Here is a 144,179-nt window from a genome sequence, read left to right on the forward strand (position 1 = left end):
AGACACACCTAAGCAGCAGCGTGCAGCACGGTTTTCCAACCTGAAATCAGGGCCGACGCCTCGTCGAGTGCGCCAGACACCAAAAGAGTGGGTAGTCATTCTCACCCAAGACAGTGCAACAGCCATCCACGGCTTACAGAGATTCAATACAACTGGATGCAGCATGATCTCACTCGATGGCAGCCCAGAAGCGGTGTGTGCAACTGAATTGTGGCCAGGTGACCCGAACAGCCCTGACGTTCAAGAAGAATTTAAAACACTCACACAATTCTGGAGCGATTGGGTTATGTGCCGTCTGTGGGATGATTCATTCTAACAAAAGGGTCCTATACCGTGTTCTGGTGAGAGGCAATAATAAACTTATAGAGGACCACATGTAAACTAACGACGACACCGACTGATGAGACCAGGTGAAGTTTTTCAAAGATTCGAGTATCCAATCGCGTTGTTCCTGCGGCCGCACCAATCTCTGTCCACTTGGCGCGTGTTGCGATTGCTTCTATATGCTGTAGGGTGGCTGCTCACCGTTTCTTGTTGTCGAACATTGGACTGACAAGTGATGTGATGTGCTAAGGGCTATCTATCTGCAGTTACAATCCATGACAGTCGACAGCAACCACTGTGAGTAAATCCTTGAGGTGACAAAAGTATGAGATAGCCGTATGCACATTTACAGATGACGGTGGCATCACGTACACAAAGTATAAACGGAAAGTGCATTGCAGGAGCTGTCATTTTTACTCCAGTGATTCGTGTGAAAAGTTTCCGACATGATCTTGGCAGCACGATAGGAATTAACAGCCTTTGATTTCGGAATGGTTGTTGGAGCTAGACGTTATGGGACATTCCTTTTCGGAAATAGTTAGGGAATTCAATATTCCGAGATTCACAGTGTCAAGAACGTGCCGAGGAAGCCAAATTTCACGCATTACCTCGTACCACGGAGAACGCAGTGACCGACAACCTTCCCCAACGATCGAGAGCAGTGGCGTTTGCGTCGAATTGTCAATGCTAATAGAGAAGCAGCACTTCCTGCAATAAACACAGAAATCAATGTGGGACTTACGACAAACGTATCCATTACGATAGTGCGGTGAAATATGACTTTAATGGGCTGTGGCAGCAGACGACCGACGGGAGTAGCTTTACTAACAGCACGACATAGGGCGCAGCGTGTCTCCTGGGTTCGTGACCATATCGGTTGGTCCCTAGTCGACTGCTCAGATCAGTCCCGATTTCAGTTGGTATGAGATGAAGGTAGGGTTCGAACCATGACCCAAGTTCTCAACAAGACACTGTGCAAATGATCGTGGCTCCATAATGGTATGGGCTGTGTACGTAAGTCATTTACTGGAAATGGTTATGTTCAGCTACCTGGAGGCCATTTGCAGTAATTTACGGACTTCATGCTCCCAAACAACGATACAATTTTTCTGGGCGACAATACGCCACATCACCAGGCCATAATTGTTTGTGATTTGTTTGAAGAAGATGCTGGACCATCTGAGAGAATGTTTTCCCCATCCACATCGCCCGACATTTTTATGGGACACAATCGAGAGGTCAGTTCGTGCAAAAAATCCTGTAATGGCAAGACCTTCGCAGCTATAAGGCAGCATGGTTCAGTCTTTCTGCATGGGACTTCCAGTGACTTATTGAGTCCATGCCACCAAGAGCTGCTCGACTACTCTGGGCAAAAGAGATCCGATACGATAGTAGGAGATATTCCATAACTTGTCATCTCAGTGTACATTGACCATTGCACATGACTGGCGACCGCAGTTTTCTCCAGCTCAAGATACTGAGGATGAACCTTTTCTCTCCACATCGGTTACAAAAACATAAATTGTAAACAGAGCAAGAGTCATTGTAAGCTGCACACTGTAGCTATACGAATAGTGAAAACCACACAGTCCAAAATCTAAGCAGGGTCTCTGTATGTGTAGCAAGATATATGCTGTGAAACCATTGATTGTCACCTGTTGGGAAGTGAAATGAGATGTCAGAACGACAGTACATCTGTTCAATTAATGTCTTGATTCTGACCGGCGGCTGTAGTACACCGGGAACAGCTTGGTGGAGGTGTTCAGTTGTGTCTCATGTGAAACAATAGAAGTTCGGCATTTCTGACAGTGCAAAGAGCGGGGCCGAGCGTGGTGTCATTTGAATGCCACTGTCAGCGATCTCTTTGGCTGCAACAGCTGACTGTGGTCGTGAGGTCCCTCCAGCGAGCGTGCGGCTCCCGCTTCACTCAGGGCAGGCTGCCCTAGCCCATGGTCGAAAAGTGGACCCCATACTGTATTCCAGGATGTTGCTCTTGGTGTCACAGCCTCATTGCGTAGGCTGTGATACTCGGATAAGAATAGTTTATTACATGAATGCCTGAGAACTTATACGCTCCAGACTATGTTCGTTTAGGGCTTAAGACATGTACTCTAAACATTTCCTTGGTGACAAGTGAAGAAAAGTTTCCATCCTTCCTCTAGTGTACTGCAGCTTCAGCTGTTGCTGTACTGCACCCAGCTGGCTCCACTTCGCAATGACAGTTGGCCGTGTTTTGCTTTGCATCTCGTAACACTGTCGCCCACCTATGGCTGGCTCTGTTGCAGCTCACTTCCACTCCAGTTTATTTTTTGACCGAATTGGGTCCATATGCTACATTGCTCTCCTTTTTATCAAGACCCGGTCCCTCGGGACGACAAAACTAGATTATCCTATACGCTGGAGTTCCTGACGACTAGCCATTCTGGCCCTGTTTTGCGTTTTAAGAAATATTCTAACAGTTGGTTCCCTTAACCCCATCACTTAATCTTACACATTTTCACAGTGCTCCTTCCCCTGCTCCTTACCTCAGACAGCATGGAACTTACGAGTATTTCATTACTAGGCTTCTTGCACAATCACTTCTAACTCTCTGCCGGCCGGAGAGGCCAAGCGGTTAAAGGCTCTACAGTCTGGAACCGCACGACCGCTACGGTCGCAGGTTCGAATCCTGCCTCGGGCATGGACGTGTGTGATGTCCTTAGGTTAGTTAGGTTTAAGTAGTTCTAAGTTCTAGGGGACTTATGACCACAGCAGTTGAGTCCCATAGTGCTCAGAGCCATTTGAACCATTTCTAACTCTCTGTTCCCGACTCACCAGCTAAAATGAATCAAATATTCTTAATACTGTCCTCTTGTACTTTCACCTTCCTTCTGCTGTTTTCATGTTTGGAGTATCCAGTCAGTTGCAATCTGAACGACAGCTGGGTCTAAACTCAGTCTTGTGCTTCATCTTCCATGTACCAAAACAAGAGCTACGCTCAGCAGAACAAGTACCACTGCGGTGGTTGGTATGATATTACTCAGTGTTGTCTCTTCCCAGTACTGATTTTCCCGATACGAATTTACATATGGCAATACGGTTTCCAGGGAGACCTCCCTCCTGCTGGTTCAGAAGCTTGCTTTGCGTTAATTGCAGCCCTAGAGTTTGATTTAAGCTGGTTAGATCTTCGTGAGGTAGCACTTCCATTGGCTCCTCTGGCCAATAAAAGCGAGGCTGCGAAATATTCAGGTGAGTTATCCTCGACATCGTGGCATGCAGACAGAAAGTAGGCCCCATTATATCTCACGCTGTTTCATTTAATAACAAACCACTCCCGTTTAATTCTAGCCTCTTTGCTGATGTAAGCTTCCCTGCTCGAAACAGCTAGCCACTACCACCATTTTGCCAAAGGTAGAGCACAACCAATGCGCCTCGACCTGCTAAAAGTACAATTCCAGCTCTATCACTTCTTTATTGAATTCCCTTACCTCTTTTTGTCCCATTAGTAATTTCACTGTGCAGGAATCCTGCCCCTTATTATTACCGTGTTTGGACAGACTGTAGTTTCCCCCTGGTGGCATTTTTGTAACTTTGCTTCTTCCATTTCTACAGATCTTCCCTTATCTTTTGCAATTTATAGGAGTACCTTTTTTTACTCTTACAGATTTCTTCAGTATCCCCTTTCAGGTGCTGGTTACATCACACTTCCGCCCCAACAAAGATCAGTAGTCTTGCTATGAGCCGCATCATCTCGCCTTCTCTGCATCTCACCTACAGGTAGTAATACCTATTACTTTCCTCCCCTTAGATTATTTGCTGCTCCGCAGCTGCTTGTATTGATTACACCAAATCTATACCTAACTGAGCCGTAGTAAAATTTGCTGTTCTGAAGAGCACGCCGCAGCGCGTAGTGTAAAGCAGTCGCCCTCCGTTTCTGGCGGTGGTGCCGCTGTGGCAATCACAGCTTTGGTGTCTCCCTCTGGTGGAAAAGGGGAAAAGTTGCCTGTTCACGTGCATTTAGGGGCGCTATGAGCTCGGCAGTCACGTCTTCACTGTTGCGTCCCCCCTACCCTCCATCTCTACACCCTTCATCTCCTTTCCCAAGGTGGCTTCCATCAACTCCTCCTCCCGGACGATGCCCTCTCTCCCTCCATTTATCCCTCCTATCAACTCTGATCGTCACTCCCCCTCCTTTCCTCTGTCCTTTTCCCACGCTCCCTCTCCCACCCCCTTCCATCCTCTTTTTTCCCCACCTCCCCTCTCTCTGCCCCCTTCTCTCCCCCGAGTCCTTTTGCATTTCCTTCCTCTGCCTTTTCTCATTCCCTCTCGCATCTGCCCTGCCCCTCTGCCCCCTTATGGGTCCTCTCCCTCCTTGGTCCCCCCCCCCCTTTTTCGTTTTTTCCTCTCCTCCATCCTTGTTTTTCCCCCTCCTCCAGGTCCTCCCCCCATCTGCCCTTGGCTCAGGAGTGTCCTCTTTGTGCCGCCATTTTCTTGCAGTGTTTTACAGTGAGTGTTTTACAGTGAGTGTTCTAAGTTGTGTGTCTTTTGGGAAGTGTTGCGAACGGCCATCATACTGTCACTGGGTGTGATTTTTTTTATCTCTTGCGAACAGAAACCAGACTGTCGCCATGTTTTTTTAATTGTGTGTCTACTATGTTACTTGTCTGGTTCCTGTGTATTTTATTAACATTGCCAGCCCATTTGCTTTCTGTTTTAACTTTCCGCATTTTTCCGCCATTTTACATTTTAAGTCGCCGTTTTATCGCCTGTTTTTCTTGTTTCTTTTCTTCTTCCGTTTTTAAAAAAAGTCTGTAGGCTGTAGAGCAGCGTACTAAGCTGCTGCCAGCCCGCCCCCTTCGGGGGGAATTGAAAATCAGTAAAGGAAAAAAAAAACTTGGCAGTCGGTCAGTCTGAGTCGCCGAGTCTGGTTAGTTGGTCAGCCAAGTTAGTCTGGGTCTGTCTCTCATCCGCATTGGTGAGGCGGTTAGTGTCTGTCTGTCGTCCGGAGTGCTAGTATGTGTTAGGCCGCCAGCCTGCTCGAGTTGGCTCAGGCAATGGGCATTGGCGGTTGGATCCATCAGTTGGTCGGTCGCGCACTGGGACAAAAGTTGACTTCTCCGCCTGGAGCGTCGGCGCATGTGAGGTCGCCACGTGAGTCCAGTGGCCGCGCCGTATAGTGCGGCGTAGTGACTTCGCGGCCGACACGAGAGCAACAGGAGTCAACCCACGACATCGGTCTGGCCCCGCTGCGAGCTGCGACGCCGTGAGACGGGAGATCGGCGCGCCTTCCTGCGTCCGTTGAAGCGGCTGGCAGCGGACGGTTCGGGAGAGCGTTTTGGGGGTGTTGCGCCAGGTCTTCCTCAGAAATCGCAGTTATTAGAAGCTGATTAGTGATATGTTGTTTCAGTTACTTGTTAAATTCTACATGTGTTGTTGGTCAGTCTCTCGTCCCCAGCTTGCTCGTTTGTCTCTCGTCCGCATTTGTTAGGCAGTTAGTGTCGGTCGGTCTGTCTGTCTGTCGGTCTGCCATACGTTAATAGCAGCCTCTGTCATGTTTGTGGGAATTGGTGTTACCGAATTTATGGAACTAAGGTAAAGGCCGAATTCCTGAAATATGTTTTTATCTTGCCTATCATCTTCCGAGGCAGTACATGTGTAATGTAGAGCATGTTGTACACTTTATGTAAGTCTGAATTTCATGGGTTTTATTTAAATAGTCATTTTTATAATGTTGCCACCCTTCCACCGTAAGAGCCCTTTTAAAAACAAATTGCACTTTTGGTGGAAAATAATTTCTTAGTGTGAGTGTTTGTACCATTTCCATCTCTCTTACGGGATGCATAGTTAATGTGTTTGTGTGAGTTGTTAAAATTTTTAGTTTAAAGTAATCTGGTGTGTTGCAGATTTGCACCAGTGTAGTTTTTCAGAGGTCGTTGTGAGCGGTCGTGACTACGGCCGTGTTGAATGGGAGAGGCAAGCTTGTCAGCCCGAAGGCTCCTACTGTAAAAAAAAAAAAAAAAAAAAAAAAAAAAAAAAAATCTGCCTCTGAATAATTGTAACTTGATATTTCGAGGGTGCTTTTCTGCTTATAATTTTAAATCTGTTTGAAAAAGCTTTTAGGAATATAATTCACATTTGTTAAACTGCAACTTGATATTTCGAGGGTGCTTTTCGCTTATAAATTTTAAATCTGTTTTGAAAAGGCTTTTATGAATAAAATTTCCTTTGGTTGAAACTTAATTTGTTTCCATCAGTTACTCCTTGGCAACTACTTCCACGCTCACATAGTGTGTTTATGTTCTTAATGAATCGCTAGAAAATAAAGTAAATTCTGTAAGAAAAGATTTTGAAAGTAAATTTTCACGGTTCACTTACCTGAAAAAAATATTAAATGACTATCTACTAGGCCTTAATCCATTTGGGTTCCTCGTTAATATTTCTTCCGATACCTTGCTCCTCACTCTCTCTTTCTGGCCCGCATCTCCTAGCCCTGGAATAAATTCCGGACTTCCTTGAAAAGGCTTCAGCCACCCTACATGCACAATTGTCGTTCTCGTCGGCAATTGGATCCTGATATTTAATGGCGACGTAATCTCTACCACTTGGTCTGGCCCCTGACACTTTGCAAAAAACTTCTTTGTCATTCCCTGCGGCGTATGCGAAGTTGTAGCATCACCCACTGACTAGCCTTATATTGGGGCACATCAGTGTCAATTTCCAATTCTTGTAACAATCCCTGGAAAGCTTCGATGTCGTCTTTGCAACGTCCTGCCAAAATAATATGTCGTAAATGTTCAGGCAGTTTGATTCAGCAAATGCGGATGAGTTCTGAGGGGCTGTATGAGTTTGTCAAATACTGATTTTTATGCAACATGTCTTCAAAATATTTGATGAGACTGGAAAATCCAGACTGTTCAAAGTGTTTCATCATTATGATGCTATGTTTTTCTCGGTCTTGAGTAGCTTGAGACCAATATGCTGAGAGGAAGGCACGCTAAAATTCTCCTTCACTGTGACGATCGCGAATGGCCGATCGCATTCTGACAGCTGGTTCATTCTCTAAGTAGCCACACAGAAATTCTAAGCTGTGCTTTAATGACCAGTTGGGAGGAAAATAATCAGAGAATTGATAAAGCCATGATTGTGGATGAATGTCGTTGCCAGAATTCTTAAATGTTTTGAATTTATATGTAGTAATAAACAGCTTATAGTCAAAATCATCATGTCGGCGAGCCGCATATTGGTCATTGTTACGTCGTGTCGGCGGTTCCATCCTAAAATTCGCTGTACTTTGCCAATTTCTTTCATAATTTCCGAAATGCCCTGTGTTATTATTTTTTGGCTTTTCTGTATTTCTAAGTCCCTCTTTCCGTGTTGGAGCGTGAGTCTCCTCTGAAATATGTAATTCTTGTATTACTTGTGCCAAGTGATCTTGTACTTCCCAGATTTCTCTTTTGTGTATCATATTAATTTGATTCTGATTTTGTTTGAATTTTCTAATTTGTTCGTACTCTTCTGTGTCAGTAAAGGCTGTTGGTCCTGTGTCATTCAGATAATCATCTACCTTTGTAGATAAATTAGTGAACTGATCCGAAAGTTTGGCTACTTTCTCCGATAATGAACTGATTTCCTCAGTATGTTTTTCTGAACCAAGTCTTAGAGTATCTACTGTGTCCTTTAAGTTTTCCTGAGTTTGTACAAGTTGCGTAATCGTATCGTTAGACGCAACTGAGTCAATTTTAGCTTTAAAGGTGTCGTGATTTTCGTGAACAATAGTTTGCAGTTCTTTTATGGCTGCTTCGTGGTTCTGTAATGCATCTTCATGCCGCGAAAAAATAGGTTGAAAATGCTCACAAATTTGTGTTATTATGTCATTACAGACTTTTTGACATTTCGATTCGATTTTAAGTAACTCAGCAGTTAAACCTTCACGTGTTTGTTCAAGCGTTTGCTCAATTGTGTTTAACTTTTGAAGCTGTTGCTGTATTTATTTCTGACTTTGTTCCATTGTGTCTAACTTTTGAAGCTTTTGTTCCATTTGTTTTTTTATTTTGTTTGCATTAACTGCAATAACAATATACTAATGTCTGGAACCTGCTCCTCAGTGCTATTCGGCAGTGCATTTGTACCGGCAACATTCGCATTTTGAAAAGCTGAAAATATATCTTGACTTGATTGAGAAAAGGGTAATGATGCAAAACCTGAATCTACAGTATTTGCAAGATTTTGTCCTGTCATTTCGGATTCCTGAGGCGAGCTGTTGCCGACTGATCGATCGACAATACTACCCTCTTCACTAGCTGTTTCACTGTCTACACCATTATTTATTGTCTGGTCCATTTCCCTATGCACAATTACCACATTACTATGTTGAACATTAGTTGATTCATTACACGGTGGCGCTAACACACTACTCTCGTCTTCACTGTCATATCTCAGTTTACTTTGGAGCCTAGTATTACGTTTATCACACGCCATAATTGTCACAATATTTCACACGATAACACAGAAAAGCACAATTTGAAGAGCAAAATAAGAAAACACATATCACTGAAAATAATATCCAATTAATTGGAAACGCGGCTGCGAAATACTCGGTGCAAATCTACATGCATGCCACAACTGTTTTACAGTACAACAATGAAAAATTACAACTACATAGGAAATTCTCTCTACAATTACGCGCTAGCAATAAACAATAACTACACTAATTACTCAAAACTACAAGGAAAAAAATCCGAAGATTCCAGTGAGTTATCCTCGGCCAAGGGTCGACATATGAAACGTCCCTTAGAAAAATTATCAGTGACAGTGCTGGAAAAACTCTTACGTTATTTTATACAGAAACATCTGAGCTTAACTCAACATACTCAGACAGTTTTATCTTTACTTATTCTGATCATCACTAAATTGACACACAATATTTTTAGCTCAACGCAATCTGACTTTCAATAATCCCTACAAAAGAATGGCCCCGACTAACAATAACCTATACCTTTCATGAATCACTTACCTCACAAAACTCTTCGTTACTCGAACTACTGCAATACAGCGAGTGCCAATACTGCCAGCTAAATAAAAGATCATAACTGCTGAAGGCACTAACTAGTGATAGGCATAGTTAGCAAATGAAAGATTTTGATAGAAAACGAACAATGTATTTACCTTAATAGCGTTCAAAAGTCCTAATATATTTATATAATTTTGTGTCATCCAATTAAACAAATTTCCTTTATCTGACGGACACACGTCCGCTCAAAACTCTGGCATCTCTCTCCCCACATCCACCACGGCTCACCTCCAACTGCACAACGCTGCGCGCTGTTCACAACCAACTGCCCAACACTACACTAGCGAATATTCCAACAGTGAGTACAACCAGCCACAGTCTGCATACAGCGCAGTCTGCGATTTTCATACAGAGCGCTACGTGTCGTTACCAACATAAAAACCTAAACAGCCTACCTACAACACAATTCTTTTAACACATCTGACATGAAGTTGATTCCATGGTCTGCTGTTACTGGTTCAGTTACTACAATTGTTCACAAGTGCATGTGCCACTTCTGCTGCCTGCTGGTGTGGCATTGCGAGCATGTCTGCTTATCGTGAAAAATAATCTATGATAGTGAGTACATTCTTATTCCTTGCACGTGGTTTATTGAATGGACCTAAAACATCAGTCCCCAGCAATTCGAAAGATGCTAATGCTTCAGGTAATCTCTGAAATGGTGCTCTTGTTCGACACAAATCCACTCCCTGTGCCCACTGTATGTAATTCCGCACTTAACTGGTTTACGTGCGCCTGCCTATTCCTCCACCAATACCTTTTGAAACCTCCATGATCTGCTATTATGTGATCATGAGCTTCTTGTAGCGCTCTATTCCTTAACTTTGCTGGTACCAAACCGGCGACCCCAAGTTGGTTTCCCTGTACAGCAGCCATCCTGCATACAAGGCTGTGACTGATAAGAATACTGCTTACCCTAATCATCCGCTCTTTGCGCAGCTCGCCATTCCTTATGCTCATTAAGCCCAGTTTGCAATAGTCCTACTTTTCTACTTAAGTGCCGGCCGCGGTGGTCTAGCGGTTCTGGCGCTGCAGTCCGGAACCGCGGGACTGCTACGGTCGCAGGTTCGAATCCTGCCTCGGGCATGGGTGTGTGTGATGTCCTTAGGTTAGCTAGGTTTAAGTAGTTCTAAGTTCTAGGGGACTTATGACCTCAGATGTTGAGTCCCATAGTGCTCAGAGCCATTTGAACCATTTTCTACTTAAGCCATCTGCATTGCCGTGCTTCTTCCAAGGTTTATGAGTAACTTCGAAATCAAATTCACTTAGTCTTACTGCCAATCGTGTCAATCCACCGAAAGAATCCTTTAACCCTAAGAACCATTTTAATGCCACATGATCTGTTATTACTCTAAACTTCTTACCATACAGATAACATTGGAAATACGTGAATCCATAAATAAGGCTTAAGATCTCTTTCTCTGATGTGGAATAATTTTAGTTGTCTTGATGAATAAGCTAGCAGGTGTTGTACGCCTGCTACCTCTTGTGACAACGCAAGGCCAAGTGCATGGTTTGATACATCGCATGACGAAACAAATTCTGTATTAAAATCCGTAAATACCAATATCGAGCTCGATTTTAAAACTGACACTATTATGACCACACAAATTTAGTACACTTATTTAACAATTGTATCAACGGTCTGGCACTATCTGCAAATACTTTTACGAACCGGCGGCTATAGTTCACGAGTGCGAAGAACGATTGCAGCTCCTTTGCAGATTTCAGTACAGGAAATTCACCAACAGCTCTAATTAATCTTGGGTATGTATTAATCCCATGTTTACTTATGATATGACCTAGGTACACTACTTCTTACACCACAAAATTACACTTTTCCATACTCAATGATAACTTGTCTGCTTTCAGCCTTAGGGATACTTTCCTTAATCGCTGCGTATACTGCTCCATAAACGATTATGGCATCAAAATACACTGAGCATTTTTGTGGTTTAAAACCCCTGACTACTCTGCCCAAAAATCTCTGGAACGTTGCACGTATATTTTTAATCTGAATGGCATTTTTCTGGATCGATAGCATCCCCAGGGTGCCGAAAACGCAGTTTTGCGTCGATCCTGCCGCAATATCTACCTGCTGATAAGCACTCTTCAAATCCATTGTTGAAAAATGGTTGCGTTGCCCTAAATGATGCAAGGTTTCTGTGATGTTTTGCAAAGGATTGGCGTCCATTATAGTTTTCTCACTTAGGTGTCTATAATCACAACAGAACCCATGTTTTCGTGTTTCATCGACTGCCTTTTTTTGGCACAATGACTTTTCCTGCCCCTCATGGACATTACTTTCTTCACTTATTCCATCTCTCAGCTGTAGATAGATAAATTCCTCCAACATTGGCTGCAAATGCTTAGGTATTGCGACGGTATGGGTTACATGGGAATGTGTCTGTGGTATGGACAACGAAGTAAAATATAATCTCTCTCATCCACTCGCCGAAAATCAAAGTTCTGAACTGTTCAGAAGTTCTATATCAGCTCATAGCCCTCAAGTGCTACTGCACAAACAGATTTGCCCACGCATTACTCAGCACTATGTGACTGGACTTACAAGTTTGACTACGTTTCGTCTATGGGGCGCCAACTCATATTTGTCAAAATATAACCAATGTTACACAAAAGTATTTAATAGGAATGCAGGCAGGATTTGCTGCCAAAAATCATGTCCCACTCATGCATTTTCGAAAGTTTAGCGTATTCGAGTTTATTTCCAATAAGAACATGGAAAAATCGGAAGTCACAGTTCATAATAAATTAATTTCAGAGCCTAACCAAGTTTCTTAAGATCCTGGAGGCGGTTTAATAAACCATGATTAATTGCATGAGTTATCTTTAGAAAACCGTTAATGTTCCACAGTACTCAAACTATAAAATTCACAATGCATACACACAGATACCTTATAAGTGCTGGTTGTATCACACACAAGTCCATCAGATACCACAGATTTATGTGTCCGAAAGTAGGAGCTCTAAATAATTCACACATGCGATCTAGTGGCTATTTCACTGCTCATCAAGTAAAACTTTCTCGAAACACTGACTAACACAGCGTGACTGCCTCCAACGGCGTCCAGACATAGACTCCACATCCAAAATGATGCTGTGCACCCAGGAAACCTCGGTCGAGCACCAATTAAGACGGTTAAAATACTGAACATGGAGAGGGCTGAAATTGTTACTTTTAACATTTTATATACATATTGTACATCAAATCGTACGGAAATTTTCTGAGAAATATTATTCTGTTATTAGTTTTCTTTCCGCTTCCATAGTTTATCTATAAACAATAATTGCCTCCATTCTCGGATTTATAAGTGTCAATATCGACAAACAATTCTAATTATAGAGTAAATAATTTCCTATGTACCTGAAGTTCACATTACTGCCCCTACTTTTAATGTTTATTTATTTAATAATAGAAGCTGTTTTCATTTACATAAAATCCACTTTTCAGCCTCTCATTTAAATATGTGAATAATGTCAGTAATTCTACAATGACAATCTGATATAGTTCTACGAGATGTACCTTGCTTATTGCAATCGCGCAATGCATTTTCGACATATTCACTTTTACATTTCAGGAATTATTTATAGAATTTGATTTACAATAACTCATGAACTAATGCGGATATAAAAAGTGCGTCCTCACACGCGTAGTCATCCATTTCTTCCGCTTCAAATGAGCCTGCGGGCTCTTCAGTGGCATGTGGTTCAATATTTTTTAATTTTGGGGGTAAGGTTTTATTTTGCACTGGACTTAGCGGCCAGTAGAAGTCCAGAGACAACCACACCTGTGGAGCATAGTGTGAAACTGGCCCTCCATGTGCTCCTGTCAAGCTGATTTCAGCTGTCAACCTGAATATCACCCAATCTTAGCCGACACTTGCGCGCACAACGTCACGTGTTTGTGACTGAGTAAAGTGTCTCTTCTCTTTACAATAGGCTGTCATGTTACAGTATTCTGTATGGTTTGAGGTAGACGAGTGATTCATTTCCTGGTGGTATGCCCTGTTTAATAGGCGAGCAGTAAAATCTTATTTATGGTGAATGTATGTTATTTTTATCTCTTTTTCTCTTAATTCAGGGTTCGCGCCATAGGATAGCACAGGCACTGCCATTGTTTATACAGTTTCAGTTTTGTGGCTATGCTAACTTTAAAAGAATAGAGTTTAATTCATAGTACCAGGTATGTGTTGAAATTTGTTGGTTTTGTTTTGGATGTCTTTGTCTACGTCGAGGTCTATGTCGCTCCCTAAACAACTGAAACTGGAGACCTGCTCAAGTACCTTGTTTTGGGCAACAATTGTTTATCGAACTGGGAATTTTCTGAGGTAGACCATAATTTTTGTCTCAGTAGCAGATATTTTTAGATTGTAATGTTTTCTTTAGAACATACACAGCTTATGCAGTGTTGTAGGTCTGCTCTGTATTTTGCAGTACAGATACATCATTACATTCAGCCTAACATTTAGACGGCAGTTCGTTCTCGGTTGTGTGCCTTCATTATTTACCTTCTGCCTGTTTCTTACGAGATCTTCGATGTTGATGTTAAAAAGAGCGTGTGACATGTTATATCCCTGTCTGACACCTTGGTCTGTTATTGTTTCATATGTTTTTGAAGTTCCTGTATTGAAGTTCAACTAAGTAACTGGGTGTTAAAATTACGAACAACTTCATTTGGAAAGACCACATAGATAATTTTGTGGGGAAGGCGAGCCAAAGGTTGCGTTTCATTGGCAGGACACTTAGAAGATGCAACAAGTCCACTAAAGAGACAGCTTACACTACACTCGCTCGTCCTCTGTTAGAATATTGCTGCGCGGTGTGGGATCCTTACCAGGTGGGATTGACGGAGGACATCGAAAGGGTGCAAAAAAGGGCAGCTAGTTTTGTATCATTTCTGAAAGTATTTGTATGGAGTGTGGCCATGTATGGAAGTGAAACATGGACGGTAAATAGTTTGGACATGAAGAGAATAGAAGCTTTCGAAATGTGGTGCTACAGAAGAATGCTGAAGATTAGATGGGTAGATCACATAACTAATGAGGAGGTACTGAATAGGACTGGGGAGAAGAGGAGTTTGTGGCACAACTTGACCACAAGAAGGGATCGGTTGGTAGGACATGTTCTGAGGCGTCAAGGGATCACCAATTTAGTATTGGAGGGCAGCGTGGAGAGTAAAAATCGTAGGGGGAGACCAAGAGATGAATACACTAAGCAGATTCAGAAGGATGTAGGTTGCAGTAGGTACTGGGAGATGAAGAAGCTTGCACAGGATAGAGTAGCATGGAGAGCTGCATCAAACCAGTCTCAGGACTGAAGACCACAACAACAACAACAGTTTTGTATTATCACGTAATAGGGGAGAGAGTGTGGCAGATATGATACGCGAGTTGGGATGGAAGTCATTAAAGCAAAGACATTCTACATTCATTAGAGCATTTACACAAAGCGATGAATTTTTATAATGTTTTATCCACTGCTCTTAATTAATTATATTAACTCTAGGATTATCTTTACTGATCGATTTAGGTTTTGTAACATTTTTATGCGATGTTCTTTTTTCATGCATATAATATTCGATATTTGTAATTAGTTTGTCCCAAGAGCCCTGATGTGATTTCCTTATTATCTGCTTAGGATAGTTCCGCTTTCTCTTTACACTGTTGGTCTTATGTTTTTATGTTATCTTTTGTAGCAGGAGTCGATAACACTATCGTTTTTCATTCACAGCTTCTTCAGTGTCTGTGTTCCAAATTTCTAACCTTCTTCTCCTTGTCAACTTCTGCTTCTTATCAAATGCTTCAAAAACTGCTCTTTGCATACAGTCTGTCTATTCTGAATTTGCATGTGACAATTCTCTCGTTTTCTTAGCTATAGTTAACTACCATATTCTTCCATTTATTAGTAACTGTAATTAATACACCACTACAGGCCCCTCTATTTTGAGGGGTTCCACTATGTATAATTGTATAATATTTATATGCTACTGTCCTCTTTAGTTCCTGTTTCTCTTATGGTCACTACATCAATTTTAGATTCTTTTAGTATCTTATTCAGTTCTCAGTTCTACTACTTTGTCCCCAGACCTCTCACATTCGGTATTCCTATCTTTGCTTGATTTATCGTTCCCAGTCCTTTGTCTTTAATTTACCGCCAAGATCACTCTCCAAACGATATGTCTGGCTTTTCCCTGTGAAACATCCAGGTTTGTTGTTTTTTTTTTTTCCAGAACAAATTACCAGCCTCTCGCCAGTTCAGTCTAATGGAGGGTGACAGCTCTCTGCCTTTAAACCGACAGCCAATTATGAGAAAAATCAGAACACGCAGTAGGGAGGTCAAGAAGGACAAGCATCAAACAGAAATCAGAATTTCCAGCCGTTACTACAGCAGTCCCGCATACTCACACCTTTTAGGAGCAGTAAGCATTAGCTGTTGATGTAGTCACTGAGATGAGAGCGACTGAGAGTTATTTAAATTGCATCATGGTTTAACTACGCAATTTTAACATTCACAGTCAGCTAGTTGCGCCCATCGTGGACTTTGGTGAGTCAATTAGTATTCATGCTTGCTTTCGCTAGGTTCGTCCTTTAAATTATTAACCGCTTACGCATTTGTTGGCCATAACGATGACGTAGTTTCATATTAAGCTTTCATGTGTCCACTCACATGTGTCAATTAAATTACATTATTTTGCTCATTTATTAAATGTATATATGTTTTATTGAGTAAATAATTTCTTTTGATGTCTTACCGTAATAAACTAAACTGTTACAGTGACCGATAGTTTCATTTTATAGTCAAATGTGGCTCTTCATTAATTTATCTGTTTGAGGTGTGGTACCCATATTTCCATTCTTAATTGGTCCACCCCCAAGTAATTCTCATTTAATACGACATTATCCATTGTGCGGCATTGTTTCTCTTAAATTTACATGATATAATGGAAAGACTTTCTTCCTTGTAGGTCACCAGAGGTCGGTATTGTAGCATCTTAGTGGTATGCTAAGCAACTCAACTGGCGCCTTACCTAGGAATCTGTCAACCCTTAGCCAGGATTTTCGAAACCTGGAACCCTCTGGTTTACGTAGTCAAATTTTATAGACTTACAACTTGACTCATTTACTTACTGATCGCATTTCAACCAGGAAAGTATAGATAAACGCAACAATAATAACAGAATTTCAAGAATTTGATCAGCAAATCTTGCTACATGAATCATTTGCTTATTGAATGCATTTTAACCAGGCAAGTTTCGACAAACATAACAATAGTAACAGAACTTCATTAATTTAAATTAATTATAAACTGCTTGCACTGTGCTAGTTTGCGTGTCTCTTATAGGAAAGGCTAGTAAGTAGAGACCATTTTGTCCTGAATTTCGACATCGCACTTATTGGGGAAATACTGAAATCTGTTTGTGTTTTGTAGGGTCTCATTGTGTTTGGTTGTGTGTCTAGATTAAAAATTTGTTTATTGGGGGGGGGGGGGGGGGGGAAAGTTCAAAAATGTGTGTGAAGTCTTAGGGGACTTAACTGCTAAGGTCATCAGTCCCTAAGCTTACACACTACTTAACCTACATTTTTCTAAGGACAAACACACACACCCATGCCCCAGGGAGGACTCGAACCTCCGCCGGGACCAGCCGCACAGTCCATGACTGCAGCTCCCTAGACGCTCGGCTAATCCCGCGCGGCTATTGGGGGGAAGTCTTTGGTTTGTATCAGTATTTGATTGTAGGTTAGCCCATGCTCGTGCTTGTAATTTAGAAAAGGTGAGTACCACTGCTAGGGCAGAAGTTAGTCACTGTGTAACTGTAAACTGTGGGTCCAAGGCGCTGCAGTCATGGACTGTGCGGCTGATACCGGCGGAGGTTCGAGTCCTCCCTCGGGCATGGGTGTTTGTGTTTGTCCTTAGGATAATTTAGGTTAAGTAGTGTGTAAGCTTAGGGACTGATGACCTTAGTAGTTAAGTCCCATAAGACTTCACACACATTTGAACATTTGTAAAGTGTGAACCTAACATTGAAGTCATGCAAGACAATTCAGAAAGTACTAAGGTTAGAGAAAGTCGTGAGAGTAATTTCGAAAGGAGATACTGACAGACAGTGAATTAAAAATCATGTAATTAAAGAGAGAACAATCCGAAGATGAATCACTGTGTGAAGAAATGTGACAATGTCACAGGCAGTGGACTAGTCCGTGGTCGCTGGAGGCGAGGCTGTGTGATACAAGGTGTTACCGATCGCATGCCGTTTTCTTCTTCACCGCAAACTTTTGATATCCAGTCTTTCTCAATCAAAACGCCAGTAGAAAACAATAGTCAGTACGAGAGAAAAAGGCAGAGGAGAACTTTTCAACACCTAAATTAATAAACAGCAGGATGAAAAGAGCCATGTGCGATTCTAAAAGATAGAAGAACAGTTCGAAGAACGCAAAGAACGTTTAGAGAAGACAGAATGACAGTTGATATGGGGGTGACGAGAGGATGGTAGAAATGGATAAATAGATGAGGGAAGAAATTAAAAAATCCACAATCAGGCGATACAGATAACTGAGGAACAAATGCGTGAGTGCGACAGCGAATTAAGAACGCTAGCTCAGGCGGTGAAGGGCATCACTGATGAATTGTGCAAAGACGTTGATGTCATTAAAGTATGGAAAGATGTAGTAACAGTCGACTAACGCAACAAACAAGAAGACTAGTTGTTACATAGAGATGCGAGTTTGGACAGAACTATTACTGTTAAATTGAAGGATGAGGACCATTCCCCTTAAATTGAAGGATCAGGAGGGAATAACTGTGTTGTTCAAAAATTCAAAGTAATATATGCAGACTTCAACAATCGGAATCGAGAATCGCTTGCAGAATTGTTTAAAGAGGGAGAATGTAATAGTGGTTCAGGAAACAGTACGAGGACCGGAGAAATGTTAATTAGTGAAGAAGATGGGTTGAAGGGAGGATCTCCATTAATTAACAGACAGACTCTGCCGTATACGCGACGATCCCGTACCGCTATCTACGGGTGTACAATCAGCTATACCAGTAGGAATAGATTATCAGGCAGTCGGAGAAGACGAAATTAGAAAACATTTTGTTTCAGTACAGAAGTACACATTGTTCCGGAACAGACTGAACATTCTGAATCTAAAAATTTCGATCTGGCCGTTCCAAGCCGTAATTCCAAAATTATGGTACACCGGACACAAAATCAGTTTCATTTGCGCGCAATCTTGGAGAAGAGGTAGCCTCCATCAAGCGTGTGATCGCGGCAAAATGCAAGACTTCTGAGGAATTTAAAGCGGCGTTTCTGCACACATTTTGGCAGAAAGGAAAGTAAGAACGCGTGAAACTAGGCAGTTTCATGATGGAGCCTTATGCAGGATAGCAGTTTCATAGCCCAATACAGTGCTCCAAACAATGGTAAAAAGAACCAATTGTTGGATGCACCATTTGAGTAGAAAGAGTTGATACCGGCCTGCCAAACAAAGTTACCGAATAGGATTCAGGAAGCTAGTATATTGGCCAGTCATAGTACGAATTCCGCAGGAGACTTCTTATGTTTACTTGGCGAGCTTTTTTATGATCATGAAGTTGATGTCAGAGAACCGATGCGAAAGGCAAGACCTCAAATGCGAACTGGCGAGTGATGCATCCGTCACGCAAAAGCGGAAAGGAAGAGCGTAGGAACAATCAGCATGGTTCATGGGCGCTACGGTATTGGGCAGATGAGACAGGAAATTATGCAGGACGCGAGGAACAGAGAAAAGAGGGTGCAGAAATCGTAATAGCACACTACCCAGATCCGTGATGTAATTTACAAGGAGCAGAGACAAATATGGGGCGGGATTGACTAGCGGCTGAAACTCCGACTTCGCCATTAGACAGGATTCAACTTCCAGGAACCTTATTTCTAAAGGTTTTGAGCCACCAGTCTTCTGACGTGATTGATACGGTCCACCACGAATTCTTTTGCAAAGCCAACTTTTTCATCCCAGAGAAGCAATTGCAACCTACGTCCTCAATTACTTTCCGGACGTATTGCAATCTCTGTATTATTCTACAGTTTTTACGCTGTATCGCTCCCTCTAGCACCGCGGCAATTATTCCCTGGTGTCTTAACATGTGGTCTATCGTCCTGGCCCTTCTTCTTGTCAGTGTTTTCCATATCTCTCTTCCCTCGCTGATTCTCTAGAGAACCTCCTCATTTACTTACCTTAACAGTCCACCTATCGTCTGTAGCATCATATTGGAACCCTCCCCCCTTCCTAATCGGCCTACTGGATTGCTATGTAAATGACCATGATCGCATATGCCTATTGAAATTTTACAGTGAATAAGTCTATCGTTACCAAAGGAAAATAATGACGATTAGTTGGAGAAAATTGTACTACAGACTCTGCTGAAGGTAGGATCTATTCCAAATGTAGGTGATAATTTTGAAATGGTTTGAGTATAGTGCAATCGCTCTCGAACCACACAGGGAGGAAAAAGGGTACCACGTAATATTTACTACAAAAATCACTGTTAACAAAAAGAAAACACTGGTTAGCTCAAGAAAGGGATAATGAAAAGGTCGCCAGCCCGCTAGGGCAATGAATCTCCAGAATCTTGAGAAAGGTAATGACAAAGAAATTTAAGCAATAATCACTGGCGTGGCAACAGAGGGTTGAAAATTTAGACTGAAACTATTCAGTGCCAAATACAACAAACTGGCAGTAAATATTTAATAATTTTCATATTCTTGCGGCACTCAGTGATTGTACGGAAAGGAAAGGAACCCTGCTTGGTAATAATGACTGAGGACAATGACACCACAGGTGCCATACAAGTTTTAACTACTGCAAGTTATTATTCAAGTTATTCATACTTTGTGACAGAAATGTTGCTGGGCAGAGACTCTACATTACTATGTTTGTCAGTTAACAGTCTTACGATGTTGTAGCTGTAGCCAACGACAATGCTGAGCTCCCGTTGTTGTTGCTGGTGCTGCTGCTCGATGAGAAGAACCCCGAATCGTCTCCAGAGCCACGGATAATTTGACAGGCAATAGCTGGAACTGCAGCTTCCTCCGCCTGCCCACTCCTACCTTGCTCGCCACACTTACGGGTCAACTAATTGGCACATCTTCATTGGCGCGAGGATAGTTGCACGCCGCGGCCACGGGAACGCCCAACAAACAATTCCGCACTCTTTCATGACCCAAGCTGCTCTGCCATCTTTCTGCTAGCAACGCGACGGACACTCTATACACAAAGAAAAACAACGCCACAGCTACTAGCATTTCGTCGTTGCTATCGATAAGTTTCAATAAAGGTCCCTTGGCTATTACGCAGCAATTTTCAATATTTTCATTATAATTACAATCAATTATATACAGTCAAAATTAAATACACTAGTACTTCAACTATGTATTAAATATATTTTCTGTAATACGACGTACAGCTTCAGAATCAAAAGTACAGTGCAAGTTATCAACGAATATTAAACAGCGAAAATTTTGGATGTTGCAGAAGGTATTTTATCTGCATTTTCGGTGTTACAACATCTCAAATGCTTCGATTATCTTCTGTTACGGTTTTTCCGCAGTACATGTTTCACTATCATATGAGTACAATACTGTGCTGCAAACGTACATTCTCAGACATTTATTCTTCAAATTAAGGCCTATGATTGATACTAGAAGACTTCTCTTGGCCAGGATTGCCCTTTTAGCCAATGCTAGCCTGCTTTTATGTCCTTCTTGCCCAGTCCGTTATGGGTTCTTTTATAAATTTCCTTTACTTTACGTCTATGGTTACAAATATTTTGTCATCAGACTAACGGTTTTGTTCTATAATGACCATCTTCAGATTTGTATCATAAAAAAAGCCTAATATACATGTTTGTATGCAACAGATCTGAAGATGGTTATTATAGAGCCAAACTGGTAGACAGACGCCAAAAATATGTGTCCATAGACGTAAACTAAAGTAAATTTATTCTGTATTCGGATCACCGTTTTATTCACGACCATGTCGCAGCTTGTGAATGGGTTATTTTGTTACCTATTCCCTAACTTCGTCACCCCAATTCTAATGTTAAGTATCTTGCTGGTCTCATTCCTGCTACTTCCCATTACTTTACTATCAGTTCATATTCTGTACTAATTAGACTGTTGATTCCATTCTTTTATTTACGTCATACCTTGTTCCACATATAGACCGAACATCAGGGGCTGAAGATTATATCTCTGCCTTTCACCCTCTTTTTATCGATGCACTTCGGTCTTCCAGTCATATAGTTCCCTCTTGATTCTTGTACATATTGTTTATTACTCGTCCTTCTCTATAGCTTGTCCCTATTTTTCTCAGAATTTCAACGTCTTGCACAATTTGACAAATCCGGTGAGCGTGTCTCGACTTTCTACCGCAATTTGCATGAAAATGCTGTGAGACAACGCGGCCATTTGGATGCACTTACAATAACTTTTCTCATGTGTTTACCACACTGATTTTTCCAACAACCTTACGTGTTTCGACTTTCCGTCATTTTCATAACACTGCCTTTGTAAATGACGGAAAGTCGAAACTCGTAAGGTTGTTGGAAAAAAAGTGTAGTCAATACATAAAAAAAGTTATTAAAAGATTTTCTTCGATTATCAACAGAAACGTCAGAACTGTATTTCTGGTGCCTTTACCTTTCCTAAATGCAAACTGATCGTCGTAAAACTGATCCTCAGTTTTCTTCTTCCTGGTTATGTATATTATTCTTGTCAGCAACTTGAATGCGTGAACCGTTAATAATACTGTGCAATAGTTCTCGCAATCGTCGGCTCTTGCTACCTTCAGAATTGTGTGAATGATATTTTTCCGAAAGTCAGATGGTACATCGTCAGGCTCATATATTCTACACATCAACATGAGTAGTCGTTTTGTTGACACTTAACCTAATGATTTTAGAAATTCCAATGGACTGTTATCTTCCCTTCTGCCTTTTTGACCTTAGGTCGTATGAAGCTCTCTGTCGGCAGCTACTTCTTCTTCGATCACATCACCAGGCAGTCCTCCACGTCATGTAGCCGTTCAATGTACTCTCTGCTCTGCATTTAACAGTGGAATTCCCATTGCGTTCATAATATTACTGCCCTTTTTTATAATTTCACCGAATGTTGTTTTGAATTACTGCTGCTGAGACAGACTGTCAGATATAATTTATTTTTCGGTTTCTTCACATTTTTCATGCAGCCTTTTTGTCTTACCCTTCTGCACTTCCTACTTATGTGATTCATAAGTGGCCTATATTTCTGTATTTCTGAATTCCGGAGGACGTTTCTGCGCTTCCTTCTTTCACTGATCAATTGTAGTATTTCTTCACAGTTACGTTCGTTGTACCTGTGTTTTTCTTTCAAACTTCTATGATTGCTGTTCCTCTTCAACCGAACTGCCTAATGAGCTATTCATTATCGCATTGTCTATAGTCTTTGAGAAGTTCAAGCGTATATCTTGGTTCCTTACTACTACGGTATTCCACTTCTTTACCCATTGATTCTTCCTGACCACTTTCTTAAACTTTAGCCTACTCTTCATCGATCCTAAATTATGATCTGAGTCTATATTTGCTCCTGAGTATCCCTGACAAACCAATATATTACCTGACCATCTAACTGCAGTCTTCCCGTATCCTCCGACCTTTTACATGTATACCTCCTGCTCTTGTGATTCTCGGACAGAGCATTCGTATACCAACTGAAATGTACTGCAGAACTCAATTTAGTCTTTCTCCTCTCTCATTCCTACTACCAAGCCCATATTCTCCCGTAACACTTTCTTCTACAGATTCTATTACAACCGCATTTCAATCCCCAATGACTATCAGATTTTCATCTTACTTTATGTACTGAATTACCCGTTCAGTGTCCTCATACACTTTCTCTCCCTCTTCTTCTTTTGCTTACGACGTCAGCATGTATAGCTGAACTATTGTTGTAGGTGTTGGTTTGCTGTCGATTCTGATGAGAATATTCATATCACTGAATTGCTCACAGTAACTCTTCTTTGCCCTTAGGAATCCTACTGTCGTTATTCCATTTTCTGCTGATGTTGATATTACACTATACTCGTCTGACCAAAAATCCTTATCTTCTCTCCATTTCACTTCCCTGATACCCACTATATCTAGATTACGTCTCTGCACTTCCGTTTTCACATTATCTAGCTTTCCTATCACGTTTAAAATTCTGACATTCTACGCGGCGATTCGCAGAACCTTACCCTTTCGTTGTTTATTCAACCTTTTGCTCCTGGTCATCTCTCCTTTTCAGTCCCCCCTGGATATCTGAATGGGGGACTAGTCCGGAATGTTTTGCGAGTTTAGAGAGCTTCACGACACTTTTTCAATTACCGGACACATGTCCTATTGACGTACGTCATACGTCTTCAAAGCAGTGGTTTCCATCGCCTTCTGCATGCTCGTGGCGTTGATCATGCTGATTCTTCCACCTTTCAGGGGCAGTTTCCCACGCTGAGGACAAGAGAAAGTCGTGAACCTCTGTCCGCTCTTTCGCCCTTTTCTGGCAAAGCTGTTGGCAGAAAGAGGGTGAGTTTTTACCTTGGAAGCCTTCGGCCGCCATTAATAATGATTTTTATTCAAAATTTAAGCACTGGCGAGTTTTGGACTCGTAATCCAAGACGCCTTGATTACAAGTGAAATATTCTATCCGTAGACCATGAGCCTTTCTGTGTTGGCTTCGAGGCTTCAATTTTTTACACCGACAAGAGACTTTACATCTAAGTATGTGACTAAATTTCAACTCGATACGTTTGCCCGTTCCTGAGGAAAACTGTTTTTAACAGTCAATCAGACAGACAGACATTTCCGAAAGAATAACCACACATTTAATAGTCATATCTAAACCCTGACGGCATTTCATGACATCTTTAGTGTGGATGTACGATAGATGCGACCTCCCGTGTGAATCATGCGAGATGCTGCGAGAATGAGAAAAATGGATTGGGGTCGCTACAGAAGTAGTGTGCGACACAGTGGGAATTTGAGTTATACGTGGCACGTGCACGGATAGCCGAAGCAGTCAGTCGGCTAACAGACATGACACGAGAAGGACGTGCTCGGCGCTGCGAGCAGCACGCTGCCGGCATACTTTTGTGTAAACGTTAGCGCGGTCGCTATCTTCCTTTACGTTTGACGTGCAATGGTGTTATATTACCGCCCTGCCACTATAAGGATCACGTTTCAAGTGGAACCTGCACGACTTCGAGCGCGCTAAGTGGAACAGTTTGTAGGTGACAAACTTCTCGCACCTCATGATTAGATTGGGTTAGATTAGATTCGGTTTTCGTTCCATAGACCCAAAAATGAGATGATTGTCGTGAGTGTGGAACATGTCAGAAAGTATAGCATAAAAAAAACATAAAACATTTTAATATAATACTTACTATACTGATCATCTGTCAGGAGATTGTCAAAATAGGTGAATAAATTACAATAAACTGGAACTGCTAATATTTACAGAATTAATAGCAGTGTCAGAATGAAACATTGTTATGCACTTTTAATAAATCTATCGTACACTTAATACCTAATCTTAACGGTTGCGACCAAGTTCTGTCAAAACTGCAACCTAATAGACATTTTTACTTAAGCTGGTGTAACAAGGTGATGTAGAAATTCGCATCTCCATCACGAGGAGCGTCGTGTACATGAAACTGTGAACCGAATTAGTTTGATGTGATGTTCTGCGAGGTTTCATCCAGAGACTGAAATTCAAGCATCCTGATGACCACGTCCGAGCTGTTTCGGTTGATTACGTAGCGTTCGGCCTCGGCACTCTGCGTGTTTTCGAACTCCCTTTTGAGGTAGCGAAAGACGTGTTCGTATCAGCCTTTCCATCTCAGGGCAACGCTATCAGTCTAGGCGCAGAAAAATGGCGGATTTTCGAGACCTACTACGTCTTAAATGGCGTGCCTCAGATCAAAGTAGACCTGACGAAGAACGTGCCTTCTTATTTGATGATTGGCGGCTTGCGGGAGATCGTAATGTACGTCTACCGACTTGTACGGAGGGGCACGTCTTGTCGGATTGCTTCTGCAGACGCCTAAGTCAGACGTCGGTAGGAGACGTCGGCACCACCAGTGACACTTACAGTACTCCCTGCCACCTACGCCTCTGTAGCGAAGGCGTCGGACGCAGATTCCTTCCGATCTGCCGTCGTTAAAGGGCGCTGACGAGATGGCGAGACTTCAGAGGCCCTCTCCATCACCTCCACCAGAAACGACGCCCTCGGGCGTCTGTCACAACCCGAAAAGCGAACTTAAAGTAGTAATGAATGTTGACTCCGGCGTCGTACCAACCTCTGATAAAATTCTCTCATTATAAGAGTACTGATGAAGCAATTATCAGATTGTACAATTTCACAGTCGGCACTCATGGACAAACATCAATCCTCACACAATTAAAGCAAGTCATCAATAAAGATTTTCTGTCAATGTTTCGGCCAACATTGTTGGTGCCTGTTTGATACGGCTTCACTTTCTTCCACCCAAGCTCACTGGACAAGGATATCACGATGTTCTGCCTGATGAGTACCTTGAGCTGTGCGACAAAACATACACACCATGCACGTTGAAGCACCTCCTCATTTTAGTATTAATGTCTGTAGGTTTCTAAATAACAGATTCGGTGGTAGATGGATAGGTGGAGATGGACCAATTGCCTGGCCTCCCCACTCCAGACATAAAGCCATCTGTTTAATAGGTTCAGCTTATGTAAACAGATGTGCTACTGTGTACTGTGTTTTTGTTATGTAACTAGCGTCTGTGAGCGATATAATATGGACATGGGCTTTTGCACAACGTGCTTTATATGACATGCTCTTTACGTTTTTAAATATTTTGTTTATAATAAACCTTTTATACTGCGCTGAATTTTATCCACATGACAACTAGGCGTGAGGTTCAACGTAAAATGAACACATTTCACAACAAAAAGATTTTTGAGATCTGAGATGACTGAAAAGTCTCTCGAAAGCGGTTGTGATAAATAAATAAATAATTTTTGCGATCTAGGCTGTTGAATGTTTTTTAGTTTTGTTCCACCCTCTGCCATCCTCCGTATGGGGCGGCGTCTGATGACAGCCAATCCCTCTCGGACACGCAACAACACGTTCAGAAGCAGATGTTACCGAAGAATAGCAGGAAAGGCAGTCGTACGCCGTTTGACGATTGTGTCATCAGGATGGCCTGGTGGGATGGCGAACCAACGTCGGAAGACGCATCGATCTGGGAAGACCTGCTGTTGAGCGTCCGTCTTTTGCCATCTACGTCAACAGTTCGTTCTCCGCAGCCTGTGACGCATTCGTCTCCGCCGTCTGCGCTCTCTGTTGACAAACAGTCTCTGGAGGTCGCCAACGTGCAGCGGCAGTCTGATGATTCTACCCCCAGACATCGCACTGATGGTGCTTCTGTTTCTTGGGCGGAGACGTAGAGGAGGAATCGTAACGGCCTGTGAATAACGTCAGTAGGCCCGTTCCGTTACCGGCCGGGGTGGCCGAGCGGTTCTAGGCGCTACAGTCTGGAACCGCGCGACCGCTACGGTCGCAGGTTCGAATCTTGCCTCGGGCATGGATATGTGTGATGTCCTTCGGTTAATTAGGTTTAAATAGTTCTAAGTTCTACGGGACTGATGACCTCAGAAGTTAAGTCCCATAGTGCTCAGAGCCATTTGAACCCGTTCCGTCGATTGCGTCCCCCGACTCATCACAGGGACTACTGCGGCTTCGAAAGTCTCGTGTATTCTGCCCCGACTGTATACCACTGGTAGGCGCCATGTCCAGACAGCAGGAGTGCCAGAAAAAACATATCGCCAACTATGATCAATGTCAACGCTGTCTGTGCTCCACATGAACTAGCGATGCTCCACGATACACTTCATGCTGTCGACTTACACGTGGTCTTATTAGAAGAAGTGCTTACCGACGGTTTTCTTAACATGTTTAGGTATTTAATTACATGATGTATATGCAGCCACATCGGTTGCACAAAAGTTTTGTCAATGACCGTGGTTTTGATTACACTAGGACAATCTTCATCAGAATAAAAAATTACATGGAATACCAAAAAAATATAATGACATGGCATGAAATAAAATACACTTCATAGGGTTACTTCCATAAATTACGTACAAACAGAATGTACTTACATGTAATCACACCACGGCTAAAAACGTCTGAGCAAAAGTGCTCTTGTCAGACAGAAATATCACAGGAATGAAAACTAAAATGTAAAAGTGTAACATAATTGCCAAGTAGTATCACGCTTTCGTATGAAACAGCTGCACAACTATTTGGATTCCCGATACCAAGCTTTATGGTGCTGTACGGTAACTTGGTTGATTCTAAAAAAGCATATGGGGCTTGAAGATAGCAAAATGAATTGCCGAAACTGGTTGCTTTCAAAATAAAATAAAAGATCTTCAAGTGCTCCGCTGTTGGTAAAGTTTATTGAATTGAAAAAATATCCAATATCTTCCGAAGGCGAGGAGCTTGGCTGTTATGGTCATTGGTGATCGAATTATTAGCATCTACGCTCATTCAGGATCTAAGAGGCGAAGGAAACGCTCTGCCTTCTTTGCGGGGGCGATCTTACCTCTTTTCAAGGGACGGCAAGATGCATTGGTGCAGTGTAGTGATTTTAAATCCACACTCTACCACAAAAAATTGGCTGCTGCGTCATTCGCATTCAGCAGAGCTTGCCGCGATCCTCGACCGTCTCCAATCTGTGGACACGTGGGAACAGCTCTAGTTTGACGCAATACACAGCACGTTCTTCCAGACGCCTTCATTGCTTTTAAATATTTCCATCGCTGGTGGGAGGAACCCTGCTGGCTTAGTTTTCGCCTAGAGTTTTTTGCGACCATGCGGGAAATGTCTGCACAGTCACACTTGAGCGCTGTTTCAGACTGTAGCGCCTAGAACCGCTCGGCCACTCCGGCCGGCATTATGCTAGGTTGCACGCTAATCACCCCCATTCATCCGCTGTCGTTGAAGAAGTCTCCCGGTTCACTTTCTTCACGATCCCAGAGGTTGCGGCATTGGAATTGGAGGCACCAGTAACAAAAGACAAAGCCCTCTACTCAGTCCAAATGGTAGCTGCTAACAAAGTCACCTTCCCCTGTCGGCACCCCCCTCGAATTTCGACATGATTTCCGGCATTTATTAGCGTCCAAGTGGATTGTTATCTCTGGAATACTAACGTCTATCGCGGTAAGGGTCGCCAATTACTTTTGGAGAGCTTCATTGTCGCTGTTCATAAACCCCACAGAAGTCAACAATCAGAGACTATCGCCCCTCGACCCAGAAAAATAGCGACGTGATGGTCTTCATATGCATTTTGCCAGCACTACTTACTAGGACGGCCCATCATTTCGTGTCCTATGATCAGCATACAATATTCGTACCTCACCCTGCCTCTACAGGGATGTAATTGCCCATGCTAGAGCTCAAGATTTGCCTGTGGCTTTGACATATTTAAACTTCAGCCATACATTTCATCGGGCTGACCATAAATTTCTTAGTGCTGTCCTCAGTCGTATGGGATATGCAGAAACTATTGCCGAGGTGGTCATACGCACGGCGCGACATCTCGGGTTCTGTATAATGGTAGGCTCACACAACCGACCCTGATCAGGCATTCGGTGCGACAGGGGTGCCCCATGTCGGCGCTACTATGCGCTTTCACTCTAGAATCATTGTTACGTGGCCCGCTATAACGACTAACGGGGATGTCGCTAGGTGGACATGGATTTTGCTGTGCCGCCTATGCAGATGTCTTGGTCCTCTGCCTTCGAAATGCCGACGGTAACCGGGCGGCTCTAGCATGGGCGACGACCTGCGCCGAGGTGTCGGGCAGCTACTTACATGTACGTGAACAGCGATTTATGTGTATCAATATGCCTGCCGGAGCGGAGCGTTGACCCGCTCACTGTGACCGATGCCTTAAGCTGCCTTTGCTCATATTTCATGGCTGATTTGCAGTGCTCCTCGGCCTTCAACTGCAGGCGGCTGCTGCAGCGGATCAGGTCTGCACCTGCTGGACACCACCTCGACACCCTTACCTCCTGTAACGTATGCTCTCTGTCAGCACCTACATAGCGTTGCGGATATCTCACGTGGCACAAACTCTTTGGTCCCATAACACTGTCTCGCCGCGTGTTAGCTGCGATGGTTCCCTTTTTTTAGACGGGGATGATCTTCAAAATCCATCTCCGGGCTCGAGAGGTGTGGGTCTATGGATAGAGCTAGGGCCTTTTCTGTCAGTTCACAGTCGGCAGCATGGAGGCCTTGCCTGATGTGTAGCTTACTGCTTGATGCGTATGCCGCGGCATCTTTAGCTTCTCCGATGACTCTGTCGAATACCCCGTGCACTTCTATCACACTCAACTCCTTTTTTTGTGGAGCATAGCTACCTTCCTGCCTCTATGCCACCTGTGCCCTTGTTGATGAATGCGGTCTACACTGGTATGTAACTTATCCTGCTGCACGTTCTGCGTGACATGTCACCGTCAACTTGAAACAACCGAATCGTTCTCGTGTCAACCAAGTTCACCTCGCCGACTACCCGCTTTGCGTCACATGCGAATTCTGGCATTCCTCACAGGCGCCGTTCCTGATCGAATAACAAAGCAAACGATGTTGTTTCCGGATGACGTGTACTACTCGCAGACAAAAGACTCACTCTGTGAATTGGTTGTGATGCCTTGCAGTTCACCGAGCGAGGTGGCGCAGTGGTTACCACACTGGGCTCGCATTCGGGAGGACGACGGTTCAATCCCACGTCCGGCCATCCTGATTTATGTTTTCCCTGATTTCCCTAAATCGCTCCAGGCAAATGCCGGGATGGCTCCTTTGCAAGGGCACGGCTGACTTTCTTCCCCGTCCTTCCCTAATCTGATGAGACCGATGACCTCGCTGTTTGGTCTCTTCTCCCAAACAACCCAACCCTCCTTGCAGTTCGATATCTTTTTGCCATTGGCGAGAAGAGTAGTCTCGTTTTTTTTTTTTTATTTATTTATGTGAACGAGCAGCATTTCGCCATTGTCCGTAATCCGAAATACAAGCAATACTTTTCCAACTTCCTTTGGAGTGCTTTCTGCTATCCACCGTGGCTCGACTGTCCCTGTAACAAGCAGTTGATCTGACGCGCTATTGTTGATTTTTTTGATACTATGATCGCCAGCGGTATTCTCCTAATCTCGAGAAGATATGCATGCTTATCTCTACGGCTGCAGGCGGCTTTCATGGACATAACTCCATGGGTCTGAAGAAAAAATTCTGTTACTTACATTTGTTACCTTCTCCATCCTTTCCTTACCTCTTCTCTTAGTTTAGGTAGATCTGTTGAGATAGACGTAGTTAAGAGCCAACACCTGAAATGATGCAGATACTTTTGTTTTTAGAGTAAAAGCGGCGGTAGTAAATAGACCTCCTTGTTTTTCATGGGCGAAAAATGTCGGTTAAGGCGACCCCTCGCCTAAAGTGAGACATCCGGGTTAGAGTCCTGGTCCAACACAAATTTTCACTTGTCATTGAGTTATTTCATTGCCCTCATACGGCTGACGTCGGATTTCTCCCTCATCATCGACTTTTATAGACAGAAATGTCCGTGAAGGCCATGCCTTGAATGTAAAATTTATCTGACATCTGTGTTTAATGCTCAAGTGGATCTCCCCTGACTTCACTGAAAGGACTTTTCTGGGCGTCGAATGCATGGCTTCCATACAGGTATGAATGACTCCACTGAGGAGTATCCAATTTGTAGAGAGAAACAATACGATACAGCAGAATTAACAGATGAGATAGGAAAAATAGAATGAAGAGGGGCGAGTTTCTACACACTATCGTTTAGTCGGCGCAAGAGCGGTAAGCATGCTCAACAAACGTTAGCCGCATGCTCAACAAACGTTAGCCGCATTTTACCGATGTTTGCTATTGAAATTGCTAGAGCAAATTAAAGCTAAGTGATTAAAGATAATATCAAGGTTTGCTGTCTGTCGCTCTTCTCACTCGCCATTTGTGAGTGAAACTAAGATAGGGAGGCGTGGGGCCCAAGAGAGAGAAGTACCCTTCGCCACTCACCGAAATATAGCTTGGGCGACCTTTAAATTCTTACATGATCTGAGTTCAGACCGGCGTGAGACAGGTCGGTTTCTAAGAAATTTTACCCATATTAGTACGAAAGCACCGGGTATAGATGTGGATGTAGATCTACCATTGTTGCTTAAGACAGGCATTAACAGTGATATAGAAAACCGCGAAAAGATACTCTTGGTAATGTCGCTACTACCACCGTCTTGTTTTCCGCCAGCAGTGATCGCAAACTGGTTGTTTGGCGTCTTTCTCAGACACGTGTACGTTCATTCTTGACTAGAAAACATAGCTTATCGTTGAAGTTTGCTCGACGCCAATGACCAGTAGACTGGGTTCGACTCTGGCAAGCTAGTAAAATTCTTTCTAGATTTGTTTCTCTTATCCTGGATGTAAACACTGTCTGTTGAAAGTCAAATGTTGTGGTAGATTGCTGCACCATTGTTTATGTGGACGGTGTCGATGCGTTCCCGTTTTAGTAAATACGAAACGAGGGATAGTTTCGCACACCGGCAGAACGCGTATTCTTCTTAATAGAAATGTGTTGTCGCTTGCTCTTTTTTGGTTACGGAGAAACAAGCACCAATAGAAAAATGAAGTTCAAATAGGGAAACTAATAAGAATAAAAAATAAATTGTAATGTTGGAAATGGAGCAGTATTCATAAACTTAACTTAAAACAGTTTATGTTCTACATTTAACATGTGAAAAACACAGTTGTTTTCACGGTTATACGCGCACGCTCCCGGATAGGAATAATTCACAAGCAGCTCCAGCGATTGCAAGCGAACACAGATTGCCGCCATTTACAAAAACTGCGGCTCTATATCGCGGCGGCCTATGCGCTGGAAAATTGGGAAGCGCAGTGTGCGCTCGAATATAATGGTTTTCCTCGAAGAGAAACGACTTCCTTCCAGCGATCAGCGTGGCTTTCGAATATATGTCTCCCGTAAAGCAATACTCGCTCTCTGCTCGCAGCACGTTCCTGTACCTGCGGATGTGCGTGTGTTGTTCCTTTGTTTCAAGTTTATGCAAGGATTTCGGTACAGCCCGCCGCCAGCGTATAACAAATGACGCAGATTATCTGAAAATACTGCAGTGAATGTGTCGTTAAGGTACGTATTCTGAAACGCTTTGTTGAAACAGTTAAACAGTAACGCGTTTCAGAGAGAGAATTTGGCGAGTTATTCGGTTACTCACAATCGAGCTAGATATTTCTTATGGCATATTTCAGAAATTAATACGAGGGGTGCACACTTGTTATAAAAAAAATTTAGGTAGTAGATTGATAGGTAAAAGATCCCCATTTCTTCGTAGTGATATATATTTCCTTTGATTAGATTTATTAATGAACGTTTATAGTTTAGGCGACTGAAGCTCATAAACACAAACGCGTAATAAATGCTCGAAAGGTCCTCCTCTTGCTTCTAAACACGTAAGCATTCATCGAATCATGGACTGCCGCACTATTTCAAATAAGCCCTGACGGTTGCGAATAGTTTCGCAGGCTACTATGACACGTCAATGAAGAGTTTCAGCATCTTGCTGGTCTGCTGCATAAACCAATTGTTTAAAGTTCCCCCACGGATATTAATCCAAAAGACTGAGATCGATGGAACGTGAGGGCCGTGGAATCAGTCGTCCTCTATCTATCCATCCGTCATTGTAGATACCAGCCAGCGCATCTCGGTCACTGAGACTGAAATGCGCTGGAGTTCCATCAGGCATAATCCACATGTTTCTTCTTATTTGGAGGGCACATCTTCTAATAGATTTTCGAAGGTGTTGTGATTAAAGTCCTTGAAGAAAGCGCCTTAACACGTGCTGTGAGAACATACGCTGGTTGGCCAAAACATTATGACCACCTACTTAAAAGTGTCTTGGTCCACTTCTGGAACACAATTCAACAGTGATTCTGCATGCTATGGATTCGATAAGGTGGCCGAGCGGTTCTAGGCGCTTCAGTACGAAACTGCGCGACTGCTACGGTCGCTGGTTCGAATCCTGCCTCGGGCATGGATGTGTGTGATGTCCTTAGGTTAGTTGGGCTTAAGTAGTTGTAAGTTCCAGGGGACTGATGACCTCAGCTGTTAAGTTCCATAGTGCTCAGGGCCATTTGAACCATTTTTGGTTCGATAAGTACTTGACAGTTTTCCAGGTCACACACTTCCTGTTATTTACGGGCGGTTGGTTTGAAGGCGCGGAGCTGGCTTCCGATAGCGTCCCATTGGGTTTCATTGGGTTCAGATAAGCCGGATTCGATGGTTAAGACATCTAGGTGACTTTACCGTCATATTCATCAAACGACTGCAGCATGATTCTAACCTTGGGACACGGACATTTATCCTGCTAGAAGATGCCACACGGACGTTTATCCTGCTCAAAGGTGCCATCACTGTCGAGGAAGACATCAGGCATAACGGGTTACAGGTGGTCCCTAATAATGTTCACGTATTCCACAGCTTTCATGGTGCCTTCCATTACTCTGCAGCTCCTATGCGAGTCCAGGTGAATGTCTCCCATAACAGAATATTGCTCCGAGCGACCTGCGTCCGTGGCGCGCTGATTGTTTCGAGCAATTGTTCGCCTGGATGACGGCGTATCTAGACATGACCATCGACCTGGTTTAACATTAAATGAGACTCATCCGACCAGCTGACACGATTGCTTTGATTCGTGGACTAATCTGGACGATCCCGTGCCCACTGTAATCATAATTGACAATGTTGTTGGAACACCATGGGAACACGTAGGGGTTCTCTTCTGCGGAACACCATGTGCAACACTGTGCGCTGAACGGTGGCTCCAAAATACTTGCGCCTGTGCCAGCACTGTACTCTGTAGTTAGACCAGCCACAGGTCGCCGCTTATACTGCTGTAGAAAACGGGCAAGCCTCCGATTCTGCGATTAGGTATGGACGTCGAACTTCTTGTCGCCTACACGTGATTTCAGCATTTAAGCCACTTTCTATTGATGCTCGCGATAGCAGCACCCGAACAGACGACCCGCTTCTTCGTTTCCGAGATGCTCGCTCCCTAGCACTGATTCCCAAAGCAAGATTGTTGTGATCCCTACCACTGGCCCACAACAATATTGCTTTTGTCAAGGTCGATAAAGTCGACAAGCACAACGAAATTATTTAATGGGAAAAGTAAACTAATAAACAGAAACACAGAATTAATCGGTAAAGGACTAGAGAAATAAATGCTCAGACTCGGTAGTGTAAGGTGCTTAAACAGTCTATCCAGAGGAAGCGAACTTTAAACAGTCTACCCAGAGGAAGCGAACTTTGAGCCCAGAAAATTATTATGTAAAATATTTACGAAGTTAACTGAAAATGAAAGCTGACGTAATTAAATCATTACAGTGTAGCATTCTAAATCAATGGTTCTAGTTGCCAAAACAACCAGGTGCAGACCATCACTGAACGCCAACACCGGCCTTCTGAGATCAGCTTCACACAGTAGCTTATAACGGAATAGACAGGAATTCCTAAAACACGCATAAAACAAAACAATTATAACACATGAAATATTACAATAAACCATTTAGTTAACAAGTGGATAGATAACTAACTTCACCAGAACTTGAGAAAACAAATAGATTATCTAAACGTGCAGAGATTAGCACGAGATTGAAAAAAAAAATCTGTAAAACAAACTAAACTTTAAACCAAGTCGGCGAGCACAACAGTTAAAACTAATGACTCAGATCTAAAATTTTAAACAGCCTAACTAACCGTAAGCCGCTCCGTTCTCAAACAAATTACCAGTAGGCGGAGTTGTGCAATAAATTAGCCAGAAAGGGCTTTAAATTAACAACAGACAAATGAAGCTGAACGCGTCTTGCCCCTGCTACTTTACGATTTCAGAACGAATAATAAAATTTTTCAAAACCAGTAACTCTGCACAAGTAGCACAACAGGGTGCAATAACATTACACGGGAGCAAGTTTCTATCAGCTCATTACAATTGAAGGGTAACAAACACTGACGACATTAAGGAGAGCACCGCTTTCAGTTATATCATGGCAAAGGAAAGAAATAATGTACATATAAACTGGTTGATGCTCAATGTTTCACAAAGTAACGCTGTAGCCTCTACCGACAGATGCCATTAGCCAGTTATCTATCTATGAGCGCTCGACAAATGCGAAGACAGGACTCAGCAGACACCTCCATTTATTCAAACTGAATCCACCAAATTCTTTTTACTTTGGACGGAGAACGCCATCGCACACCTCAGCTATACCAGCCAGCCACACATCGCACCATACAGCGAGACCTTCAGAGTTGGTGGTCCAGATTGCTGTACACACCGGCATTTCTAATACCCAGCAGCACGTCTTCGTGCATTGATGTATGCCTGTATTCGTCGTGGCATACAATCCACAAGTTCATCAGGGCACTGTTGGTCCAGATTGTCCCACTCCTCAACGGCGATTCGGTGTAGATCCCTCAAAGTGCTTGATGGGTCACGTCGACCATAAGCAGCCGTTTTCAATCTATCCCAGTCATGTTAAATAGGGTTCACGTCTGGAGAACAAGCTGGCCACTCTAGTCGAGCGATGTCGTTATCCAGAAGGGAGTCATTCACGATGGGGGCGCGAATTGTCGTCAATGAAGACGAAAACCTTGCCGGTATGCTGCCGATATGGTTGCGCTATCGGTCGGAGGATGGCATTCTCGTATCGTACAGCCGTTAATACGCCTTCCTTGGTCACCAGTGGCGTACGTCGGCCCCACATAACGCCACCCCATAACAGCAGGGAACTTCCGCCTTCCTGCACTCGCTGGACAATGTTTCTAGGGCGGGGGTTGCCTCCAAATACGTCTCCGGCGATTGTCTGGTTGAAGGCATATACGACACTCATAGGTTAAGAGAACGTGATGCCAAACCTGAGCGGTCCATTCAGCATGTTGTTGGGCCCATGTGTAGCGCGCTGCATGGTTTCGTGGTTGCAAAGATGGACCTCACCATTGACGTCGGGAGTGAAGTTGCGCATCATGCAGCCTATTGCGCACAGTTTGAGTTGTAACACGACGTCATGTGGCTGCACGAAAAGCATTATTCAACATGGTGACGTTGCTGTCAGGGTTTCTCTTAGCCATAATTCGTACGTAGCGGTCATCCACTGCAGTAGTAGCCCTTGGGCGGCCTGAGCGAGGTATGTCATCGACAGGTCCTGTCTCTCTGCGTCTCCTCCATGTCCGAGCAACATCGCTTGGGTTCTCTCCGACAGCCGTGGAGACTTTCCTTGTTGAGAGCCCTTCCTGGCACAAAGTATCAATGGGGACGCGATCGAACCGCGGTATTGACCGTTTAGGCATGGTTGAACTACAGACAACATGAGCAATGTACCTCCTTCCTGGTGGAATGACTGGAACTGATAGGCTGTCAGACCTCCTCCGTCTAATAGGCGCTGCTCATGCATGGTCGTTTACAGCTTTGGGTGGGTTTAGGGACATCTCTGAACAATCAATGGGACTGTGTCTGTGATACAATATCCTCAGTCAACGTCTATCTTCAGGACCTCTGGGAACCGGGCTGATGAAAAACCTTTTTTGATGTGGGTATTATTTTATTCCGGTTGCCATCATTGACCTCTGCCCATACTAACTCACGGGAACAATCTGTGGTGTCACCGCCAGACACCACACTTGCTAGGTGGTAGCCTTTAAATCGGCCGCGGTCTATTAGTATACGTCGGACCCGCGTGTCGCCACTGTCAGTGATCGCAGACCGAGCGCCGCCACACGGCAGGTCTAGAGAGACTTACTAGCACTCGCACCAGTTGTACAGCCGACGTTCATAGCAAGGGTTCACTGACAAATACGCTCTCATTTGCCGAGACGATAGTTAGCATAGCCTTCAGCTACGTCATTTGCTACGACCTAGCAAGGCGCCATTACCAGTTATATGGAGCTTATTATAAAACCTGTACCGTCAAGAGCGATGTACACCAATTATGGATTAAAGTTAAGTATTACATCATCTACGTACTTTATTTGTAATTCTCAAGACATTGTCCTGTTCCAGACCTCACGCCAGTCTGCGTGTAATTAAACGCGTGCATTTCGGCCTCCTCTAGCAACACGGTGTTGGCTCTTCTGCCAACACTTCACAATCTACTTCAATTTCGCGACAAAATAAACTACTTCTAACAGCAACAAATACGCCACCGCCAACTGTGTTTAGCCTACCCTTTGGGAACACCATAAGGTTCTCCGCAAATTTTAGGCTGAACTTATCTCTGGTTGTAGTCAGCTTTCAGTGTACTTGGAGCTCTGGTACTTTCCCAACACAACTACGGCAATTTAGAACTGTTATACTGATGGTTTCTGTATCTACATTCTTCCTGTGTTCGGCCTGCGCCCTTTGTGACTGAAGCCCTTTTTTTTGTTTTTACGAGACACCCAGTGTGCGCCACACAGCCCCTGCTACCCGTGTAGCCATCTCCTGTGTATTGTGAGCTCCTGACCTATTTAGCGGAGTCCGAAACCAAACTACTCTACGATGCAAGTCGAGGAATCTGCAGCCTACAAGGTCGCAAATTCGTCTGAGACCCTGATTCAGAACTTCCACTTGGCTCTGTACCAGAGGTCCGCCATTGGTCCTGTCGACTATGTTGCAAATGGACAGCTCTGATTTCATCTTGCAAGCAAGACTTTTTGTAACAAAAAAATGGTTCAAATGGCTCTGAGCACTATGGGACTTAAGTTCTGAGGTCATCAGTCCCCTAGAACTTAGAACTACCTAAACCTAACTAACGTAAGGACATCACACACATCCATTCCCGAGGCAGGATTCGAACCCGCGACCGTAGCGGTCGCGCGGTTCCAGACTGAAGCGCCTAGAGCCACTCGGCCACCCCGGCCGGCCCGCCCCGATGTGATCATCGGAGTGCTTGAACTTGAGACGTCCGCACATCTACTCACAACAGCGTGACATAACTCGTCATCGACCATCTCGACGTAAACGATACCACTTGCGATGCGTATGTGGATACCGACGATGTACTGTGGTGGTATTTGAACTTCATGACGGATGAATCGTCCAATGTCAAAGGCTCTTGGTCTTAGGTGGTCGGGCTGGAAGCTGATCTTGATGGTAGATTTTCTGTAGGAATGAGCCGTAGCTACTCCACGTCAATGGATGCGAGTACTACACTGTAGCTGCGGCGAGGAGACAAAGAAACTACGCGCGCTCGCGACTCTGCGGACGGGACGGAAACAAAACGTCCTCGCCACTTACCTGCCGAAAGGGGACTGCTTTCAACGCGCAAATGCTAACCACTAAACTACAATGACTTCTTACGACTAGTTCCTTTGCACAGATAAATCAGTGATTTAATACATGCGTAAAACTTCTCTCACGATGTTCTCAGAATTGCCAGGATAGTGCACCTTACTACTTGCGCATTACGTTGTTTCGATTACCTACTAAAGGTGTGCAAAGTTTGAAGCAAATTCGTGATCCCAACGTCGTGGTCTCCCTTTGTTGGTAATTACCAGTTTTGATGTCAAGTTTCTCGCTATTACCATTTCTGCTACTTGTCATTACTTTTGTTTTTTCCGGTTCACTCTTCATCTACATATTCTGTACTCATTAGCCTTTCCATTCCATTTAACAAATCGCGTAATTTTTCTGCATTTTCACAGAGGATAGCAATGTCATCAGCGAATTTTATCATTTATGCTAATGAGTCGTGTCTGTTCTTTCGGTTAACTGTTAATGTAACTGATTCGCCAAGTAGGGCTATAATTCACCACTCCCAGTCCGAATGTACATTTGACCTCCCGCGGGAATCTCAAAGTAGCGAGTAAGGGGAACATGGACGTGGACTGCGAATAGGTGGTAGACACTGTGTGCAGGCGCAACTGCATAGTAAGCACGAGATCCCGGATTCGAGTCCCGCTTCGGCACACATTTTCACTCGTTGCTGCTGACTCCGCACAAAGTCCCGATGCAGATGACATCATGAATTTCTTCCCTTTCCCTTCCTTCACCCCCCACCCTTCTCCACCTTCAGTTTAGATAGTTACATAATCTTATCATTGATCTCCTTTCTCCGTGAACATTAATCCCATTCTTGAAAATCCAGGTTAACAACAATGGAAGGACCAGGTGTACAACCAGTATTTGGTGGTACCAAAAGAACGTCGATGTTAAAAAGTAACTAATTACATAAAAATTAGGCGTGTGTACTAATAAACCTAGAGAATAGGTCACTGGAAACAATATAAAATTGCGTAGGCTCCTAAAGACAGAAGGACGGCTAGACGCGCGCTAGTTTGACGGGTGATGCGGCACGTTGCGGCGTGTGTTCCGATGATGAGGTGACGTGTGCAGCAGTCCGTTTTATAAGCAGACGACACTTCATCCACTGCTTTTTTTTTGTCATCAGTCTACTGACTGGTTTGATGCGGCCCGCCACGAATTCCTTTCCTGTGCTAACCTCTTCATCTCAGAGTAGCACTTGCAACCTACGTCCTCAATTATTTGCTTGACGTATTCCAATCTCTGTCTTCCTCTACAGTTTTTGCCCTCTACAGCTCCCTCTAGTACCATGGAAGTCATTCCCTCATGTCTTAGCAGATGTCCTATCATCCTGTCCCTTCTCCTTATCAGTGTTTTCCACATATTCCTTTCCGATTCTGCATAGAACCTCCTCATTCCTTACCTTATCAGTCCACCTAATTTTTAACATTAGTCTATAGCACCACATCTCAAATGCTTCGATTCTCTTCTGTTCCGGTTTTACCACAGTCCATGTTTCATTACCATGCAATGCTGTACTCCAGACGTACATCCTTAGAAATTTCTTCCTCAAATTAAGGCCGGTATTTGATATTAGTAGACTTCTCTTGGCCAGAAATGCCTTTTTTCCCATAGCGAATCTGCTTTTGATGTCCTCCTTGCTCCGTCCGTCATTGGTTATTTTACTGCCTAGGTAGCACAATTCCTTAACTTCATTGACTTTGTGACCATCAATCCTGATGTTAAGTTTCTCGCTGTTCTCAGTTCTACTACTTCTCATTACCTTCGTCTTTCTCTGATTTACTCTCAAACCATACTGTGTACTCATTAGACTGTTCATTCCGTTCAACAGATCATTTAATTCTTCTTCACTTTCACTCAGGATAGCAATGTCATCAGCGAATCGTATCATTGATATCCTTTCACCTTGTATTTTAATTCCACTCCTGAACCTTTCTTTTGTTTCCATCATTGCTTCCTCGATGTACAGATTGAAGAGTAGGGGCGAAAGGCTACAGCCTTGTCTTACACCCTTCTTAATACGAGCACTTCGTTCTTGATCGTCCACTCTTATTATTCCCTCTTGGTTGTTGTACATATTGTATATGACCCGTCTCTCCCTATAGCTTACCCCTACTTTTTTCAGATTCTCGAAGAGCTTGCACCATTTTATATTGTCGAACGCTTTTTCCAGGTCGACAAATCCTATGAAAGTGTCTTGATTTTTCTTTAGCCTTGCTTCCATTATTAGCCGTAACGTCAGAATTGCCTCTCTCGTCCCTTTACTTTTCCTAAAGCCAAACTGATCGTCACCTAGCGCATTCTCAATTTTCTTTTCCATTCTTCTGTATATTATTCTTGTAAGCAGCTTAGATGTATGAGCTGTTAAGCTGATTGTGCGATAATTCTCGCACTTGTCAGCTCTTGCCGTCTTCGGAATTGTGTGGATGATGCTTTTCCGAAAGTCAGATGGTATGTCGCCAGACTCATATATTCTACACACCAACGTGAATAGTCGTTTTGTTGCCACTTCCCCCAATGATTTTAGAAATTCTGATGGAATGTTATCTATCCCTTCTGCCTTATTTGACCGTAAGTCCTCCAAAGTTCTTTTAAATTCCGATTCTAATACTGGATCCCCTATCTCTTCTAAATCGACTCCTGTTTCTTCTTCTATCACATCAGACAAATCTTCACCCTCATAGAGGCTTTCAATGTATTCTTTCCACCTATCTGCTCTCTCCTCTGCATTTAACAGTGGAATTACCGTTGCACTCTTAATGTTACGACCGTTGCTTTTAATGTCACCAAAGGTTGTTTTGACTTTCCTGTATGCTGAGTCTGTCCTTCCGACAATCATATCTTTTTCGAAGTCGTCACATTTTTCCTGCAGCCATTTCGTCTTAGCTTCCCTGCACTTCCTATTTATTTCATTCCTCAGCGACTTGTATTTCTGTATTCCTGATTTTCCCGGAACATGTTTGTACTTCCTCCTTTCATCAATCAACTGAAGTATTTCTTCTGTTACCCATGGTTTCTTCGCAGCTACTTCAAACGTATATCGTCATTCCTTAGTACTTCCGTATCCCACTTCTTTGCGTATTGATTCTTCCTGACTAATGTCTTGAACTTCAGCCTACTCTTCATCACTACTATATTGTGATCTGAGTCTATATCTGCTCCTGGGTACGCCTTACAATCCAGTATCTGATTTCGGAATCTCTGTCTGACCATGATGTAATGTAATTGAAATCTTCCCGTATCTCCCGGCCTTTTCCAAGTATACCTCCTCCTCCTGTGATTCTTGAACAGGGTATTCGCTATTGCTAGCTGAAACTTGTTACAGAACTCAATTAGTCTTTCTCCTGTTTCATTCCTTGTCCCAAGCCCATATTCTCCTGTAACCTTTTCTTCTACTCCTTCCCCTACAACTGCATTCCAGTCGCCCGTGACTATTAGATTTTCGTCCCCCTTTACATACTGCATTACCCTTTCAATATCCTCATACACTTTCTCTATCTGTTCATCTTCAGCTCGCGACGTCGGCATGTATAACTGAACTATCGTTGTCGGTGTTGGTCTGCTGTAGATTCTGATTAGAACAACCCGGTCACTGAACTGTTCACAGTAACACACCCTCTGCCCTACCTTCCTATTCATAAAGAATCCTACACCTGTTATACCGTTTTCTGCTGCTGTTGATATTACCCGATACTCATCTGACCAGAAATCCTTGTCTTCATTCCACTTCACTTCACTGACCCCTACTATATCTAGATTGAGCCTTTGCATTTCCCTTTTCAGATTTTCTAGTTTGCCTACCACGTTCAAGCTTCTGACATTCCACGCCCCGACTCGTAGAACGTTATCCTTTCGTTGATTATTCAATCTTTTTCTCATGGTAACCTCCCCCTTGGCAGTCCCCTCCCGGAGATCCGAATGGGGGACTATTCCGGAATCTTTTGCCAATGGAGAGATCATCATGACACTTCTTCAATTACAGGCCACATTTCCTGTGAATACACGTTACGTGTCTTTAATCCAGTGGTTTCCATTGCCTTCTGCATCCTGATGTCGTTGATCATTGCTGATTCTTCCGCCTTTAGGAGCAATTTCCCACCCCTAGGACAAGAGAGTGCCCTGAACCTCTATCCGCTCCTCCGCCCTCTTTGACAAGGCCGTTGGCAGAATGAGGCTGACTTCTTATGCCGGAAGTCTTCGGCCGCCAATGCTGATTATTTATCAAAATTTAGGCAGTGGCGGGGATCGAACCCGGGACCGAAGACGTTTTGATTATGAGTCAAAGACGCTACCCACCTTTTTTTTTTTTTTAATCTCATTTTGATCACTTTTGTTCGTTGCATCTGCTCGGGGCGGACGTCGTAAGGCAGCCGTTTAGGTTCGTTGTTGATCGATTAACTCAGGCTACAGTCTGGAACCGGGCGACCGCTACGGTCGCAGGTTGGAATCCTGCCTCGGGCATGAATGTGTGTGTTGTCCTTAGGTTAGTTAGGTTTAAGTAGTTCTAAGTTCTAGGGGACTTATGACCTCAGCTGTTGAGTCCCATAGTGCTCAGAGCCATTTGAACCATTTTTTGATTAACTCAGTTTTTTTAATTACAGAGGGCTGCTAACCCTCTGACCGAACACGCTGAGCTACCGTGCCGGCATCCCTAGACCACGGGTCTACTGCTAATGGCATAATATCTGGGAGCACGAAGTAAATTGGTTTTCATGTGGGCATCGGCTATTCGGGCTGGTTGCTGTGAGTGGGTTTCCCCGGGCGAGTGGCCGTTGCTGGCCCACAGGTGGTGTGAGGGTACCGGCATGGCACAAGCTCGGGGTCCATACATTATTTCACGCCCACTGCATAGCTAAAATCTTTACAAATAAAGCTGCAAAACAGGCAATGAACACGTGAGAGTGAGCAACGAAGCAACGAAGCGAGGAAGTAAATCTAAACACCTCTTCTCTAATGTATATATGCAGTCTGAAGTGACGAATGAAAGCTTGTAGCAATGCCAGAATTCGAACCCGAGTCTCCTACTCACTAGACAGCTGCGCTAGCCACTGCGCCATCTGACCCACGTGGTTTGTACAACTACTCATAGATGTTTAAGACTTGAAAAGATCTCTGGAACCATATAGCTTCATTTGATTAAAAGTACATATTACTGGGTTTCAGGCGGGGTACCCCGTTTCATTTGATGCTGAGGTGCTATTGCAAAGTAGTTCGAGAGCTTCTGCAATGCTGTTTGAGCTTAGAGAGAATACAAAGTTGGCTGAGGCGTGAATGGATATTTTGACTGAGGATGGAGGTGTGGTAGGGTGCTCCGTACAGTTGTGGAAAGCCACTGTGCCTGGGTGGGGCAGTGGTTCGCGCATCTGCCAAGTACGTAGGAGATCCAGGTTTGGATCCCAGTCTTGGTACATATTTTCATTCCTCGCTTCAGTCTGCATAAATACATCAAACATGTCTGAGACTTGAAAATGTCTCTCGAACCATATAGTTTCACCTACTCTATCAGGGAGCAGCGGCCGGCTGAGACAGATGCAGCAACAGTGAAGTGACTTTTACGAGTTCCTAACAAGAAGCGAATTGTATAATTTCATCTGTTTGCTTTGATAGTTTAGTTTCTCGAGTTTCTGTGTGTTAATTTAATATCTATTAGCCACAGTTCTCGCGTTTTCGTTTGTGTCGGAAGGTAAACCGATTTTGTGACATCTTACAAGTCCCCAATCAGGAGCGAATAATTTAGTTTCATCTGAGTGCTCCGGTAGTTAGGTCTTTGAGTCTCTGCGTATTAATCTAATTTATTAGACACAGTTCCTGCGTTTTCATCAGCGCCTACAGCAGACTTCTGCAGCGCGAGTCGATAGTCCAATTATCTCGGTAGTTCAGTTTTCCAAGGTCTTTAATATGGATAGCGACTGATTATTGTATGCGGATGCGAGCCGAGTTGGTAACACTTTGCTCTCAGCTGCAGGCTGTGATGGCTTCGGTGACACAGCTTGAAGCTGCAGAGGATGAGCACCAATTTTGTGGGCCAGCTGCAGGGATCCAAAGGACGTCCAGCACGTCAGAGTCCTCCGATCGGTCCTCATCCGTGGCCAGCCCAGTTACTGCTCGCACTGTGGTTGACCCCTCATCCATGGTGGAGTGAGGGGTCGCCCCAGGGTGTAGCAGGTGGCGAAATACTTCTCAGGGGAGCACATAGGGTCTTCCCAGTTACAAGCAGGTTCCACTTGCTGTCTGTGGCTGACATTGTCGCTCAGCCAGATGCTGTCGCCTGTCCAGTTTCAGAGGAAACCTCTCGGCCTGCAAGATCCGCTCAATAACAGACGGTAGGATTATTGATAGTTGGGAGCTCCAATGTTAGGCGCGTTATTAGGCCCATTAGGGCCATGGCTGCCAAGAAGAGGAAGAAATCTAGTATGCACTCCGTGTGCATACCGGGCGGAATCATTCCAGACGTGGAACGGGTCCAACTGGATGCCATGAAGAGCACAGGGAGCAGCAGGTGGCTGACGCCAGTACCAGTGATGTGTGTCAGTATGGATCGGAAGAGATCCTGTCTGGTTTCGAGTGGCTAACAGAAGTGAAGAAGGCTACCATATAACACTCACTTGCTATGACACAAACCAATGTTACCCTCTAGGAGGATTTTTAATTTTGATCGCATGTTTGTCTAATGGATAAAGGGTACCAGACAGAAACTTTTAATATATTGTAATTAATAGAAAAAACTAAACAGGCTTTTACTCTAGGGATAATGAAAGCAGTAAAGTTCATATACGAATGAAAAAATAAGCGGTCGCCAGCCCAATTAGGCACCTTGATTTCGAATATTATGTTTAAGAAATTTTAATATTAGTTGTTGTAGTGACTTTCATTAAGATTCCCTTTGAATAGCTCACTGGATGCACACGAATACAGGGCAATCTAAGTTGTGGGTAGCAGTAGTTACCATTAATGCACAAACCAGTAATCATAGAAAGCAAAACTGTACCCCACGCATAACAATAACAGTTACAATCACGAGCATTATGTGACTCAGTACTGAGATGTTACTGCAGGAAGCACTGAATTAAAGTGGGACATGGAAAGGTTTCTGAGTTAACTGACATGTAAACACCACAAATAAAATTAAATAATACTATAATTAAACTGTTTATACTCCCATTTATAGAAATGTATCAGATTTCTTTAGTATCGATAATATTTCAATTATCTTTCTAATATGAGAAGAATATGGTTCATTATTAGGATAAAAAAGACAGAAATCGCGACTTTCGGACCATGTGGGACGGTAATTAGCCACTTGGCTCAATAATGGAACAATGAGATGTACCCGGTCCTCAACGGCGTCCTAAAAGTCAAAATTGGATAAACAAAAGACATCCCGTCCTAGCTAGTCACAGACGGATGTCGAGAAATCTTTCAATCACGTGTACCTGATGCCCGTTCTCCAACACAAGCAGTACCCACAACAATTCATAGACGTCGTGATGCGCCTCCTCCGAGGGGCGATCTCCAAGGTGCTCATTAAGGGGCGTCTTACGCGGTCCCTTCCCATTTTCAGATCGGTGCACAAGGCTGCTCCCTGTCGATCTTACTCTACTCTCTGGCACTGGAACCGCTCCTCTGTGGCGTCCGTCAACGCCTCATCGGACTCTCCTTACGTGGCGGCACATTTCGCTGTACAGCGTTTGCAGACGACCTGGTTCTCGTGCTGTGCACCCGCGACGATGTCACCAGCGCACTAGAACTAACTGCTACATACTGCGTGGCTTCAGGCAGCTGTCTCAGCGCCACCAAATCAATAGCTATTAACACAGGAGACTGGTTGACACCAGCGTGTGTCGACCCCTACAGCTTTGTGGTACTATCAAATGTCTCGGAGTAGAGTTTCACGACGACATACGGTGCACTGCGGTGCTTAATTACCGCCACTTAGTGCAGGAAATTCGGGTCCAGATTTCCAGTCTTCGTCTGCGGACCCTCGACATTCTTCGGAGGTCACATTCCGACAATGTTTACCTGGCATCCTGCTTTCCACACATACCGCATGTCCTTCCAATACCGTTACTGATGGCTCGACGTATACTAGCGGCATTCGGAGCCTACGTCAGAACAGACATGCTCTTCAAGGTCAATTATGAATCCCTGACCCTTTCCGCAGACAGGGGACGTCTTGACGTAGTCCATGTTCACGACAGAGCTGTGGCCCTGTTTGTCAGCTCACACATCAGGTTGTGGTGCCACCACTCGGAAAGTTTGACGCGTTTGTTGCAGGAGTCCTTAGCTCCGTCCTCCCTTACGCCTCCACTGACGGTGCAAGACATACCCCACGTTTCTACTATTTTGGTCACTTTTAAACTGCACACAGTTATGCCCGTATCGCAGTACCACCGACGAAACAGACGACGGCGCGGGAAATACATCGGTTCCTACAACAGAGACCTCCACCAATCGTCGTGGAGGCCAAGAACCCTCTTGCTAGTTGGAGGGTGGAGTAGCGAGCGATACACTCAGTAAAACTGGATGCAGACGTCTGATCAACATGGTACATGACAGTCAACGGCAAACAGATCACCCTGTCACGCGACTGCAAGATAAATATGGCACATTCGTCTCTATGTGCAGACTGCGAACTACTAGATACGGAAGATCACCGTTTCAGTTGTTGCTCGGCTGAAGACGTATGGCACTTCGAACGCCAAGTTTTCTCGTATTTTCAACGGGTGGCGCCGGAACATAACATACCTCAGCTTCTACATTTTTCTTGATGAACTGTATTTCCCGCGCACCAAAATCAACGCAGTCATGTGGGTCCATGGGCACACGGTGCAATATTTATTTCACAATGGACCTAAAGATGTATTGGACTTTTGGAACTACCCACAAGAATGCCATTGCTCGGTTGTATGGAACCCAAAATATAGACAACATTTTTCTAATTACTTAGGGAATCCCGTACGCGACCGTCCACGCAGCTGGATCATCAACAGGTAGGAGAAGATACCCATTGACTGAGCAGACAAGAGCACGACCGATTATCGGTGAAACAACATACGACATGCTTGAAGACATACGTGGATGATGAAGAATAAGGAGAGTAGCATAACATCCTTCTGCATCGTATACGAATCACATTTTCCGTTTCACCGTATATATTACCTCAGTGTAGGAAAGTGCCCGAGATTTTTGTTTTGTTTACTTACAGCACGATGCGGTGCTAGTTACACATACACTACCGGCCATTAAAATTGCTACACCAAGAAGAAATGCAGATGATAAACGGGTATTCATTGGACAAATATATTATACTAGAACTGACATGTGATTACATTTTCACGCAATTTGGGTGCATAGATCCTGAGAAATCAGTATATCTGGCCATGATAACGGCCTTGATACGCCTGGGCATTGAGTCAGACAGGCCTTGGATGGCGTGTACAGGTACAGCTGCCCATGCAGTTTCAACACGATACCACAGTTCATCAAGAGTAGTGACTGACGTATTGTGACGAGCCAGTTGCTCGGCCACTATTGAGCAGACTTTTCAATTGGTGAGAGGTCTGGAGAATGTGCTGGCCAGGGCAGCAGTCGACCATTTTCTGTACCCAGAAAGGCCCGTACAGTACCTGCAACATACGGTCGTGCATTATCCTGCTGAAATGTAGGGTTTCGCAGGGATCGAATGAAGGATAGAACCACGGGTCGTAACACATCTGAAATGTAACGACCACTGTTCGAAGTGTCGTCAATGCGAACAAGAGGTGACCGAGACGTGTAACCAATGGCACCTCATACCATCACGCCGGGTGATACGCCAGTATGGTGATGACGAAACACGCTTCCAATGTGCGTTCACCGCGATGTCGCCAAACACGGATGCGACCATCATGATGCTGTAAACAGAACCCGGATTAATCCGAAAAAATGACGTTTTGCTATTCGTGCACCCAGGTTCGTCGTTGAGTACACGATCGCAGGCGCTCCTGTCTGTGATACAGCGTCAAGGGTAACCGCAGACATGGTCTCCGAGCTGATAGTCGATGCTGCTGCAAACGTCGTCGAACTGTTCGTGCAGATGGTTTTTGTCTTGCAGACGTCCCCATCAGTTGACTCAGGGGTCGAGACTTTGTTACACGATCCGTTGCAGCCATGCCGAACGCTGTTGCAGAGGCAACGGAAAAAGCATGCGAAGTTCAGAAGAACGCGAAATCCCGAAGATTGGCTAAAATTTACAGACGCGCGAAATTTGGCACGGACTTCAATGCGAGATGCCTTTAATTGGTTCCACAACAAAACATTGTCTCTAAATTTGGTAGAAAATCCGAGGAAATGCTGGTCGTATGTAAAGTACACAAGCGGCAAGACGCAGTCAATACCTTCGCGTGCGCAGTGCCGATGGTACTGTTACCGACGACTGTGCCGCTAAAGCGGAGTTATTGAACGCAGTTTTCCGAAATTCCTTCACCAGGGAAGACGAATGGAATATTCCAGAATTTGAAACACGAACAGCTGCTAGCATGAGTTTCTTAGAACAAGATACCTTAGGGGTTGCGAAGCAACTCAAATCACTTGATACGGGCAAGTCTTTAGGTCCAGACTGTGTACCGATTAGGTTCCTTTCAGATTACGCTGACACAATAGCTCCCTACTTAGCAATCATATACACCCGCTCGCTCACCGATAGATCTGTACCTACAGATTAGAAAATTGCGCAGGTCGCACCAGTGTTTAAGAAGGGTAGTAGGAGTAATCCATCGAACTACAGACCTATATCATTGACGTCGGTTTGCAGTAGGGTTCTGGAGCATATACTGTATTCAAACATTATGCGTCACCACGAAGGGAACGATCTATTGATACGTAATCAGCATGGTTTCAGAAAACATCGTTCTTGTGCAACGCAGCTAGCTCTTTATTCGCACGAAGTAAGGGCCGCTATCGACAGGGGATCTCAAGTTGATTCCGTATTTCTAGATTTCCGGAAAGCTTTTGACACCGTTCCTCACAAGCGACTTCTAATCAAGCTGCGGACCTATGGGGTATCGTCTTAGTTGTGCGACTGGATTCGTGATTTCCTGTCAGGAAGGTCGCAGTTCGTAGTAATAGACAGCAAATCATCGAGTAAAACTGAAGTGATATGAGGTGTTCCCCAGGGAAGCGTCCTGGGACCTCTGCTGTTCCTGATCTATATAAATGACCTGGGTGACAATCTGAGCAGTTCTCTTAGGCTGTTCGCAGATGATGCTGTAATTTACCGTCTAGTAAGGTCATCCGAAGACCAGTATCAGTTGCAAAGCGATTTAGAAAAGATTGCTGTATAGTGTAGCAGGTGACACTTGACGCTAGATGACGAAAAGTGTGAGGTGATCCACATGAGTTTCAAAAGAAATCCGTTGGAATTCGATTACTCGATAAATAGTACAATTCTCAAGGCTGTCAATTCAACTAAGTACCTGTGTGTTAAAATTACGAACAACTTCAGTTGGAAAGACCACATAGATAATATTGTGGGGAAGGCGAGCCAAAGGTTGCGTTTCATTGGCAGGACACTTAGAAGATGCAACAAGTCCACTAAAGAGACAGCTTACACTACACTCGTTCGTCCTCTGTTAGAATATTGCTGCGCTGTGTGGGATCCTTACCAGGTGGGATTGACGGAGGCATCGAAAGGGTGCAAAAAGGGCAGCTCGTTTTGTATTATCACGTAATAGGGGAGAGAGTGTGGCAGATATGATACGCGAGTTGGGATAGAAGTCATTAAAGCAAAGACGTTTTTCGTCGCGGTGAGATCTATTTACGAAATTTCAGTCACCAACTTTCTCTTCCGAATGCGAAAATATTTTGTTGAGCCCAACCTACATAGGTAGGAATGATCATCAAAATAAAATAAGAGAAATCAGAGTTCGAACAGAAAGGTTTAGGTGTTCGTTTTTCCCGCGCGCTGTTCGGGAGTGGAATGGTAGGGAGATAGTATGATTGTGGTTCGATGAACCCTCTGCCAAGCACTTAAATGTGAATTGCAGAGTAATCATGTAGATGTAGATGTAGATGCCTGTCATCTCGACTGCTAGTGATACGAGGCCGTTGGGATCCAGCACGGCGTCTCGTACTACCATCCTGAACCCACCGATTCCATATTATGCTAACAGTCATTGGATCTCGATGAACGCGAGCAGCAACATCGTGATACGATAAACGGCAATCGCGATAGGCTACAATCCGACCTTTATCAAAGTCGGAAACTTGATGGTACGCATTTCTCCTCCTTACACGAGGCATCACAACAACGTTTCACCAGGCAACGCCGGTCAACTGCTGTTTTTGTGTAAGAAATCGGTTGGAAACTTCCCTCATGTCAGCACGTTGTAGGTGTCGCCACCGGGGCCAACCTTGTGTGAATGGTCTTAAAAAACTAATCATTTGCATATCACAGCATCTTCTTCCTGTCGGATATATATATATATATATATATATATATATATATATATATATATATATATATATATAAAAGAATTTGCAGATTTTCAGCTATTAACTTCCTCTCGATATTCCTAATACCTTGGCGGCGAGGGGGCACTGAGGCCAGGCCTTGGGTTATGGCCACTGCCCACTCCACCCTCCCTGCCCTCTGTTCCAAAAAAATATAAAAAAGCTCTGGTCAAGGAAAAAAGAAAAAGAAAGAAAAAGAAGTGGGTCATGGGTAAGGTGACTGTTCGAATCTCGCTATCACTTACTTTCTAATCTATATTTTTTTCATCATTGATCACATTACTTAATTTATATGATATTTCAGAAGCGACATAATGACAAAAAACCACGTTCATTTTCATGAAGTTTTAGTGATTTCATATGTTATTTGACTATTTACTATTTATAATTAAATTTTCAAAGACGAGGGCCAGGCCTGGAAAGCCCAAGTCGTACCTCGATAAATAATTACGCGAATGGCATCATTCACAGTCTGTAATATAGTAAATCAAGACTAATTTACAATTACCCGTCAGCTGTGCTCTCGACACCACACATTGCAGGATGGTATTTGTCATACAGACATGGAGAACATCAATTGAAACTTCATCCAAATACTTCATGCAAATACGCGTCTTTTTAGTTACATTGTATCTCAAATGTCATACATTAGATAATATGACTAATGACGAAAAAAAGATTAATAATTAAGTTTGAGGAGGAAACGAACTGTCGCCCACATACAATTTTGCTTATGAATCTCGAACGCTTATCACTTGACCACCATAAACTCTCCTCGTCTCGCACCTACACACACGTACGTAATAGACGCGTAAAACTTCTCTTGTTATTTTCTCGTAATTGCCAGATAGTGCACATTACTACTTGCATATTATGTTGTTTTAACGGCCTACTAAAGCTACACAAAGTTTGAACTAATTCTCTGATCCCAGGTTGATGGCCTCCTGTTGCAAGCAGACAAAGTTAAGAAAATCTGCTACCTTGGAAGCAAAACAAACCATGACGGACGAAACGAGGAGGACACAAAACGCAGACTAGCACTGGCAAGGAGGGCATTCCTGACAGAGAGAAGTCGCCTGGTATCAAACATTGGCAATAACCTGAGGGAGAAGTTTAGGAGAACGTACCATTGTGTGGTATTGAATCGTGGACAGTTGGGAAACTAGAATAGAAGGTGTGGTGCAACAGAAGAATTTTGAAAATTAGGTGGCCTGAAGAGACAGTGAATGAAGAATTTCTCCACAGAATCGGTGAAGAAAGGATCATAAGGAAAACCTTGACAAGAAGAAGCGACAGTATGATAGGACATCGGGGATTAACATCCAAGGTACTAGAGGGAGCTGTAGAAGGAAAGAACTGTATAGGAAGACAGAGACAGCAATGCGTCCAGCAAATAACTGAGGACCTAGCGTGCAAGAGCTACCTTGAGATGAAGAGAATAGCACAGGAGATGAATTAGTGGCGGGCCTCATCAAATCGGTCAAAAGAAAGACGACACAAAAAAAAATAAAAAAAAAATTAATCCTTGTGGTTATACTATGGTATTACGTTATCTTATCTCCAAAGTAGAAGAAACTTTTATTGCCAGTATTTTCCTCTTATTCCTCATTTATTTGTTTGCTCACTTACTCTCATCTAACATTACCATCTATTCCGATATGTATCAATACTTCTTGTCTTTCACCTAGATTAAAATTAGGAATAAGCAGAGGATAAGTAAGAGAGCATGAAAAACAGATAAATATATCTTTATGATATGCTAGTTTTTTGTTGGTTCTCTGCAATTTAAAAACAAAACCACTTGATATCCGTCAATGACAGAAATGCGATCTGAATGCTATAGCTTAAGATATTTCATGAAATTTTCATTTCTTATACACATTTATTATTTTTATGAACTGCAAGACGCTCCAAATTTTACATTCAGTTTTCATGGTATATAAACAGAATAATGTGGTAAGTTTACTTCACGACGCTTTCATTGCAGCTGAGATTTTGACATTCTTTTACTCCAGAGTACACTCATACAGTTGTGAGACTCATTAGTTGGGGGTGATATTTGGATGAAAGGATGAGAGTTGTAAGCGAAAAGCTTTTCACGATCCGTTAACATGGTATGATGTAACCAGAATAAATGGACATCAAGAAATACGAATAAAATTGAGATAGGACAAGTTACTCTATCACCTATTTTTCACACATGGAAAATTATTAAAGATTTTATTACGACCGGACGCACCTTGAGCAAGACTGTAGAAAGTTAACAGCCTGAGCAGACGTTGATGGAGCCTGGTAGAGCACTAAAAGCTTGAGGAATTTTTATGATTCTTAGCGTGTAGAAACGGTATGTTTGGAGTTGGAAGCAATTGGCGAAGAGCCCATCCCTCAGTAAGTCTTGCCAGACAGGCCCACGTCTGTACAGGGCAAACAGAGCAGCCCCTTGTTGAGACAGGTCTCCAGCAGAACAATGCCGCTATACCTGCATTGGCGCCAGCTGAAGGCTGGGCTGGGGACGACTACACTGTGGAGTTGTAAAACGGGCATTGTGTGCAGAGCCACACGTAATAAAAATTTACAAGTTTTCATGTTCGCCGATACTGAAAATAGGTCTGTGACCCACTTACACTGGCCGCCTCAGTTGTATAAGAAAAATCCGGCGTGTGAGAAACGTTTGGAGATAAAGATCTTACGATTGTATCTGTTTGCTTGTTGCCGTGGGAAGGGATGCGACTTCGGAGAATAACACCTTCCTCCTCTGGGAAAAAAAAAACAGTAATTGGTGGTTTCTTCTTTTTGCAGAGACGCATGTTTCTTAACTCTTGCCCTGGTTCGACAGGAGTTTGTGCCGTAGTGTGGGAGGGAAGATTTAGCGCCTCTATAGCCCTAAAAATTTAAAAATTGACTTTAAAATAAGGCAAATATTATCACACAGTACAGAAGGAATGTCGAGGAAATTTTAAGTTTCTCGAAATAGAACTGAGGCGGTCTTCTCAGTGATCCAGACAGACGACTTAGAACTGAAATTAACTGGTGTTTATATCTGATGTTGCTTGCAGAACATCAGAAGTGTATAAAAAATTCTGCATTTTCATTACACAGTATCAGTTTTACTGTGTAGTGTGGGACTTACATGCCGACACGGAACCGTTGGTTAAGACGCTGCGAGCAGTGCTGAGGTGACACTCTTAGCAAAATCTTGAAATGAAAGCATTTTACCATGTAGCCTCTGGTTTGGTTTGGTATTTTGAAAATCTGAATCATTATAATAGTAGCAGAAAGTAATTTTTAATGTTTTCTAGAAATTCTTAGAGATATGTCCAATCTTCGATAACACATATACTATGTGATCAAAAGTATCCAGACACCTGGCTGAAAATGACTTACAAGTTCGTGGCGTCCTCCATCGGTAATGCTGGAATTCAATATAGTGTTGGCCCACCCTTAGCCTTGATGACAGCTTCCACTCTCGCAGGCATACGTTCAATCAGGTGCTGGAAGGTTTCTTGGGGAATGGCAGCCCACTCTTCACTCAGGAGAGGTATCGATGTTGGTCGGTGAGGCCTGGCACGAAGTCGGTGTTCCAAAACATATCAAATGTGTTCTATAGGATTCAGGTCAGGACTCCGTGCAGGCCAGTCCATTACAGGGATGTTATTGTCGCATAAACACTCCGCCACAGGCCGTCAATTATGAACAGGTGCTCGATCGTGTTGAAAGATGCAGTCGCCATCCCAGAACTGCTCTTAAACAGTGGGAAGCAAGAAGATGCTTAAAACAGCAATGTAGTCCTGTGTTGTGATAGTGCCACGCAAAACAACAAGGGGTGCAAGCCCCCTCCAACACGACCACACCGTAACACCAACGCCTCCGAATTTTACTGTTGGCGCCACGCACGCTGTCAGATGACGTTCACGAGGCTTTCGCCGTACCCATACCCTGCCATCGGATCGCCACATTGTGTACCGTAATTCGTCACTCCACACAAAGTTTCTCCACCGTTTAATCGTCCAACGTTTACGCTCCTTACACCAAGTAAGGCGTCGTTTGGCATTTACCGGAGTCATGTGTGGCTTATAAGACGCCGCTCGACCTAACTGTCATAGTTCTTGCAGTGGATCCTGATGCAGTTTATAATTCCTGTGTGGTGGTCTGGATAGATGTCTGCCTATTACACTTTACGACCAACTGTCAGTCAAAAGAGGAGGTCGTCCTGTACACTGTTGTGTTGTTCGGGTGCCTTCACGTATCCACTTCACTATCACATCGGAAACAATAGATCTAGAGATGTTTAGGAGTGTGGAAATCTCGCATACAGACGAATGACACAAGTGACACCGAATCACCTGACCACGTTCGAAGTCCGTGAGTTCCGAGGAGCGCCCCATTCTGCTCTCTCACGATGTCTAACGACTACTGAGGTGGTAGCAGAATGCACCTAATATGAGAAACGTTTGTTTTGGGGGGTGTCCGGATACTTTTGACCACATAGGGTAGATCTTCTTTACTCATAACATTCATCGATGTCGACATGTTCTTTACATTGTATAACTGCTGTTTCAGGAATTCATGGTCCTATTTTAGGGCTATGCCGGACGTGAGTGTAGCTCATATTCCCTCAGAGTTGTTACACTATGTAACATAAAACATGGTACGTCACCAGAGGGAAACTATGAGTTATCGTCATACAGGAAAGATTTGGGAAGAAGGAACATGTACTCCACGAAACGCATAGCTGTGTAGAGTAATGAACATGTATGTGGCTGCATCATGTTAGTGTATTAAAAAGCGCAGTCACACTTATAGATGGAAACTGATGTTAATATTTACTTCTGTTGGTACTTTGGATAGACAGATTACAAGACTGACTGCAAATAAAAACTTTAATCGGGGTCGACTTATCCAACCATTCAATGTTTCAGTCGGTTGTGTTTGGTTTTCGCAGACATAGTTGTTGACCTTAATCACATACACGAATGGCACTGGTAGTAGTCTGCAGAAGACAACGCCAGATCACCTCTAGTAACGTCTTGTCTACTCAAGATTGGAATGTGTATTCCCGTACAGGGGAGACATTTTTAATTGAAAGGCGCTTGCAGAGCGTCGTCGTGTAAATAAGATATTGCAATGCCTATGTGAACAGCATAGGCATTACAATATCGTTACTGTGATAATGTCAAGCAGCATCACCAGTTGCTAGATAGTAAAGCTTTCCACATGCTCTTGACCTGGAGTCTCATAAACATGATGGTCGATTTGATCACTTTATTAACATGAATGATTCAAACAGCCCTAGCTGCTTGTAAATTATCATTGTATCTTACACTTTTAGGTTTAACACCAACCAAGGAAAATATACAGCATTTTCATAGTGATTCTGGCGGAATGCAGGCTCATATCCGATTAGGTTTGGTTACCAGTGTGAAGTCAAAAATGTTTAATTTAGGGAGGCCAATACAAAATGATTTTCAAAATTTCCACAGCATTTATTCAAAGCTTTTAACAGGCGTTTACGTATTCAGCTCTAAATTTATTTTCCGGTCATCGAATTAATAAAATCAAAACATTACGTTACGTACAACAGAACTGGCTGTCGACAGCCACATTTCCAACAAGAACAAAAAAAAAAAAAGTTGTTCGAGCAGGAGAGAATCACGCTGCAACGCAAAACCGCTCATTACGACAACCGTCGCTGTTAATGAAACCGAGCGTACATTTTTGAACTGACAATGCCGCCAGCAGAATAAAACTATAACGCAAATATGGCTTATTACTGCCCATTACGAAAGGGAACATAATTAGCAGAGCGATCGCGGATGCAATTGTAGCAACGACACTGAGTTGATTTAAAACGAGCAGGTAATTGTAATTCAGGCGGAGATCGATAAGTGTACACGAACGAGCGTACATCACCGGGTACGCGCATCGTGCGCGCGTGCGACGCAGTTGGCTCGTGGAATGTATTATTTTATTACGGAAGGAATTGACAGCCGTAATGACTGGCGCTACAGAAGAGAGAGCTCGTATTTTGTCCAAACGAAACGGAATTTACAACTGAACGCAGAGTGAGCGAGCAGGCACTGAACCCTGACGGTGGCGATGACGCGTTGCTGATTAATCTGACACCGTGAATGAGCCGGCCATTCGATGTACGATTTGTTTCGTTAGCTGCTGATTTTAGGGTCTATCTGCCGTAGGTTACTGCCAAACCTGAAGTGGGAAAAAGGTAAATGGCATGACGTCAGTTGGAAGTTCGCAGGTTTGCAGTGCTGGCACTCAACTCAAAAGCCTATAACTTTTCATCAGCAGCAGACTCTGAGGAATGGTACGTCTACACATTAAGTGTAATTTCTCATTCCTGCATTTGTTTTAATCCAAGCAACGTCATATGTAAACGTCAGGTGATCTGGGGAAACAAACAAGCATTTTTTTCTACTTAAAGTCCAGAAAACGCTGTCCCAGAAAAAAAAATGTTTCAGCGTACTACGTGAACATGTAACCACTTTTTAAAATGATAAACCTTTGGCATTTGACTGTGCGTTATTTTTAAATTATTTCCACTCTCGCGATTTTGGTTTCTGAACCATCATCAAGTACAACAGGGAAAGTTATGAGGATGTGCCAGACAGATCTTCACAACGTGTTGTCAAATTGTTACAGTTCATATATTTTTTTATAAACCAAGCGTCACATCATAAAGCATGAGAACAAATCATACGAAGGGGTACCATTTAACATTATACTCTACAATTACACTTTTACTTCCTTTACGAAGGTTTGCGAACGCAATCCTTCCTAATAACAAGTTTACATAAGAATTAACAGTATCTATTACTCTGCATAAGAAAGTCTACGACACAACCTGAAAGTTTACGTTTGTACTCCGCAAAGCATAGTGCGGTTTGTGGCGGGAAGTACTTGGTGCACTATGGTCACATTTCACATCTGCATTCGATGTCAAATATGTATTGTGACTCCTATGCATAAGCCCGACATTATCTCATTTTGCAATCACTGTCATATGCCAGATGTATGTTGAAGGAAACACTAAATTTTTTGACCTGATTGGAAATATACGCTCAAGATTGGCTGACTCTGACCACTATGGGACTTAACAGCTGAAGTCATCAGTCCCCTAGAATTTAGAACTACTCGAACCTAACTAACCTAAGGACATCACACATATCCATGCCCGAGGCAGGATTCGAACCTGAGACCGTAGCAGTCTCGCGGTTCCGGACTGAAGCGCCTAGAACCGCTCGGCCACCACGGCCGGCTTACGCTCAAGAGCCAAAGAAACGCGTACACCGACCTAATATCGTGTAGGGCCTCCGAGAGCACGCAGAAGTGCCGCAACACGACGTGGTAGCGACTCGGATAATGTCTAAAGTAGTTCTGGAGGGAACTGACACCATGAATCCTGTTGAGTTGTCCATAAATCTGTAAGAGTACGAGGGGATATGACCTCTTCTGAGCAACACGTTGCAAGTCACCTCAGGTATGTTCAATAATGTTCATGCCTGGGGAGTTTGGCAGCCAGCAGAAGCATTTAAACTCAGAAGAGTGTTCCTGGAGCCACTCCGTAGCAGTTCTGGAGGTGTAGGGTTGCCCAAGTCCGCCGAAATGCACACTGGACAGAAATGGGCGCAGGTGATCAGGCAGGATGCTTACGTACGTTTCACCTGTCAGAGTCGTATCAGGGGCCCCATACCACTCCAACTGTGCACGCCAGACACCATTACAGAGCCTCCACCACCTTGAACAGTCCCCTGCTGACATGGAGGGTCCATACATTCATTAGGTTGTCTCCATATGCTTACACGTCTATCCGTTCGATACAATTTGAAACGACACTCGTCTGAGCAGGCAACATGTTTCCAGTCATCAACAGCCCAGTGCTGGTGTTGAAGGGCCCAGGCGAGGCGTAAAGCTTTGTGTGGTGCAGTCATCAAGGGTACAAGAGCGGCTTTCGCTCCGAAAGCCCATATCGATGATGTTTCTTTGAATGGCTCGCACGCTGTCACTTGTTGATGGTCCACCATTGAAATCTGCAGCTGCTTGCGGAAGGGTTGTACTTCTGTCACGTTGAACAACTCTTTTCAGTTGTCGTTGGTCCCGTTCCTGCAAGATCTTTTTCCGGAAGCAGCGATGTCTGTCATTTGATTTTTTACCGGATTCCTGATATTCACGGTACACTCATGAAATAGTCGCACGGGAAAATCCCCACTTCATCACTACCTCAGAGATGCCATGTCCCATCGATCGTGTGCCGACTATAACACCACGTTCAAATTCACTTAAATCTTGATAATCTGCCTTTGTAACAGCAGTAACCGACCTAAGAACTGCGCCAGACGCTTGTTTTATATAGGCGTTGCCGGCCGTAGCGCTGTATTCTTACGTATCTCTGTACTTGAATATGCATGCCTGTACCAGTTTCCTTGGCGCTTCAGTGCAGCTCTTGAAATCCACAAAGCTTTTCTTAAAGCGTCTCGTAGTGAAGTTTATCGAGCCAACGAAAGTTTTGTAAATAATGTCGTCTGTGAGGTTGTTACCCTTTTCCAGGTTTTTTCAAATATATCTACATAGCTTTTCCCAAACATAGGTTAATGTGGTTCTCATCTTAAATTGTTCTGAATAGGCACTCCTTGAATGGTATCGAACGTTTCATAGGAGTCAAGAAATGCGAAATGAACCTGACTGCAACTATTTTTTGTGCAGGTGGAGAGCATATTCCTGATGAAGACTGTCAAGAACAAGGCGAAACTCGTTTATAAAAATCTAGTGCACTTGTTTATGGACTACAGTGTGGCTCACCTAGACAGTCTGCCTTGTCACCAGCCAACCAGGCTTGGTAGGGCTGGTACCTAGGTAAGAGTAAGCAACGAAGTCTGTCCAAACTAGGTATAGTACATATCATACCGGTAGCCCCGTCCACAACATAAAAATAGGTAGAGGTAGGGAAGCATGGAGGTAATAAGGTTTGCCCCTGAGCGGCATGAGAGGGTATGAAAAAAGAAGGGAGTAGGAATCCACATCGCCAAACTGTATTGGTGCAGACAACATTGAAGTACATTTGGCTATGTTACATAGTTCTGTGAGAAAATAAATTTCATAAATAGTTTTGATCAATTTGTTGTGAAACACTCACTTCTTAAGAATAACCGTACTTCGATAAAGCTTCACCAGCTGCTGCACCACTATACAGTGGCTCACTTCCCACTGATCACGACAAGAGATGCAGAACAGCTGACATAGCTTAGTGAAGATGTCAAGTACAATTTATCTCAAGTAGACTACTATTATGAGGATTCTTGACCAAAAATGACTTTTAACTAAATTCGGTAGAGTCCCACCCACCATCTGTGGTCAAAATGGTTCAAATGGCTCTGAGCACTATGGGACTTCACAGCTGAGGTCATCAGTCCCCTAGAAGTTCGAACTACTTAAACCTAACTAACCTAAGGACATCACACACATCCATACCCGAGGCAGGATTCGAACCTGCGACCGTAGCGACGCGCGGTTCCAGACTGAAGCGCCTAGAACCGCTCGGCCACTGCGGCAGGCTACCTGTGGTCAATGACCTTTAATGTTGACCATCACTTTCACGTCACATGATTGTCACATGACCATGAAACCTATACATGATGTAATCGATGACATTGAACTCATGACACCGTCAGTGCTGTCATCACTCATATCACTGGGAAGCCATGCCTCCTGCAACCAATCATAGTGCATATTAAAAATCCATGACGACGGAAATAGTCAAAAAATTTAAAAACTCCTTCCCTCCCCATCTCCAGCCGCTAACCCAGAGAAGCGCTCCTTATCTCCTGCCAATCATAGTGCAAGAAAAACCAATTGCGTTAATAGAAAATATATAACCCCCCCAAATGTCCAAACAATCACAGTGCAGCGTTAAAAGTCCAAGAAGATGGGAACAGGCCAGTGTGCGCTTTATACATCCGCGCCCTGCCCGCCCCATCTACCCTCCCTCCAACCAATCAGAATGTCGTATACAGAGTGTCAAATTACATTATTTCTGATGTGCAAATCATGTCAAGTTCTCTCCCTCTCTTCCCCTCCTTATCTCTAGCCAATCAAGATGGTGGAAGAAACCAATTGTTTGCTTTACACTTTCCCTCCCTCTCGTCTTTCCAACAAATCTGTCTATATTATTTAAATTGTGGGTCAGATAGATAGTAGAAAGCAACACATAACCTCGTTTTGAAAGACAAAGGTATTCATTTTTCCCTGAAAGTAGAAAATATGCATAATTTCCGATATAACAATGATGTCATGTTACGTTAATTATGTACACACGTACCTCTCATGTTATACTAAAGTGATAGCATTGTCAAAGTTATGCACACACATACTTCTGGCGTAATAATTAAAATGACTCCAAGGTGAAGTATTGTTTACAAATAGATAGATATATCTGTACTTAATATGTCCAACTCTACACTCCTTACGAGTGCGTGATGTCTCACTCTCTTACAAAGAATCGCCAGAATGGTGTACATTATCAAAATCAAGTCATATTACGAGAGCTTTGCTTCCTTTCCTTCGTGCGATTTTTTCAACTAGATATGTTGATGGATATCTGTTTTTTTTTTTTTTTTGTAGTTCTGTGCTTCTACAGGTCGTAACATGTAATCTTGCATCAGATATGACTCTGGGTTAGTCTCCTGAAAGGCTCCAATTACAAATATCTCAGCAGACCAGTTGGTGGTCTAGCATTTTTCGAAAACGGACTTGTGTTTACTAATTCTAGCAAAATCACTAACTTAATTTAGCGTTTCGTGCATCTGACGCCTTGATATTATTATATATAATAGGTAGAAAGCCGTTATCTTTCACATCGACAAGTCCCATGTTAACTGTCCTATGTCTTGTGTGATCGTAGAGACTTATTAGATTTGTAACATATCTATCCATTTGAAAGATCGCTAAGCGGTGAAATGTTTAAACATCTTCCCTTTACGAGTTCTACTGAATCATTTCACAACTGAAGCTTTCAAACTGGAAAATGAAAATGATGAGTAGTGATTAACCTTATGTTTTACCATCTACTTCTTGAAAAGGCTGTTATAAAATTCCTTAACTAAGTCTGCTGGTAAATGATTTGCGATCCTATGACTATTTCCGTAAATTTTTCTAGATACATTTACAACCACAGGACCAGTTTTCATCTTTAAAGCGATAAGCAATGCATATTTGGAGTACTCATCAATTACTATTAATACATATTTATACCTGAACTGTATTTGTAATACGCAATCAGGTCAATCATATCAGCTTGTGTAATGTAATAAAATAAAAATTATTTGTAACTCTTTTTCTTTGCTATCAGTGTAATATAGTAGAATGAATATGAGCCGTGACTTATATAAAAAAGAAACACACATTAATGCAATGGCTGAGCATAAAAGAGACATAACTAATGTAGGAATATTATTAACAGTGTAATATGTTGTTTAATTTAGCCCGACGTGTAAAAAGCACTTAGCAAACTAGCTCAGTTCTCAGGGTAATTACCTAATCGTCGATAGTGAATTGTCCTTTTCTTATTTACCCAACACTATTATTCCAGGCTCGTGACAAGTTGTGTGCTTATTGCATCAGAGAATATTTGTCAAGTCTGTTCGATGTACACTACTGCAATACGTAACTTAACACCGTGGTTTCGTCTCGATACCCAAATATAAGATAACAAGAGTAGTATCTACAGATGAAATCCTATAATGGAACTGGAATCCTGTGACCAGAGCTTTTCTGCCTGGGATGTTATCTCGTTATATAAAGAAAATCTGTAAGTAAAATTGTTAAATTATTAGTAGCTGCCTCCAGTCTCGTGGGATCTGAAATAAGGTTAATTGTCTTAACCGACAGCACGTCTCGGAGATGAGCTAAAAGAAAAATGTTAAAGATTTTTCTAATATGGCGCCTAACAATGAAAATTCTTCGTTAGGGCCCTTATCTACTTAAGACAATCCAGGTATCAGACTACCAATTGATTGACCACATACACAAATTCTTTTGACAAAATAACCATTATATTTTTCGAGTTTTAAGTACAACTTACATTATCAACTGGTACAACAAGATGAGCTTTACACAAGAATGTCCTCTTAGGTCCGAATCCAAGCAGATAAGATAAGTGAAAGACAAAGGAAAGATAGTTCATGCATAGAAGCGCAAGAGTCTATGGAATAACATGTGCATGGTAGTTCTATCTATTCTTCTTTGACGTACTTGTCGATTATTTATAAAATTTATCGTAATATTTAGTTTACATTTTTTCAAACCCAAGTCCACCCAGGAGAAACAGTACACTTGATGAAGGTCATCAGTTCCTTTCGAGATATCCGCTCTGCTACGATAAAGTTTTCATACTGAGCGATGCTGATCATCAGCTGTTCCAGCTTTCATGCGCATTACTATGTCAGCCAGTAACAACAGCATGCTCTCTCGTCGAAATCAGATATCAACAATGAGTTATTTCATTATGCAGCATGCTACAGAGGCTGAACAATCAGAAAACAAAAAAATTACTCTAGACATAATTATTATTACAAAAACAATACATTTCTTTAGTTGTTCAAGAAACGTAACAGTTCTTTCGCTGTTCAACATCAGTTTATAAATTTGTTACTATAATTTCTTTCCCTAATTCAACAACAAGGTCCATCCGTCTCTTTGGCGTCATGTGGGAAATCTCACAAGGGACAATCACGTCACCAATGTATGAACAATTTCACATTTAATTCTCCAGTCACTACTTTGTTTTCGTCGACACACATTTTCTACCACAGCTCAGGAAGAAAGAAACAAACTCTGATGTCAGTGTTACTTATATCACATTCCGGCAACAAGTCTTCAATTCAATTCACTTTCTTCAATGTATACTCGTAGCCATGCGACTCAGGTGGAATAACTGTATGTACACTACACAGCGCAGTCTCCAATGGCACAGCAGCTGAGCCCATACAGCAATGCTGGCGGTTTTTCATTAACGATTTGCAGAAGTTGTATCCACCTCGTAGTAGGGTGTTGTCCGCTGTAGAATGAAATCACCAGAAGCATCCATGCTACTTCGAGCATAACCTATCACCTGAAAAGCTAGTTCCTTTGGAAGAAACCGATTACCTGTGGTTTGGAGCTATTGGCAGTCAAAGAAAACATCGTACACTGTTCTGGAAAAAAAGAAAAAACAACAAAGAGCAATCACATGAAACATCAAACTCTCTACCTAAGGATGAGGGACGTGTTTTCTCTCCTATACCTGGAGCACGATGTCTCCTGTTCACTCAACTGCAAACTGACTCGCAACTTCCAGATGCATTCACAATCGAATAGTATGTAGGCATGTTCCTCGGTAATCAAAAGATTTATGGAAAAAATACGTAAGAAAGGACATATTATGCAATCGGACTCTCTTCCTATGCATGAAAGAAGTGCATTTCCTCTCCTTACCTCCACACTACTGCACCCAACAGAATAATGATCAGTTGTGACTGTTAAGACTTCTTAAATACTTTTAAGAAGCAAGATAGCAGCACTTGCGATCGCATGATCAACATGTCACTTCAGGTCGAAAAAATTGCGAGACTCTCTTTTCATACATACAGCATTATATCTCTGATATATACGAGGCCTGTTCAGAAAGTAAGCTCCGATTGATTGCCAAATTGAAACCACAGTGAACATCAGAAATGTTTTACTTGTAACAATTAGCTACACCTTTCAGCTACTTCTCTACGTAGTCGCCGTTCTGACTTAGACTTTTGTCATAGCGTTGTACCAACTTTTCAATAGCCTCATCATAGAAGGCAGCCGCCAGTGCTTTCCGCCAATTCTCCACGCTGGCCTACACCTCGTTGTCTGTGTCAAAATGTTGTCTTCAAAGACAGCGGTTCATGTGACCAGAGATGAAACTCAGGGGGAGACAATTGCGGACTGTATTGTGGGTAATCTCACATTTCCATTTGAAAACGATGCAGGAGCATCTTCATTGCCCCTGCAGAATGCGGGTGAGAATTGTCTTGAAGAAGAAACAGCACGACAGTTATGTAATGTTAGCTGCATAGCTTCAGGCGAAATTTCTCACCAGGCCCTCGTACTTGGCGGCAGACACTATTTTCTAGACATCTTTACGCACTCACTGCGAGCTCAGAAATGAGAAGAGCGACGTGATGCTAACTGGGGTTATACTAGAGACACTACCCAACACATCTGTGCAAAGCTTTATCGGATTTTCATAGTCGTTTCTATTTCGCGACCGATCGGAGCTTACTTTCTGAACGCCCATCGTAGTTACGCCTGGTAACCTAGTTGGTTGAAGGCGTCATATTTATGACAGATACCCTGAATAAGGCACATTCGATTACGGGCTTCTGAGGAAGAACTAAAACATTGTTAGAGTTGGTACTGCTGAGTGTGTGGAAACAGACATGCAAATAAGCATATTCTAGCTGACATTCTACAAGTTAACAGACTAGCATAATCTTTGCTCTTGCAAGGTCGCCGTGTTCCCTACTGTCGCTGCTGAGACATGGCCTGCAGCATTGAATCATTATATGTGGGAATTCTCTGTTGATAATACAGATAAATATTGATGTCTTTCCCAGCACGATTATTTTCTGATGTAGAAGGGCACCTACGCTACTCTAGAAACTTGCTGTTACGAGAAGAACCTGAGTGCGATAAGTATTTGGAAGATTCACCATGCCTGTTTCTTGTCTCTCAGAAAAATACAGGCCTCTCAGGTCAGTTAGGCATGTGGTTGTAGGAAGCTAGTATTTCTGGGAATTATATTACGTAATCTCTCTGATACAGCATATGGGACAAGGAACTCCTGCTGATTGAATAGGAAGGCATATCATAAAAGCTGGAAAACTCACTTAGAAGCTGTCAGGTGATCCTCAGCCTATGGAGACTCAACACTGTAGACATTGTCTTCGAACAGAATCGGATGTAAATACAAGAAGAATGTAGTGAGAATATAATAAGACTCTTGCTTACCAATTACTTGCTGTAATCTATGAAAATAGGGATTCCATGCTACAGTATTTGAAGAGTGTGGGAGCTAAGAACGCACTGTATGTCTGGCAATGTTAGAGAAAGCGTGGCTTAATCTGGTATTGAGAGCAAAAGGCGAGACCACCAAATGTGGAGCACCAGTGCTGGTTCATTTGAAGGGCTGCATGGTATATGGATCATCAAGATTCTCCAACATCAATCCCCCAAAATTAGACTAACTCAGTAGCATAATATGTTGTGTTTTGAAAAAATTGATACATCATTGTTTGTGTATAAAAAAATGTCAGTTTCTGTTTGCAAAGTATCACACAGTGGAAGCATAATCTACATCTCTAAAAGAAGACTGTAATTACTCATTGTTTTATTCATGAGAGTGTTTAGCTCCCACATATACAGTCACTGGTGACCTAACAGCTTTTACAGAAGTTGATGTGCGAATAATACAATCTCTTCAGAGAGAGTGCCTTATCAATTCTGAACACTTTGTTGTTTTGAAGTATATTATGATTACAAGTATGTTTACTGCACAGAACTGGTTCTGTCCCAGCATAAGAAGTTGGTCGATTGCTGCATTAAAGATGTGTTATTAATAATGAACACAGTTTGTCTGCAAAATGCTATTCTGTGACGTTTCGCTTTCACTAGGACAATTTCAGCAGTGAAATCCTAGTTGTCGAATAAACTTGCTTCAAATAACTACGCAAATGGCAACAAACTACCGTTCGAAATAGGCAATGGTGTAAAAATGTGGATGATGATTAAAGTAGTATATTGGAGGACGACTAAAGCCATATATTTCCACTGCCTGTGAAAGTATAAAATGTAATGGTAGCTTGTGAAAAGTTCTATATAATAAAATTATTTTTTTTATAGGTATTGTTTTTCTCCTTATATTCCTCAGTGATATTTTAAAATAACAATGTAATTTTGATACAGTTGTATGTATGAGATGTGAAAAGTTTACTAGACAACACAGATATGTGGCAAATGTTTGGCATAAGAAATAAAGAGATATGCAAGTATATAAATAGTGCATTGCTTTGATCTTGGAATCAATTATTTATGTGATGCCAGAGGTATACTTACATACACAATCACCTTTGGCTTTCACAGATATAATTTAGCTTGACACCATTTTTTTTTTGCATCATACGTTTTTGTAAAGAACTGTAATTAAACTTGCATACTGAGATAGCATTTAGCATTTACAATTTACCATTTACCGTTTAGTGTTTACCATTTGCCATTTACTGTTTAACATTTAGCATTAACCATTTAGCATTTGCCATTTAGTATTTACTGTTTAGTGTTTGTCAATAAGTGTCTAGCGTTCATTGTTTAGCTTTAAGTGTTTAACATTTAGTATTTACCATTTAGCATTTACCATTAAGCATTTAATGTTAACTGTTGGCCATTCCGCATTTACTATTTAGTGTTCGTTATTTACCTTTTATCCTTTGTGTTTATCATTTAATTTACCATTTACTGTTTTTTTTAGCATTTTCTGATTACACTCTTTAGTGTTTTCCATTTAATGTTTACCATTCACCATTTAGCATGTGCCGTTTAGTGTTTAACGTTTAGCATTTACAAGAAGGGCAAGAAGGGGTCATAGGGTATAAAACACACAATTGGTCTATTTTTAATGTTTCTCTGGACAGAGGAGAGAGTGGGGTTATAACGCACACAATTAGCCTGTAAATATATAATGTAACTTGACACCATTTTTACACAACAATCTGGTTTGTTCAAGTTAGAGATGAAGGATGTGGGGTAGAAAGCGCACAGTTGGTCATCTTCCATCAACTTGGACTTTTAATTCTGAAAGAGGATTTTAAATTTTCTGTTAATATTCTTTGGCTATTTCTGTCATCTTAGATTTTTTTCACACAATGATTGACTGGAGATAAGAAATACTTCACTGTGAGATTAGTTGGAGATAGGGGGGTTTAGAATTTTCCACTAACACTACTGAATTATTTCTGGCATATTGGTGTTTTAATACTGCACTGTGAGTGGCTGGACATAAAGAGGGAAGGGTAGTGGATGGGAAAGATGGATGGGGAAGGTGCTTCTGTATAACAATTATTGATTGCTTGGTTGATTGATGTTATCATAAGTTCAGGGTCATTGACAATGTTCTTCATGACCTTCACAGTCAAGTGACAGTCAAGTGATGTCAAGGTTAAGGCTAAGGTCAAAGCATGAAGGTCATTGACACCAGGTAGTGGGACGGTACCAATTCTAGCTCAAGGTCATTACTGGTCTAGAATCTGACCACAATCCTATTACTATTGTTGGGTAATAATGCCATAGTTATTAGTTATATTAGTCATTTTAGTTGATCAGTCTATGTTATAAGTAAAAAAGTAATAAACAGTTGCCTACTGATAAGAACATGCACTGAAGTGCACATCTTACAGCTCTTGTTATATGTCTACATTCTGTTAAAAATTTTCTATTAGATATAGTAGCAGACTTTGGTATATTATAGATTTATTTAGATTTAGATACTTCCTGGTGACATGAATCAGTTTTCCCTAATGGTTTACCATTTCTGTTTTTATTTCTCCATATAGTCCCTTATCTGATACCACATGCTTCAGCCATCGATTCTTGTATCTTTAAAATGTCAGCAGTAGATGTCACATTTTTAAATTCATATTTGAGAAATGTAAACACTGTAAAAAATCTAAAGTGGAATGATCACATAAAGAAAATAGTAGGGAAAAGAGGTGCCACACTGAGTCTCTTGGGGAGAATCTTAATGGAATGGGAGTCATCCACGAAAGAAATGGCATATAAAACATCTTTTTGACCGATTCTTGATTATTATTCATCAGTTTCGGATCATTACTAGTCAGTATTAATAGAATAGTTAGAGAAGGTCCAACGAGCAGCAGGGTATTTCTTCATGACATTGTCTACTTGGTGCGAGAGCATCACAGAGATGCTCAACATACTCCAGTGGCAGACGATAAAAGATAAACCTTTTGCGTCACACAGAGATTTAGTGTTGAAATTTCGAGAGAATATCTTCCAAGAAGGGTCAGGCAACATATTACAAGCTCACACATAGTCTTACGAAATGATAACACCATGAACATTGGATAAATTAGAGGTTATACGGAGCTTTACCGACAGTCATTCTTCCCACAAGCTATTTACTAATGTCGCAAGAAGAGGATAAAACAGGGTGGTGCCACAAGTACTTTCCACTACACACCGCAAGGTGGCTTGCGGTGTATAGACGTAGATGTAGAAATAACCTCCGCCTGCTTTTGTCGTTCTTCACGTTTAATGCAGTTATCTGACAGAACTATTAAGAGATTGCAAGAGCTGGCTTGCAGACATTCATTCACAAGTTATACCACTACTACGAAATAATACCGACAGTTCAGCTGAAATGAATAAGATCTTTGCTCTATGAGTGAGATTGTCACAACGTATGGCAAGAGCGCAGTCTGGTGCATGGTAAATTTTACTGTCTGGTGGTAACTCATCGCTAGGCGTTTGGGTTCAGAATAAATATTTTTGGCTGCCAGAAGTTATTGGACAGGACAGGCAGAACGATTGAAAACTGGTGTGCCTCCTGACGTGATACGAACTATAGATGCCGGTAGAAGAGAGAAATAGAAATGGCCATCAGTCGGGTCAGGTTCGCTTTTGGCTGCAGACAGTGAGTGGTTAATGGGCAGATTCGATATACGTGTCAGTTTGAGGGAATAAACAGCCTCTACGGTGGCAACGATTTAACATTAGGGCTTTGATGACAAGCACTTCTGATATTTTGAACGAAAATTTTCGAATTAAACCTAGACCATCTCTATATGTTAGACCTCCACTCGATGAACGAAAACAGCACATCGTAATCTGGTAGGTCACACTGCAGTTCACTGTTGCTTGGCAGAGGGATCATAGAAACAGCGTCAGACTATTTCTCGATCTTTACCTAATTATTTCCTTGTGAGCTCTGATTCTTCCTAGTTTATTACGACTATCATCTGTCCCTTTATAGAAGGAAGTCAACAAAGTATTTTGGCATTAGGAACAGAAATTCAGCAATCTCCGGAATGAAATACTGTATGTTTTAATGATTGGAACCCGTACTTTGTTATCATATTCGTGACTCTCTCTCTCTTGTTGTACGATTATACGAAAGCAACTGTTCTTATTCGTTTTCTGTATCCAGTGTCAGTCACATCTGATAAGAATTCCATTCAACACGGCCACGCGGGGTAGCCGCACGTTCTAATAAGGCGCCTTGTCACAGTCCATGTGGCTCCCCCCCCCCCCCCCCCCCCCTCCCGTCGGAGGTTCGAGTCCTCCCTCGGTCATGGGTGTGTGTGTGGTGTGTGTTGGCCTTAGCGTAAGCTAGTTTAAATTAGATTAAGTAATGTGTAAGCTTAGGGATCGATGACCTCAGCAGGTTGGTCCCATACGACCTTACCACAAATCAAATTTTTTCCATACCACATACCACACAGCAATACTGCGCAAAATGACAGGCTTCCAATTAGTTATTTGATGAAAGAGAAATTCCGACATAAGCTGCAGTGGGTGTCGAATCCAGTGGCGACAAGTGAAAATTTATATCGAAATGGGACTCGAACCTCAATTTTCCTGTTATCGTGAGCGGTCGCCTTAACAACTCCGGCTATACAAGCACACTTCTCGTCCAAAACGGTATGTCACACACTATATATGCAGTGTCCCCTGTCCATTATCGTCATTGCTCACAGCCTAACCTGATTCGCAGAAGAGTTCGAATGAAGAGGTGTCGTTATTTGCCGTCAAGCCACACGTATGTGTGTGTGTGGCGTCTGTTCTTTCAGACATGTGCTCGGATAGCAAAAGTGGGCGCAGTCTGCTTTTAGCGGCCGTCGAGTGCGGACCTCTTGTGCGAGCTGCGGCCGTCTCGCTCACCTGCGGTAAGTCTGAGCGCCTATTGTAGTTTTCCGCTGTAGTGTTTGTGTATTCATGAATATCAGAAGATGCAGGTATGAGACAACTTACTAGAGCAGAAACTTCGAAGTTCATCTTCGATGGGAACTTTGTTAAACCGAGCGCTTATGAATTTCAATCTTTTCTTGAAGAATCTGTGAAGGTAGGTTGTGATAACTCAGCTGGTATCTATTTCTGTATCGTGAGTACTGTTGCGTATGTCACACTGAGTAATGCCGATCTTTATGATAAAGTTGTCGAATCTAGTGGAGGACCCTTTAGATTGACCCATTCTGACGGAAACGTTGGTGAAGTTAGTGTTACCCACGCCGGCTTCGGTATAAGAATAGTAAGGATTTTTGAATTACCATTCGAAATTCCGCTCGAGCAAAAACAATGCAGTAGTGTTGGCTTATGGGAAAATGATCAGTAATATTTGAGCAAAATGGTCGACCTCAGATAAGTTTCCCGTTCTGAATGATATCAGACAAATTAAAGTGGAACTACAGAGAAGCGTCCCATCTTGTACTAACGTTTGTGGCTGTCGAGCTATCCTCATGTATGAAGGACAGTCTCCAACGTGTGCAGGGTGTGGCTCTACAGGGCACTTGCGGGCACACTGTATACAACGGCGCGTGACCCAGCTGCCGGGCGGCGAAGCTGTTAGACCTGCGGCTATGTTCTCCATGCCGATAATGTACACTCTTTGACATAAAACTTGACCGGCGGCCGGCCGCTTCAGAGGCTAAGTCCGCGCCGATCGCGACATGGGACAAAAAAACTGGCCAACTCGCTAATTCTCTAAGTCCGGTAATCTGCACAATCTGGCAACACTGTAGACTGCGGCACTTCCTGGAGGAAAACTTGTCCCATGATAGAGAAACCCTAGGCTAATTACGCTTGTTGTCTAGCGGTAGCGTGCGTTGTTTCTGTTCATAATGTCAGTGGATCGAGAGCAGCTGGCATAAAATATTTTTATAGCCTCTTCTGTCTGAATGCTGAAGACGTGAATGTAATGGTAGCGCCGATTCAATCTATTTCGCTTTGTGACACACTGATATCAAAATTTTATCCAGTAACGATTTTGCGGCAGATTTCCTGCAGACTGTCCTCCTCTGGACGCCGTATGCGGCAAAGCTCCGGGATCCATTTGCTGGCTACTGGCAGCGGCCGTGGCGACAGCAGCGGCGCTGCACTCCCCCGTTCTTTATCGAAAGCGCCTGCTACCGCTCATCGCTTTTGATGATTTAAAACGCTTTATTATTAAATGTTGCTCCACAGAAAATTTCTACAATTTCCATTCACGCTCAAAGGCAACGGAGACAGACGCCCTGATTAGTAGGCGGGTAATCGGCAAGAGCTGAGTATGGCCCGAAATTAATTTTATAGACTGGGACGAAATTAAACCACCTCAATACATTCGATGAATTTATAAATGCTTCATACCTCGTTTCTTTTCCTTTCAAACTCAATTATTTGTGCAACTTTTGGTCAATGTTTGGATGTTTTCGTCAAGCCAGAGTGAGCGTCTGTGGTGTAAAGTGTATTACAGTTCTTGTTTCATTCCTTATGGTAAGTCTATGCGATAAACTGTGTGAATACCTTGCAATGCATGCTCTGTAGCAGTGCAGGAACACTGCACATTTGGAGTTCCATGTATGGGTTCATGAAGTATTTATTGTTGATCGGAAGTGATAGTTAAGGTCATCAGATTTAAACCAGAAAAAATTGTCGTTTTGAAGGTTTCAGAGAACGGAAAGGAATTGCTAACGCCGGTGTTAGAAAACGTCTACAGTTAAATGCTATTGCAAAAATTTAGAAGAAGGGAACTATATTAATGAACATGTGCACTTCAGAAACAACCTTCTGACATGTTAGACCTATATGACGTAGAAAGCTCAAATTTATATCGTTGACAGTCGGTTTGAATCTTTTCAGGAACTATTTTACAGTGAAGCACCTTGGAATTTGCAAAGCAGAAATCCATGATATTAACTTAATTTACTAAGTCGAAATCGGACGAAGATTGATGTTTAAAGGCATTCTTCAGATTTCGCATAAGAAATTTTTACTAGCAGTTTGCAACTCCATTAATTAAAATGGAAAATAAAAGGTTGTAGTCAGCGGCTTCTACCGTGATTCGAACTGCTATGTCCTATAGTACAAGCACTGCAACGCACAAGGGAACCTCTGAGCTAACGACACACTGGCGGCCAGAGGCGGACTATAGTCACTGCGATGTTGCCTGAGCCTCAAAATGCAACCTTAAACACACAAACAGAGGAGGTGGAGATTACTGTTTTAACGTCCCGTCGACAACGATGTCATTAGAGACGGAGCACAAGCTCGGATTAGGGAAGGATGGGGAAGGAAATCGGCCGTGCCCTTCCTAAGGAACCATCCCGGCATTTGCCTGAAGCGATTTAGGGAAATCATTGAAAACCTAAATCAGGATGGCCGGGCGCGGGATTGCACCGTCGTCCTCCCGAATGCACACACAAACAGGTGTTACTTATGTGAAGAACGCCGTTCTTGGAGTCCAGAAATTAAATATACTTTCTAATTGTGTCATCTTGCAGTGGATTATATCGTACGAGTCTTCGATGTGGAAAACGAATGTCAAGTGAATTTAGCGAGGTAACGCCGACCTACACCCGGAAGTAAATGCACTATCAGAGTGTTGACAAATACTTGCTACGACGCTGCCATTTCTCGGCTCTCTGACGAGGCAGCTCTTCAGCGAAATGCTTGCCGTGATTCTCCGATACGGTTCTTCAGAGTGGAGACGCGCGCGCACGTTTGGTTTTTATGCGGCGTTCTCCCCTGATGGTTTCTGACGTCGCCTTGTGGGCTATGTATACATATGAGACATTCAATTATCATTAATCCAGAATGATACAAGTTTCAGCTTCCGGCGTGGAAGAAGGCTGTTGACGCCGACATTATATCATTTCAACGTAGGGAAAGCAAAACGGATCATTCAATGTTTCTCATTCAACATAAAGCATGTGAGATAAATTTCCGTAACGTTCATAATCATCTAAAAATACAAACGAAGTAAAAATACACCGGAAGCTTATTCGAATTGAATATAATGTAAGATACCAAACGCTTTGCACCTCGATGTCGAATTTGTCCACTTGCAATCTTTTGCAGCATACACATAGAATGTCATGATTACCACGAGAATGAAGAAATATGTTGGTAAGGATGGAAGCAAGAAGAGACGCAGTCAACAAATATTCTATTCCTCATGGCATTCATTTCATTTGACACGTAAGAAGAGGTAAAGCGGGAATTTACTTTCGTTAACACGAAAGATATGCCGCACATACTGATAACGAGGAAGTCTGCGTCTTCATACGTTTCCTCCTTGAAATCTGTATGCGCTATTATATACTAAGTAGCCCGATCATGGTTTCAGTAATGTTACCCTCTTGTTTCACCCCGTAACGATGAACAGATTCCAAATGCATGTCTCTGCGTGAAAGTAGCTGTTCGAACCCTTCCTGGGTTGTTTTTTGTGTTTTATTGCTTGGAATTCCTGAAGCAGACCACTGTGCCTTCCCCCCTCGTGGGTTAGGTCTCAAAACTAAACCGCTTTGTATCCAATGGCATAATTTATTCATACAGCATCAGCATAAGACTCTTGCGAGTGAGAGAATGACAATAACAATCGTAACAAGAACAAGCAAATAATGAATGATGTTTATTCCAACGCAGAACGAGAATGGCTTTACTTATAAAAATCTATATCTATATCTATATCCATATCTATTGATCTTTGAGTTGGCACTATGCAAATATATTCTTAGCACTTAGTTACTGAATTTAGTTCTGGATGTTTGCAGAGAAAAGGAAAAGTCGGTGCTTCTCGCTAGTGTAATATAATGTGAACCAGCAACTACCCTTTCCTTAGAACACGACTCAAGCAGGTCCTCAAGTAGGTACCAAGGCACTGCTGCATTCTGTTCCCTGACATTGCTCTGATGACGGTTAATGCAGATAGTTCCGATTATGAAATACAAAACGTATTGCAGGTTAGTTCCTAGGATAGTAACATTAAATTTGCGTTGTAGACGGCACATGAATGTGACGACTATCCATATTACTCATCAATATAAAAAGACAATATTTTGGGAATTTAGCAGGATTACCCAAAATGAATTCTGAAATTGGGTGACTGACCGCACAGGTGCTAAACGTCGTCAAGAGTATACGATGTCCTAATCGCATTAGGAATATGAAGATCGTCTTCGACAGCTCGCAACTTTCACATTGCTATCTCCACCCTACTCCAGACAGCCCTCGGTGGAGTTGCACTACGTTGCCGATGTTATGGAAGGCCTTCAAACCGACAACAGACCACATATTGAAAAATACAAGCGAATTCTCTTGCAGCGTAAGCTTATTGTAACTAATCTAAAAATTATTGGAGAGGAACATTGTCCCATTCAAAAAAAGTAAAATGTTACACACTGTTGACGTCAAACGAACATTATCTATATCCTGTCTTGTGTCCTACTCATCTATAATATCAAGTGTACTATGAAAATGATTATATATAATGGATTATAAGGTAATGCAGTGATACCAGATGGTGGGGGCCGGCCGGTGTGGCCGTGCGGTTCTAGGCGCTTCAGACTGGAACCGCGTGACCGCTACGGTCGCAGGTTCGAATCCTGCCTCGGGCATGGATGTGTGTGATGTCCTTAGGCTAGTTAGGTTTAAGTAGTTCTAAGTTCTAGGGGACTGATGACCTTAGAAGTTAAGTCCCATAGTGCTCAGAGCCATTTGAACCATTTGAACTATTTAACACAAAATGACATTAAAAATTTAAGTTATTCACGAGCAGCTTGTTGAGAATATGTATGAACATTAAATGACACGACGAACCGTCTTGTTCTGCATATGGATTCAAACCCAGCTCATGCAGACTAAGCAAAGATTTCGTGACTGACGGAAACTAACAGTCATTCCTGATTAGGCATACAGAGAGTGATATACCTCGATTTTAGACAGTATCAGTTAGCAAATATCAACTTTAAATTGCATAACGCAAACATTTCTAACAGACGCGAATTCCTTCCCAGCATCTATTGTCCCTGTTAACGAACTACGAGAGATGTTAAATATTGCTTCTTCACAAGTAACTTACTTGAAATGCCGTGAGGTAAAGCTGTGTGTTGGACACGGATTCGAACCCGGAACCTAATCGGATTGCTATCGAAGCACAGTCAAATGTGACATATCGGAATTTCGCGGCAGTAGCTAGATGTTTTAACTGAAATGACGAGGCGAAACATTAATTTTTTCCTTCCCAGGACTCCAACCCGGCACCTATCGCTGTTATATTCTAGAGAAAACGAACGTTAAATATGGGTTTGTTGCACCAGCAGTGACATGTGAGCATGATTGAACTGAAATAATATGACGAAGAGTTCAGCGCTCACTGGGAATAGAGCCCCACACATATCGTTGTTGACTACACACAAAGAGACGTCAGCTACCGAATTTTTCTCCACCAGCTGCTCAGAATAGCATCTTGAACTTACAGTCATCTCGCAAATAGTTCTGTGTCTCACTGGGAGTTAAAAACGTCAGATATCGTTAGTGTTGACAGCGAATGAAAATACATTAAAAATCAAAATTATTATCCACCAGCAGATAGGTGTTCTCATGATAGAGCTTGATAATACATAATTAAATCTTTAGTGCCGGGCCAGGATTCGATCCCATTCACGCGTAATATGTGAAGGTGTTGAGGAATCTGCAGTTTTGAACAAACAACAAATTGTAGCCGAGCTGTATTGCCACGAAGGGATCAAATTCCGCGTTAAGGGCGGTCTGAGTTGCATTCCCAGTTCAGAACCAATTTTATCGACATACAGAAGCTCAAATAAAAGATGGAATAAGTGTCCTGTGACCATACATAGCGTTTGTGTCGTCACTTGAAATAAATAACTAGTATAAGAAAGGTAAGGTTTCTACATGTCGCCACTCCAGACTTTATTGTGGTTCAACCTACCGTCTACTTGGTAAAGAAGGAATATCATCTTTAATGTGAATTTTCAGACCACGCAGCCATTATATCTCCTTCACTTGGTGTAGCCAGGAGAGAATGGAATCTGTCTCTCCCTATCTAAAATCATTGACAGAAGTGGGAATCGAACCCAGACCATAGGTATAACAACCTACTATCCGTCCAACAGACCACGAAATCCTCTTCTCTGCGAGTCATTTTTCTATCGTAACGCAGTTGCGCCACACTGGATGAGAATTCTGACACACAGGCTCCCTGTAGTAATTTGCAGCATGTTCAGTAAATTCATGTACTTGGTTGACCGAATCACCATGAACTAGCTGCCTCGGCTACCCAGTGCATACATTCGACTATTTTGTAATCACAGAAATAAAATCACGTAACTGCCACCTACACACAACTGCCAACAGTGTAGGATGCAGAAGTTTAAATAGGAAGTGTTCCTTTCCACTTGAGCTATTCTATTGCGCTATCTGTTACTAGAAAACGTCGTTCAGTCCAAAAGAAAAGCTGTAACTGTTTGTCTCTCAGAAGTCAAGACCTGGCCATATGCATAATCTCACAGTGCTGTGGAATCCAAAAGTTCTGGAGGAATAGTTGCCGAGCTCTGGAGCTGTTGTAGCTACGTGTCAGCTTGTAGCATAGATAAGATGTCGCGAGTTCGAATACATTCAGTGCTACATTTTTTAAAACGCAGTTCTGCTCTCTGCTGAAGTTATCGATCTAATGGAACTTTGAACATAATTCCCTTCACTTCTCAACCCAAAGTAGTCGCATGTGGAAAAAGGATTAACTACTGTGACATTTTGTTCTATTCAGGTTTAATAGACAGCAGGCAGCAGATGCATCTCGAAGATGTGCAGGGAGAGCGCATCGTGCCATAATATGTCAGAAAAGTATTTTCTACATTAGCCGTCGTGTGGTAGTGATATTTTATTCTTCTTCAAACTTTGTTTGACAGCTTTAACTCAGAACAAGTTTCCTACATGCATGTAATCAATAAACTGCATGTGCATTGTCAGACTGTCATAGGTAACATCAGAGAATTCGCATATATCGTTGATGATTAATTTCTCTCTCATGTTTACTATTGTTTTAACAACACTAAAGGAAACCTTACGAAAATTGTGCACTGTATTATAAGAAATGAAATAAAACTAACCATGATAACCTTACGACGAAAGTATCTGTACACAAGCATGCCTCTATCGACACGAATTAGTAAAATACTACTCACTTAGATTTTTATTGGGTCTGTGTTTAATTGGTATGCTGTGTCATACTCAAGAGGTATGCAAATGTGGCATTTCATAAATACAGTTACGTATTCCTAGAAACCCAAAATTCGCTTGTCAGCAGCGGAAAGAGGCGTTACCTGTTGTGCAGCATTGTAAGTTTTTCAACATTGCACTATGAGCTGAAAGCATTTTCTTGCGATTTCCTTATTGATGTTTGATGTGACTGCTTGTAGCTCTTTCACAGAAGGGATAAAAACGTTACAGTCACTGAGACTGGAACTGCGAACCGTAACACACGCTGTTTCACAGGTCAGCACGTAACCACAGAGCTGGCGAGGAGGTATGGGTCTTAGCTTCCTATTACGAGGGCAATAGTAACTAGAACTCGTAAACCGCTATTTAAAGGTCGAGATTAGTTGCGATTTCCACCCGCAACGACTTTCCTGGGCTGAAAACCGTAAATTTTCAATCTTTTGTTACCCTTCAAGCGATAATAACTCAGATTATTCAATGGAAATGACAGGTAAAATCAAGTGAACTTTGAGGCTTAATTCCGTGCACACCAGGAAGTAACTCGTCGATCACAGAGTTGCCAAACATACGTTGCCTTGTTGCCAAATCTCAGTTACAGTACCAGCAGGAAGAAGACGACCCGATGTGATCCTACAGCGGTCTGGGAAGTGACCATAGCTGGTGTCTCCAAGTCGCCTTTAGCGTTTTGTTGTAGTACGTATTTAAAGCAGCTTAGAAAGCGACAAAGTCTATTCTGAAACAATAAGAAATCAACTGCAGTATTTTTCACTGTTTTGTTAACAACCCACAATCAACTACGTCGCAACCAGCATATTAATCATGTCAATTGCAAACGCAGAGATAGCGATTTCTTGTTTCTACAGCTGTCTTAATTTGAATTGATTTCGACGAAGAACTCACAGTGAATACGAAGCGTCTACGAGAGACCAGCCTCATAGGTCGTTATGGTATCGTTAGGCTTTATCCGCAATAAAGAGTTTAACCGCTTAGCTGCCTTCCACGATTGTATTTTTAGGTTCCGAATGTGACCTCCCCCTTCCTAATCAGGCTATTGGATTGCGACATAAATGATCGTGACCGCATATGATTAATGAAATTTTACAGTGAGTACGGCTATTGTTACCGAAAGAAAATAAAACCAATTAGTAGGAGGAAACCGTACAACAGACCATTCAGAAGGAAGAATATATTCTAAACCTAATCTAGATACTGATAATAATTTTGAAATGTGTGGAATTTAGTGCAATCGCTCACGAACCACACAGTTGGAAAAAGGGCACGACATAATACTTAATACTAAAGTATAATTTAATGGTCGGCAACCCACTAGGGCAATAAATATCCAGAATCCTAAGAAAGGCAATGGAGAAGAAAATTAAGCAAAATAATCACTGGTGTGGCCACAGAAGGCTGTCACGCTTTTCCATAATGCATCAGTTCATGAGAAAATAAAAGAATCAGAAAGCACTGTGTTCGCAGTTACTTAATCTGAAATACTAAATTTTGAAAGCAAAATTAAATAAAGTTGCTGGTTAAACAAATGACTGATTGTAAATGAAACATCGTCACGTATGAAAAATGAATTTTAGCAATCTCAGCAAAAATTAACGGAAAATTGGGAAATATGCAAGCAATTTACTTTTAATTCTTTTAACATAAGAACAGTAAAGTATGTACCAGCAGACGTCACTAGCTAAGCTAAATACAGAATAAATGAAATTGCGCACTCTTTATCCGAGATATACCTTCAGTTATTAATTTTGCCAGCGAAATTTTACATTACTTTAAGTGTGAATTCGTTAAGCCTCTTTTATGCAATAGAAGAATGAACACTTACAGAGACAGCAAAATTTAGACTGAAACTGGCCATTAGTAAATAAACAAAACTGGTAGTAAACAGTTAATCAATTTTTCATAGTTTTAGGACACTATGTCACTGTATCGAAAGGAAAGGGACTTGGTAATAACGTCTGAGGTCAATGACAACTCATGTGCTCTACAAGTTTGAACTATTACAGGTTATTATTCAATAAACTTAGCCAAAATTTGTGAAAGAAATGCCACAGGTTAATGCCTCTACCATATTGGTTATACTTTGTCAATTAATAGTCTTACGATGCTGTAGCTGTGCAGACGACGAAGAATGTAGCTGGCGACAATGTTGCTGCTGCTGGTTGAGAACCACGAGTCGTCGCCAGAGCCACGGATAATTTTGGGACAGGCAGAAGTTAGAATTGCAGCTTCCTTCGCCTGTCCACTCCCACCGTGCTGTCAGAAATCGCGGATTAACAAAGTGGGTGCGCCTGCACTTGCGCGATCATAGAAGCGCACCGCGTCGGCGGGAACTCCCATCAAACACTTCCGCACTCTTTCAAGACTCAAGCTGCTCTGTTTCCTCTGTGCTCGCAGCGCAGGACATTATGCCGATTATGTTTTATTCACTGCTATAAATCAAAAGGTGTTCTTTGCGAAAGAAAGTCTGTGTTAACAAATTAAAAACCTTGCAAAAAATCAATGTGCTGCATGTTTTGATGTCAACAGTGTTATATCACAGTTATGCAAAGCCTTTTATAAATATAGCTGTCAAGTGGTAAAAGGGAATTTTGTTGAAACGTCACACAAGTCTGTAGGAGGGGTAGTTATAGCCCCTTATTAATAATCGCGAAAAAATTAAGTACTTTCTTGGTTTGTTTGTTTGCTGTTACAGGGCTGTAGTTCTGCTACACAGTGAAGTCCCCACACAGCAATCCCGAAGCTACAGGAGCCAAAATGAAAACTGCACAACCCATTCAGTGGATTATCGCGCGGTAATTCGCTTTCTGCACTTGAAGGGGTAAAAAGCCGTGGCAGATGAAGCTGAGTTGTTGGAAGTGTACGGCACCACTTCTCCATCGTTATGACACAGTGGTGATGTAGACTGAGTCAGTAAGATCAGTCAAGTCCGAATGACGAAGAGCGAAGTGGCGCACTATCTCTCTGTGAAGATCTTGGGATTGCAACGGAAGGGGAGCGCAAGTACTCGAAGGCAGACGCATCGCAATTGAAGCGATAATGGAAAAAGTCGTGTATCAGATTTGAACGTTTTACATGACAGTGAAGGTCGCCTCCCACTGAGTTCCACGACTGCCACACACTCACTCAATCCGCCCGGGAGACAGTGACACGTGATGCTTCTTTGTACTATCAGATTTTGCCTCACTCTTCTGTTATGTCACCGATGACATTGTACCACCACTCCGGTATCATTAGTAGTAGCCATTTCGTTTCCTGTTCGACTCGGAAGTAGAGCGAAGGAAAAACATCTATCTACATGCCTCTGTACGAGTATTAATGTCTCCTTTCTTATCTTAGTTTTCCTTCTGTGAAATGTCAGTTAAACGAAGAGGAAGCACTTGGAAAAACGTAAGCAAACTGTTTATTATTTCGAAAGTATTCTCCAAATCTGTTAATGTATCTATCCCACTCCGAGACAAGCCCAATGACGGAATTCTCACATTATGCATTACAGATTCGATTGTGATAAGCGAGACTTCGAATATTTCGAAAGTATTCTCCAAATCTGTTAATGTATCTATCCCACTCCGAGACAAGCCCAATGACGGAATTCTCACATTATGCATTACAGATTCGATTGTGATAAGCGAGTCTTCGAATAACATCTCTCGTAATTCCCAGTTCTTAACAGAGAGACGGTGTGCCGCTTCACCTTTCCTCATTCTGACTTGACTGGTCACACTGATAGTGTCTGTGCCACCTGACCACTGTGTCATAATGATAGTGAACTGTTCTTGTAATCTTCCAGGACTTCAGCATGAACTGTTGCGGCGTTTTTCCCATTTAACTGCAGAAAACGAATTACTGCACGGTTCACCACTTTGCCAACGGGTTGCATCATTTCCTTTTTGGCTCCTGTAGCCATGGGTTTGTGGCGCAGGGATTCCAGTGTCTAGCGGCACTGCAGACATGTAACAGCAAACAAATAAACAAAATATTTTTACGAGATGATAATTAGAACGTTATGACTAACCCCATCTAAGTACTTACTTGGCGTTTTACTAAAAATACTTTCTGTGCACATGATACCGTTAGTGCCCCAATATCGCCCTTTGTTCTTTTTTCTCATAATTGATTAGTTCAGTGAGATAAAAATTGAGTACCACTACAAGCTGAAGCGCACTGAAGGGCGCGGTGAAAACTTCGATGCAGCCACTAACGGTCGCCTCTCACATAGAGCCAACGGCCCGCCCAGCCGGCTGGCCGACCACAGTCCGTGTTGCCCTCTCGCCACGTACCCTGACACATCTCTCTCGACACGCTCCGGTGTGTTTTCTCGGCTCCACGCCAGCGATGACACACAGGAAGCTAATGGTAATTCCTACCACCTAGCGGGGCCCCAGCAAATGAAGGGGGGAAGAAAAGATGAAATGAAGCCCCCACTGCTCGTATACTTTGTGGCTGGTGGAGGATTCAATGGCAGTAACGGTACTCTGGGAAGTCTTCGAGGCCACCTCCAACAAGTACACCGAGTTGTACACTGCGTGTGAGGTTGGTGTGCCACATGTCATTCTTCTCTGGCTGTACATACAGGGAAGCACATCTGACAATAGCGACCAGATCGGGATCTGTGTCTGTGCTGGTTTACTGCAGGGTCTGGTGCTAGGGCTGACACACTGCACTTTTTTCACCACGAGGTGTGCTGGTCGCAGTGACTGGAATAAGGCAACTGTAAGCTGAAAAACAGTCCACTTCTTCCTGCTCCAGAAGTCGCTACATTTATTGCTTCCTCGTCCCAACTGCCGTACGTGTGTTGTGCATAATCTCGTAAGTACCAGAAGTTGAAAGAGATTGTACACAACCATATCCCGAAAATAAAAAAATATCGACAAAACTCCTTCTCACAATCTGTCTGAAAATTGCGTGTTTCCTGTATGGTATCAAATGAAACCGGACGAATAATGAATTCCTGGCGTTTCAATCGATACCTCCGAATATAACGCATTTGGTTTCACTGTACCACTGCTCCTTATTTTAAATGAATGATGTTTTATGCTGGCCTCAGATGGTTTTGCTGGACATACGCCCTCTATTTAAGCATTTTGGCTTTGCATATGCTAGCTATTTAAGCGATGATTGGACGAGTGTAGGACGGGTTTTACACTTTCGTGAGTGATCAGGACGCATCTTGAAGATGTTGCGGAGCAGATTTTAACGATTTAGTGGTTGCCTCCTTTCCGTTTCTTATATTTGCGATCAGCCGCAGCTGGGGAAAGATTTAATGGTTGTATCCAAAGATTCTCCATTTCTCTAAGTAATATTTTATGTTATGGGTGCCACAATTTTGTTTAGGACCTGTGCTCGATCCTGTGTGGTGTCATTCTCCGAATGATTCATACTATCAGTTTTGATCGAAAGAAACACGTTTCAAATAGTTATGGACCTTCCGGCAGGTCAAAACTCTGCACCTGATATGGGACTCCAACAAAGAACCTCCGCCTTTCCTGAGCAAGTGCTAACTGACTGAGCTACCCAAGCACCACTCACAAACCGTTCTCACAGCTATGTTTCTGCCACTCCCCTTGTACTACCTCTCTGCGGCTCTTTAGTAGACAGTAGAATAGAAGATTATTCAGGAAAAATAATTTTAATTATCTGAAAAGCAATATTATACGCGTTTTAGGGTAACTCGCTCAATATACACTGAAGCGCCAAAAAAACTGGTATGAAATGCCTATTCAAATACACAGATCTGTAAACGGGCAGAATATGGCGCTGCTGACGGCAACGCCTATGTAGACAAGTGTCTGGCGCAGTTGTTAGATCGGTTACTGCTGCTACAATGGCAGGTTATCAAGATTTAAGTGAGTCTGAACGTGGTGTTATAGTCGTCGCACGAGCGATGGGACACAGCATCTCCGAGGTAGCGGTGATGTGGGGATTTTCCCGGACGACCATTTCACAAGTGTACCGTGAATATCAGGAATCCGAACGAAACATCATCGATATGGGCTTTCGGAGCCGAAAGCCCACTCGAGTACCCTTGATGACTGCATGACACAAAGCTTTACGCCTCGCCTGCGCCTTTCACATCGACATTTGACTGTTGATGACTGGAAACATGTTGCCTGGTCGGACGAGTTTCGTTTCAAACTGTATCGAGAGGATGGACATATACGGGTATTCAGCCGTGGTGGAGTCGCTATCGCCTGTGATTCTCTTATCTTGTAGAGGCAGTAATCCCGATCGAGCTGTCATGCGCGTTTTCTGTTTGGTTTTCCTCTTCTGGCCGCTATTTACGCGCGGCACTTTCAGCTATGGTTCTCTTGGTTTCCCGCTGTGGCCCCTAGTGGTCATGCATGCCCTTTGCTTGGGCATATGTTGTGTTGGCGAGTATTGGAGTGACCGTTACGGAGGAGCGTTGGTTGCTCGCTGCGCTGTGTTTTGATTTGAGGAGTGTGTCGGCGGCGGGCTGGTGGTGATGGTCTCCAATGCACTAGAAAGTGTGTATATTGGACAACCTGATGCTGGATGCCTATGTATGCTATGTGGATTCTCGTCGTTTGCTGCTATTAACGGTGGGCATCAGCTATTTCTTTGAAGTTGTGTTTGTGATCAATCTGATCGTGACTTGTTTTCACAGCCGGAAACAGTGGTTTGTATGTGATTATCCCCGCCGTAGCGGGGAATAAGGAATTCACTCTTGGTTTCGTTATATGTTGAGTAATGCTGTTAAGACTGTTAAACATTACTCAGTGCCGGGAGCACTAAGCGTGAGTAGCGCGAAGGCTGCATGAGTTCTTTATGTTATGATTGCCACAGTTTTGTTTAGAACCTGTGCTCGAGCCTGTGTCGTGTCATGCTCACAGTGTTTCATACTATCAGTTTTAATCAAAATAAACCTGTTAAAAATAGTCTTGAGCCTTCCCGACAGAATAGTGAGCGGATCAAGTTTGGTGTTAAGACAGTGAGTTCGTAGTGTTCCTTGAGTATCTTATGATTCATTCTGTGGTCTGCTTTTGAAGGACCCTTAACTTTGGCGTTTGGTTTTATAGGTTTTTATGCTCTTGGTTTGGCAGGCCATTAACTTCTCCAGACTTATGCTTGGTATTGGGATTTGCCTGTAAGCGTAAAGAATTATGAGCAGTAAGAAGTGAATAGTTTTCCATGCTATTTGTTTGAGGTCTTGCATGTGTTAAGGGTATTAAATTTGAAAGGGGGGGGGGCATAACTCTGAAAAAGAGAGCTTGTGTTGTGTCCTTTGGTACGGTTATCTATCCTTTGTTTTCCTTTTTCTCTTTTTTAATATTACAGTGTACCACGAGCGCCGGGCACAATCAGTACTGGACTGACCAATACAGGGGGCGGCGCCTTGATTGAAATGTGTTCGGACGGCGTTAGCTCGGCCAGCTACGTCTTGGTGACGCTCGGCGCTACTTGGCTGTGTCCTGTCAGACTCGCTGCTCGCTCCAGCAGCTGACAGAAGTTGAGTATTCTATCTGCTAATTATTGGAGATTCCTATCGTTAACGTGTTCGGACGGCGACAAGGTGCCTCCCCTGTTCCCAATAGTTTGGTCACTCTTGTTTTAGGGTGGGTTATCCGTGGGGCTGTGCCCTGTCTTGTGTGCAACTTAAACTGATTATTAAGATAACTGTCTTTTCTGCCTAAGTATTGTTATACTTTGCCTTTTTACTTAAAATTTGTTATTTAATATCCCGTGCTGTCGCTTGTTTTACTAATGGGGAAGTAGGCCCGGTAAATTTCTGTTAAATTTGTGGGCAATTATGCTTGTCAGCTATATTTATCTGGGGATATTTGTTATTCAGTTAAAAGGAAGGATCTTTAATAAACATGCTTCATGCCATACACTGTTGTAAAGACTGTATAAAGCTTTTAATTATACCTGTTATTGGTGGCTATTGAAAGCCCGGTTTTGTAAAAGATTTTGTAAAACTGTGTTTGGGGATGTGTGTAATAAATCTTTGTGAACTACAAGCCTGTGTTTGCGTTTTCTTGTGAATCACGTCTCATCATTCACCCGGGGAGGTACCCTGGTGGGGAAACTACGCAGTATTTTTCTCTTTTCTCTCTAGCCTTTATCCCTCCGATAGGTTGCTTCAGAAAAAAGCTCCATGCAGCAATATTTTCCATGTAAGCCCTGTCTTCCTCGTGTGTCCTGCCTTCACTAGGACACCAATTTAACGCTTCAATGAGGAGTCGATCTACGCTGGAAAGAAAATTAGTTACGATTTTGGCCACGAGGTGAAAATCTGGCGCTGTTAATGCAAGAAAAGTGTATAGAAATGTCTTCATAGGTAATTGTTTATGAAACGGACGTGGGCAAAAAAGGGCAAACAGGAAGGGAAAATGTTGATTTTATTATTAACCGCTGCTTACACCGAAAACGTCGATGACATGCTGCATCCTTACAACGACGAGATCAACAGTTGCTCGCAGCAGTGCGGATGGAAAATGAGTAACGAGTTCCTGTATACTGGCCTTCAGATCAGGTAGAGACCGAACGTGTCCCTGGTAAACGCGTTCTTTAGGTATCCCCAGAGCCACAAGTCACATGGATTCAGATCATGTGGTCTTGTAGACCATGCTTCTGGAAAACAGTGCTTTCCACACAGCTGCGGTCTTCCAGGTCAGGAATCACTGGCTGCACAAGGAGGTCTCGATAACGTGCAGATATAGCGGTACACCTGACAGGCCCTCTGGGTGTAATCTCTTCAAAGAGGAATGGACCGAGAATAAAGGTGCTTGGGAATGAACAACACACAGACATACCGCAAGTTCAATGACTCTTCCTGCGCTAAACGCGATTTAAAAGTACCCCTAATTCAGAGTTCCGTGTATCACTGCACCCTGTAGCATAAAATGTAAAACGAGAGTCGTCACTCCACTGAATACTGCCCGCCCTATGTCAACTTCGACCCGTGCCAAAAACCGAAGACCAAATTCAGGAAAGGTTTCACTTGCTGCACAGTCTGGGCTTTGTACGGGCACGAGTGTAAAATAGACCGCAAAGCTATCTGTACCGTTGACCATGGAATGGACAATTCTCGTGAGACTGCGCGAGTACTACCACTAATTGTAGCACGTGTTCCACGGTCAGTTAAAACAACAGTAACCTAGCCAATAACTTCTATCGGGATAGGACGACTTTCTCTTTCAGGTGCTACACCAAGCTCACCCGTGTTTTAGAGTTTCATTATCATCTTCTTTAAACCATTTAATGACATCGGATCCCTCCTTAGATCTTCCAGTCGGCGATACTTTTTCAGTCCAGCACTGTAATTGATGCCGTTCACATAAAACACTTTCGCTAACAGCGCACGGTCCCTCTTCTCGATAGCCACATTGTCAACTCTCGTTATGGTTTGTCAAATGACAGGGTGGGCGCTATACCGTCATATAAACAATGAACAGCGCCAGATTTACATTTAGTGGCCAGAATTGGAACTAATTTGTTTTCCAGCGTAAATTGGTTTCGCATTAACATATTACTATATCTACCAAGTTTCGCTGCCATTTTAGTTACAGCCTACACTGGACCTCCGTGAGCACGGCACCTGTACTTTAATTGTAACTACCCGTTAAGTAGGTTTGGCATCGGCTGTTGGTTATTGTGTCAGCTTCAAACAAAGAAAGAAACAAATAAACAGAGAAAAATATGGTATAACGGTACTTTTTGACTTCTGGTCAGAATGTTGCTGCAACGTACAGCTTGAGAGCATACCTACCGCCTTTTTGTTGCAGAAGAGACAACATCACATGTTGCTTTTTCCATACTGTTTCCTACACGTGTAGGAGTAGAATGTAATTTTTGCGAGAGGTACCTAGGACGTATGTTATTATTTCTTTTTTTAACTGAAACTGTCCATAATTGATGTCGTCAGTCGTGTCATTGGGTTGTTTGGAAATGCTGTAAGTGGTGAAATTAAAAATCTGGAAACGAAATAAAGTGTTTATTTCGAATAAACAAACTGCCTAACGCTGCAAATTCATTTAACATTCCGCAAAAGGAATGTAATACGACAGTTCCGCTCAAAATCTAGCGTCCATTACTAACAGCAGTACAAATGCCTCAGTGATGAGCGAAGAAGGCTTGCGAAAATTTATTTGCAAAGGTACTTGGAATAGTAGTGACAGGCTCTATCCATCGACGAACGAAGGATTCATTTGACGATATTCGTGGAAGGGAATGGACACAGAGAAGTACCAAAGAATGAGTCTCACGTGTAGTGGTTCCAGCAGAAAGGCAGGTCGACTATTTTTGGGGCCAGCGTCGAGACACGACCCTCCAGTGTAATAGCTTAACCAACAGTCAAAATTTCGGCGATTAGTTCATCTTCCAAGATGATAATACATGAGCACACCACATTCACTTTGCGAACACGTTCCTCCCGAAGGCAGAAGTCAACCGAAGGGAATAATGGCTTATGGTATTTACCAACATGAATCCGGATAAGAATGCTTGGAACTTGTTCAAACCTTCAGTGCGTCGTCACAAAAGCTCTCCCCTTGCACCAGTTATAAGTGAAAGGAAAACGACGTTCTGGTTCTCATTACAAACGGAGAATGGGACGAACTCAAGAGCCGACGTCTCACCACCACGTCCACAGCAAGTCAAGAAGGAGCAAAGCATTTACAATACGCGTGTAGGGTATTCAACGCTGCTTATTCAGTAGCGGATTTTGATTTCATAGATGTGCAAAGATGTTCGTTTGCAGAAAGACTGTCTTTATTCTGAATATTGTTTTGTAAACGGTAAAGCTATTTTTGTCATAGTTACATAAATCTTATTATTTTATTCCCCACTCCCCTTCAACACAACACTAGTTCGCGGGTATTCAAATGGTAGACGACTTCTCTGAGTGGTTAATAGAGCCAACTGCAACTTTACGCGACTTACAGGTGAAAGGAAAACGATGTTCTGGATCTCATTACAAATGAAATGTATAATTTATAATTTTATCCTGAAAATAAACAGAGCGATTTGAAATTTGTGCGGTGAGACATTATTTCCAAATACGGCTGCCGACAGAAAGCAAAACTTTGCAATCAGTATTTCCAAAAGCGGACTCCTCACAGACTCTTTCTCATAGAGCGTACTGTACCTCACAGGTTCGAGGTTACTCTAACGATTGTCCAAATAAAATCACTATTCAGACAACATTTTGTTTATAAAAAGAGTCAAAATGACACTTCTTGTTGACAATGGCCGTTGTGTCAGACACGCCCTTGACTCTCTTCCTGCTGACTGACTCCATCCACAAAACACAGGGGCAAAGTTGAATACACCTTTAGGAATTTCAAGAAAGGTAATTTCACACATATCAGAAAGGGTATGCGCTGTGGCAAAAAATGACACGTACCTGAAGTGAACAGCGAGTAAACATCAAGATTATTGTGAAACTTCAGAAATCAGTAACATGACTTTTCAGGTGGTTTCAGAAACGTATGAAGATGAGTGCGTGTTGCGTACTACAATTGTCTTCGAACAGCATAAAAGATTTTCCCTAGGCAGGAGCTCTTTAGAAGACTATGACCAGAAAGGCTGGCCACGTTTATCAATCATCGACAACATCATTGTGAAAGTTCGAGAAGCAACATGGAAAGTCCTAAGTTTGAATGCAAGTATTATTGCTGATATGTTGCGTGTGGATGGGAAGGTGTTCGACACATAAGGTGATCTACGTATTTGACAGAGCAGTGTACGAAAATTGGGTATAACACTGTTTTAACCAGAAAGAAAATAAGTTTACCCTGACCTTTCCGAGTGGACTAAGTAAGTGTCCATTTTTTAAAATAATACTTTTATTACATATGACATTACGTAGATTTTTCTGTGTGACCCAGACACCAGACTTCTCTGAGTGGTTAATAGTGGTTAATACATCTATGTATTAGAACTCAGTATATTTCTGACAAGCGAATATATATATGTGCATATTTCATGTACGTCTGTCTTTCACACTATGTAGTTCACTGAGTCATGAGAGAACAGACGCTGAAAAACAAGGGAATTGATATATTCGTCAGCTGAAACCAAAGCAGTATTAGCGTAATTACCGACTACGTCTTCGTTCGTTTTTTAGGAAGTGCATAGAGAGTAGTACTGACAGGAAGATGGTAAGTTGTTTCCTCCACCAAGCTTCTCAACGTTGCTGCGACCTAGGCTAACCAATAACGGGACTTAAACTTGGACCAGGACTAGCAGTCCCACAACTACGCATGAGTCAACAAGATGGGTAAGCTCCGCCATTCAGGGTAGACGTCAATGTCTCGCCCACAACCAAGTCACGATATCACTGCATAAAACGGAAAATAAGAGAGTACTTGGGAGGGGGCTTTAGGACTTTACGATCGTAACCTGTTAATGGAACAATTCCGATATTCACCTCATATGATCATAGGAAGCCATAAAATTAAAAAATACGAATGTCCATCTCGTTCCTTCCGGTTACGATTCTGCTGGTTCAGCTGCTGTGGCACATCGGACGTTAAAACGATGTATACAGTGAGGTTTTGCCAGTTCAAATACTTTATGAAAGTGAGGGAAGTACTGGCACTACTCTGGAGAGTATCCTAAAAGATTAATGCGCGACGTCTGGGAACGTGTTTTCAAGTTACCTAAAATGGATCTGACGAACATAAGCTGAAAGTATTCAGCCTAGATGGAAAATTTAAAGCCCAATGATTGAAGTAATATACCTTTCATCGTTTGGTATACCGTGAAATGCAGTGTAATAATGTAGTAGTAGCGAAAATTATCATAGACAATGGGCGAAGCAATGACGTCAGCAGTCGTCTCCAGGGAAATCACTCACTGTATTGTCGTACAACTATAAAAGAGAAAGCGCTGGATATTTTACCCTAGAGACTCACAGGCACAGAGATGGGAGAACAGCCTGTAGTAGTGTACACCCAAGCCAAAGAGGACAACGCATCGTTAGCTTATGATAGTGAACAAGGAAGACAAGAGGGCATCGCATTGTTGGCATGTTGTAGTGTACAAGGAACCCAAGAGGACATCGCGTCAGTGACTTATAGTAGTGTACAAGGAAGCCAAGAGGACATCGCATCTTTGGCGTCTAGTAGTGTACAAGGAAGCCAAGAGGACATCGCATCTTTGGCGCCTAGTAGTGTACAAGCAAGCCAAGAGGACATCGCATCTTTGGCGTCTAGTAGTGTACAAGCAAGCCAAGAGGACATCGCATCTTTGGCGTCTAGTAGTGTACAAGCAAGCCAAGAGGACATCGCATCTTTGGCGTCTAGTAGTGTACAAGCAAGCCAAGAGGACATCGCATCTTTGGCGTCTAGTAGTGTACAAGCAAGCCAAGAGGACTTCGCATCTTTGGCGACTAGTAGTGTACAAGCAAGCCAAGAGGACATCGCATCTTTGGCGTCTAGTAGTGTACAAGCAAGGCAAGAGGACATCGCATCTTTGGCGTCTAGTAGTGTACAAGCAAGCCAAGAGGACATCGCATCGTTGGCTACCAGTAGTGTGCAAGGAACGCAAGAGGACATCGCATAGTTGGCGTCTAGTAATACACAACCAAGCTAAGAGGGCATCACGTAGTCACAAAGAGAGAAGAGACGGTGAAAAAGTCGTAAGAAGCATTAAAGCTAATGTATATGGCAATGTCGAAGCAGTGTGCAGAACTTCCTCAGGTAAGTAAGTACTGATGGTATTTCGCTACATAGGAGCTCCCACCTCTTTTAAAACCTCATCTCACTTCGTGGTTCGTTTGCAGATCGACACCACTGCTTTCTATTCGCTGCTTGGAGCGGAGGTGGTGGCATCAAGTCGTGCTATCTTTCACTTCTGGGGGAAGACTTTGCAACTTCGTCAGTCGTGGACAGCCAGGTTTACCGAGAATACAAGCTGTGACGGCACAAGGCGTGTTCGTCGTGGACGGGGCCTCTCGAGTTCCCGGGGATTCTCTGCGAAAATTCCTGATGTCGCTACTGTTGCTGACGGAGTCTTTCCTTCAGTTACAATAAGCCGAATGTTACCATGTTGTTTATCAAATAAATGCAATAAAACTGAACACAGCATCTTTTATTAAAGTTTTTCAGTACAGATTTCTCTCAAGTATTTTAGGTTCTCAGTGCAGATTTATCTGGCGCATTGAGAGTGTGATAAAGATGAATACCAATGCAAAGATGAATACCAACGCTTGAGATTTTTTGTAACATTACTGAATTCAGATATTTTTGAAGTATTAAGACTGTGTGCGAAGGGCTGTACAGCAAGCAAGCTTCACACGACGCAAATGTCATGAAGTGTCACGCTGTATTTGGCCCGTTGAACTGATCGTAAACCAGCAAAACTTTACGTGAAAAAAAAATCGCCGCTTATATTCTACGCTGGCATATCATAGTGCTCTTTCCACTTAAATGTTAAAGCTAAATAAATGTCTAACCAAACGAATATATTTCCTAAATACAGGCGATGGGGTCGACTTCATTGCTCCAGAAAAGGTGGATTGCCAGTATTTTAACACTGAATACCAGCAAGATTGCAGGACCTCACCGAGTGACCAACTTGCATCTAAACCAGCTGCCTCAGGAAGATGTATGTCATATTATAGCTCTCTTCAGTGGCACATCCCGTACTGTCAACTGACCAGCGACATGAGAATATGACAAGGTAGTGCTTATTCTGAACACAGGCAAATATCTGCGGCACCCAACGAGTTATATGAGACTCCCAAACAGTTATCGAGCATTCAGCGTCCTGTTGGCGGCTTCAAAACAGGGTGAGGAGCTGTGCTTCCAGAGGAAGGACAGTGTAAATGTAATTAATTTTTTGTTCATTTGTAGGTACCTAGTCCTGTGTCATTGGCATCGAATTCCCCGAACACAGTACCGTAGTATGTCGGAACATTATCCAGACGAGAATGCCGCTGCTCATCTCCAGTTTAGCAAATATTTCCAAGTGATAAAATTTTATATCTGGCCTGGACTTCTTCAGTATACCATGGTTGTGTAGGGGCCCGCATCCTTCCAATTTTTCATTCCATTTAGTTAGTGATCTGCGCACATTTGGTTTTCCTTGTCAGGATTTCTTTAACTCCTTCATTCTTCAGCTTCTGATTATCGACGTATCGTATTTGCACTGCGGTGTCCAAGTGCCTGGATGTGGTGGTTCTGGGACACTTTGATTCTCACAGAAACGAGCATACGCAAACGAAACACCATACCCCGTGTATCATTTCGGGTTTCGTCACGGCCAGTCCACGATGCAACTTTGCGGTTGGTGCAGGATACAATAGACGTAACGGAACTCTGGGAAGTCTTACACGCCTTCTTCCAGCACGTCTGACGTGCTTTACACTGCGTGTGAGGTTGGTGCAGTTATGGACTGTGCGGCTGGGGCTCGTCCCGGTTCGAGTCCTCCCTCGGGCATGGGTGTGTGTGTGTGTGTGTGTGTTTGTCCTTAGGATAATTAAGTTTTATTTTATTTTTTTTATTTTTTATTTATTTATTTTTTATTATTATTATTATTATTATTTTTTTTGAGATTCGTGTGCCACATATACTTATTTTGCTGCGCACGTACACGATACTACAAAAGTAAAGAAGGTCACAGTTAAGGTGCGCGTGCTGTTGCCTTCTGTCGATTGTGCTATTAATTTCTTTTAGTTACTGGTGTTAAGGTTTTGCTGTATGGTTCAAATGACTCTGAGCACTATGGGACTTAACTTCTGAGGTCATCAGTCCCCTAGAACTTAGAACTACTTAAACCTACCTAACCTAAGGACATCACACACATCCATGCCCGAGGCAGGATTCGAACCTGCGACCGTAGCAGTCACGCGGTTCCGGACTGCGCGCCTAGAACCGCTAGACCGCCGCGGCCGGCGGTTTTGCTGTAATACAATTCTGTAAGAAGCATAGAAAGGGGCAGGAAGAAACGAACTGTGACGTTTTACACTATGTTATATTAAAACCTCAGCAACCACGCTTCAAATAGCGCCTAAAACGTTTAAGTTACTGGCATACAGATCTCGCTTTCTTATTGCCATAGCTGCTTTACTACTTATATGATTTCCGGGAACAGATACTACATTTCATACTATGCAAAGCGCCATCCAGAGTCAGACACACACTTCGTTGTACTATGCTCAGGCAACCTGCGCAACAGAGAATTTAAACGGATGGATTCTTCCACGTGTCCAAGGTTGGGGTTTGAACCTTTGTACTCTATAGAGTACCTCGCGGTGACAGTAAATCACTTCAAAAGTACAGTAGACGGTTTGTTGCAGAATATTATGCCGAATTGCGGTAGCGTTCTCGCTTCCCACGCCCGGGTTCCCGGGTTCGATTCCCGGCGGGGTCAGGGATTTTCTCTGCCTCGTGATGACTGAGTGTTGTGTGCTGTCCTTAGGTTAGTTAGGTTTAAGTAGTTCTAACTTCTAGGGGACTGATGACCATAGATGTTAAGTCCCATAGTGCTCAGAGCCATTTTATTATGCCGATTATCTAGCTTGCTATTTGTTATACCTCAGAAGCTGTAACATCCGAAATGATATGTATTTTCTTCCTCTGCTTATACTTCAGTTTTCTTAAACACTTCCAAGCAAAGCTCATAAAATATCGGTGTCGGCTTATGAAGGGAAATCTTGCCGCTTTTAACATGTTTCATCTAGTATTGCGTATCAATTTTAGTGCAAAAGTAAATAACGATTATGTAAAATAGGGTTATATACTGTGTCTGAAAATGTGCTTTGTGATCTACTACAGAAATGCACTGCCTGATAAAAGTATTAATCACCAGAAAACACCGTAGGATATCACTGTAACTTTCTACATGTACACATCGAGGAGGGTATATAATGATTGTAGCTTCAATTCTCTGTGACATTTAGAACGGTAAGCAAGGTGCATTAGCGTTCTCCTTGTGTATGTAAGACACGTGAACAGAGTCAGGTGTTGAGCGATCACTGTGAAGGATCTGTGGGGCAGTCGGATGTGCCAGTGGCCCAGTGATGGACTGTATGGAAGAGCAGTCGTAGCCAAAGTTGGGATCGAGCACGTATGTCCGCCACAAGGTAGGACCGCGGTACTGTGCACCGCGCACATCGTAACCCCTTCACATCTGCGTCCGCCATCTGAGAACAAGTAATGGACTCCGTGCAACGTTCAGTGCCATCCCGTCCCACTGATCAGAGACCAGCAGTTGCAGACTAGGGAAATGTCGTCCCGAGCGTAGGTTGCCGGTAACACCACGACACAAACGGCTGCGTTTGGAGTGGTGCCCTGACAGGAAAGCGACAACCGCACATGAACATCTTTGGTGAATATGGTGGAGACCTGGGGAGATGTCCCATCTCCCAGTGTTTCATAGAGGCACATCGGCACTGCTCCTGGAGTCGTGGTGTGGGGGGCCTTCAGATATGACTTGTAGGTAGGGCCGACTGTGATTGAGGGAACTGTGACACCACAACGGTACGTCACGAACAACCTGCATGCTCACGTGTAACCTGTCATGCGACAGCATCACGGCACCATTTTACAGCAGGAGAATGTTCATCTATACATGGCCGTGTCTCTGTGACCTTTCTACGTGACGCTGAGGCACTGCCGTGGCCGGCGAGGTCCCATATCCTACAGAGCATCCGTGCCATCAGCTTGGGTGTCAACTCTGTCCCACTGCCAGTATGTAGGATATCAAGGACCAGTTGTGTTCCAGCTTGCCTCAGGAGAGGATACTACCGCTGCATGACACCCATCCCAACGGAATTAGAGCATGCATGCAAGATGGAGAGGGTACAATTAAATAACGATAAGTGGACTCAACCTGACAAGAGTTTTGTAAATTTTACTTTATTTTGTAAACACTGAAATACCATCACACTCTCACTCATTTTCGGTATCGGATTCCAGAACAGTGCTCAACTTTTACCGCACAACTCTTGGCCCTGTATCAGGCCACCCAGTAGATCCGGCGACACAGGGTTTTTACTTGTGCCGTATGCTCCGATTCTCTCACTGCCCATCGGAGCTTTTTTTGCTGTACACGAACCATCCCTTAGCTCAAGCGACCGAGCGAGGTGGCGCTTCGGGAGGACGACGGTTCAATCCGGCGTCCGTCCATCCTGATTTAAGTTTTCCGTGATTTCCCTAAATCGCTCCAAGCAAATGCCGGGATGGTTCCTTTGCAAGGGCACGGCCGACTTCTTTCCCCGTCCTTCCCTAATCCGGTGAGACCGATGACCTCGCCGTTTGGTCTCTTCCGCGAAACAACCAAACCCCAACCCTTAGTTCAAGGGTTCGAGAAAGCTTCCGTTTGCTCGCTGTTGAAGCAGTCACCGTGATGTTCTTGTGCGTTCACCTTGGTATTCATGTGGTTCCACGTCACGTCGGTTTAACGGGAAATGAGGCTGCCGACGCTGCTGCCAAGGCTGCAGTCCTCCTACCTCGACCTCCTACCCCTTCCATTCCTTCGGATGACCTCAGTGTTTCCGTCGGTCGGGGTTCGGTGTAACTTCGGCATCGCCAGTGGTCTTCCCATCACGTTGACAAGCTCCGTGGAAATAAATCTCTCCCAACGGCTTGACCGACCTGTTCTCGTCGCCTCGTTGTGGGGGGAACATGTAACAAGGTTTTGTGTTGGACACTGCCTTTTTAGCAATCACCATTTATTAAGTGGTGATCCCCAGCACTTTGTGCTCATTTTCATCAACCTTTGACGGTTCGCTATTTCGTGATCCGATGCCCTTTGTTTAACCGTTTACGTCCAGTGAACGTTTGCCGTCGTAGTTATATGTCGTTTCAGCGAATGATGCGCGGGCTTTCGATCGCGTTTCACTTTTCAATCCGTCGAAGTAATATGGCGAAAAACATTTGATCTTTGGTTACGGACCTTAGTTGGCTCTACGGCCTATTTTGTGGACCTTGCTCCACGAGGAAGTCCTTGCTGTTAGCTTTCTTGCCTTCAGTCGATTGGGCTATTAATTTCTTTTAGTTATTGGTGTTCTAAGGTTACGACTTGGGCGCTTATCCGTTTCCTCTTCCATTTCTCCTCTTCTGACCGCTTCAGTTTTCTTACCAGGCAGTGTACTGAGAAAACCTTTGCTCTGCAAGATGGGATGTATGTAACGAAAATGATTTTTATTCGTCACATTTGAAAGTCTTTAGTAATAAAGTAGTTACTAATTACTACCACGAAAATAAGCGGCTTAGTAGTTTGAAAACAAAGGACAAGGCGCACATTTTTCCATTTCCTTTCAGGGATTTACCATATTCTAAGAGTGAGAAGGTTAGAGATTGACTTTCCGAATGCAATCACCTCTTTGATATGAGACACCTTGTAGATAACTTACAACAACGTCAGTGTGACAACGAAGAGACGAGTACTCAAGCTGGGAGCAAAACAGTTGAGTATTTGGCTGAGCTGCTGTGGAAAGCGTGCTTAAATCGTCGATTCGGATATCTCAGAACTGTCTGAAGTGTTTTCCTGGAGATAGTTATCCGTTGATCCCCTCTGAGCGATTTATTTACCGGCGCGGAAGGCTCTGCCAACGCGAGTATAAGGAGTCTAAGCGATGTGGAATAATCACGGTAATCGAAGGGAAACTTCAGTTGTTTCATAAGTAAAACTACTGTTTATTAATAAACATTCGCATTTCTGATCTTTCAACTTAACTAATCAGACCTGGAGAACCTATAGACACCCACCCACGAAAAAGACGACAGGTGCAGTGAAAGGTTCCAACTATAAGGGGTAGTCTAATGAAAACCAAATAGTCGCCACACTGGGACCACGGAATGGTCCCAGTCAAAAGTAATCAGCACACGCTGTAGTACATTTATCCCACTGGGTGACGAGACGACCAATACCTGTTTCATAGAGCGCAGTCGGCCGCCGACGCATCGACAACCGCAACCAATCTTGTACTTTCGCGTCCGACTAAAACGACGTTCATGAAAATCTTTCTTCAGATCGCAAAATATGTGACAATCACACGATTAAAAGAGCTCGGCTGCACAGAGGTATTGCAGTGCTTCCGAGTAAAGTCCCCGTAGCGTAGCTTTCGTCCGATAGGCAGTGTGGAGCGAATTGGCAGCGTGGGGTGGGCGCTATCGTGCAACATGGCGACTCCGTCCGACAGCATTTCGACAGCCCGAGGGCAAACGGCGAAGCCATCAGTGGGAACATCCCACGTTTCCCCCGCCAAAGGCAGCCACAGTTTATAACACTTCTGTCTGCTACTACTGTACCATAACCTTAATGCTGGAAACAAGTCGTGAAATAAAACTATTTTGTTAAAGCAATTATGGTATAAAGCAACAGAGCAGTGTTACCCTCTGAGAGGAATTATGTTATGTTGACCGTGTTGTACACTCTTTGACATAAAACTCGACCGGCGGCCGGCCGCTTCAGAGGCTAAGTCCGCGCCGATCGCGACATGGGACAAAAAAACTGGCCAACTCGCTAATTCTCTAAGTCCGGTAATCTGCACAATCTGGCAACACTGTAGACTGCGGCACTTCCTGGAGGAAAACTTGTCCCATGATAGAGAAACCTTAGGCTAATTACGCTTGTGGTCTAGCGGTAGCGTGCGTTGTTTCTGTTCATAATGTCAGTGGATCGAGAGCAGCTGGCATAAAATATTTTTATAGCCTCTTCTGTCTGAATGCTGAAGACGTGAATGTAATGGTAGCGCCGATTCAATCTATTTCGCTTTGTGACACACTGATATCAAAATTTTATCCAGTAACGATTTTGCGGCAGATTTCCTGCAGACTGTCCTCCTCTGGACGCCGTATGCGGCAAAGCTCCGGGATCCATTTGCTGGCTACTGGCAGCGGCCGTGGCGACAGCAGCGGCGCTGCACTCCCCCGTTCTTTATCGAAAGCGCCTGCTACCGCTCATCGCTTTTGATGATTTAAAACGCTTTATTATTAAATGTTGCTCCACAGAAAATTTCTACAATTTCCATTCACTCTCAAAGGCAACGGAGACAGACGCCCTGATTAGTAGGCGGGTAATCGGCAAGAGCTGAGTATGGCCCGAAATTAATTTTATAGACTGGGACGAAATTAAACCACCTCACTACATTCGATGAATTTATAAATGCTTCATACCTCGTTTCTTTTCCTTTCAAACTCAATTATTTGTGCAACTTTTGGTCAATGTTTGGATGTTTTCGTCAAGCCAGAGTGAGCGTCTGTGGTGTAAAGTGTATTACAGTTCTTGTTTCATTCCTTATGGTAAGTCTATGCGATAAACTGTGTGAATACCTTGCAATGCATGCTCTGTAGCAGTGCAGGAACACTGCACATTTGGAGTTCCATGTATGGGTTCATGAAGTATTTATTGTTGATCGGAAGTGATAGTTAAGGTCATCAGATTTAAACCAGAAAAAATTGTCGTTTTGAAGGTTTCAGAGAACGGAAAGGAATTGCTAACGCCGGTGTTAGAAAACGTCTACAGTTAAATGCTATTGCAAAAATTTAGAAGAAGGGAACTATATTAATGAACATGTGCACTTCAGAAACAACCTTCTGACATGTTAGACCTATATGACGAAGAAAGCTCAAATTTATATCGTTGACAGTCGGTTTGAATCTTTTCAGGAACTATTTTACAGTGAAGCACCTTGGAATTTGCAAAGCAGAAATCCATGATATTAACTTAATTTACTAAGTCGAAATCGGACGAAGATTGATGTTTAAAGGCATTCTTCAGATTTCGCATAAGAAATTTTTACTAGCAGTTTGCAACTCCATTAATTAAAATGGAAAATAAAAGGTTGTAGTCAGCGGCTTCTACCGTGATTCGAACTGCTATGTCTTATAGTACAAGCACTGCAACGCACAAGGGAACCTCTGAGCTAACGACACACTGGCGGCCAGAGGCGGACTATAGTCACTGCGATGTTGCCTGAGCCTCAAAACGCAACCTTAAACACACAAACAGAGGAGGTGGAGATTACTGTTTTAACGTCCCGTCGACAACGATGTCATTAGAGACGGAGCACAAGCTCGGATTAGGGAAGGATGGGGAAGGAAATCGGCCGTGCCCTTCCTAAGGAACCATCCCGGCATTTGCCTGAAGCGATTTAGGGAAATCATTGAAAACCTAAATCAGGATGGCCGGGCGCGGGATTACACCGTCGTCCTCCCGAATGCACACACAAACAGGTGTTACTTATGTGAAGAACGCCGTTCTTGGAGTCCAGAAATTAAATATACTTTCTAATTGTGTCATCTTGCAGTGGATTATATCGTACGAGTCTTCGATGTGGAAAACGAATGTCAAGTGAATTTAGCGAGGTAACGCCGACCTACACCCGGAAGTAAATGCACTATCAGAGTGTTGACAAATACTTGCTACGACGCTGCCATTTCTCGGCTCTCTGACGAGGCAGCTCTTCAGCGAAATGCTTGCCGTGATTCTCCGATACGGTTCTTCAGAGTGGAGACGCGCGCGCACGTTTGGTTTTTATGCGGCGTTCTCCCCTGATGGTTTCTGACGTCGCCTTGTGGGCTATGTATACATATGAGACATTCAATTATCATTAATCCAGAATGATACAAGTTTCAGCTTCCGGCGTGGAAGAAGGCTGTTGACGCCGACATTATATCATTTCAACGTAGGGAAAGCAAAACGGATCGTTCAATGTTTCTCATTCAACATAAAGCATGTGAGATAAATTTCCGTAACGTTCATAATCATCTAAAAATACAAACGAAGTAAAAATACACCGGAAGCTTATTCGAATTGAATATAATGTAAGATACCAAACGCTTTGCACCTCGATGTCGAATTTGTCCACTTGCAATCTTTTGCAGCATACACATAGAATGTCATGATTACCACGAGAATGAAGAAATATGTTGGTAAGGATGGAAGCAAGAAGAGACGCAGTCAACAAATATTCTATTCCTCATGGCATTCATTTCATTTGACACGTAAGAAGAGGTAAAGCGGGAATTTACTTTCGTTAACACGAAAGATATGCCGCACATATTGATAACGAGGAAGTCTGCGTCTTCATACGTTTCCTCCTTGAAATCTGTATGCTCTATTATATACTAAGTAGCCCGATCATGGTTTCAGTAATGTTACCCTCTTGTTTCACCCCGTAACGATGAACAGATTCCAAATGCATGTCTCTGCGTGAAAGTAGCTGTTCGAACCCTTCCTGGGTTGTTTTTTGTGTTTTATTGCTTGGAATTCCTGAAGCAGACCACTGTGCCTTCCCCCCTCGTGGGTTAGGTCTCAAAACTAAACCGCTTTGTATCCAATGGCATAATTTATTCATACAGCATCAGCATAAGACTCTTGCGAGTGAGAGAATGAGAATAACAATCGTAACAAGAACAAGCAAATAATGAATGATGTTTATTCCAACGCAGAACGAGAATGGCTTTAAATATAAAAATCTATATCTATATCCATATCTATTGATCTTTGAGTTGGCACTATGCAAATATATTCTTAGCATTTAGTTACTGAATTTAGTTCTGGATGTTTGCAGAGAAAAGGAAAAGTCGGTGCTTCTCGCTAGTGTAATATAATGTGAACCAGCAACTACCCTATCCTTAGAACACGACTCAAGCAGGTCCTCAAGTAGGTACCAAGGCACTGCTGCATTCTGTTCCCTGACATTGCTCTGATGACGGTTAATGCAGATAGTTCCGATTATGAAATACAAAACGTATTGCAGGTTAGTTCCTAGGATAGTAACATTAAATTTGCGTTGTAGACGGCACATGAACGTGACGACTATCCATATTACTCATCAATATAAAAAGACAATATTTTGGGAATTTAGCAGGATTACCCAAAATGAATTCTGAAATTGGGTGACTGACCGCACAGGTGCTAAACGTCGTCAAGAGTATACGATGTCCTAATCGCATTAGGAATATGAAGATCGTCTTCGACAGCTCGCAACTTTCACATTGCTATCTCCACCCTACTCCAGACAGCCCTCGGTGGAGTTGCACTACGTTGCCGATGTTATGGAAGGCCTTCAAACCGACAACAGACCACATATTGAAAAATACAAGCGAATTCTCTTGCAGCGTAAGCTTATTGTAACTAATCTAAAAATTATTGGAGAGGAACATTGTCCTATTCAAAAAAAGTAAAATGTTACACACTGTTGACGTCAAACGAACATGATCTATATCCTGTCTTGTGTCCTACTCATCTATAATATCAAGTGTACTATGAAAATGATTATATATAATGGATTATAAGGTAATGCAGTGATACCAGATGGTGGGGGCCGGCCGGTGTGGCCGTGCGGTTCTAGGCGCTTCAGTCTGGAACCGCGTGACCGCTACGGTCGCAGGTTCGAATCCTGCCTCGGGCATGGATGTGTGTGATGTCCTTAGGCTAGTTAGGTTTAAGTAGTTCTAAGTTCTAGGGGACTGATGACCTTAGAAGTTAAGTCCCATAGTGCTCAGAGCCATTTGAACCATAGAATATGTATGAACATTAAATGACACGACGAACCGTCTTGTTCTGCATATGGATTCAAACCCAGCTCATGCAGACTAAGCAAAGATTTCGTGACTGACGGAAACTAACAGTCATTCCTGATTAGGCATACAGAGAGTGATATACCTCGATTTTAGACAGTATCAGTTAGCAAATATCAACTTTAAATTGCATAACGCAAACATTTCTAACAGACGCGAATTCCTTCCCAGCATCTATTGTCCCTGTTAACGAACTACGAGAGATGTTAAATATTGCTTCTTCACAAGTAACTTACTTGAAATGCCGTGAGGTAAAGCTGTGTGTTGGACACGGGTTCGAACCCGGAACCTAATCGGATTGCTATCGAAGCACAGTCAAATGTGACATATCGGAATCTCGCGGCAGTAGCTAGATGTTTTAACTGAAATGACGAGGCGAAACATTAATTTTTTCCTTCCCAGGACTCCAACCCGGCACCTATCGCTGTTATATTCTAGAGAAAACGAACGTTAAATATGGGTTTGTTGCACCAGCAGTGACATTTGAGCATGATTGAACTGAAATAATATGACGAAGAGTTCAGCGCTCACTGGGAATAGAGCCCCACACATATCGTTGTTGACTACACACAAAGAGACGTCAGCTACCGAATTTTTCTCCACCAGCTGCTCAGAATAGCATCTTGAACTTACAGTCATCTCGCAAATAGTTCTGTGTCTCACTGGGAGTTAAAAACGTCAGATATCGTTAGTGTTGACAGCGAATGAAAATACATTAAAAATCAAAATTATTATCCACCAGCAGATAGGTGTTCTCATGATAGAGCTTGATAATACATAATTAAATCTTTAGTGCCGGGCCAGGATTCGATCCCATTCACGCGTAATATGTGAAGGTGTTGAGGAATCTGCAGTTTTGAACAAACAACAAATTGTAGCCGAGCTGTATTGCCACGAAGGGATCAAATTCCGCGTTAAGGGCGGTCTGAGTTGCATTCCCAGTTCAGAACCAATTTTATCGACATACAGAAGCTCAAATAAAAGATGGAATAAGTGTCCTGTGACCATACATAGCGTTTGTGTCGTCACTTGAAATAAATAACTAGTATAAGAAAGGTAAGGTTTCTACATGTCGCCACTCCAGACTTTATTGTGGTTCAACCTACCGTCTACTTGGTAAAGAAGGAATATCATCTTTAATGTGAATTTTCAGACCACGCAGCCATTATATCTCCTTCACTTGGTGTAGCCAGGAGAGAATGGAATCTGTCTCTCCCTATCTAAAATCATTGACAGAAGTGGGAATCGAACCCAGACCATAGGTATAACAACCTACTATCCGTCCAACAGACCACGAAATCCTCTTCTCTGCGAGTCATTTTTCTATCGTAACGCAGTTGCGCCACACTGGATGAGAATTCTGACACACAGGCTCCCTGTAGTAATTTGCAGCATGTTCAGTAAATTCATTTACTTGGTTCACCGAATCACCATGAACTAGCTGCCTCGGCTACCCAGTGCATACATTCGACTATTTTGTAATCACAGAAATAAAATCACGTAACTGCCACCTACACACAACTGCCAACAGTGTAGGATGCAGAAGTTTAAATAGGAAGTGTTCCTTTCCACTTGAGCTATTCTATTGCGCTATCTGTTACTAGAAAACGTCGTTCAGTCCAAAAGAAAAGCTGTAACTGTTTGTCTCTCAGAAGTCAAGACCTGGCCATATGCATAATCTCACAGTGCTGTGGAATCCAAAAGTTCTGGAGGAATAGTTGCCGAGCTCTGGAGCTGTTGTAGCTACGTGTCAGCTTGTAGCATAGATAAGATGTCGCGAGTTCGAATACATTCAGTGCTACATTTTTTAAAACGCAATTCTGCTCTCTGCTGAAGTTATCGATCTAATGGAACTTTGAACATAATTCCCTTCACTTCTCAACCCAAAGTAGTCGCATGTGGAAAAAGGATTAACTACTGTGACATTTTGTTCTATTCAGGTTTAATAGACAGCAGGCAGCAGATGCATCTCGAAGATGTGCAGGGAGAGCGCATCGTGCCATAATATGTCAGAAAAGTATTTTCTACATTAGCCGTCGTGTGGTAGTGATATTTTATTCTTCTTCAAACTTTGTTTGACAGCTTTAACTCAGAACAAGTTTCCTACATGCATGTAATCAATAAACTGCATGTGCATTGTCAGACTGTCATAGGTAACATCAGATAATTCGCATATATCGTTGATGATTAATTTCTCTCTCATGTTTACTATTGTTTTAACAACACTAAAGGAAACCTTACGAAAATTGTGCACTGTATTATAAGAAATGAAATAAAACTAACCATGATAACCTTACGACGAAAGTATCTGTACACAAGCATGCCTCTATCGACACGAATTAGTAAAATACTACTCACTTAGATTTTTATTGGGTCTGTGTTTAATTGGTATGCTGTGTCATACTCAAGAGGTATGCAAATGTGGCATTTCATAAATACAGTTACGTATTCCTAGAAACCCAAAATTCGCTTGTCAGCAGCGGAAAGAGGCGTTACCTGTTGTGCAGCATTGTAAGTTTTTCAACATTGCACTATGAGCTGAAAGCATTTTCTTGCGATTTCCTTATTGATGTTTGATGTGACTGCTTGTAGCTCTTTCACAGAAGGGATAAAAACGTTACAGTCACTGAGACTGGAACTGCGAACCGTAACACACGCTGTTTCACAGGTCAGCACGTAACCACAGAGCTGGCGAGGAGGTATGGGTCTTAGCTTCCTATTACGAGGGCAATAGTAACTAGAACTCGTAAACCGCTATTTAAAGGTCGAGATTAGTTGCGATTTCCACCCGCAACGACTTTCCTGGGCTGAAAACCGTAAATTTTCAATCTTTTGTTACCCTTCAAGCGATAATAACTCAGATTATTCAATGGAAATGACAGGTAAAATCAAGTGAACTTTGAGGCTTAATTCCGTGCACACCAGGGAGTAACTCGTCGATCACAGAGTTGCCAAACATATGTTGCCTTGTTGCCAAATCTCAGTTACAGTACCAGCAGGAAGAAGACGACCCGATGTGATCCTACAGCGGTCTGGGAAGTGACCATAGCTGGTGTCTCCAAGTCGCGGCTGCTACGGCCTGGAATACGTAATGCGTCTGATTCGCTTTCTGTAACTAGGCTTAGGGACTGGAGCGTACATACTAATAATACTCAGAACTGACTGCAAACTGAGCATCATAAATCAGTAACTCTCATTGTTGTTTTTATATTTCTTTCGTAAGTGTACTCAAAACTAAGAAAGTCATTCACAGGCGTTTTCGTGCCTCGCCGATAGTCGAGCACAACATACAAATAAAAATAAAAAAGAATGTGTGTGTTTGTGTGTGTGTGTGTGTGTGTGTGTGTGTGTGTGAGAGAGAGAGAGAGAGAGAGAGAGAGAGAAATAAAATTTTCTAATGTAAGTAAGCTTACTGGCGACTGTATTTCTGTTCACCATGACTTCCGCTGTGTCATTTCCCAACGTAAACCGGCTCTGCCCAGTTGGTAATGAAGGAACGTGATGTTTAATGCGGATTCTGGATTATAACGTCTTTCTCTTGAGGTTACCAGAAGTAAAATAAATCTGTTTGTGCCTCTTAAAAGTAAATGCCTGAACCCACGCATTGCACCTGTGATAGCTCGTTCCACCAGACCATTGTGGCCACATTACCCAGCCCCAGAAGTGTGCTGCAACGGATGATGTGCTTAGCTTACAAAATTAGTCACGGTGGAAAAAATGCGAGTCTATTAAATGGTCAAGTAGAAGCAAGCTTCTGACGCAGAGATTATGCTATTCTCATGTCAACAGGATGTAAAGACTCTTCTAGGCATCATAGGCTGGATGTGAAGCCATTTTGATTTTTCACAAATTCAGCAAATTTCTTAGTTCGAGAAAATCCACTGTGAATTGTGAAGTTGCCGGATAATTCGATTATTACTGTCATTATTACTATCATTTTATTCATACCGCTGCTGGAACACGACCGTAGTCTTGAGGTAAAACGCGAGACCAGCTAATATGACGTCTGGCGACCGAAAGCACGTATCGACAAAATTTTTATCGCCCCTTTCCTCTCGGTGCTGAAGCTATGAGTGTAATTCAAGCGAATCTACAATACCATATTAGCTGGTCTCGCGTTTTACCTCAAGACTACGGTCGTAGTCAAGAGTGATGTACTATGACTTGAGTCAAGATGGTTGGTTGTTTGGGGGAAGAGACCAAACAGCGAGGTTATCGGTCTCATAGGGTTAGGGAAGGAAGTCGGCCGTGCCCTTTCAAAGGAACCATCCCGGCATTTGCCTGGAGCGATTTAGGGAGATCACGGAAAACCTAAATCAGGATGGCCGGACGCGGGATTGAACCGTCGTCCTTCCGAATGCGAGTCCAGTGTGCTAACCACTGCGCCACCTCGCTCGGTTTGAGTCAAGACTTCCTCTGGGAAGTGCCGCAGTCTACATGTTGCTAGATCGAGCATATTGCCAGACATAGAATTCTGAGATGAGCATGACTGTATTGTCCACCTTACGTGAACGACTCGGCGGTCAATTTTTTGGTCTGAGACTGTATCTACAACACATATTGCACGCTTAAGACCCAGAAGAATTAAAAAAAAAGTGGTTTTTGATAGCAACGTTAACCATAGCGTTCGAAGTATTCATAGTAGTGTATACGTGTGTGTAAACGCCTTCCAATGACCACTCAAGAAAGACAAGGATACACAGTCTAGCTTCAATATTATAAATACGCCTCAATACGCCTCAGTTTGTGGATGAACACAATGGTCTGGTGGAACGAGCTATCACAGGTGCAATGCGTGGGTTCAGGCATTTACTTTTAAGAGGCACAAACAGATTTATTTTACCTCTGGTAACCTCAAGAGAAAGACGTTATAATCCGGAATCCGCATTAAACATCACGTTCCTTCATTACCAACTGGGCAGAGCCGGTTTACGTTGGGAAATGACACAGCGGAAGTCATGGTGAACAGAAATACAGTCGCCAGCAAGCTTACTTACATTAGAAAATTTTATTTTATTTGATGAACCGATAGCCATTTAAAGGGACAGGGCTCTTATTTTACTTGCACTTGATTGAACTAAAGACGTTTAAAAATTTGGTGCTGGACTTTGATTCGAATTCGTATCTCCTCTTTCGAGGATCTGAATCTCTCGGAACAGTATAGTTCAGTCATTTCGTTCCTTTTCCCAAGACTGCATGCAATCTTCTCTAGGTCTCCTCCAAATGTAAGTATGTGGGTCTGAAACCTGATCCAGTACAAAAATATTCATAATTTCATTTCTAGCTTTATCAAGTGCACACCCACCTGCTAGTGAAAATTAACGCGCAATTTCAATGTCTGTTCATGTGTTGCCAACAATCGCAACAGGTGTCGTTATTTCTGGTCAAACACGCACACATCTTACTGTTCATGAGTAAGCAACTGATACTTAAGCTATATTCGTGGATGCACGGTAGGTGTGCAGTTCGATTGTCGCTTAGGCACAAAAGTTTGTATCCTTATTTTAGATTCAGACACCTAGCGGCTCGTAAGAAAAACCGATACGTAACATTTGATTTTTCTTAGTTAACAATCGGATTACGTGTTGGGTTCGTATCTCCGTCACAGAACTTCACATCATGCACTTCATCTTTAAATGCATGCACACTTTGTTACTTCAGAATGGAGGTATATCACACATCTTTCGTGGTTAGATAACAGGGACGAAAGGGTCTTGATAGGAGTCACGATTTATTACAAAAATTGTCGTCTTTTATTTTGAAGTTTAGATTTGGTTACTGGTATTGGCTAAAATTTCGGTAATTCATGACTCTTCATGGCTAATCATCAATATGATGTGATTAGATTAGATTAGATTACATTAGATTAACTCTTGTTCCATAGATCATGAATACGACATTTCGTAATGATGTGGAATGTGTCATTTTAATGAAAGATTTCTTTAAATACTGTTGTGTCGGCAGACTTGCCAACACTACGCACACTAATTGAAAGAGGCGGCCAAGATGCACGCGCTAACTCACGAAGGATGGAGTGAGGTCTGAAACAGGAGACTTAATGAATGCTATAAAGAAAATACGTAACTTCTGGACTAATTATCTTTTAATCCATCCTTTGTATACATCGTTCTTGATGAGACATCTGGAGATTGTGGCGATACAAGTGAGGCTCTTTAAATACAAGCTATCTAAGGCTAATGGCGCCTTGCTAGGTCGTAGACATGAACTTAGCTGAAGGCTATTCTACTGTCTCTCGGCAAATGAGAGCAAAGGCTTCGTCCGTATAGTCGCTAGCAACGTCGTCGTACAACTGGGGCGAGTTCTCGTACGTCTCTCGAGACCTGCCGTGTGGTGGCGCTCGGTCTGCGATTACACAGTGGCGACACGCGGGTCCGACATGTACTAATGGACCGCGGCCGATTTAAGCTACCACCTAGCAAGTGTGGTGTCTGGCTGTGACACCACATTCCTCCCCCGCAAATCGGCGAACGGTCGTGTTATAAGGCTTCCGTCCGCCGTGGGAAGGACCCCATGTTGACGTATGCGATGAGGTGGGGAGCCTAACAACAGGCGAGGCTGTGCCACCCGCACCCGGCCATTCGGTCCGAGGGGAGCTAGGAAACGCCTGAAAACCTAGTCCAGGGTGCACGTCAACATGCGGTGTATGCGCACGTAGAGAGACAGGAGGGGCCGAAGGGGCAACCTCCATGTGGTCGGGGCACCCGACGGGCGAAGACGACATCTGGTCCGGAGCGGGCAAGAGTTCCATGGCGGAGGACAGCTGGTCACGGGAAGCGAGCGGCGGCGCGTGACCCAGGGAGGCGCTGGGCGGCTGCAGCGAAGCGTCCACTGCGGGCGGCGCCGGCGGCGGCTGCGGCGGCGCGTCCATGAGGCAAAATGGAAAGCAGCGTCGGTAACACCTGGGGATGAGGCGAGCCAGTAGAAGGGTCCCCAGGGCGCTGACCGGACGGCACCGTCGCTGAAAGCAGACGGGGAGCGGCAGAACCCAGGCGACGACAGAGGCGCAGCTGATTGAGATGCCGACGCACCTCACCAGAGGCCCCCAAAACCAAATACATCGCGCGGCCGAGGCAGCGAAGAATGCGCCCTGCGAGCCAACGCCGTGAACCGCGACAGTTGCGATAGAAAACAACGTCGCCAGGAGCAAAAACAGGAGTCTGCCGCTGCACTGGAACCTGAGGCGGCGGATGCAGCAAAGACATCAAGGTTCGATGAGGACGACCATGGAGCAACTCAGCCGGCGAGCGACCATCGCGGGGCTGAGAGCGATACGAAGACAAAAAGAGCAACAATGCGGCCTCCCGAGAATGCGACTCTTTCAACTTCAACATCTGTGACTTGAAAGTCCGGACCAACCGTTCAGCGGCACCGTTTGACTGAGGCGAAAACGGCGCGGATGTCAGATGTTGAATACCATTGGCCTTGCAGAATGACTGAAATTCTGCGGACACGAATTGTGGGCCATTGTCGGAAACAATAGTCTGGGGAAGACCTTCAATGCAAAAAAAGGCGGACAACGCTTGGACGGTGGCAGATGACGTCGTGGAAGACATCCGGACAACAAAAGGAAAATTGCTGAAGGAATCCACCACAACCAACCATCGAGCATTCCAGAATGGACCAGCAAAATCGATGTGCAAGCGTTGCCAAGGGGAAGTGGCTGTCGACCATGCAAAGAATTTCCGCGGCGGGGCGGATTGTTGTTCGGCACACGCCACGCAAGAAGAGCACATATTCGTAATCGCAGCATCGATTCCGAACCAAGTACAGTGCTGACGAGCAAGTTGTTTCGTACGCACTATACCCCAATGTCCTTGGTGAAGAAGCCGTAAGACAGAGGACTGTAACGAACGTGGAACCACGACTCTGGATTGATCATTATCCGAACGCAACAACAAAACACCACGTCGTACAAAAAGGCTCTCCTTGTGAGCAAAAAATCGGCGAACCAACGGATCCTCGATCCGTGACTTTCACAAGGGCCATTGCGTAGCAACAAAACGCAAAACAGTAGCAAGGACAGGGTCAGCAGCTGTGGCTGTAGCGACACGACGAAAATCAATCGGAAACGATTCGACCACGTCATCGGTTTCCGAATCAATGAACATGCAAGCTTGTGATTCGAAATTGTTTAATGTTCTTGCGACCTCATCACGCAATGCGTGGGGAACATTGCGCGCTCTGAAAAATTTCGGTTGCGCGTCCACTTTGAGTTCCAAATGTGCTTCATAGTTCTTAGCGCAACCAAGGCCCGGTGCAAAAATGTCTGCAAATTCCTCACATAGACTAGCAACACTGGCGGAAGACACAGTCTGGTTCACTAACAGGACCTGATTTACTATAGACATGTTAAACAACTGAAATAAATCTAAACCAAACAAGTTCACTGCAGAAGAAGAACGAAGAACGTAAAACGACACAAGTTTTGTTTGTCCCTTGTAGGTGGCAAGAAGGCTGCACTGTCCTAACACAGATATCTGCTGTCCTAAATAACTATTGAGCTGAACATTTGCGGCACGCAACGGAGGTTTGCCTAGTTGTTTGTACGTGTCTTGATTGAGCAATGAAACTGCAGCTCCCGTATCGAGCTGGAATGGTATCACTTTGCCTCCAAAGTCTAAGTCTACAAAACGTTTATTGTCCTGCTGACGACAAGAGCGACTTTCACGTGCAATTTGAACTGATACAGGTACAGAAGCACTTGCGACGTTACGGGATTTCCGGCGACGTCGACGCACACTTTTTGTGGGACGAACACAGTCACTGTTAGATAAAGTGGCACTGGACGGGGTGGAATGAACGACATGAATGTCCATGGGCGAAGGTCCACGAGCCTGATTGTCCCTGGTTCGATTCCGGCGCGAAGCAAAGGGCCTGGAATCATTGCGATTGTCTGATCTTAGCTTTTTCTGGCAAACACTTTGAACATGTCCTTTCTTACGACAGTAAAAGCAAATAGCTTGGCGTGATGGGCAATTGTCACGCGAATGTCTAGTTGCACACCGCGGGCATGATTTGAGCACGGCATTGGCATGCTTACGCGGCACACATGTTTGCGAGCTAGGCTGCAGCTGCGCGAACGTGCGCGAGGGCCGTTTAGCGTCCCGTGCTGCGCGCCCGGCGGGCCGGTCAATGCGACACACTGCTGGCGAAGTTTCAAATGATGCCTGAGCAAAGTCAAGTGTGTCTTGCCTATCCAATATGTCTATCACTTGTTGAAGGGAGGGATTAACTAGTTTCAAAATCTGTTCCCTTATGCGAACATCAGAAACGTTCTGTGCTATTGCATCACGCACCATAGTATCTGAATACGGAAGTCCACATTCACATGCAAAATCACAATTCCTAGTAAGTCCTTGCAATGTTGCACTCCCTATTAGTCTGACCGGCCGTACGTTTGGTACGAAAGAACGTATACCTTTTTGCAACTACATTAACTGTTTCCTTGAAATAGGCATCTAAAGCAGACAAAATTTCTTCGTAGGACAGAGTAGCTACGTCGCATCGGGGAAACAATTTCACTATCACACGGTAGGTGGACACACCGACACAAGAAAGCAAAAATGGCTGCCGCTCATTACCTTGAATTCTGTAGGCGGCTAGATGGAAGCCGAATTGTCGGGACCATTCCGGCCAGGTCTCGTGGGCTACGTCAAAGCTACAAAACGGAGGTGCAACGGCGGGTCGTGGCTGCTGTAGCGAGGAAGCGGCGGCGGCCGCATCGGGGTGCAGCGCACGTTGACCCTGGACGAGCTGTCCAAGGGCATCCAATAACGCCTGCGTCTGCTGATTCTGCAAGCGATAAAATTCGGACAGTACATCTGGCGAAGCCATGACACAAGGAAATGTAAGCAATTAGAAAGAACAAGATCCTGATTAATCCGCAGCGCCAAAATTGTTGTGTCGGCAGACTTGCCAACACTACGCACACTAATTGAAAGAGGCGGCCAAGATGCACGCGCTAACTCACGAAGGATGGAGTGAGGTCTGAAACAGGAGACTTAATGAATGCTATAAAGAAAATACGTAACTTCTGGACTACTTATCTTTTAATCCATCCTTTGTATACATCGTTCTTGATGAGACATCTGGAGATTTTGGCGATACAAGTGAGGCTCTTTAAATACAAGCTATCTAAGGCTAATGGCGCCTTGCTAGGTCGTAGACATGAACTTAGCTGAAGGCTATTCTACTGTCTCTCGGCAAATGAGAGCAAAGGCTTCGTCCGTATAGTCGTTAGCAACGTCGTCGTACAACTGGGGCGAGTTCTCGTACGTCTCTCGAGACCTGCCGTGTGGTGGCGCTCGGTCTGCGATCACACAGTGGCGACACGCGGGTCCGACATGTACTAATGGACCGCGGCCGATTTAAGCTACCACTTAGCAAGTGTGGTGTCTGGCTGTGAAACCACAAACACCATGATTCAATTTCTTTACAACAATTTTTTACACTCCCTCTCATTGCTTTTTATTTCTCTCTCTCTCTCTCTCTCTCTCTCTCTCTCTCTCTCTCACACACACACACACACACACACACACACACACACACAAACACACACATTCTTTTTTATTTTTATTTGTATGTTGTGCTCGACTATCGGCGAGGCGCGAAAACGCCTGTGAATGACTTTCTTAGTTTTGAGTACACTTACGAAAGAAATATAAAAACAACAATGAGAGTTACTGATTTATGATGCTCAGTTTGCAGTCAGTTCTGAGTATTATTAGTATGTACGCTCCAGTCCCTAAGCCTAGTTACAGAAAGCGAATCAGACGCATTACGTATTCCAGGCCGTAGCAGCCGCGACTTGGAGACACCAGCTATGGTCACTTCCCAGACCGCTGTAGGATCACATCGGGTCGTCTTCTTCCTGCTGGTACTGTAACTGAGATTTGGCAACAAGGCAACATATGTTTGGCAACTCTGTGATCGACGAGTTACTTCCTGGTGTGCACGGAATTAAGCCTCAAAGTTCACTTGATTTTACCTGTCATTTCCATTGAATAATCTGAGTTATTATCGCTTGAAGGGTAACAAAAGATTGAAAATTTACGGTTTTCAGCCCAGGAAAGTCGTTGCGGGTGGAAATCGCAACTAATCTCGACCTTTAAATAGCGGTTTACGAGTTCTAGTTACTATTGCCCTCGTAATAGGAAGCTAAGACCCATACCTCCTCGCCAGCTCTGTGGTTACGTGCTGACCTGTGAAACAGCGTGTGTTACGGTTCGCAGTTCCAGTCTCAGTGACTGTAACGTTTTTATCCCTTCTGTGAAAGAGCTACAAGCAGTCACATCAAACATCAATAAGGAAATCGCAAGAAAATGCTTTCAGCTCATAGTGCAATGTTGAAAAACTTACAATGCTGCACAACAGGTAACGCCTCTTTCCGCTGCTGACAAGCGAATTTTGGGTTTCTAGGAATACGTAACTGTATTTATGAAATGCCACATTTGCATACCTCTTGAGTATGACACAGCATACCAATTAAACACAGACCCAATAAAAATCTAAGTGAGTAGTATTTTACTAATTCGTGTCGATAGAGGCATGCTTGTGTACAGATACTTTCGTCGTAAGGTTATCATGGTTAGTTTTATTTCATTTCTTATAATACAGTGCACAATTTTCGTAAGGTTTCCTTTAGTGTTGTTAAAACAATAGTAAACATGAGAGAGAAATTAATCATCAACGATATATGCGAATTCTCTGATGTTACCTATGACAGTCTGACAATGCACATGCAGTTTATTGATTACATGCATGTAGGAAACTTGTTCTGAGTTAAAGCTGTCAAACAAAGTTTGAAGAAGAATAAAATATCACTACCACACGACGGCTAATGTAGAAAATACTTTTCTGACATATTATGGCACGATGCGCTCTCCCTGCACATCTTCGAGATGCATCTGCTGCCTGCTGTCTATTAAACCTGAATAGAACAAAATGTCACAGTAGTTAATCCTTTTTCCACATGCGACTACTTTGGGTTGAGAAGTGAAGGGAATTATGTTCAAAGTTCCATTAGATCGATAACTCAGCAGAGAGCAGAATTGCGTTTTAAAAAATGTAGCACTGAATGTATTCGAACTCGCGACATCTTATCTATGCTACAAGCTGACACGTAGCTACAACAGCTCCAGAGCTCGGCAACTATTCCTCCAGAACTTTTGGATTCCACAGCACTGTGAGATTATGCATATGGCCAGGTCTTGACTTCTGAGAGACAAACAGTTACAGCTTTTCTTTTGGACTGAACGACGTTTTCTAGTAACAGATAGCGCAATAGAATAGCTCAAGTGGAAAGGAACACTTCCTATTTAAACTTCTGCATCCTACACTGTTGGCAGTTGTGTGTAGGTGGCAGTTACGTGATTTTATTTCTGTGATTACAAAATAGTCGAATGTATGCACTGGGTAGCCGAGGCAGCTAGTTCATGGTGATTCGGTCAACCAAGTAAATGAATTTACTGAACATGCTGCAAATTACTACAGGGAGCCTGTGTGTCAGAATTCTCATCCAGTGTGGCGCAACTGCGTTACGATAGAAAAATGACTCACAGAGAAGAGGATTTCGTGGTCTGTTGGACGGATAGTAGGTTGTTATACCTATGGTCTGGGTTCGATTCCCACTTCTGTCAATGATTTTAGATAGGGAGAGACAGATTCCATTCTCTCCTGGCTACACCAAGTGAAGGAGATATAATGGCTGCGTGGTCTGAAAATTCACATTAAAGATGATATTCCTTCTTTACCAAGTAGACGGTAGGTTGAACCACAATAAAGTCTGGAGTGGCGACATGTAGAAACCTTACCTTTCTTATACTAGTTATTTATTTCAAGTGACGACACAAACGCTATGTATGGTCACAGGACACTTATTCCATCTTTTATTTGAGCTTCTGTATGTCGATAAAATTGGTTCTGAACTGGGAATGCAACTCAGACCGCCCTTAACGCGGAATTTGATCCCTTCGTGGCAATACAGCTCGGCTACAATTTGTTGTTTGTTCAAAACTGCAGATTCCTCAACACCTTCACATATTACGCGTGAATGGGATCGAATCCTGGCCCGGCACTAAAGATTTAATTATGTATTATCAAGCTCTATCATGAGAACACCTATCTGCTGGTGGATAATAATTTTGATTTTTAATGTATTTTCATTCGCTGTCAACACTAACGATATCTGACGTTTTTAACTCCCAGTGAGACACAGAACTATTTGCGAGATGACTGTAAGTTCAAGATGCTATTCTGAGCAGCTGGTGGAGAAAAATTCGGTAGCTGACGTCTCTTTGTGTGTAGTCAACAACGATATGTGTGGGGCTCTATTCCCAGTGAGCGCTGAACTCTTCGTCATATTATTTCAGTTCAATCATGCTCAAATGTCACTGCTGGTGCAACAAACCCATATTTAACGTTCGTTTTCTCTAGAATATAACAGCGATAGGTGCCGGGTTGGAGTCCTGGGAAGGAAAAAATTAATGTTTCGCCTCGTCATTTCAGTTAAAACATCTAGCTACTGCCGCGAGATTCCGATATGTCACATTTGACTGTGCTTCGATAGCAATCCGATTAGGTTCCGGGTTCGAACCCGTGTCCAACACACAGCTTTACCTCACGGCATTTCAAGTAAGTTACTTGTGAAGAAGCAATATTTAACATCTCTCGTAGTTCGTTAACAGGGACAATAGATGCTGGGAAGGAATTCGCGTCTGTTAGAAATGTTTGCGTTATGCAATTTAAAGTTGATATTTGCTAACTGATACTGTCTAAAATCGAGGTATATCACTCTCTGTATGCCTAATCAGGAATGACTGTTAGTTTCCGTCAGTCACGAAATCTTTGCTTAGTCTGCATGAGCTGGGTTTGAATCCATATGCAGAACAAGACGGTTCGTCGTGTCATTTAATGTTCATACATATTCTCAACTAGCTGCTCGTGAATAACTTAAATTTTTAATGTCATTTTGTGTTAAATAGTTCAAATGGCTCTGAGCACTATGGGACTTAACTTCTAAGGTCATCAGTCCCGTAGAACTTAGAACTACTTAAACCTAACTAGCCTAAGGACATCACACACATCCATGCCCGAGGCAGGATTCGAACCTGCGACCGTAGCGGTCACGCGGTTCCAGTCTGAAGCGCCTAGAACCGCACGGCCACACCGGCCGGCCCCCACCATCTGGTATCACTGCATTACCTTATAATCCATTATATATAATCATTTTCATAGTACACTTGATATTATAGATGAGTAGGACACAAGACAGGATATAGATCATGTTCGTTTGACGTCAACAGTGTGTAACATTTTACTTTTTTTGAATAGGACAATGTTCCTCTCCAATAATTTTTAGATTAGTTACAATAAGCTTACGCTGCAAGAGAATTCGCTTGTATTTTTCAATATGTGGTCTGTTGTCGGTTTGAAGGCCTTCCATAACATCGGCAACGTAGTGCAACTCCACCGAGGGCTGTCTGGAGTAGGGTGGAGATAGCAATGTGAAAGTTGCGAGCTGTCGAAGACGATCTTCATATTCCTAATGCGATTAGGACATCGTATACTCTTGACGACGTTTAGCACCTGTGCGGTCAGTCACCCAATTTCAGAATTCATTTTGGGTAATCCTGCTAAATTCCCAAAATATTGTCTTTTTATATTGATGAGTAATATGGATAGTCGTCACGTTCATGTGCCGTCTACAACGCAAATTTAATGTTACTATCCTAGGAACTAACCTGCAATACGTTTTGTATTTCATAATCGGAACTATCTGCATTAACCGTCATCAGAGCAATGTCAGGGAACAGAATGCAGCAGTGCCTTGGTACCTACTTGAGGACCTGCTTGAGTCGTGTTCTAAGGAAAGGGTAGTTGCTGGTTCACATTATATTACACTAGCGAGAAGCACCGACTTTTCCTTTTCTCTGCAAACATCCAGATCTAAATTCAGTAACTAAATGCTAAGAATATATTTGCATAGTGCCAACTCAAAGATCAATAGATATGGATATAGATATAGATATAGATTTTTATATTTAAAGCCATTCTCGTTCTGCTTGGAATAAACATCATTCATTATTTGCTTGTTCTTGTTACGATTGTTATTGTCATTCTCTCACTCGCAAGAGTCTTATGCTGATGCTGTATGAATAAATTATGCCATTGGATACAAAGCGGTTTAGTTTTGAGACCTAACCCACGAGGGGGGAAGGCACAGTGGTCTGCTTCAGGAATTCCAAGCAATAAAACACAAAAAACAACCCAGGAAGGGTTCGAACAGCTACTTTCACGCAGAGACATGCATTTGGAATCTGTTCATCGTTACGGGGTGAAACAAGAGGGTAACATTACTGAAACCATGATCGGGCTACTTAGTATATAATAGAGCATACAGATTTCAAGGAGGAAACGTATGAAGACGCAGACTTCCTCGTTATCAATATGTGCGGCATATCTTTCGTGTTAACGAAAGTAAATTCCCGCTTTACCTCTTCTTACGTGTCAAATGAAATGAATGCCATGAGGAATAGAATATTTGTTGACTGCGTCTCTTCTTGCTTCCATCCTTACCAACATATTTCTTCATTCTCGTGGTAATCATGACATTCTATGTGTATGCTGCAAAAGATTGCAAGTGGACAAATTCGACATCGAGGTGCAAAGCGTTTGGTATCTTACATTATATTCAATTCGAATAAGCTTCCGGTGTATTTTTACTTCGTTTGTATTTTTAGATGATTATGAACGTTACGGAAATTTATCTCACATGCTTTATGTTGAATGAGAAACATTGAATGATCCGTTTTGCTTTCCCTACGTTGAAATGATATAATGTCGGCGTCAACAGCCTTCTTCCACGCCGGAAGCTGAAACTTGTATCATTCTGGATTAATGATAATTGAATGTCTCATATGTATACATAGCCCACAAGGCGACGTCAGAAACCATCAGGGGAGAACGCCGCATAAAAACCAAACGTGCGCGCGCGTCTCCACTCTGAAGAACCGTATCGGAGAATCACGGCAAGCATTTCGCTGAAGAGCTGCCTCGTCAGAGAGCCGAGAAATGGCAGCGTCGTAGCAAGTATTTGTCAACACTCTGATAGTGCATTTACTTCCGGGTGTAGGTCGGCGTTACCTCGCTAAATTCACTTGACATTCGTTTTCCACATCGAAGACTCGTACGATATAATCCACTGCAAGATGACACAATTAGAAAGTATATTTAATTTCTGGACTCCAAGAACGGCGTTCTTCACATAAGTAACACCTGTTTGTGTGTGCATTCGGGAGGACGACGGTGCAATCCCGCGCCCGGCCATCCTGATTTAGGTTTTCAATGATTTCCCTAAATCGCTTCAGGCAAATGCCGGGATGGTTCCTTAGGAAGGGCACGGCCGATTTCCTTCCCCATCCTTCCCTAATCCGAGCTTGTGCTCCGTCTCTAATGACATCGTTGTCGACGGGACGTTAAAACAGTAATCTCCACCTCCTCTGTTTGTGTGTTTAAGGTTGCGTTTTGAGGCTCAGGCAACATCGCAGTGACTATAGTCCGCCTCTGGCCGCCAGTGTGTCGTTAGCTCAGAGGTTCCCTTGTGCGTTGCAGTGCTTGTACTATAAGACATAGCAGTTCGAATCACGGTAGAAGCCGCTGACTACAACCTTTTATTTTCCATTTTAATTAATGGAGTTGCAAACTGCTAGTAAAAATTTCTTATGCGAAATCTGAAGAATGCCTTTAAACATCAATCTTCGTCCGATTTCGACTTAGTAAATTAAGTTAATATCATGGATTTCTGCTTTGCAAATTCCAAGGTGCTTCACTGTAAAATAGTTCCTGAAAAGATTCAAACCGACTGTCAACGATATAAATTTGAGCTTTGTTCGTCATATAGGTCTAACATGTCAGAAGGTTGTTTCTGAAGTGCACATGTTCATTAATATAGTTCCCTTCTTCTAAATTTTTGCAATAGCATTTAACTGTAGACGTTTTCTAACACCGGCGTTAGCAATTCCTTTCCGTTCTCTGAAACCTTCAAAACGACAATTTTTTCTGGTTTAAATCTGATGACCTTAACTATCACTTCCGATCAACAATAAATACTTCATGAACCCATACATGGAACTCCAAATGTGCAGTGTTCCTGCACTGCTACAGAGCATGCATTGCAAGGTATTCACACAGTTTATCGCATAGACTTACCATAAGGAATGAAACAAGAACTGTAATACACTTTACACCACAGACGCTCACTCTGGCTTGACGAAAACATCCAAACATTGACCAAAAGTTGCACAAATAATTGAGTTTGAAAGGAAAAGAAACGAGGTATGAAGCATTTATAAATTCATCGAATGTAGTGAGGTGGTTTAATTTCGTCCCAGTCTATAAAATTAATTTCGGGCCATACTCAGCTCTTGCCGATTACCCGCCTACTAATCAGGGCGTCTGTCTCCGTTGCCTTTGAGCGTGAATGGAAATTGTAGAAATTTTCTGTGGAGCAACATTTAATAATAAAGCGTTTTAAATCATCAAAAGCGATGAGCGGTAGCAGGCGCTTTCGATAAAGAACGGGGGAGTGCAGCGCCGCTGCTGTCGCCACGGCCGCTGCCAGTAGCCAGCAAATGGATCCCGGAGCTTTGCCGCATACGGCGTCCAGAGGAGGACAGTCTGCAGGAAATCTGCCGCAAAATCGTTACTGGATAAAATTTTGATATCAGTGTGTCACAAAGCGAAATAGATTGAATCTGCGCTACCATTACATTCACGTCTTCAGCATTCAGACAGAAGAGGCTATAAAAATATTTTATGCCAGCTGCTCTCGATCCACTGACATTATGAACAGAAACAACGCACGCTACCGCTAGACCACAAGCGTAATTAGCCTAAGGTTTCTCTATCATGGGACAAGTTTTCCTCCAGGAAGTGCCGCAGTCTACAGTGTTGCCAGATTGTGCAGATTACCGGACTTAGAGAATTAGCGAGTTGGCCAGTTTTTTTGTCCCATGTCGCGATCGGCGCGGACTTAGCCTCTGAAGCGGCCGGCCGCCGGTCGAGTTTTATGTCAAAGAGTGTACGTGGTGGGTGTCACTGGAACGTCCCAGCGAAAGTCCGCCTTCTGGTCACTCCTCAAACTGGTAATGCTACTGCTACCAGTATTCCTCTGCAAATCACGGAAGTGGTGGAGGGCATTCCGACCGCACTACAAGCGGCCGAACATTCCAAGGAAGCCCTAAATGAGCCAGTTCCGAGTAGTATTCCAATATCGGATACACCGTCTGCTGACGGAAACGTCACTGAATCTGAACAAAATACTGCAGCAGAAAGTTCTGCAAGCTCCCCAAGAAAAAGTAAGAAACAAAGGATTGCACTTAATGGTGCTGAGAAAATTGTTCCACTGACGTGCGAAAAGATCCAATAAGTAGTCCGGAAATTATATAAAAGTTCGGAGGAATGTTCTACTCGTAGTCAGCCTGAACCTGTTCACACACCAGCAGCCGGTAGTGCACCCACACCCATGGGAGCGAAACAAGACCCAAGTGCAGCTTCCCACAAAGGTACCTCAGAAATCCGCTATACAAACTCGAATGACTTCTTCAGACCTCTGCTTGCGAAAAACTGGGCGGACGAGACTGCGGAAGACTAGGAAATGAGAGAAACTACTTCATTTCAGAGAACCACTGTCAGTCTACGTTCACGAACGGTTGCTTCACCCACACCAAGTCACAGGAGGCGCATATGTATCTGACACTTACTGGTAGCTTTCATACTGACTGCGTGTGACTGAAGAGTTGAATTTATAAAACGTAGTACATTATGAACCCGTCTCAAGCCTATAGGATTGCAACTTTGAACATCAACAGAATACGCAGTTCCCTGAAAATAAGTACCTTGAAAGACTTTCTGTATGCGGCAGTCATTGATATTACTCTACTTCAAGAAGTAATGGACACTGCGCTACACGACATCTTTGGGTATAGCGCTGTAATTAATGCTGGAACTGGAAGTGAACTGGGGACAGAGATACTCTCGAAATAGGGCATAATAGTCAATCAAGTTGAAAAACTCAAAAATAGTAGGAGTATCGCTTGTACTATCTACAACACCCCAATAATTAATATATGTGCTCCATCTGATACCAGCAAACGACGCAATCGAGCAGAGTTTTTTAAGTATGAGATTTGAACTCTGTCTTACGCCCCAAATTTCAAGACTCTATAATTTTAACTCGTCTCCTGAATTAGAACACATAATTGAAGAGTTCCATTTCACTGACACGTGGGAGAACAAAAACGGTGACGCACCTAGTTGTACGTTTATTACTAATTGCTCGGCTAGTCGCTTGGATAGGATATACGTATCTAACAACTTGAAGACTAACGTCCTGCATACAGAAATGTGGCCCACCAGCTTTACTGACCACGCTGCAATTATATGCACAACTAATATGGAAAAATAGGGTACCTACCGCGTTAGAAGTTACTGGAAGCTATAGGTTGCACACTTGCAAAATGCCGAAGGCCGCGAACGAATCCACAAAACTTAGCAGGGATGAGAAAGTAAGTTCGCATCCTACAATTCTTCCCTGACCTAGTCGCTAACATGCGCGAAACCGTGACTAAGGATAATGCTGATCGACTGTACGCGGAAAAAAAGTTTCTGATACAGGAAAGGAGAAGGGACAGGATGATAGGACATTCGTTAAGACATCCGGGAATGTCTTTCATGATACTAGAGGGAGCTGTAGAGGGAAAAAATTGTAGTGGAAGACAGAGATTGTAATACATCCAGCAAATAGTTGAGGACGTGGGTTGCAAGTGCTACTCTGAGATGAAGAGGTTGGCACAGGAGAGGAACTTGTGGCGAGCGGCATCAAACCAGGCAGAAGACTGATGACACTCAAGTAAAGGACATCTGGTTAGTTGTCAGACAAATTTTAGCCACCATAACACGTACAATACCCCACAATATATCTAGCCTGCCAATAAGAATACTAGTGATGTGCCATATCCATTTACAAAAGGGAATGCTGTAAATTGGCTAAAAGGCCAAACAACACATTACCCACTGACAAAGAAAATAAAACGAAAAGTGATTTCCGCATGTATCTTTTCCTTCAACTTCATCACCTAATGAAGACGAAAGACTATAAGAAAAACTTCAAATTTATTAGTAAATAGAATTATGTGGAACATAGAGTGTAAAGTGAATAGAAGACTTAAACTCAAGAACAAAATTACGAATTTTCTTTAAGCTATCCTTTTCTCATGCGGTATTATTTACTTATTTATTTTTTAAGGAAGCAGAAACCTACTCTGAAATACATAGCTAGAAGCCCGTTATTTTATGTTGAAGCTATCTCGAATCAAAACTTTATCCTGACGACAAAAGATGTCGTACTTTATAATTACATCTTATTTTATTGTGTTCCGTGTGTCAGCACTTCTTTCAACGGGAAGAACTAACTGCCCTAATTTCTTCTGTTCTGCGTTACATTCATCGTTACGCGAAGCATCCAAATTGGCAGAATGGAGCCTCCGGCGAGTGGAGTGCTCGGAGTTAAAAGGAGACAAAAATGACAAACAAACCTCGGAAAACTGGTGCATTCGATGACTTACAAGGTACGGCGAAATAAACCCGGAAACAAACCATCGTGAAGACGAACTTCCGAAGCTTTTTGCATGTCAATTCTAGTGCCAGGAAGTCTACCTAACTACGGCCGTTCACTGCTGTACGAAATTGAAACACCTACAACCGTTCTTATCTTGTCATTTATTATGTGACTACCAGTTTCGGCGCTTTAGTGCACCATCTTCAGGCGTTAGTTGATGTTGAAGGGATTATCACGATCTATACATATGATGCATCAGTGGCCAACAAATGGTTTACGCAGACTACTTACAACTGTAATGTAGTCTCTCCAACCATCAACTGTCGACTATCAACTTCGAAGCTATCGCTCGGCTGAGGTAGTTCCTGTGCACACATGGTCTTCTGCATGAAATATTAAAAATGAAGAAAATAAAAATAAAAAAATATAAAAATAGAAAATAAAAAAAGTGTACAACAAGATAACTGATCGATTCGATGACAGGTACGGGTGAAGCGTCGTGGCCAGGCCTTGAAATCCTCTACCCCTGCCCTCTTTGCCTCCGGCTGCCAGGTGCTGACCAGCGTCTCTCGGAAAAATATCAATATATCACAAAAAGAGTGGATAGTTGACAGGTATGCTGGCCAGGCCTCAGACTTCTTGACCTCTGCCCGTTTTGTAGCTGACGCCCTAAAAAATAAAAATAACAGCTTTGACGCAGAGGATAGCTTGTAATAATAACAACAGTGCTAAGCTATAAAAAATGGATAAGGCTTCGGCCTTGGGATCCGTAGACTGAAAAAAAAGAAAAAAAAGTGATGCAGTGGAGAAACAACAGCGGTCTGCACACTAAAATAAAAAAAATCGTCCAGTAGATTGATTAAGTGATAACAAAGGTTGGTAGAGCACTTGCCCACGGAAGCTAAAAGTCCCAAGTTCGAGACTCAGTTCGGCAAAAAGAAAAGAAAAAAAACCAATGGCATTGAGGTACCGTGTCTTTTCTGAAGCGAGGGTTAAAAAGATAAAAATGAAATAAAAAATAATTATACGACCACTTGTGACAAGTGGAAAATCAGGGTTCGAGTACCAGTCTGGCCCAAATAATCACTTGTGGCCATTGAATTTATTTCAACGAACTTTTGCAGCTTATAAAAGACGAGAACTAGGGAACGGATGTCTAACAAATAAAAAAGAAACCTGACGAGGATTCGAACCAGAGCGTCGTGGTGGACGCAGGTTTCATGTCCCAGAAATCTACTACGGCTGGTACGTTTCCGTGTACTTTCCGGTGCGCAGCATGATGCGACATTGTTGTCAGCTCCTCGTGTTCCTACGTGTGTTTTCAAAATGCTCCGATCTGAGTTTGCTAGATAAACTTTTGTCTTTAATCTGGATAAAAAATCGCAACCCGACCTCCAAGTGCGACATTTTTTTCCCCTTCATAATGCATAATTTTCAATTGCCACACTCGAAGTGTAATTTGACGTAATGCGGTTCCTTTTTTTTCTAACATTGAAATGTCGTACTAAGTTCAGTTTTTGGTATGGCGATTAATGTATATTTTCTATGCTAATGCCGCACTGAAGTGCTACGTAGGAAAGCAGAGGTTGAGTAGTGAGATCAGCAGGCGACAGCGGCGGCCGCGGGGTCGTGTCGTCGGCTCGTTATATAAATCGCGCTGAGGAGCTCAGGAAATTTCCCGCACGCCGCGTCGGTTTACGAGCCCGGGGCTAGCGCCGCGATGGAGTGCCCGCGGGCGCCATGCTGCGCCGTAAAAGTGAAAAAGCCCGCACAATCAGCCATTATCGGCTGGGCGGGGCGCGGGCTGCGACCCGCCCTCTGCGGAAAGCCTACCAGCCCCCAGCCACATAGAAACCCTTGGAGCTGAGTCCACTAGGTGATACCACAGCCATAAATCGGCAAAATGTGCGAGTTAACGCCGCTCCTAACACCGATGTTGTGGCAAAGCATTAATTCAGCTCTATATAGACCTCCAAATCTACTTCATAGTTTTAATGTGTGGAGATTTCCTTCCCAGGACTTGCTAATTTCTTCAGGTATATGCGCTCAAAAAATAAAATGTTTTTTGTTTGGAAAGAATATTTATTCATTTATATCAATGCTATCCTCTCAAAAAGTCGCCAATGCTTATTATAAACTTACACCATCACTTTCTCCAATTCCCGAAACACTTCTTTAACTCCATCTTGGACAGATTTTAGCTCCCTCAGCGGTCTTCTGAATCACATATCTACCTGTCAAACTAGTGATTTTGGGAACACAAAAAATCACATGAAGCCCTGTCTAGTCAATATGGAAGGTGGGGCATCATTTCAGTATTAGTTTCGGCCAAAAATGCACGAACGATCAACGGGTGTGAGCATGTGCCTTTTCGCGGTGGTTGATGACGATGATGATGATGTTTGGATTGACCGGCGCTCAACTGCGCGGTTATCAGCGCCCTTAGAAATTCCCAATCTTTACACAGTACAATCTCGGCACTTTCACGAATGTTAATGAAATGATGAGGACAACACAAACACGCAGTCCAAGGGCGGAGAAGATCCTCAACTCGGCCGGGAATCGAACCCACTACTAGACCACGAGCTACGTACTGTCGTGGTGGAAAAGCCATGTATTGTAAATAAGAAAATCAGTAGCGTCTGTCGTAATAAAAATTTTTTCATTAGCTGTTGTTCAAATTGTTCAAATTGTAATATGTGCTTTTACTACAGGAGTCTTCAAGACTTTAATACTTGCGCTGAAGAAAGTCGCACAGTGGCTGAAATCGATTTGTTGTTATAAATGATTTCAAACCTCTGCTGCCAAATCGATGCTGCCTGTTTCCTTGTTTACTAATAAAGTGGTCGTTGTGCACATGGTTCCCAGTGGAAGTCAACCTGAAAAGCCATGTATTATTTCGTCACAAATCCGGCCTTTTTTTTCGCATGCTTCACACAGTGTCGAACACGTGGGTAGTATGGCTCATTAGTTCCTCAACCACGTGGCAAGAACTAGTGATGCACTGTATCGTTGGAATGGAAGAACACAGTGAACGTAATATACAGAATGCTTCCACTGGAACGATTTATCCTAGTTTTGATGTTTTATCAGCAAACCCCCGTTTCATCTTCTTTTATCACACATTTCAGTAGTTGTGCATCGTCTAGCTACTCCTGGACATCAAATCATCCAATAAATTTCATGTTATGAGCCAATTGTTACGCCAATATCGACAACGACTTCTCTGACAGTCTTTCAGCGAACGTTCTTAATAATTTCTTTTCCGTTTTCCTAAGATTTCTTCGGGTTATGAAGTAGGCCTACTGGGGCGTCCAGGCCACTCGTAATCTTCGAAGTCTTCGAGGCCATCTTCGAAACACTTATAACGTAAACCATTGCTTTAATCGTAGCGGACTCACTACAAACAATATTTAATATACCAAAAACGATGCTGGATTTTGTTGCGTATTTGTTGTTGTTGTTGTGGTCTTCAGTCCTGAGACTGGTTTGATGCAGCTCTCCATGCTACTCTATCCTGTGCAAGCTTCTTCATCTCCCAGTACCTACTGCAACCTACATCCTTCTGAATCTGCATAGTGTATTGATCTCTTGGTCTCCCTCTACGATTTTTACCCTCCACGCTGCCCTCCAATGCTAAATTTGTGATCCCTTGATGCCTCAAAACATGTCCTACCAACCGATCCCTTCTTCTAGTCAAGTTGTGCCACAAACTTCTCTTCTCCCCAATCCTATTCAATACCTCCTCATTAGTTACGTGATCTACCCACCTTATCTTCAGCATTCTTCTGTAGCACCACATTTCGAAAGCTTCTATTCTCTTCTTGTCCAAACTGGTTATCGTCCATGTTTCACTTCCATACATGGCTACACTCCATACAAATACTTTCAGAAACGACTTCCTGACACTTAAATCTATACTCGATGATAACAAATTTCTCTTCTTCAGAAACGATTTCCTTGCCATTGCCAGTCTACATTTTATATCCTCTCTACTTCGACCATCATCAGTTATTTTACTCCCTAAATAGCAAAACTCCTTTACTACTTTAAGTGTCTCATTTCCTAATCTAATCCCCTCAGCATCACCCGATTTAATTTGACTACATTCCATTATCCTCGTTTTGCTTCTGTTGATGTTCATCTTATATCCTCCTTTCAAGACACTGTCCATTCTGTTCAACTGCTCTTCCAAGTCCTTTGCTGTCTCTGACAGAATTACAATGTCATCGGCAAACCTCAAAGTTTTTACTTCTTCTCCATGAATTTTAATACCTACTCCGAATTTTTGTTTTGTTTCCTTTACTGCTTGCTCAATATACAGATTGAATAACGTCGGGGAGAGGCTACAACCCTGTCTCACTCCTTTCCCAACCACTGCTTCCCTTTCATGCCCCTCGACTCTTATAACTGCCATCTGGTTTCTGTACAAATTGTAAATAGCCTTTCGCTCCCTGTATTTTACCCCTGCCACCTTCAGAATTTGAAAGAGAGTATTCCAGTTAACGTTGTCAAAAGCTTTCTCTAAGTCTACAAATGCTAGAAACGTAGGTTTGCCTTTTCTTAATCTTTCTTCTAAGATAAGTCGTAAGGTTAGTATTGCCTCACGTGTTCCAACATTTCTACGGAATCCAAACTGATCTTCGCCGAGGTCAGCTTCTACCAGTTTTTCCATTCGTCTGTAAAGAATTCGCGTTAGTATTTTGCAGCTGTGACTTATTAAACTGATAGTTCGGTAATTTTCACATCTGTCAACACCTGCTTTCTTTGGTATTGGAATTATTGTATTCTTCTTGAAGTCTGTGAGTATTTCTCCTGTCTCATACATCTTGCTCACCAGATGGTAGAGTTTTGTCATGACTGGCTCTCCCAAGGCCATCAGTAGTTCTAATGGAATGTTGTCTACTCCCGGGGCCTTGTTTCGACTCAGGTCTTTCAGTGCTCTGTCAAACTCTTCACGCAGTATCTTATCTCCCATTTCATCTTCATCTACATCCTCTTCCATTTCCATAATACTGTCCTCAAGTACATCGCCCTTGTATAAACCCTCTATATACTCCTTCCACCTTGCTGCCTTCCCTTCTTTGCTTAGAACTGGGTTGCCATATGAGCTCTTGATATTCATACAAGTGGTTCTCTTCTCTCCAAAGGTCTCTTTAATTTTCCTTTAGGCAGTATCTATCTTACCCCTAGTGAGACAAGCCTCTACATCCTTACATTTGTCCTCTAGCCATCCCTGCTTAGCCATTTTGCACTTTCTGTCGATCTCATTTTTGAGACGTTTGTATTCCCTTTTGCCTGCTTCATTTACTGCATTTTTATATTTTCTCCTTTCATCAATTAAATTCAATATTTCTTCTGTTACCCAAGGATTTCTATTAGCCCTCGTCTTTTTACCTACTTGATCGTCTGCTGCCTTCACTACTTCATCCCTCAGAGCTACCCATTCTTCTTCTACTGTATTTCTTTCCCCCATTCCTGTCAATTGTTCCCTTATGCTCTCCCTGAAACTCTGTACAACCTCTGGTTCTTTCAGTTTATCCAGGTCCCATCTCCTTAAATTCCCACCTTTTTGCAGTTTCTTCAGTTTCAATCTGCAGTTCATAACCAATAGGTTGCGTATTTATGGAAAAATTTAATACAATTTTTCTGATGCATGTTGACCCGTGTGTATGCCCGTATCGGTAGAGGCTTTCCCTCAATCATATCTTTGACTCGGTAATCTAGCAATTAGTGTGATAGCGTCCCACTAGAGTCCACTGCGTGAATGGGTCCTGTATCGCCTTCTATCGATAGAGGCTTTCTGTCTGGCATATCGTTGACTCTGTAACCTAGCGTCGAGTGCAATAGTATTGCAGTCGAGTGCACGGCATGCCCACCTGCCCGATTTAAGAGGCCTGCCTGTTCCGCCTTTGTTCAGTGTGTGTTCCTTGTTTAGTGGCTTTGAGTCTTCATACTGTCGCTGACCGGTGTAGACGGCTGCCTGCCAAGCCACTGCGGTCCACTACGCTGCTCATACTGACCGACTAGAGCATATGCACTCGGTGAAATGAATTTGAGGAGATCACGGCCCGCAGGTTTTAAAATCTGCTGGTTCGGGTAGTGACAGCTGCACCTAAGAAACTAGCTGTAGTCGCCTTTGTCCGCCTTGCCGTCAGCGGAGCACCGAAGACAATCTGGCGAGAAGCTTATAAAACACATGCTTTCAGCTGTCTTCACAGCCGAGTGACTTGCCTGTTGGCATCAGACGGATCTCAGCTAGCTTTGTTTAACTTGCCAAGCTTCACTGGTTCTTTCAGTGTCGTGGCAGTGTGGTCTCGCTGGGGTCGTGTTTTCTACCATAATATGAGAGGTATATATTTTTTTAAAACTCGATCGGTCGCGAAATGAAACCACAGTGAAAATCAGAATTTTTTTATTCGCTACATTTAGCAACACCTTCCAGCTACTTCTCTATATAGACACCACTCTGCTTTAGATACTTGTTGTTGCGTGGTACCAGCTATGATTTCGGTGAATTCCCTATGCTGGTCTGCAGCTCATTCTATGTGCCAAAATGCAGTCCCCATAAACATCAGGTCATGTAAATGAAGAGATGAAATTCAGAGGAAGCCAAGTCCGCGCCGTATAGTCGGTGATCAAACACTTCCCGTCGAAAATGCTCCAGGAGCATCTTCGTTGCACCTGCAGTATGCGGCCAAGAATTGTCACGAAGAAGGAGAGACTTTACATTTTGATAACACATAACTAAACAATATGAAACCAAGCCTTAACCGTCTCAACCTAATAAAATTCTAATCAAATTAGAACTAATAATTAAAAACGGTATCGAAAGAATAAATATTAAAACAATAATAAGGAAATGATTCGTATCTTTCTCACCGGATAGATAATCCCTACCTTATGAGGGCTGCATGAAATCATGCGAAACCCCTCAGCAGGACTTCACATTTGTCGGAGGGCACTATTTTCTAACCATCTTTACGTGCTCGCTGTGCGCTCGGAACTGGAAAGTGCAACATGACGAGACAAACAGGCATACTAGAGGCGCTGTACAAAACATCTACACAAAACTTCACCAGATTATCGCTGCGGTTTTAATATCGCGACTGACTGGAGGTTCAAAGAAATATCCCTTGTACCTACAGCTCGCATGGCAGACTATTGCAAATTTGTAAATCACTGCCATTACGAAGTGTTTGATAAATGTATGTGCTTCCTGATTGAAGCGCTATTCTGATTACGTTTCGCTATTACTGCCTGCCCTATGGATCTTGAATGTTAATATTTTTTATTTAATATTGTCAGATTTTCCCAAAAATTTATTCAGAGCTCTGAGATATTTGGAATTTATATGCTCTGTGTGTAATGTGTAGTTGACTGTTTTTATATTTTTATTATTGTGTATTTTTTATACATTTCGATGTTTTACAAGAGTCCTTTAAATGCTGTAGTTACCTTGTACAGCCGGTTTCATGTCTGATCTTGCCAAGTTACAGATGTTGTGTTCGTCCATTCATTGACGAACATTATTATAAATTTCTTTAAGTGCCAGTGTGATACATGATTAATTTCTTGTACTTTTTTTAAGCCTGATGGCAAAAAAAGTATAGATTTTATTGTTCTTGTGCAGCAAACGGTTCAAAATAAAATAATTTGTTTTTGCGATACATGTTTAGATTGGTCTGGCAATATCAACTCACAGCTCCACACTTTTTGCTTCCCTTCTCAGTGGTATCAGAGCGTGGTTCTGTGGAGGTTGCCAAAAAAAAAAAAAAAAACTAAAGAAAAAACTTGTGTATGTTAAGAAAAGGAATTTATCTTTATGTGGGTTGCCAATTGCAGTGTCTACTTCTGAGTTTCGCTATCGGTATCTTTGTCCCCAGTTGTGGAACCGTGTTGAATACTGGAATATTTCATGTTTTCAGTATGAGTGAACCGGCGGAGGGCCGAGCTGTGTGTACGGTTCGGTGGCATGTTGGCCACTACGCAGCAAGTCGCTGCTGCCAGCGTTGCCGATGTACGTGCCGTCGTGATTATATGTTCCATACGACTCACTGGTGTTCAGGAAAACATTGTGTTCTTAGAACCCAGCAGCACTTAACGAGCTCAAATTTACCACGTGCAGGGTCCGATTAATTATTTGTGTAATTAAATGCAGGACTTAAAGTCGGTGAATATTGATCAGAAGCTAATTCCAATAGTTGATGAATCACAAAATAAGATTATGCAGTTGCAGGTCAGTTTTAATGTGTTAAAATGGAACGATGTAACGTCCGATAGTAAGAGTTTATCCTTCTCCGGGGGGTCATGAATGGGTGGCTGACGATCTGTCGAATGGTGGTGGTATGCAAACAGTTAAGTGAATTAGTGAATTACTCAACCCTATTTTGCACATGGTTCACTGAAGAATTTACGATCAGGAACAGGCTTCTGTCACCAAGACTAGATGCGCACACTCACGGCAATTTCAGGCATTAAACTCTCATAAAACATGGAAATGAATAAAATATACATAATAAAAATATGAAAACAGGCAACTTCAGATTACACAAAAAGGATTTCGGCCCCAAATATTTGAGAACTTTTTTAAATGTTTACGAAAATCTGATAATATTAAATGAAACAACTATTAATACTGAAGATTCATAGGACAAGCAGTAATTAATACCGAAAGCAAAGCAAAATTTAATACTTAATCTAGGGTGCACGTATATTTATCAAATACTGAAGTTTCTCATAATGGGAAATGAGAAGGAGCGATCTATGTGCCCTTAAAATTAATTTTTTATGGCCGAGATCTCGTTTAAAACGATCTTTTATTGACGGAATAAGTGAGCTGCACTATGTATTGCGAGTGAGAAGGTTCCAAGATGTGTTTCGCTCCTCATGTAAATGTACACATTGGCATAAATGTGAATATTTGTTGTATATTCTTGATTTTGACAATTAACAAGCATCGAAGGACTGCTACATGTGTAAACATGTCAAGTTCTGCAAGGTGCATTTTCGCTGTATATATTTTTACCTGTGTCAGGCCTCTTCGTAATTTTATTTTTGACAAACGTCCGTGGAATATGCAATGTACTAATGCGCTAAAATGTTAACCTGGCATAAGTAACGAACTCACGGTGAAAAATGATGCGCATCCAAAAACGTTTTTAAAGATCTGAAGATGACAGTCTTACCTGTCAAAACTGGTCAACAAAAAAGCGTTTTTGAACGCCGTCTTGGTTGTAAAAAATTTCTTTAACGTACATCAAAAACTTCTTAAGCCCAGTGACAGTGATTATTTACAAATCTACAATGCCTTGTCCGGGAGCAATAATTATTATCATAGAAAACACAAGTAGAACCAGACCGCATTTACTGCTACAACACTGAAGTCAACGAAAGTTAGCAAGTTAAATAAAGTCAGCTAAGGTTCGTATGATGCATACACACAACTCACTACGCTGTGGAATACAGGATAGCTGACAGCGTGCATTTTAAAGGGTTTATCACTAGCTTGTCTTTCGTGCTCTGCTGGCGATGCAGTGAACGAAATCGACAACAGCTACTTCTCAGGCGTAGGTGGTCCCGGTCTGTCTGTAGACCGACCTTTCTAACTATGACTGGTACGAGTCGAGATCTTCTCAAACGCAGTTCGCCCAGTGAGGCACCTCCAACGGGGGTAGAATGGAACAGCGTGATGCATCGCAGCCGCTCGGCTTGCGGCCGTATACACTGATCAGCGTCAGAAAGAAGACTCCAAGCCACTGGGAACAGAAAGTGAGCCAAGATAGCGCAGGCACAGCTCCTAAATGGACACGCGAGGCAAGCCGCATACTCTGCTGGGACACTCTCGCACTCGTTGCTATGTTACAGAGTCAAAGATACGATAGAGGGGCAGCCTCTGTCTCACGGATACGATACACGGGACACATATTTATACAAAATGAACTATCATCGATACAACCACAACATATGTAGCAATTTTGACAGCTGCCAAATAAATATCCGATATGTCTATCGCTGTACGGTTACTTGACATGTTTACCAACATAACAACGGAAAAAGTTGCACGGATCTAGGCGCGAAATTATTACGTTGTGCATAAGTTCGTAGCGTTTTTGTTGCGCATGTTGGTGTTCAAGTTGCTACGTGTTTGTTTATCGATTGCCATTTTTTATTCGTAGTTCACTGTCGCTATTTGAGTTTACATATTGCCCTTTTATTCATTTTGGACATTGGGTGGAACAGTGGACGCTGGAAAATAGAGTGCGAAGTAGAGAAATGGGAACATTTGAGACATAGTCTTCTGTTTCAGTTCAGTAGAAGAGTGACAGCAGCGGAGGCAGCCACAAACATTTGCGCCCTGTATGGAGATAGAGCCGCTGGACGGAGAATGGCAAGAAAATGGTTTTATCGTTCAAACGAGGATCATTGTGACATGAGTTACTCTCCACGTTCAGGAAGGCCTTCGGAGTTTGATCCACCCATAGTGCATTCGATAACTGGCAAAAACGATAAACTGTGATCATTCTATCATCGTGCGACATTTGTATGCAAAGGGGAAGGTTCAAAAACCGGGTGTATGGGTACCACATACCCGTAGCCAAACTCGCAAAAATCAGCGGGTGTGCATCTGTCCTGCTCCTCATCAACTGACTCTTGAACAACACCGATCGTTGCTATCCTGTATCGTCGCTGGTGGCGAGAAATGGTGTCTTTATGTTAACGTAAGGAAAACAAACGTATGGTTTATCCCAAACAAAGCAGCAACTCCCCGAACAAAGTCCTGCGCGCTTCCATAAGATTATATATATATATATATATATATATATATATATATATATATATATATACATATATATATATATATATATATATATATATATAGGAATCAAGGAAACCAAGAAGAAATCCGGAACGGGAATTAAAGCTTATGGAGGATGAATAAAAACTGTGATGTTTGCTGATGATACTTTAATGCACTTGGAAGATCAATTTTAAGTAGCGGGTAGTGTATTGAATACAAGTTAAAAATGGCAAAAGAAGTAAAACAAGAATGATAGAGTACAGTCGAATTGATCAGGTGGTGGTGAGAAAATTCGATTAGGAAATAAGATGCCGATAGCGGCAGGCGAGTTTTTCTATTTGGGCAGCAAAATAACAAGTGACGGCAGAAGTAAACAGAATGTAAAATGTGGACTGATAGTAGTAAAAAATGCTAGTTTCATAGGACACTCTAAAGCATCAAGGAATAATTACTTTGATAACCAAGAAGAGTATGGGCAGGGGTGGTGTTCAAAATTATGGAGGGATATCAAGGCGTCACTGCTGAAAGCAAGTTCAAGAATAGGTTGCTGTAATTAAGCTGAGATGAAGAGGCTTACGCAGGATAGACTGGCGTGGACAGCTGCATCAAAGCAGGCTTGGGTTTGACGACCACAACAACATCGGCAGGTGGACAGCGGGATGAAAAATATTAACGGCTGAGGTGGCAGATTTTACTAGCCCTCCAGGGTGATAGAAAACATTACGTTGTTATAAAGCGTGTTATCATCGATGTTTATTCGGAGGGTTTAAGGAAAGATCTTCATTGTTATAGTGAAGAATGCATTGTTTGAGTGTACACTATTCATTGACGGTCTGACTGCTAACCAGCTAGCCCGACAATTACATTCAAAAAATGGTTCAAATGGCTGTAAGCACTATGGGACTTAACATCTGTGGTCATCAATCCACTAGACTTAGAACTACTTAATCCTAACTAACCTAAGCACATCACACACATCCATGCCCTAGAGAGGATTCGAACCTGCGACCGTAGTAGTAGCGCGGTTCCAGACTGAAGCGCCTAAAACCACTCGGCCACAGCGGCCGGCGACAATTACGTGGCGTTGTAATTGGTACGAGTGCAAGTGCACGAATTTTAAAAGGACACACAATGTGACTGAAACGTTTCACTATAAGCGGGAAACATTTAACAACTCGTGTGCGAGATAAGTAAACAAAGAACTGTCTCCCGTAATCATATTCTACGGAGTAGCGGAAAGAAGCGTCCTTTACAAATTCTTCAGTGGTATTCGAGCTCGCGATAATTGCATATACACGATCCAGTCACATTAATGTGACCATCGCCAATGTTCGACGTCAACGTGCAACAACGACTCAGACACGGAAGGTGGCAGCAATAGCAGTGAAGGGTATCTAAAGCGTGTCAGGGGACGCGGAAAACAGTGGAGTCGTTGTCGCAATGCGGAAATAGAGCCATTTATCTGACGTCCAAAGAGTATGACCGTCGGATTTCGGTCCAAGGGTGGACGGATTTCCGAAATGGCTAAGTTTCTAATCTGTTCTTGTGCTGCGGTACCGTGCACGGCAAATGTCGCTATCGAAACTCGGCGCCGAGGCGACTGCGGCGCACCACGCCCTTTAGACGACAAGGATGAACGTCGGCTGCGGATATTTGTGTACGGACGAACAGACCTGCAACTGTTGAGCAACTGACTGCCTCAGATAAGCCAGGGGTACTAACAATGTTTCCACATCGATTGTACAGCGAACATGGCTTTATATCAGCCTCCACAACAAGTGCCTGGTTTATGCACCCATACTGATTGCTGTTCATTGGCAACGAAGGCCGAAATTTGCACGCCAGTACCGCAACGGGAAGTTCAGTGAGATGCGACTGGCAGCCTTTTCAGATGAATCACGTTTTATGCTCCATCGGACAGATGGCCGTTGGCTTATAAGGCGTGAAACGTCTGAAAGGAAGCACCTTGCAACAATCGTCGGAAGGGTCGAGGCAGGAGGGCATTCTCTGGGTAATCTCAGCCTCCTGGAAGTGATAATGGCTCAGCACAAGTACGCATCTATCCTTGGACGGCATGTCCACTCCTACATGCAATTTGTTTTTCCTCAGCACGGTGGCGTCTACCAACAGGACAATGCAATGATGCAATGTGTTGCACAGATCGAAGTGTATGTGCGTGGTTTGAAGAGCTCGAAGATGAATTTACCGTACTCCCCTGGCTTCCAGACTCCCCGGATTAAAACCCAATCGCATATTTTTGGGACCATCTCGATAGGGCTGTTCGCGCATGGATCCTCAACCGAGGAACATAGGGCAGCAGGCCACGACACTAAGTCAGCATGGCTCCACATCTCAGTCTGTGCCTTCCACAAGCTCACTGACTCGCTTCCTGCACCTCTCAAAGTGTTCCACTGAGCAAATGGCGATTATTCAGGCTTTTGACAGGTATCACATTAATGTGACTGTACAGGGTAAATAGATATTTTAATATCATTTTATTCAGATCTACATGTAATTACAATAGATACAATTATAGCTCCACAATAATATCAATGGATAGTAAAAAAGTATTGGCCGTGCCGTTCTGGCGCTGCAGTCCGGAACCGCGGGACTGCTACGGTCGCAGGTTCGAATCCTGCCTCGGGCGTGGATGTGTGTGATGTCCTTAGGTTAGGTTTAAGTAGTTCTAAGTTCTAGGGGACTTATGACCTAAGCTGTTGAGTCCCATAGTGCTCAGAGCCATTTTTTTTAAAAAAGTACTCTTCTCAGACCTTCGTTTCTTTTGAGAACTGGCAAGGGGAACGACGTCGTAGTCGCTGTCGCCTACTTTGGACAAGCGCACGCATCATTAGCTTTCAGTGCTCTCTTGTTGACAGCACAGAGGAGACAGTTTACCATAACATAAATAAGAACTATTAAAATCATGTGAAACAGCGTGAGGCTTCCTTTTTGGCTCAGCTATTCTAACAAAAGATTTTTAGTAAAACATTTATGTAATAGTTCGATTACAACTCTCGGAACTGTGATAGGAAAATCTGCTGCCCAAATTATCATGCCCCTGTATGCAACATCCGAAATTCGAGGACAGAAAGCTACCTGAAAATACAGTTACATCACTATACTTATAAACCGCCTGCGAGAAAATAGAAGCGCATAGAAGGGGATGAGGCAACGGAATGAAACTCGACAGTCTGAGAGGGTGATTACAAACTCGTTTCAAATTTCCAAGAACGTGTCAGTATGAGCCAACTTTTCTGTATGACTTTCCACTCTCTCTGGCATAGATGCATGCCTGGCTCGACTGGCAAGGGTCTCATAACAGTTGTATCCTCTCCTGAGGCAAGCTGGCAAATAACTGTTGTAATTCGCCTTTCGTATCGTGGATACTGGAACTGAGAGGGAGTTGATGTCAGAGCTGACCCAATACATGTTCTATCAGGGACAAATTTGGGGATCTTGCTGGCCACAGGAATACGTCAACACCACGCAGACAGTTCACTGAGACCCATACCATGTATGAATGAACATTGTCCTGTTAAAAATGGCACTGCAATACAAATGAATGACAGGCAACACATGAGAATGTAAGGGGTCCAAGATATCTTGTGCCTTCACAGTTGCCTCAGTCATCACTAGCCATGATGGCTCACTACACTAGTACTGGAGCAAATGAGATTCTGGGTCACCTTTGATATCAAAGTGATATGCTTATTAATCAAATTGATCAATTAAACCACCCCTCCCCCCTATCCTTAACCTATTGTTCTGCTGAGTTGCTTATGACCACCAGGGGGTTGATTTATGACTCTCTGGGGATAATTCGTCCTTCTGAGAAATCACCCATTCCTCCCCCTGATCCTCCCACAATGCTATGAGAAAAGGGACACTTTTTTGCCACGCTCTCTCTAGTTCAGTTCTGAGCCACTTCCCTCCCCCCCCCCCCATGGGATATCTCCCAGCCCTCCTCTCGTCCCCTTCACATCCCCCTCCCCTCCCTCATCTTGACATTGATGGGAAAAAGGCTGTTCACAGCTGCTGGAGAGGAAGGGTCTCATGACATAAAATTCAAGTCAGTGTCAATTGACATAATAATATATTATTCAATTCAGTTTGCATGTTGTTTGTTTAATCACTCTGCAGGCGACAGGAATTCTCCCCTGCCGTCCCCCACTTCCCATGACGCAATAATTATAAGCAACAAGGAATGGAATCTTCTGGCCGCCATTTTGGGTGGCCTGCATGTGTGTCAGTCGACTGGGCATTTTGTGTGCTGTCGTCTGCATCTGCCAAGCACAGAGCGGAGCGCTGAGTGCACGCATCTGCACTCTGTAGAGGTCGGGCCAGTACTGAGACTGTAGTTCCATATGCTGCCACAAGGCAGCAACAGTGTACCAGTGGGCTCCCACTCCTAATTTGCTCAGTCTGTGTTGAGCTTTTGGACAGGAAAAATCTCATACTGCCAAGGAATGAAGATTGCCTTGTTTAAACAAGAAGAGAATAGACGCTTTCGAAATGTAGTGCTACAGAAGAATGCTGAAGATTAGATGGGTAGATCACATAACTAACGAGGAGGTATTGAATATAATTGGGGAGAAGAGAAATTTGTGGCAAAACTTGACTAGATGAAGGGATAGGTTGGTAGGGCATATTCTGAGGTATCAAGGGATCACAAATTTAGTATTGGAGGGCAGCGTGGAGGGTAAAAACCGTAGAGGGAGACCAAGAGATGAATACAATAAACAGATTCAGAAGGATGTAGGTTGCAGTAGGTACTGGGAGATGAAGAAGCTTGCACATGATAGAGTATCATGGAGAGCTGCATCAAACCAGTCTCTCGACGGAAGACCGCAACGACAGCCTTCAACTACCTAGTCTTAATCTCCCATCCATGGAGATCATCATAAACAGGAGTCTTTGTCTTTATACTTTTTTATCAAGGTAAAGAGAGTATGGAAACAAATATTCTTGTACAATATCTTTATTACCTTCTGCATATACATTTACACACAGAAGAGAACTCTTTCTTTATATTTGCTTCATATGGTTCTAATAACAACCGTCTTAATTTTTGTCTTATAATTTAAATCCACACTGGTCTCTTCTAATTCCTTCTCCAGCCAATAATTTTAAAAAAATTAGGTATGTTTTGGAATTCGAAAACATACCTATGTTTTCGAATTCCAAAACATACCTAATTTTTTTCTTGTCGACTACGTCTTTTATGGCTTTAACCACTAGCTCTTTTCCATCCAGCAGCTCTTATAGAAGAGAGCTTTCGGTGATATTAATCTTGCCTCTCATCTCTTGCGTAATACTGTTGTTATAACACGGCACATCTTCCTTGGTGTGTGCTATCAACTGTTCTGCCGCATAGTATTGTGGAATTTCCCTATAGAACATTATGTTTACAACTTTCACATGAGTGGTCATTGAATGTTGTTATTCCGTGGATCTTAAACTCTGCAAACGGTTGTTGTGATGCTATGTGCCCAAAATCGAGTCCAGCACCCTTACATACAATGTAACTGTTCTTTTTTCAGCAGGTCCGGGTGGGAATTAGGCTTTATAAACAGGTTTTTTGTGTGTCGTTTAATGTAGTAAACTTGTTCCAATCTATCCTTTTCGGCCAGGATTCCAATCTATGGCCACTTGCCATTGCTATTAACAGTAAAAAAATGGTTCAAATGGCTCTGAGCACTATGGGACTTAACATCTGAGGTCATCAGTCCCCTAGAACTTAGAACTACTTAAACCTAACTAACCTAAGGACATCACACACATCCATGCCCGAGGCAGGATTCGAACCTGCGACCGTGGCGGTCACACGGTTCCAGACTGAAGCGCCTAGAACCGCACGGCCAGTAGCTGCCGGCTATTAACAGTAAATGCAGATATTTACATATCTCAGTGGTAGCCATATTTCGCCACACACTGTGTTTCCAGCAATGGGTATTCCTTGCCTGTACGTTTGCAATAGCTTTTTTTTTCAACTGTAGTTTATATTCTTTCTTTGTGGCAGTTGTCTTCGCCATATGCTCCAATTTTCGTTTTTTGCTTCGATCTCTTCCACTTCCAGTTATCTTTCTCGTACACACACCACATTACTGCACTTAACGGCGTAACTTCTTTGATGCGGAATGGTCTAAGTCTGTTCGATACATTGGTTCTTTTCCTTAAGACTTGTAGAATAACATTGTTTGTGGGTATCAGTCCTAATTCACGATATCTATGTCTAACGGTATTGTGGATGTCAATGTCCTCGATTAAAAGAAATATGTTTCTCCTGCTTTATTATAGCATGTCTGTGCAATACTTAAATTGTCTTTGTCGGAGCCAGTGTTAAGAATCTCCACTTAGTTTACAGGTATGTATTTAAATCTGTATGCAGACAGTGCATAACTTACAAGCTCTTCTTGGGCTTGAGAGTCTGCCAGACTTACCTGTATACCAGTCAACTGTCGGATATGCTTATCCCAGTAGACAAACTGCAAACTGCAAACCACAGAAGCTGTTCTGTAAGTTGTTAGGTAGCTGACACCACATGGACGCAGTTGCCAGAGAGTAAAGTGGCGCACATTGTAAATACTGTCTGTTCGAGTTTAAAACACTTAAACAGTTTTGCATAGGCTCAGACACACGATGATCTATTCTGTAGTTGTATATTGTAGCTTCCGGTCTGGTAGCACCAGTGGCGGATACGTATGGGGGGGGGGGGGCGGAGCGCTGGGAGCACCTCCTCCCCCAACCCCTTGCGGGGCCACCCGCATTTGCCAGCCGCGCCGCCCCCGCCAGTCAGCCCGCACGCTATTCGTTCGTAACTTTCGTCAGTCGATTCGACTGAGTCAAGTTATCGAGAGGAATCTTTATAGAGTAGTTGTACTTTCCTAAGTAACGCGCGCGTCTGCGTCATCACATTTTATACGTTTCTGTATGGCACACAGATAGCTAACACATACCTGCGAAAAAGTCACGGCCATTCTAGTGACTCCGATACGCTATTCTGTCTGGCATATGTCCGATAAAAGTCGCGAATATTCTACTGTTTTCTTGTATAGAGAACCTTCTATACGTAGCGTTATAAATACGGACTATTCGCCGAATAGGAACCTACTTTACAGTCAGAAGCAGAAATATTAAGACTGAAAAATGAATAAGTGAAAGTCTTAGTTGTAGCAAGTGCAAGTGTGAATATTAGTCAAGTGTGAGAGTGATCAGCTGATTTTGAAGTATTAATAATCAGTTTAAATAAAACTTTCTTAATCTTTGCATGTGACATGATTATTTTTTATTGCGGTAAAAGTAAAGGTAGCTCAAGATATCTTTAGCGCTCCCTCCTTGAGATTTTTCTGCATCCGCCACTGGGTAGCACTATGGTTTTTAGCCACGTACTACGTAAAAGTTTCTCGTAGTCGCATAAAATCTGTAAGGTGATTACTGATAACTTTGTTCACACCTAGGGTTGTGATTAGACACATAAATTTGTTATTTGTCTTTGCAGTCGGACGTCATCCATATTAAAGTGTCTCTCACAACTGTGTTATTATTGTCTACAACCACATAGCTTATCCCCTGGCGGTCTTCTTTCTTGCGGAATACGTGGTTTGATATTAGGTAGAATCTCGCGTTATGTGCATATCCAAAAGGTAATAGTAACCTACACGTAGCTGCTGCAATATTCCATGTGGATCTTCCACAGAACATCTATTTTAAAGTTAGCTAATTCCAATTTATACAGTATAGCCAAAGTGTTTTTATATTTCTTTGAAATGGTTTCCAGTCTTTCCTCTTCGACTTTATCCAGTATTCCTTTTGCTGTCACACTATCGTCCCCGCGTAGAAGAAATGCTAAATTGGCCTTGACACCGTGTCTTGCAGCGATGACGTTGAGGAATTTACTATTTGGACAATTGCTAAATGAGCCACACAATTCCTTTTTTAAGAGTATACATCGTCCCTTCTCTAACTGACCCTGATAATCCACTTGATCACAAAATTTCACTGCAAAACGATTCTGTAATTGGAATAAGCAGATTTAAATTCTTCTGGCTAAGAAGCGTACCATTTTCAGTGTAATTTATGTTGCCAATGTCAGAAAGAAAATTGTCCTGGCTCTCCAACAGTAACCATAAACCAAAGATTTCGTCGATTGGTTTCGTCCTTCTCCCTAATAGATGAAGCATGTTAAGCACTATGGAGGAATCCGTGTTGAACTTGACGACTGTCAAACCTCATTTTATACTCTAAAGATCCTAGATGGTGGCACTTCCAGTCACGTGATCTTCTGGTCATACATTCTAAATCTGATTGTACTTGCAATCCAGTTGTAAACTCCTAGCCTAATTGCGCTATTTTGTGTGCAAGGTGTCCTTGGGAGGGAGAGAGACCGCCTCTCAGCATTGCATGCTTTTCAATCACTGCACCTACATATCTACAAATGGGACTATAACTGCTTAGATCGACGGTAAAGGTTGGGACAGAATGTTGCATGGAGTCCATTAGTTGTTCTCGGTGTCGGATGTGGATGTGAAGCCGTTACGATATGCTTGGGGCACAATAAGCCAATTCTCCCCTGTCCTGGTCAGACATCGTCGACTGGAATCTTGAAAATGAATATGCCCTCCTTCACGTTTCCATTCCGTCCAAGACTGTGCCACTGTCAATCTGAATACCCCACTGCCCCACAAATATGCAAATTGTACAGTTTAAATAGTCAGCCAGATGGAGTTGCACATTAAGAGGAGTTAGAAAGGAAAAAATTTTTTTTCATATTTTCGGATTTTTGTCTCATTATAAAATTTGCAATTTTCCGCAGAAAGTGATATACATATATCACTTATAAACTCACATGTGAAGTATTTTATTTTATTTTATTGAATATAATCTACACCTGTTGAAAATGTTAAAATTTTTACGTGCATTACTTCAAGATCTAATAAAATCGGTAATTTTTTTATATAGAAGGCTGTGGATTGCTTTGTTATAAAGGTTAAATTACGTGTTCGTATTGGTAGCACTGTCAAAAAGAGTATCGTATCGTTTCATAGCATAAACACGCGTTGTACGTCGAAGTGTTAATGTTTTTCCGAGGAAAAGTGACGAATAGATTGGTAAATCTCTCGAAAAGTGAAGTATGAAGCCAAAACGAATAATACTGAAAAGCACTCCGTCTTCAGGCCACAAGTGGCCCACCGGGACCATCCGACCGCCGTGTCATCCTTAGCTGAGGTTGCTGATAGGAGGTGCGTGGGGTCAGCACACCGCTCTCCCGGTCGTTACGATGCTTTCCTTTGACCGGAGCCGCTACTATTCGGTCGAGTAGCTCCTCAGTTGGCATCACGAGGCTGAGTGCACCCCGAAAAATGGCAACAGCACATGGCGGCCCGGAATCTCACCCATCCAAGTGCCGGCCACGCCCGACAGCGCTTAACTTCGGTGATCTGACGGGAACCGGTGTATCCACTGTGGCAAGGTCGTTGCCCCCCAATAATACTGAGAATTCTTTGAAAATGAAGCAGGCAATATGGGCTATCAGCTGATGAAGAACCAGTGCACAACCTTTGCCCTCCTGGATATGATTCATAGTGCAATTACCGCAACGCCCAGCACTCAAACGGTTCATACAGC

Source organism: Schistocerca nitens, chromosome 1, assembly GCF_023898315.1.
Source record: "Schistocerca nitens isolate TAMUIC-IGC-003100 chromosome 1, iqSchNite1.1, whole genome shotgun sequence".
NCBI lineage: Eukaryota > Metazoa > Arthropoda > Insecta > Orthoptera > Acrididae > Schistocerca > Schistocerca nitens.